Source organism: Hemitrygon akajei, chromosome 3, assembly GCF_048418815.1.
Source record: "Hemitrygon akajei chromosome 3, sHemAka1.3, whole genome shotgun sequence".
Taxonomy (NCBI): domain Eukaryota; kingdom Metazoa; phylum Chordata; class Chondrichthyes; order Myliobatiformes; family Dasyatidae; genus Hemitrygon; species Hemitrygon akajei.
This window is the reverse complement of record NC_133126.1, coordinates 103,522,484-103,666,662: the sequence shown is the minus strand read 5'-3', so window position 1 is coordinate 103,666,662 and position 144,179 is coordinate 103,522,484.

The window sequence follows — 144,179 nt, the reverse complement described above, 5'->3', positions numbered from 1 at the left end:
AGAGAGTACAATTTACTTTTCCTCAAAAGTACTATGTGCTAACTTGATGTAAACGTTTGTAATTGACTTTCTATATGATTTGGTGCAGTCTGCATCAAGTTTTATGTGTGTGCTACTGAAGTAAGTAAAGTTACACTGAGCAATATCACCAGTTGCTCCAAATGGTAATACCGTGTTTCAAAGAAATACAAAGCTGAATGTAGTTCCAATGTAAATACAGTGTAGTATGTTCTTGAATTCAACTTTACTTTATATATTCCATTGCTGTGAGTAGCTTTCCTTCTTTTTCTATTCAGTTACAGTACACTCTGAATAGTCATGCACATGTACGAAACCGAAAACACAGGGAATAATAAGTAATCCATTCAGCTGAAAAGAGTGTACATTTGAATATTCTTCAAAATTACTATGTGCTAACTGCATGTAAATCTTTGTAATTGACTTTGCATATGATTTGGAGAAGTCTGCAACAAGTTTTATGTGTGTGCTACTGAAGTTAGTCAAGTTACACTAAGTTGCTCCTAATAGTACAACCGTGTTTCAAAGCAATACAAAGCTAAATGTAGTTCCAATGTAAATGCAGTGTAGTATGTTCTTGAATTCAACATTACTTTATGTATTCCATTGCTGTGAGTAGCTTTGTGTTTCTATTCATTTACAGTGCACTCTGAATAGTTACGCACATGTACATAACAGAAAATGCACACAATAATAAGTAATGCTTTCAGAAGTAAAAGAGTACATTTTATTTCTGCTCAAAAGTACTATCTGCTAACTTGATGTAAACACTTTCAATTTACTTTCCATATGATTTAGAGTTGTCTGCAACCAGTTTTATGTGTGTGCTACTGCAGTTAGTAAAGTTACACTAAGCAATATCACCAGTTGCTCCTAATTGTACTAACGTGTTTCAAAGCAATACAAAGCTAAATGCAGTTCCAATGTAAATGCAGTGTAGTATGTTCTTGAATTCAACATTACTTTATGTATTCCATTGCTGTGAGTAGCTTTGTGTTTCTATTCAGGTACAGTTCAGTCTGAATAGTTACGCACATGTACATAACAGAAAATGCACACAATAATAAGTAAAGCTTTCAGAAGTAAAAGAGTACATTTTATTTCTGCTCAAAAGTACTATCTGCTAACTTGATGTAAACACTTTCAATTTACTTTCCATATAATTTAGAGTTGTCTGCAACCAGTTTTATGTGTGTGCTACTGCAGTTAGTAAAGTTACACTAAGCAATATCACCAGTTGCTCCTAATGGTACTACCGTGTTTCAAAGCAATACAAAGCTAAATGTAGTTCCAATGTAAATGCAGTGTAGTATGTTCTTGAATTCAATATTACTTTATGTATTCCATTGCTGTGAGTAGCTTTGTGTTTCTATTCATTTACAGTGCACTCTGAATAGTTACGCACATGTACATAACAGAAAATGCACACAATAATAAGTAATGCTTTCAGAAGTAAAAGAGTACATTTTATTTCTGCTCAAAAGTACTATCTGCTAACTTGATGTAAACACTTTCAATTTACTTTCCATATGATTTAGAGTTGTCTGCAACCAGTTTTATGTGTGTGCTACTGCAGTTAGTAAAGTTACACTAAGCAATATCACCAGTTGCTCCAAATGGTAATACTGTGTTTCAAAGCAATACAAAGCTGAATGTAGTTCCAATGTAAAAACAGTGTAGTATGTTCTTGAATTCAACTTTACTTTGTATTCCATTGCTGTGAGTAGCTTTCCTTGTTTTTCTATTCAGTTACAGTACACTCTGAATAGTCATGCACATGAACGAAACCGAAAACACAGGGAATAATAAGTAATCCATTCAGCTGAAAAGAGTGTACATTTGAATTTTCTTCAAAATTACTATGTGCTAACTGCATGTAAATCTTTGTAATTGACTTTGCATAAGATTTGGAGAAGTCTGCAACAAGTTTTATGTGTGTGCTACTGAAGTTAGTAAAGTTACACTAAGTTGCTCCTAATAGTACAACCGTGTTTCAAAGCAATACAAAGCTAAATGTAGTTCCAATGTAAATGCAGTGTAGTATGTTCTTGAATTCAACATTACTTTATGTATTCCATTGCTGTGAGTAGCTTTGTGTTTCTATTCAGGTACAGTTCAGTCTGAATAGTTACACACAAGTACATTACAGAAAATGCACACAATAATAAGTAAAGCATTCAGCTGAAAAGAGAGTACAATTTACTTTTCCTCAAAAGTACTATGTGCTAACTTGATGTAAACGTTTGTAATTGACTTTCTATATGATTTGGTGCAGTCTGCATCAAGTTTTATGTGTGTGCTACTGAAGTTAGTAAAGTTACACTAAGCAATATCACCAGTTGCTCCAAATGGTAATACCGTGTTTCAAAGCAATACAAAGCTGAATGTAGTTCCAATGTAAATACAGTGTAGTATGTTCTTGAATTCAACTTTACTTTATGTATTCCATTGCTGTGAGTAGCTTTCCTTCTTTTTCTATTCAGTTACAGAACACTCTGAATAGTCATGCACATGTACGAAACCGAAAACACAGGGAATAATAAGTAATCCATTCAGCTGAAAAGAGTGTAGATTTGAATTTTCTTCAAAATTACTATGTGCTAACTGCATGTAAATCTTTGTAATTGACTTTGCATATGATTTGGAGAAGTCTGCAACAAGTTTTATGTGTGTGCTACTGAAGTTAGTAAAGTTACACTAAGTTGCTCCTAATAGTACAACCGTGTTTCAAAGCAATACAAAGCTAAATGTAGTTCCAATGTAAATGCAGTGTAGTATGTTCTTGAATTCAACATTACTTTATGTATTCCATTGCTGTGAGTAGCTTTGTGTTTCTATTCAGGTACAGTTCAGTCTGAATAGTTACGCACATGTACATAACAGAAAATGCACAGAATAATAAGTAAAGCATTCAGCTGAAAAGAGAGTACAATTTACTTTTGCTCAAAAGTACTATGTGCTAACTTGATGTAAACGTTTTGAATTTACTTTCCATATGATCTAGATTTGTCTGCAACCAGTTTTATGTGTGTGCTACTGATGTTAGTAAAGTTACACTAAGCAATATCACCAGTTGCTCCTAATTGTACTAACGTGTTTCAAAGCAATACAAAGCTAAATGCAGTTCCAATGTAAATGCAGTGTAGTATGTTCTTGAATTCAACATTACTTTATGTATTCCATTGCTGTGAGTAGTTTTCTTTGTGTTTCTATTCAGTTGCAGTTGAGTCTGAATAGTTACGCACATGTACATAACAGAAAATGCACACAATAATAAGTAATGCTTTCAGAAGTAAAAGAGTACATTTTATTTCTGCTCAAAAGTACTATCTGCTAACTTGATGTAAACACTTTCAATTTACTTTCCATATGATTTAGAGTTGTCTGCAACCAGTTTTATGTGTGTGCTACTGCAGTTAGTAAAGTTACACTAAGTTGCTCCTAATAGTACAACCGTGTTTCAAAGCAATACAAAGCTAAATGTAGTTCCAATGTAAATGCAGTGTAGTATGTTCTTGAATTCAACATTACTTTATGTATTCCATTGCTGTGAGTAGCTTTGTGTTTCTATTCAGGTACAGTTCAGTCTGAATAGTTACGCACATGTACATAACAGAAAATGCACACAAGAATAAGTAAAGCATTCAGCTGAAAAGAGAGTACAATTTACTTTTCCTCAAAAGTACTATGTGCTAACTTGATGTAAAAGTTTGTAATTGACTTTCTATATGATTTGGTGCAGTCTGCATCAAGTTTTATGTGTGTGCTACTGAAGTAAGTAAAGTTACACTGAGCAATATCACCAGTTGCTCCAAATGGTAATACCGTGTTTCAAAGCAATACAAAGCTGAATGTAGTTCCAATGTAAATACAGTGTAGTATGTTCTTGAATTCAACTTTACTTTATGTATTCCATTGCTGTGAGTAGCTTTCCTTCTTTTTCTATTCAGTTACAGTACACTCTGAATAGTCATGCACATGTACGAAACCGAAAACACAGGGAATAATAAGTAATCCATTCAGCTGAAAAGAGTGTACATTTGAATATTCTTCAAAATTACTATGTGCTAACTGCATGTAAATCTTTGTAATTGACTTTGCATATGATTTGGAGAAGTCTGCAACAAGTTTTATGTGTGTGCTACTGAAGTTAGTCAAGTTACACTAAGTTGCTCCTAATAGTACAACCGTGTTTCAAAGCAATACAAAGCTAAATGTAGTTCCAATGTAAATGCAGTGTAGTATGTTCTTGAATTCAACATTACTTTATGTATTCCATTGCTCTGAGTAGCTTTGTGTTTCTATTCATTTACAGTGCACTCTGAATAGTTACGCACATGTACATAACAGAAAATGCACACAATAATAAGTAATGCTTTCAGAAGTAAAAGAGTACATTTTATTTCTGCTCAAAAGTACTATCTGCTAACTTGATGTAAACACTTTCAATTTACTTTCCATATGATTTAGAGTTGTCTGCAACCAGTTTTATGTGTGTGCTACTGCAGTTAGTAAAGTTACACTAAGCAATATCACCAGTTGCTCCTAATTGTACTAACGTGTTTCAAAGCAATACAAAGCTAAATGCAGTTCCAATGTAAATGCAGTGTAGTATGTTCTTGAATTCAACATTACTTTATGTATTCCATTGCTGTGAGTAGCTTTGTGTTTCTATTCAGGTACAGTTCAGTCTGAATAGTTACGCACATGTACATAACAGAAAATGCACACAATAATAAGTAAAGCATTCAGCTGAAAAGAGAGTACAATTTACTTTTGCTCAAAAGTACTATGTGCTAACTTGATGTAAACGTTTTGAATTTACTTTCCATATGATCTAGATTTGTCTGCAACCAGTTTTATGTGTGTGCTACTGATGTTAGTAAAGTTACACTAAGCAATATCACCAGTTGCTCCTAATTGTACTAACGTGTTTCAAAGCAATACAAAGCTAAATGCAGTTCCAATGTAAATGCAGTGTAGTATGTTCTTGAATTCAACATTACTTTATGTATTCCATTGCTGTGAGTAGTTTTCTTTGTGTTTCTATTCAGTTGCAGTTGAGTCTGAATAGTTACGCACATGTACATAACAGAAAATGCACACAATAATAAGTAATGCTTTCAGAAGTAAAAGAGTACATTTTATTTCTGCTCAAAAGTACTATCTGCTAACTTGATGTAAACACTTTCAATTTACTTTCCATATGATTTAGAGTTGTCTGCAACCAGTTTTATGTGTGTGCTACTGCAGTTAGTAAAGTTACACTAAGTTGCTCCTAATAGTACAACCGTGTTTCAAAGCAATACAAAGCTAAATGTAGTTCCAATGTAAATGCAGTGTAGTATGTTCTTGAATTCAACATTACTTTATGTATTCCATTGCTGTGAGTAGCTTTGTGTTTCTATTCAGGTACAGTTCAGTCTGAATAGTTACGCACATGTACATAACAGAAAATGCACACAAGAATAAGTAAAGCATTCAGCTGAAAAGAGAGTACAATTTACTTTTCCTCAAAAGTACTATGTGCTAACTTGATGTAAAAGTTTGTAATTGACTTTCTATATGATTTGGTGCAGTCTGCATCAAGTTTTATGTGTGTGCTACTGAAGTAAGTAAAGTTACACTGAGCAATATCACCAGTTGCTCCAAATGGTAATACCGTGTTTCAAAGCAATACAAAGCTGAATGTAGTTCCAATGTAAATACAGTGTAGTATGTTCTTGAATTCAACTTTACTTTATGTATTCCATTGCTGTGAGTAGCTTTCCTTCTTTTTCTATTCAGTTACAGTACACTCTGAATAGTCATGCACATGTACGAAACCGAAAACACAGGGAATAATAAGTAATCCATTCAGCTGAAAAGAGTGTACATTTGAATATTCTTCAAAATTACTATGTGCTAACTGCATGTAAATCTTTGTAATTGACTTTGCATATGATTTGGAGAAGTCTGCAACAAGTTTTATGTGTGTGCTACTGAAGTTAGTCAAGTTACACTAAGTTGCTCCTAATAGTACAACCGTGTTTCAAAGCAATACAAAGCTAAATGTAGTTCCAATGTAAATGCAGTGTAGTATGTTCTTGAATTCAACATTACTTTATGTATTCCATTGCTCTGAGTAGCTTTGTGTTTCTATTCATTTACAGTGCACTCTGAATAGTTACGCACATGTACATAACAGAAAATGCACACAATAATAAGTAATGCTTTCAGAAGTAAAAGAGTACATTTTATTTCTGCTCAAAAGTACTATCTGCTAACTTGATGTAAACACTTTCAATTTACTTTCCATATGATTTAGAGTTGTCTGCAACCAGTTTTATGTGTGTGCTACTGCAGTTAGTAAAGTTACACTAAGCAATATCACCAGTTGCTCCTAATTGTACTAACGTGTTTCAAAGCAATACAAAGCTAAATGCAGTTCCAATGTAAATGCAGTGTAGTATGTTCTTGAATTCAACATTACTTTATGTATTCCATTGCTGTGAGTAGCTTTGTGTTTCTATTCAGGTACAGTTCAGTCTGAATAGTTACGCACATGTACATAACAGAAAATGCACACAATAATAAGTAAAGCATTCAGCTGAAAAGAGAGTACAATTTACTTTTGCTCAAAAGTACTATGTGCTAACTTGATGTAAACGTTTTGAATTTACTTTCCATATGATCTAGATTTGTCTGCAACCAGTTTTATGTGTGTGCTACTGATGTTAGTAAAGTTACACTAAGCAATATCACCAGTTGCTCCTAATTGTACTAACGTGTTTCAAAGCAATACAAAGCTAAGTGCAGTTCCAATGTAAATGCAGTGTAGTATGTTCTTGAATTCAACATTACTTTATGTATTCCATTGCTGTGAGTAGTTTTCTTTGTGTTTCTATTCAGTTGCAGTTCAGTCTGAATAGTTACGCACATGTACATAACAGAAAATGCACACAATAATAAGTAATGCTTTCAGAAGTAAAAGAGAACATTTTATTTCTGCTCAAAAGTACTATCTGCTAACTTGATGTAAACACTTTCAATTTACTTTCCATATGATTTAGAGTTGTCTGCAACCAGTTTTATGTGTGTGCTACTGCAGTTAGTAAAGTTACACTAAGTTGCTCCTAATAGTACAACCGTGTTTCAAAGCAATACAAAGCTAAATGTAGTTCCAATGTAAATGCAGTGTAGTATGTTCTTGAATTCAACATTACTTTATGTATTCCATTGCTGTGAGTAGCTTTGTGTTTCTATTCAGGTACAGTTCAGTCTGAATAGTTACGCACATGTACATAACAGAAAATGCACACAATAATAAGTAAAGCATTCAGCTGAAAAGAGAGTACAATTTACTTTTCCTCAAAAGTACTATGTGCTAACTTGATGTAAACGTTTGTAATTGACTTTCTATATGATTTGGTGCAGTCTGCATCAAGTTTTATGTGTGTGCTACTGAAGTTAGTAAAGTTACACTAAGCAATATCACCAGTTGCTCCAAATGGTAATACCGTGTTTCAAAGCAATACAAAGCTGAATGTAGTTCCAATGTAAATACAGTGTAGTATGTTCTTGAATTCAACTTTACTTTATGTATTCCATTGCTGTGAGTAGCTTTCCTTCTTTTTCTATTCAGTTACAGTACACTCTGAATAGTCATGCACATGTACGAAACCGAAAACACAGGGAATAATAAGTAATCCATTCAGCTGAAAAGAGTGTACATTTGAATATTCTTCAAAATTACTATGTGCTAACTGCATGTAAATCTTTGTAATTGACTTTGCATATGATTTGGAGAAGTCTGCAACAAGTTTTATGTGTGTGCTACTGAAGTTAGTCAAGTTACACTAAGTTGCTCCTAATAGTACAACCGTGTTTCAAAGCAATACAAAGCTAAATGTAGTTCCAATGTAAATGCAGTGTAGTATGTTCTTGAATTCAACATTACTTTATGTATTCCATTGCTGTGAGTAGTTTTCTTTGTGTTTCTATTCAGTTGCAGTTGAGTCTGAATAGTTACGCACATGTACATAACAGAAAATGCACACAATAATAAGTAATGCTTTCAGAAGTAAAAGAGTACATTTTATTTCTGCTCAAAAGTACTATCTGCTAACTTGATGTAAACACTTTCAATTTACTTTCCATATGATTTAGAGTTGTCTGCAACCAGTTTTATGTGTGTGCTACTGCAGTTAGTAAAGTTACACTAAGCAATATCACCAGTTGCTCCTAATGGTACTACCGTGTTTCAAAGCAATACAAAGCTAAATGTAGTTCCAATGTAAATGCAGTGTAGTATGTTCTTGAATTCAACTTTACATTATGTATTCCATTGCTGTGAGTAACTTTACTTGTTTTTCTATTCAGTTGCAGTTCAGTCTGAATAGTTACACACATGTACATAACAGAAAATGCACACAATAATAAATAAAGCATTCAGCTGAAAAGAGAGTACAATTTACTTTTCCTCAAAAGTACTATGTGCTAACTTGATGTAAACGTTTGTAATTGACTTTCTATATGATTTGGTGCAGTCTGCAACAAGTTTTATGTGTGTGCTACTGAAGTTAGTAAAGTTACACTAAGCAATATCACCAGTTGCTCCAAATGGTAATACCGTGTTTCAAAGCAATACAAAGCTGAATGTAGTTCCAATGTAAATACAGTGTAGTATGTTCTTGAATTCAACTTTACTTTGTATTCCATTGCTGTGAGTAGCTTTCCTTCTTTTTCTATTCAGTTACAGTACACTCTGAATAGTCATGCACATGTACGAAACCGAAAACACAGGGAATAATAAGTAATCCATTCAGCTGAAAAGAGTGTACATTTGAATTTTCTTCAAAATTACTATGTGCTAACTGCATGTAAATCTTTGTAATTGACTTTGCATATGATTTGGAGAAGTCTGCAACAAGTTTTATGTGTGTGCTACTGAAGTTAGTCAAGTTACACTAAGTTGCTCCTAATAGTACAACCGTGTTTCAAAGCAATACAAAGCTAAATGTAGTTCCAATGTAAATGCAGTGTAGTATGTTCTTGAATTCAACATTACTTTATGTATTCCATTGCTGTGAGTAGCTTTGTGTTTCTATTCAGGTACAGTTCAGTCTGAATAGTTACGCACATGTACATAACAGAAAATGCACAGAATAATAAGTAAAGCATTCAGCTGAAAAGAGAGTACAATTTACTTTTGCTCAAAAGTACTATGTGCTAACTTGATGTAAACGTTTTGAATTTACTTTCCATATGATCTAGATTTGTCTGCAACCAGTTTTATGTGTGTGCTACTGATGTTAGTAAAGTTACACTAAGCAATATCACCAGTTGCTCCTAATTGTACTAACGTGTTTCAAAGCAATACAAAGCTAAATGCAGTTCCAATGTAAATGCAGTGTAGTATGTTCTTGAATTCAACATTACTTTATGTATTCCATTGCTGTGAGTAGTTTTCTTTGTGTTTCTATTCATTTACAGTGCACTCTGAATAGTTACGCACATGTACATAACAGAAAATGCACACAATAATAAGTAATGCTTTCAGAAGTAAAAGAGTACATTTTATTTCTGCTCAAAAGTACTATCTGCTAACTTGATGTAAACACTTTCAATTTACTTTCCATATGATTTAGAGTTGTCTGCAACCAGTTTTATGTGTGTGCTACTGCAGTTAGTAAAGTTACACTAAGCAATATCACCAGTTGCTCCTAATGGTACTACCGTGTTTCAAAGCAATACAAAGCTAAATGTAGTTCCAATGTAAATGCAGTGTAGTATGTTCTTGAATTCAACTTTACATTATGTATTCCATTGCTGTGAGTAGCTTTACTTGTTTTTCTATTCAGTTGCAGTTCAGTCTGAATAGTTACACACATGTACATAACAGAAAATGCACACAATAATAAATAAAGCATTCAGCTGAAAAGAGAGTACAATTTACTTTTCCTCAAAAGTACTATGTGCTAACTTGATGTAAACGTTTGTAATTGACTTTCTATATGATTTGGTGCAGTCTGCAACAAGTTTTATGTGTGTGCTACTGAAGTTAGTAAAGTTACACTAAGCAATATCACCAGTTGCTCCAAATGGTAATACCGTGTTTCAAAGCAATACAAAGCTGAATGTAGTTCCAATGTAAATACAGTGTAGTATGTTCTTGAATTCAACTTTACTTTATGTATTCCATTGCTGTGAGTAGCTTTCCTTCTTTTTCTATTCAGTTACAGTACACTCTGAATAGTTATGCTCATGTACGAAACCGAAAACACAGGGAATAATAAGTAATCCATTCAGCTGAAAAGAGTGTACATTTGAATTTTCTTCAAAATTACTATGTGCTAACCTCATGTAAATCTTTGTAATTGACTTTGCATATGATTTGGAGAAGTCTGCAACAAGTTTTATGTGTGTGCTACTGAAGTTAGTCAAGTTACACTAAGTTGCTCCTAATAGTACAACCGTGTTTCAAAGCAATACAAAGCTAAATGTAGTTCCAATGTAAATGCAGTGTAGTATGTTCTTGAATTCAACATTACTTTATGTATTCCATTGCTGTGAGTAGCTTTGTGTTTCTATTCAGGTACAGTTCAGTCTGAATAGTTACGCACATGTACATAACAGAAAATGCACAGAATAATAAGTAAAGCATTCAGCTGAAAAGAGAGTACAATTTACTTTTGCTCAAAAGTACTATGTGCTAACTTGATGTAAACGTTTTGAATTTACTTTCCATATGATCTAGATTTGTCTGCAACCAGTTTTATGTGTGTGCTACTGATGTTAGTAAACTTACACTAAGCAATATCACCAGTTGCTCCTAATTGTACTAACGTGTTTCAAAGCAATACAAAGCTAAATGCAGTTCCAATGTAAATGCAGTGTAGTATGTTCTTGAATTCAACATTACTTTATGTATTCCATTGCTGTGAGTAGTTTTCTTTGTGTTTCTATTCATTTACAGTGCACTCTGAATAGTTACGCACATGTACATAACAGAAAATGCACACAATAATAAGTAATGCTTTCAGAAGTAAAAGAGTACATTTTATTTCTGCTCAAAAGTACTATCTGCTAACTTGATGTATACACTTTCAATTTACTTTCCATATGATTTAGAGTTGTCTGCAACCAGTTTTATGTGTGTGCTACTGCAGTTAGTAAAGTTACACTAAGCAATATCACCAGTTGCTCCTAATGGTACTACCGTGTTTCAAAGCAATACAAAGCTAAATGTAGTTCCAATGTAAATGCAGTGTAGTATGTTCTTGAATTCAACTTTACATTATGTATTCCATTGCTGTGAGTAGCTTTACTTGTTTTTCTATTCAGTTGCAGTTCAGTCTGAATAGTTACACACATGTACATAACAGAAAATGCACACAATAATAAATAAAGCATTCAGCTGAAAAGAGAGTACAATTTACTTTTCCTCAAAAGTACTATGTGCTAACTTGATGTAAACGTTTGTAATTGACTTTCTATATGATTTGGTGCAGTCTGCAACAAGTTTTATGTGTGTGCTACTGAAGTTAGTAAAGTTACACTAAGCAATATCACCAGTTGCTCCAAATGGTAATACCGTGTTTCAAAGCAATACAAAGCTGAATGTAGTTCCAATGTAAATACAGTGTAGTATGTTCTTGAATTCAACTTTACTTTGTATTCCATTGCTGTGAGTAGCTTTCCTTCTTTTTCTATTCAGTTACAGTACACTCTGAATAGTCATGCACATGTACGAAACCGAAAACACAGGGAATAATAAGTAATCCATTCAGCTGAAAAGAGTGTACATTTGAATTTTCTTCAAAATTACTATGTGCTAACTGCATGTAAATCTTTGTAATTGACATTGCATATGATTTGGAGAAGTCTGCAACAAGTTTTATGTGTGTGCTACAGAAGTTAGTCAAGTTACACTAAGTTGCTCCTAATAGTACAACCGTGTTTCAAAGCAATACAAAGCTAAATGTAGTTCCAATGTAAATGCAGTGTAGTATGTTCTTGAATTCAACATTACTTTATGTATTCCATTGCTGTGAGTAGCTTTGTGTTTCTATTCAGGTACAGTTCAGTCTGAATAGTTACGCACATGTACATAACAGAAAATGCACAGAATAATAAGTAAAGCATTCAGCTGAAAAGAGAGTACAATTTACTTTTGCTCAAAAGTACTATGTGCTAACTTGATGTAAACGTTTTGAATTTACTTTCCATATGATCTAGATTTGTCTGCAACCAGTTTTATGTGTGTGCTACTGATGTTAGTAAAGTTACACTAAGCAATATCACCAGTTGCTCCTAATTGTACTAACGTGTTTCAAAGCAATACAAAGCTAAATGCAGTTCCAATGTAAATGCAGTGTAGTATGTTCTTGAATTCAACATTACTTTATGTATTCCATTGCTGTGAGTAGTTTTCTTTGTGTTTCTATTCATTTACAGTGCACTCTGAATAGCTACGCACATGTACATAACAGAAAATGCACACAATAATAAGTAATGCTTTCAGAAGTAAAAGAGTACATTTTATTTCTGCTCAAAAGTACTATCTGCTAACTTGATGTAAACACTTTCAATTTACTTTCCATATGATTTAGAGTTGTCTGCAACCAGTTTTATGTGTGTGCTACTGCAGTTAGTAAAGTTACACTAAGCAATATCACCAGTTGCTCCTAATGGTACTACCGTGTTTCAAAGCAATACAAAGCTAAATGTAGTTCCAATGTAAATGCAGTGTAGTATGTTCTTGAATTCAACTTTACATTATGTATTCCATTGCTGTGAGTAGCTTTACTTGTTTTTCTATTCAGTTGCAGTTCAGTCTGAATAGTTACACACATGTACATAACAGAAAATGCACACAATAATAAATAAAGCATTCAGCTGAAAAGAGAGTACAATTTACTTTTCCTCAAAAGTACTATGTGCTAACTTGATGTAAACGTTTGTAATTGACTTTCTATATGATTTGGTGCAGTCTGCAACAAGTTTTATGTGTGTGCTACTGAAGTTAGTAAAGTTACACTAAGCAATATCACCAGTTGCTCCAAATGGTAATACCGTGTTTCAAAGCAATACAAAGCTGAATGTAGTTCCAATGTAAATACAGTGTAGTATGTTCTTGAATTCAACTTTACTTTGTATTCCATTGCTGTGAGTAGCTTTCCTTCTTTTTCTATTCAGTTACAGTACACTCTGAATAGTCATGCACATGTACGAAACCGAAAACACAGGGAATAATAAGTAATCCATTCAGCTGAAAAGAGTGTACATTTGAATTTTCTTCAAAATTACTATGTGCTAACTGCATGTAAATCTTTGTAATTGACTTTGCATATGATTTGGAGAAGTCTGCAACAAGTTTTATGTGTGTGCTACTGAAGTTAGTCAAGTTACACTAAGTTGCTCCTAATAGTACAACCGTGTTTCAAAGCAATACAAAGCTAAATGTAGTTCCAATGTAAATGCAGTGTAGTATGTTCTTGAATTCAACATTACTTTATGTATTCCATTGCTGTGAGTAGCTTTGTGTTTCTATTCAGGTACAGTTCAGTCTGAATAGTTACGCACATGTACATAACAGAAAATGCACAGAATAATAAGTAAAGCATTCAGCTGAAAAGAGAGTACAATTTACTTTTGCTCAAAAGTACTATGTGCTAACTTGATGTAAACGTTTTGAATTTACTTTCCATATGATCTAGATTTGTCTGCAACCAGTTTTATGTGTGTGCTACTGATGTTAGTAAAGTTACACTAAGCAATATCACCAGTTGCTCCTAATTGTACTAACGTGTTTCAAAGCAATACAAAGCTAAATGCAGTTCCAATGTAAATGCAGTGTAGTATGTTCTTGAATTCAACATTACTTTATGTATTCCATTGCTGTGAGTAGTTTTCTTTGTGTTTCTATTCATTTACACTGCACTCTGAATAGTTACGCACATGTACATAACAGAAAATGCACACAATAATAAGTAATGCTTTCAGAAGTAAAAGAGTACATTTTATTTCTGCTCAAAAGTACTATCTGCTAACTTGATGTAAACACTTTCAATTTACTTTCCATATGATTTAGAGTTGTCTGCAACCAGTTTTATGTGTGTGCTACTGCAGTTAGTAAAGTTACACTAAGCAATATCACCAGTTGCTCCTAATGGTACTACCGTGTTTCAAAGCAATACAAAGCTAAATGTAGTTCCAATGTAAATGCAGTGTAGTATGTTCTTGAATTCAACTTTACATTATGTATTCCATTGCTGTGAGTAGCTTTACTTGTTTTTCTATTCAGTTGCAGTTCAGTCTGAATAGTTACACACATGTACATAACAGAAAATGCACACAATAATAAATAAAGCATTCAGCTGAAAAGAGAGTACAATTTACTTTTCCTCAAAAGTACTATGTGCTAACTTGATGTAAACGTTTGTAATTGACTTTCTATATGATTTGGTGCAGTCTGCAACAAGTTTTATGTGTGTGCTACTGAAGTTAGTAAAGTTACACTAAGCAATATCACCAGTTGCTCCAAATGGTAATACCGTGTTTCAAAGCAATACAAAGCTGAATGTAGTTCCAATGTAAATACAGTGTAGTATGTTCTTGAATTCAACTTTACTTTGTATTCCATTGCTGTGAGTAGCTTTCCTTCTTTTTCTATTCAGTTACAGTACACTCTGAATAGTCATGCACATGTACGAAACCGAAAACACAGGGAATAATAAGTAATCCATTCAGCTGAAAAGAGTGTACATTTGAATTTTCTTCAAAATTACTATGTGCTAACTGCATGTAAATCTTTGTAATTGACTTTGCATATGAATTGGAGAAGTCTGCAACAAGTTTTATGTGTGTGCTACTGAAGTTAGTCAAGTTACACTAAGTTGCTCCTAATAGTACAACCGTGTTTCAAAGCAATACAAAGCTAAATGTAGTTCCAATGTAAATGCAGTGTAGTATGTTCTTGAATTCAACATTACTTTATGTATTCCATTGCTGTGAGTAGCTTTGTGTTTCTATTCAGGTACAGTTCAGTCTGAATAGTTACGCACATGTACATAACAGAAAATGCACAGAATAATAAGTAAAGCATTCAGCTGAAAAGAGAGTACAATTTACTTTTGCTCAAAAGTACTATGTGCTAACTTGATGTAAACGTTTTGAATTTACTTTCCATATGATCTAGATTTGTCTGCAACCAGTTTTATGTGTGTGCTACTGATGTTAGTAAAGTTACACTAAGCAATATCACCAGTTGCTCCTAATTGTACTAACGTGTTTCAAAGCAATACAAAGCTAAATGCAGTTCCAATGTAAATGCAGTGTAGTATGTTCTTGAATTCAACATTACTTTATGTATTCCATTGCTGTGAGTAGTTTTCTTTGTGTTTCTATTCATTTACAGTGCACTCTGAATAGTTACGCACATGTACATAACAGAAAATGCACACAATAATAAGTAATGCTTTCAGAAGTAAAAGAGTACATTTTATTTCTGCTCAAAAGTACTATCTGCTAACTTGATGTAAACACTTTCAATTTACTTTCCATATGATTTAGAGTTGTCTGCAACCAGTTTTATGTGTGTGCTACTGCAGTTAGTAAAGTTACACTAAGCAATATCACCAGTTGCTCCTAATGGTACTACCGTGTTTCAAAGCAATACAAAGCTAAATGTAGTTCCAATGTAAATGCAGTGTAGTATGTTCTTGAATTCAACTTTACATTATGTATTCCATTGCTGTGAGTAGCTTTACTTGTTTTTCTATTCAGTTGCAGTTCAGTCTGAATAGTTACACACATGTACATAACAGAAAATGCACACAATAATAAATAAAGCATTCAGCTGAAAAGAGAGTACAATTTACTTTTCCTCAAAAGTACTATGTGCTAACTTGATGTAAACGTTTGTAATTGACTTTCTATATGATTTGGTGCAGTCTGCAACAAGTTTTATGTGTGTGCTACTGAAGTTAGTAAAGTTACACTAAGCAATATCACCAGTTGCTCCAAATGGTAATACCGTGTTTCAAAGCAATACAAAGCTGAATGTAGTTCCAATGTAAATACAGTGTAGTATGTTCTTGAATTCAACTTTACTTTGTATTCCATTGCTGTGAGTAGCTTTCCTTCTTTTTCTATTCAGTTACAGTACACTCTGAATAGTCATGCACATGTACGAAACCGAAAACACAGGGAATAATAAGTAATCCATTCAGCTGAAAAGAGTGTACATTTGAATTTTCTTCAAAATTACTATGTGCTAACTGCATGTAAATCTTTGTAATTGACTTTGCATATGAATTGGAGAAGTCTGCAACAAGTTTTATGTGTGTGCTACTGAAGTTAGTCAAGTTACACTAAGTTGCTCCTAATAGTACAACCGTGTTTCAAAGCAATACAAAGCTAAATGTAGTTCCAATGTAAATGCAGTGTAGTATGTTCTTGAATTCAACATTACTTTATGTATTCCATTGCTGTGAGTAGCTTTGTGTTTCTATTCAGGTACAGTTCAGTCTGAATAGTTACGCACATGTACATAACAGAAAATGCACAGAATAATAAGTAAAGCATTCAGCTGAAAAGAGAGTACAATTTACTTTTGCTCAAAAGTACTATGTGCTAACTTGATGTAAACGTTTTGAATTTACTTTCCATATGATCTAGATTTGTCTGCAACCAGTTTTATGTGTGTGCTACTGATGTTAGTAAACTTACACTAAGCAATATCACCAGTTGCTCCTAATTGTACTAACGTGTTTCAAAGCAATACAAAGCTAAATGCAGTTCCAATGTAAATGCAGTGTAGTATGTTCTTGAATTCAACATTACTTTATGTATTCCATTGCTGTGAGTAGTTTTCTTTGTGTTTCTATTCATTTACAGTGCACTCTGAATAGTTACGCACATGTACATAACAGAAAATGCACACAATAATAAGTAATGCTTTCAGAAGTAAAAGAGTACATTTTATTTCTGCTCAAAAGTACTATCTGCTAACTTGATGTAAACACTTTCAATTTACTTTCCATATGATTTAGAGTTGTCTGCAACCAGTTTTATGTGTGTGCTACTGCAGTTAGTAAAGTTACACTAAGCAATATCACCAGTTGCTCCTAATGGTACTACCGTGTTTCAAAGCAATACAAAGCTAAATGTAGTTCCAATGTAAATGCAGTGTAGTATGTTCTTGAATTCAACTTTACATTATGTATTCCATTGCTGTGAGTAGCTTTACTTGTTTTTCTATTCAGTTGCAGTTCAGTCTGAATAGTTACACACATGTACATAACAGAAAATGCACACAATAATAAATAAAGCATTCAGCTGAAAAGAGAGTACAATTTACTTTTCCTCAAAAGTACTATGTGCTAACTTGATGTAAACGTTTGTAATTGACTTTCTATATGATTTGGTGCAGTCTGCAACAAGTTTTATGTGTGTGCTACTGAAGTTAGTAAAGTTACACTAAGCAATATCACCAGTTGCTCCAAATGGTAATACCGTGTTTCAAAGCAATACAAAGCTGAATGTAGTTCCAATGTAAATACAGTGTAGTATGTTCTTGAATTCAACTTTACTTTATGTATTCCATTGCTTGGAGTAGCTTTCCTTCTTTTTCTATTCAGTTACAGTACACTCTGAATAGTTATGCTCATGTACGAAACCGAAAACACAGGGAATAATAAGTAATCCATTCAGCTGAAAAGAGTGTACATTTGAATTTTCTTCAAAATTACTATGTGCTAACTGCATGTAAATCTTTGTAATTGACTTTGCATATGATTTGGAGAAGTCTGCAACAAGTTTTATGTGTGTGCTACTGAAGTTAGTCAAGTTACACTAAGTTGCTCCTAATAGTACAACCGTGTTTCAAAGCAATACAAAGCTAAATGTAGTTCCAATGTAAATGCAGTGTAGTATGTTCTTGAATTCAACATTACTTTATGTATTCCATTGCTGTGAGTAGCTTTGTGTTTCTATTCAGGTACAGTTCAGTCTGAATAGTTACGCACATGTACATAACAGAAAATGCACAGAATAATAAGTAAAGCATTCAGCTGAAAAGAGAGTACAATTTACTTTTGCTCAAAAGTACTATGTGCTAACTTGATGTAAACGTTTTGAATTTACTTTCCATATGATCTAGATATGTCTGCAACCAGTTTTATGTGTGTGCTACTGATGTTAGTAAAGTTACACTAAGCAATATCACCAGTTGCTCCTAATTGTACTAACGTGTTTCAAAGCAATACAAAGCTGAATGTAGTTCCAATGTAAATACAGTGTAGTATGTTCTTGAATTCAACTTTACTTTGTATTCCATTGCTGTGAGTAGCTTTCCTTCTTTTTCTGTTCAGTTACAGTACACTCTGAATAGTCATGCACATGTACGAAACCGAAAACACAGGGAATAATAAGTAATCCATTCAGCTGAAAAGAGTGTACATTTGAATTTTCTTCAAAATTACTATGTGCTAACTGCATGTAAATCTTTGTAATTGACTTTGCATATGATTTGGAGAAGTCTGCAACAAGTTTTATGTGTGTGCTACTGAAGTTAGTCAAGTTACACTAAGTTGCTCCTAATAGTACAACCGTGTTTCAAAGCAATACAAAGCTAAATGTAGTTCCAATGTAAATGCAGTGTAGTATGTTCTTGAATTCAACATTACTTTATGTATTCCATTGCTGTGAGTAGCTTTGTGTTTCTATTCAGGTACAGTTCAGTCTGAATAGTTACGCACATGTACATAACAGAAAATGCACAGAATAATAAGTAAAGCATTCAGCTGAAAAGAGAGTACAATTTACTTTTGCTCAAAAGTACTATGTGCTAACTTGATGTAAACGTTTTGAATTTACTTTCCATATGATCTAGATTTGTCTGCAACCAGTTTTATGTGTGTGCTACTGATGTTAGTAAAGTTACACTAAGCAATATCACCAGTTGCTCCTAATTGTACTAACGTGTTTCAAAGCAATATAAAGCTAAATGCAGTTCCAATGTAAATGCAGTGTAGTATGTTCTTGAATTCAACATTACTTTATGTATTCCATTGCTGTGAGTAGTTTTCTTTGTGTTTCTATTCATTTACAGTGCACTCTGAATAGCTACGCACATGTACATAACAGAAAATGCACACAATAATAAGTAATGCTTTCAGAAGTAAAAGAGTACATTTTATTTCTGCTCAAAAGTACTATCTGCTAACTTGATGTAAACACTTTCAATTTACTTTCCATATGATTTAGAGTTGTCTGCAACCAGTTTTATGTGTGTGCTACTGCAGTTAGTAAAGTTACACTAAGCAATATCACCAGTTGCTCCTAATGGTACTACCGTGTTTCAAAGCAATACAAAGCTAAATGTAGTTCCAATGTAAATGCAGTGTAGTATGTTCTTGAATTCAACTTTACATTATGTATTCCATTGCTGTGAGTAGCTTTACTTGTTTTTCTATTCAGTTGCAGTTCAGTCTGAATAGTTACGCACATGTACATAACAGAAAATGCACACAATAATAAGTAAAGCATTCAGCTGAAAAGAGAGTACAATTTACTTTTCCTCAAAAGTACTATGTGCTAACTTGATGTAAACGTTTGTAATTGACTTTCTATATGATTTGGTGCAGTCTGCAACAAGTTTTATGTGTGTGCTACTGAAGTTAGTAAAGTTACACTAAGCAATATCACCAGTTGCTCCAAATGGTAATACCGTGTTTCAAAGCAATACAAAGCTGAATGTAGTTCCAATGTAAATACAGTGTAGTATGTTCTTGAATTCAACTTTACTTTGTATTCCATTGCTGTGAGTAGCTTTCCTTCTTTTTCTATTCAGTTACAGTACACTCTGAATAGTCATGCACATGTACGAAACCGAAAACACAGGGAATAATAAGTAATCCATTCAGCTGAAAAGAGTGTACATTTGAATTTTCTTCAAAATTACTATGTGCTAACTGCATGTAAATCTTTGTAATTGACTTTGCATATGATTTGGAGAAGTCTGCAACAAGTTTTATGTGTGTGCTACTGAAGTTAGTCAAGTTACACTAAGTTGCTCCTAATAGTACAACCGTGTTTCAAAGCAATACAAAGCTAAATGTAGTTCCAATGTAAATGCAGTGTAGTATGTTCTTGAATTCATCATTACTTTATGTATTCCATTGCTGTGAGTAGCTTTGTGTTTCTATTCAGGTACAGTTCAGTCTGAATAGTTACGCACATGTACATAACAGAAAATGCACAGAATAATAAGTAAAGCATTCAGCTGAAAAGAGAGTACAATTTACTTTTGCTCAAAAGTACTATGTGCTAACTTGATGTAAACGTTTTGAATTTACTTTCCATATGATCTAGATTTGTCTGCAACCAGTTTTATGTGTGTGCTACTGATGTTAGTAAACTTACACTAAGCAATATCACCAGTTGCTCCTAATTGTACTAACGTGTTTCAAAGCAATACAAAGCTAAATGCAGTTCCAATGTAAATGCAGTGTAGTATGTTCTTGAATTCAACATTACTTTATGTATTCCATTGCTGTGAGTAGTTTTCTTTGTGTTTCTATTCATTTACAGTGCACTCTGAATAGTTACGCACATGTACATAACAGAAAATGCACACAATAATAAGTAATGCTTTCAGAAGTAAAAGAGTACATTTTATTTCTGCTCAAAAGTACTATCTGCTAACTTGATGTAAACACTTTCAATTTACTTTCCATATGATTTAGAGTTGTCTGCAACCAGTTTTATGTGTGTGCTACTGCAGTTAGTAAAGTTACACTAAGCAATATCACCAGTTGCTCCTAATGGTACTACCGTGTTTCAAAGCAATACAAAGCTAAATGTAGTTCCAATGTAAATGCAGTGTAGTATGTTCTTGAATTCAACTTTACATTATGTATTCCATTGCTGTGAGTAGCTTTACTTGTTTTTCTATTCAGTTGCAGTTCAGTCTGAATAGTTACACACATGTACATAACAGAAAATGCACACAATAATAAATAAAGCATTCAGCTGAAAAGAGAGTACAATTTACTTTTCCTCAAAAGTACTATGTGCTAACTTGATGTAAACGTTTGTAATTGACTTTCTATATGATTTGGTGCAGTCTGCAACAAGTTTTATGTGTGTGCTACTGAAGTTAGTAAAGTTACACTAAGCAATATCACCAGTTGCTCCAAATGGTAATACCGTGTTTCAAAGCAATACAAAGCTGAATGTAGTTCCAATGTAAATACAGTGTAGTATGTTCTTGAATTCAACTTTACTTTATGTATTCCATTGCTGTGAGTAGCTTTCCTTCTTTTTCTATTCAGTTACAGTACACTCTGAATAGTCATGCACATGTACGAAACCGAAAACACAGGGAATAATAAGTAATCCATTCAGCTGAAAAGAGTGTACATTTGAATTTTCTTCAAAATTACTATGTGCTAACTGCATGTAAATCTTTGTAATTGACTTTGCATATGATTTGGAGAAGTCTGCAACAAGTTTTATGTGTGTGCTACTGAAGTTAGTCAAGTTACACTAAGTTGCTCCTAATAGTACAACCGTGTTTCAAAGCAATACAAAGCTAAATGTAGTTCCAATGTAAATGCAGTGTAGTATGTTCTTGAATTCAACATTACTTTATGTATTCCATTGCTGTGAGTAGCTTTGTGTTTCTATTCAGGTACAGTTCAGTCTGAATAGTTACGCACATGTACATAACAGAAAATGCACACAATAATAAGTAATGCTTTCAGAAGTAAAAGAGTACATTTTATTTCTGCTCAAAAGTACTATCTGCTAACTTGATGTAAACACTTTCAATTTACTTTCCATATGATTTAGAGTTGTCTGCAACCAGTTTTATGTGTGTGCTACTGCAGTTAGTAAAGTTACACTAAGCAATATCACCAGTTGCTCCTAATGGTACTACCGTGTTTCAAAGCAATACAAAGCTAAATGTAGTTCCAATGTAAATGCAGTGTAGTATGTTCTTGAATTCAACTTTACATTATGTATTCCATTGCTGTGAGTAGCTTTACTTGTTTTTCTATTCAGTTGCAGTTCAGTCTGAATAGTTACGCACATGTACATAACAGAAAATGCACACAATAATAAGTAAAGCATTCAGCTGAAAAGAGAGTACAATTTACTTTTCCTCAAAAGTACTATGTGCTAACTTGATGTAAACGTTTGTAATTGACTTTCTATATGATTTGGTGCAGTCTGCAACAAGTTTTATGTGTGTGCTACTGAAGTTAGTAAAGTTACACTAAGCAATATCACCAGTTGCTCCAAATGGTAATACCGTGTTTCAAAGCAATACAAAGCTGAATGTAGTTCCAATGTAAATACAGTGTAGTATGTTCTTGAATTCAACTTTACTTTGCATTCCATTGCTGTGAGTAGCTTTCCTTCTTTTTCTATTCAGTTACAGTACACTCTGAATAGTCATGCACATGTACGAAACCGAAAACACAGGGAATAATAAGTAATCCATTCAGCTGAAAAGAGTGTACATTTGAATTTTCTTCAAAATTACTATGTGCTAACTGCATGTAAATCTTTGTAATTGACTTTGCATATGATTTGGAGAAGTCTGCAACAAGTTTTATGTGTGTGCTACTGAAGTTAGTCAAGTTACACTAAGTTGCTCCTAATAGTACAACCGTGTTTCAAAGCAATACAAAGCTAAATGTAGTTCCAATGTAAATGCAGTGTAGTATGTTCTTGAATTCAACATTACTTTATGTATTCCATTGCTGTGAGTAGCTTTGTGTTTCTATTCAGGTACAGTTCAGTCTGAATAGTTACGCACATGTACATAACAGAAAATGCACAGAATAATAAGTAAAGCATTCAGCTGAAAAGAGAGTACAATTTACTTTTGCTCAAAAGTACTATGTGCTAACTTGATGCAAACGTTTTGAATTTACTTTCCATATGATCTAGATTTGTCTGCAACCAGTTTTATGTGTGTGCTACTGATGTTAGTAAACTTACACTAAGCAATATCACCAGTTGCTCCTAATTGTACTAAAGTGTTTCAAAGCAATACAAAGCTAAATGCAGTTCCAATGTAAATGCAGTGTAGTATGTTCTTGAATTCAACATTACTTTATGTATTCCATTGCTGTGAGTAGTTTTCTTTGTGTTTCTATTCATTTACAGTGCACTCTGAATAGTTACGCACATGTACATAACAGAAAATGCACACAATAATAAGTAATGCTTTCAGAAGTAAAAGAGTACATTTTATTTCTGCTCAAAAGTACTATCTGCTAACTTGATGTAAACACTTTCAATTTACTTTCCATATGATTTAGAGTTGTCTGCAACCAGTTTTATGTGTGTGCTACTGCAGTTAGTAAAGTTACACTAAGCAATATCACCAGTTGCTCCTAATGGTACTACCGTGTTTCAAAGCAATACAAAGCTAAATGTAGTTCCAATGTAAATGCAGTGTAGTATGTTCTTGAATTCAACTTTACATTATGTATTCCATTGCTGTGAGTAGCTTTACTTGTTTTTCTATTCAGTTGCAGTTCAGTCTGAATAGTTACACACATGTACATAACAGAAAATGCACACAATAATAAATAAAGCATTCAGCTGAAAAGAGAGTACAATTTACTTTTCCTCAAAAGTACTATGTGCTAACTTGATGTAAACGTTTGTAATTGACTTTCTATATGATTTGGTGCAGTCTGCAACAAGTTTTATGTGTGTGCTACTGAAGTTAGTAAAGTTACACTAAGCAATATCACCAGTTGCTCCAAATGGTAATACCGTGTTTCAAAGCAATACAAAGCTGAATGTAGTTCCAATGTAAATACAGTGTAGTATGTTCTTGAATTCAACTTTACTTTGTATTCCATTGCTGTGAGTAGCTTTCCTTCTTTTTCTATTCAGTTACAGTACACTCTGAATAGTCATGCACATGTACGAAACCGAAAACACAGGGAATAATAAGTAATCCATTCAGCTGAAAAGAGTGTACATTTGAATTTTCTTCAAAATTACTATGTGCTAACTGCATGTAAATCTTTGTAATTGACTTTGCATATGATTTGGAGAAGTCTGCAACAAGTTTTATGTGTGTGCTACTGAAGTTAGTCAAGTTACACTAAGTTGCTCCTAATAGTACAACCGTGTTTCAAAGCAATACAAAGCTAAATGTAGTTCCAATGTAAATGCAGTGTAGTATGTTCTTGAATTCAACATTACTTTATGTATTCCATTGCTGTGAGTAGCTTTGTGTTTCTATTCAGGTACAGTTCAGTCTGAATAGTTACGCACATGTACATAACAGAAAATGCACAGAATAATAAGTAAAGCATTCAGCTGAAAAGAGAGTACAATTTACTTTTCCTCAAAAGTACTATGTGCTAACTTGATGTAAACGTTTTGAATTTACTTTCCATATGATCTAGATTTGTCTGCAACCAGTTTTATGTGTGTGCTACTGATGTTAGTAAAGTTACACTAAGCAATATCACCAGTTGCTCCTAATTGTACTAACGTGTTTCAAAGCAATACAAAGCTGAATGTAGTTCCAATGTAAATACAGTGTAGTATGTTCTTGAATTCAACTTTACTTTGTATTCCATTGCTGTGAGTAGCTTTCCTTCTTTTTCTGTTCAGTTACAGTACACTCTGAATAGTCATGCACATGTACGAAACCGAAAACACAGGGAATAATAAGTAATCCATTCAGCTGAAAAGAGTGTACATTTGAATTTTCTTCAAAATTACTATGTGCTAACTGCATGTAAATCTTTGTAATTGACTTTGCATATGATTTGGAGAAGTCTGCAACAAGTTTTATGTGTGTGCTACTGAAGTTAGTCAAGTTACACTAAGTTGCTCCTAATAGTACAACCGTGTTTCAAAGCAATACAAAGCTAAATGTAGTTCCAATGTAAATGCAGTGTAGTATGTTCTTGAATTCAACATTACTTTATGTATTCCATTGCTGTGAGTAGCTTTGTGTTTCTATTCAGGTACAGTTCAGTCTGAATAGTTACGCACATGTACATAACAGAAAATGCACAGAATAATAAGTAAAGCATTCAGCTGAAAAGAGAGTACAATTTACTTTTGCTCAAAAGTACTATGTGCTAACTTGATGTAAACGTTTTGAATTTACTTTCCATATGATCTAGATTTGTCTGCAACCAGTTTTATGTGTGTGCTACTGATGTTAGTAAAGTTACACTAAGCAATATCACCAGTTGCTCCTAATTGTACTAACGTGTTTCAAAGCAATATAAAGCTAAATGCAGTTCCAATGTAAATGCAGTGTAGTATGTTCTTGAATTCAACATTACTTTATGTATTCCATTGCTGTGAGTAGTTTTCTTTGTGTTTCTATTCATTTACAGTGCACTCTGAATAGCTACGCACATGTACATAACAGAAAATGCACACAATAATAAGTAATGCTTTCAGAAGTAAAAGAGTACATTTTATTTCTGCTCAAAAGTACTATCTGCTAACTTGATGTAAACACTTTCAATTTACTTTCCATATGATTTAGAGTTGTCTGCAACCAGTTTTATGTGTGTGCTACTGCAGTTAGTAAAGTTACACTAAGCAATATCACCAGTTGCTCCTAATGGTACTACCGTGTTTCAAAGCAATACAAAGCTAAATGTAGTTCCAATGTAAATGCAGTGTAGTATGTTCTTGAATTCAACTTTACATTATGTATTCCATTGCTGTGAGTAGCTTTACTTGTTTTTCTATTCAGTTGCAGTTCAGTCTGAATAGTTACGCACATGTACATAACAGAAAATGCACACAATAATAAGTAAAGCATTCAGCTGAAAAGAGAGTACAATTTACTTTTCCTCAAAAGTACTATGTGCTAACTTGATGTAAACGTTTGTAATTGACTTTCTATATGATTTGGTGCAGTCTGCAACAAGTTTTATGTGTGTGCTACTGAAGTTAGTAAAGTTACACTAAGCAATATCACCAGTTGCTCCAAATGGTAATACCGTGTTTCAAAGCAATACAAAGCTGAATGTAGTTCCAATGTAAATACAGTGTAGTATGTTCTTGAATTCAACTTTACTTTGTATTCCATTGCTGTGAGTAGCTTTCCTTCTTTTTCTATTCAGTTACAGTACACTCTGAATAGTCATGCACATGTACGAAACCGAAAACACAGGGAATAATAAGTAATCCATTCAGCTGAAAAGAGTGTACATTTGAATTTTCTTCAAAATTACTATGTGCTAACTGCATGTAAATCTTTGTAATTGACTTTGCATATGATTTGGAGAAGTCTGCAACAAGTTTTATGTGTGTGCTACTGAAGTTAGTCAAGTTACACTAAGTTGCTCCTAATAGTACAACCGTGTTTCAAAGCAATACAAAGCTAAATGTAGTTCCAATGTAAATGCAGTGTAGTATGTTCTTGAATTCAACATTACTTTATGTATTCCATTGCTGTGAGTAGCTTTGTGTTTCTATTCAGGTACAGTTCAGTCTGAATAGTTACGCACATGTACATAACAGAAAATGCACAGAATAATAAGTAAAGCATTCAGCTGAAAAGAGAGTACAATTTACTTTTGCTCAAAAGTACTATGTGCTAACTTGATGTAAACGTTTTGAATTTACTTTCCATATGATCTAGATTTGTCTGCAACCAGTTTTATGTGTGTGCTACTGATGTTAGTAAAGTTACACTAAGCAATATCACCAGTTGCTCCTAATTGTACTAACGTGTTTCAAAGCAATACAAAGCTAAATGCAGTTCCAATGTAAATGCAGTGTAGTATGTTCTTGAATTCAACATTACTTTATGTATTCCATTGCTGTGAGTAGTTTTCTTTGTGTTTCTATTCATTTACAGTGCACTCTGAATAGTTACGCACATGTACATAACAGAAAATGCACACAATAATAAGTAATGCTTTCAGAAGTAAAAGAGTACATTTTATTTCTGCTCAAAAGTACTATCTGCTAACTTGATGTAAACACTTTCAATTTACTTTCCATATGATTTAGAGTTGTCTGCAACCAGTTTTATGTGTGTGCTACTGCAGTTAGTAAAGTTACACTAAGCAATATCACCAGTTGCTCCTAATGGTACTACCGTGTTTCAAAGCAATACAAAGCTAAATGTAGTTCCAATGTAAATGCAGTGTAGTATGTTCTTGAATTCAACTTTACATTATGTATTCCATTGCTGTGAGTAACTTTACTTGTTTTTCTATTCAGTTGCAGTTCAGTCTGAATAGTTACACACATGTACATAACAGAAAATGCACACAATAATAAATAAAGCATTCAGCTGAAAAGAGAGTACAATTTACTTTTCCTCAAAAGTACTATGTGCTAACTTGATGTAAACGTTTGTAATTGACTTTCTATATGATTTGGTGCAGTCTGCAACAAGTTTTATGTGTGTGCTACTGAAGTTAGTAAAGTTACACTAAGCAATATCACCAGTTGCTCCAAATGGTAATACCGTGTTTCAAAGCAATACAAAGCTGAATGTAGTTCCAATGTAAATACAGTGTAGTATGTTCTTGAATTCAACTTTACTTTATGTATTCCATTGCTGTGAGTAGCTTTCCTTCTTTTTCTATTCAGTTACAGTACACTCTGAATAGTTATGCTCATGTACGAAACCGAAAACACAGGGAATAATAAGTAATCCATTCAGCTGAAAAGAGTGTACATTTGAATTTTCTTCAAAATTACTATGTGCTAACTGCATGTAAATCTTTGTAATTGACTTTGCATATGATTTGGAGAAGTCTGCAACAAGTTTTATGTGTGTGCTACTGAAGTTAGTCAAGTTACACTAAGTTGCTCCTAATAGTACAACCGTGTTTCAAAGCAATACAAAGCTAAATTTAGTTCCAATGTAAATGCAGTGTAGTATGTTCTTGAATTCAACATTACTTTATGTATTCCATTGCTGTGAGTAGCTTTGTGTTTCTATTCAGGTACAGTTCAGTCTGAATAGTTACGCACATGTACATAACAGAAAATGCACAGAATAATAAGTAAAGCATTCAGCTGAAAAGAGAGTACAATTTACTTTTGCTCAAAAGTACTATGTGCTAACTTGATGTAAACGTTTTGAATTTACTTTCCATATGATCTAGATTTGTCTGCAACCAGTTTTATGTGTGTGCTACTGATGTTAGTAAAGTTACACTAAGCAATATCACCAGTTGCTCCTAATTGTACTAACGTGTTTCAAAGCAATACAAAGCTAAATGCAGTTCCAATGTAAATGCAGTGTAGTATGTTCTTGAATTCAACATTACTTTATGTATTCCATTGCTGTGAGTAGTTTTCTTTGTGTTTCTATTCATTTACAGTGCACTCTGAATAGTTACGCACATGTACATAACAGAAAATGCACACAATAATAAGTAATGCTTTCAGAAGTAAAAGAGTACATTTTATTTCTGCTCAAACGTACTATCTGCTAACTTGATGTAAACACTTTCAATTTACTTTCCATATGATTTAGAGTTGTCTGCAACCAGTTTTATGTGTGTGCTACTGCAGTTAGTAAAGTTACACTAAGCAATATCACCAGTTGCTCCTAATGGTACTACCGTGTTTCAAAGCAATACAAAGCTAAATGTAGTTCCAATGTAAATGCAGTGTAGTATGTTCTTGAATTCAACTTTACATTATGTATTCCATTGCTGTGAGTAGCTTTACTTGTTTTTCTATTCAGTTGCAGTTCAGTCTGAATAGTTACACACATGTACATAACAGAAAATGCACACAATAATAAATAAAGCATTCAGCTGAAAAGAGAGTACAATTTACTTTTCCTCAAAAGTACTATGTGCTAACTTGATGTAAACGTTTGTAATTGACTTTCTATATGATTTGGTGCAGTCTGCAACAAGTTTTATGTGTGTGCTACTGAAGTTAGTAAAGTTACACTAAGCAATATCACCAGTTGCTCCAAATGGTAATACCGTGTTTCAAAGCAATACAAAGCTGAATGTAGTTCCAATGTAAATACAGTGTAGTATGTTCTTGAATTCAACTTTACTTTGTATTCCATTGCTGTGAGTAGCTTTCCTTCTTTTTCTATTCAGTTACAGTACACTCTGAATAGTCATGCACATGTACGAAACCGAAAACACAGGGAATAATAAGTAATCCATTCAGCTGAAAAGAGTGTACATTTGAATTTTCTTCAAAATTACTATGTGCTAACTGCATGTAAATCTTTGTAATTGACTTTGCATATGATTTGGAGAAGTCTGCAACAAGTTTTATGTGTGTGCTACTGAAGTTAGTCAAGTTACACTAAGTTGCTCCTAATAGTACAACCGTGTTTCAAAGCAATACAAAGCTAAATGTAGTTCCAATATAAATGCAGTGTAGTATGTTCTTGAATTCAACATTACTTTATGTATTCCATTGCTGTGAGTAGCTTTGTGTTTCTATTCAGGTACAGTTCAGTCTGAATAGTTACGCACATGTACATAACAGAAAATGCACAGAATAATAAGTAAAGCATTCAGCTGAAAAGAGAGTACAATTTACTTTTGCTCAAAAGTACTATGTGCTAACTTGATGTAAACGTTTTGAATTTACTTTCCATATGATCTAGATTTGTCTGCAACCAGTTTTATGTGTGTGCTACTGATGTTAGTAAAGTTACACTAAGCAATATCACCAGTTGCTCCTAATGGTACTACTGTGTTTCAAAGCAATACAAAGCTAAATGTAGTTCCAATGTAAATGCAGTGTAGTATGTTCTTGAATTCAACTTTACATTATGTATTCCATTGCTGTGAGTAGCTTTACTTGTTTTTCTATTCAGTTGCAGTTCAGTCTGAATAGTTACACACATGTACATAACAGAAAATGCACACAATATTAAGTAAAGCATTCAGCTGAAAAGAGAGTACAATTTACTTTTCCTCAAAAGTACTATGTGCTAACTTGATGTAAACGTTTGTAATTGACTTTCTATATGATTTGGTGCAGTCTGCATCAAGTTTTATGTGTGTGCTACTGAAGTTAGTAAAGTTACACTAAGCAATATCACCAGTTGCTCCAAATGGTAATACCGTGTTTCAAAGCAATACAAAGCTGAATGTAGTTCCAATGTAAATACAGTGTAGTATGTTCTTGAATTCAACTTTACTTTATGTATTCCATTGCTGTGAGTAGCTTTCCTTCTTTTTCTATTCAGTTACAGTACACTCTGAATAGTCATGCACATGTACGAAACCGAAAACACAGGGAATAATAAGTAATCCATTCAGCTGAAAAGAGTGTACATTTGAATTTTTTTCAAAATTACTATGTGCTAACTGCATGTAAATCTTTGTAATTGACTTTGCATATGATTTGGTGCAGTCTGCATCAAGTTTTATGTGTGTGCTACTGAAGTTAGTAAAGTTACACTAAGCAATATCACCAGTTGCTCCAAATGGTAATACCGTGTTTCAAAGCAATACAAAGCTGAATGTAGTTCCAATGTAAATACAGTGTAGTATGTTCTTGAATTCAACTTTACTTTATGTATTCCATTGCTGTGTGTAGCTTTCCTTCTTTTTCTATTCAGTTACAGTACACTCTGAATAGTCATGCACATGTACGAAACCGAAAACACAGGGAATAATAAGTAATCCATTCAGCTGAAAAGAGTGTACATTTGAATTTTCTTCAAAATTACTATGTGCTAACTGCATGTAAATCTTTGTAATTGACTTTGCATATGATTTGGAGAAGTCTGCAACAAGTTTTATGTGTGTGCTACTGAAGTTAGTCAAGTTACACTAAGTTGCTCCTAATAGTACAACCGTGTTTCAAAGCAATACAAAGCTAAATGTAGTTCCAATGTAAATGCAGTGTAGTATGTTCTTGAATTCAACATTACTTTATGTATTCCATTGCTGTGAGTAGCTTTGTGTTTCTATTCAGGTACAGTTCAGTCTGAATAGTTACGCACATGTACATAACAGAAAATGCACAGAATAATAAGTAAAGCATTCAGCTGAAAAGAGAGTACAATTTACTTTTGCTCAAAAGTACTATGTGCTAACTTGATGTAAACGTTTTGAATTTACTTTCCATATGATCTAGAGTTGTCTGCAACCAGTTTTATGTGTGTGCTACTGATGTTAGTAAAGTTACACTAAGCAATATCACCAGTTGCTCCTAATTGTACTAACGTGTTTCAAAGCAATACAAAGCTAAATGCAGTTCCAATGTAAATGCAGTGTAGTATGTTCTTGAATTCAACATTATTTTATGTATTCCATTGCTGTGAGTAGTTTTCTTTGTGTTTCTATTCATTTACAGTGCACTCTGAATAGTTACGCACATGTACATAACAGAAAATGCACACAATAATAAGTAATGCTTTCAGAAGTAAAAGAGTACATTTTATTTCTGCTCAAAAGTACTATCTGCTAACTTGATGTAAACACTTTCAATTTACTTTCCATATGATTTAGAGTTGTCTGCAACCAGTTTTATGTGTGTGCTACTGCAGTTAGTAAAGTTACACTAAGCAATATCACCAGTTGCTCCAAATGGTAATACCGTGTTTCAAAGCAATACAAAGCTGAATGTAGTTCCAATGTAAAAACAGTGTAGTATGTTCTTGAATTCAACTTTACTTTATGTATTCCATTGCTGTGAGTAGCTTTCCTTCTTTTTCTATTCAGTTACAGTACACTCTGAATAGTCATGCACATGTACATAACAGAAAATGCACACAATAATAAGTAAAGCATTCAGCTGAAAAGAGAGTACAATTTACTTTTCCTCAAAAGTACTATGTGCTAACTTGATGTAAACGTTTGTAATTGACTTTCTATATGATTTGGTGCAGTCTGCATCAAGTTTTATGTGTGTGCTACTGAAGTTAGTAAAGTTACACTAAGCAATATCACCAGTTGCTCCAAATGGTAATACCGTGTTTCAAAGCAATACAAAGCTGAATGTAGTTCCAATGTAAATACAGTGTAGTATGTTCTTGAATTCAACTTTACTTTATGTATTCCATTGCTGTGAGTAGCTTTCCTTCTTTTTCTATTCAGTTACAGTACACTCTGAATAGTCATGCACATGTACGAAACCGAAAACACAGGGAATAATAAGTAATCCATTCAGCTGAAAAGAGTGTACATTTGAATTTTCTTCAAAATTACTATGTGCTAACTGCATGTAAATCTTTGTAATTGACTTTGCATATGATTTGGTGCAGTCTGCATCAAGTTTTATGTGTGTGCTACTGAAGTTAGTAAAGTTACACTAAGCAATATCACCAGTTGCTCCAAATGGTAATACCGTGTTTCAAAGCAATACAAAGCTGAATGTAGTTCCAATGTAAATACAGTGTAGTATGTTCTTGAATTCAACTTTACTTTATGTATTCCATTGCTGTGAGTAGCTTTCCTTCTTTTTCTATTCAGTTACAGTACACTCTGAATAGTCATGCACATGTACGAAACCGAAAACACAGGGAATAATAAGTAATACATTCAGCTGAAAAGAGTGTACATTTGAATTTTCTTCAAAATTACTATGTGCTAACTGCATGTAAATCTTTGTAATTGACTTTGCATATGATTTGGAGAAGTCTGCAACAAGTTTTATGTGTGTGCTACTGAAGTTAGTCAAGTTACACTAAGTTGCTCCTAATAGTACAACCGTGTTTCAAAGCAATACAAAGCTAAATGTAGTTCCAATGTAAATGCAGTGTAGTATGTTCTTGAATTCAACATTACTTTATGTATTCCATTGCTGTGAGTAGCTTTGTGTTTCTATTCAGGTACAGTTCAGTCTGAATAGTTACGCACATGTACATAACAGAAAATGCACAGAATAATAAGTAAAGCATTCAGCTGAAAAGAGAGTACAATTTACTTTTGCTCAAAAGTACTATGTGCTAACTTGATGTAAACGTTTTGAATTTACTTTCCATATGATCTAGAGTTGTCTGCAACCAGTTTTATGTGTGTGCTACTGATGTTAGTAAAGTTACACTAAGCAATATCACCAGTTGCTCCTAATTGTACTAACGTGTTTCAAAGCAATACAAAGCTAAATGCAGTTCCAATGTAAATGCAGTGTAGTATGTTCTTGAATTCAACATTACTTTATGTATTCCATTGCTGTGAGTAGTTTTCTTTGTGTTTCTATTCATTTACAGTGCACTCTGAATAGTTACGCACATGTACATAACAGAAAATGCACACAATAATAAGTAATGCTTTCAGAAGTAAAAGAGTACATTTTATTTCTGCTCAAAAGTACTATCTGCTAACTTGATGTAAACACTTTCAATTTACTTTCCATATGATTTAGAGTTGTCTGCAACCAGTTTTATGTGTGTGCTACCGCAGTTAGTAAAGTTACACTAAGCAATATCACCAGTTGCTCCAAATGGTAATACCGTGTTTCAAAGCAATACAAAGCTGAATGTAGTTCCAATGTAAATACAGTGTAGTATGTTCTTGAATTCAACTTTACTTTGTATTCCATTGCTGTGAGTAGCTTTCCTTCTTTTTCTGTTCAGTTACAGTACACTCTGAATAGTCATGCACATGTACGAAACCGAAAACACAGGGAATAATAAGTAATCCATTCAGCTGAAAAGAGTGTACATTTGAATTTTCTTCAAAATTACTATGTGCTAACTGCATGTAAATCTTTGTAATTGACTTTGCATATGATTTGGAGAAGTCTGCAACAAGTTTTATGTGTGTGCTACTGAAGTTAGTCAAGTTACACTAAGTTGCTCCTAATAGTACAACCGTGTTTCAAAGCAATACAAAGCTAAATGTAGTTCCAATGTAAATGCAGTGTAGTATGTTCTTGAATTCAACATTACTTTATGTATTCCATTGCTGTGAGTAGCTTTGTGTTTCTATTCAGGTACAGTTCAGTCTGAATAGTTACGCACATGTACATAACAGAAAATGCACAGAATAATAAGTAAAGCATTCAGCTGAAAAGAGAGTACAATTTACTTTTGCTCAAAAGTACTATGTGCTAACTTGATGTAAACGTTTTGAATTTACTTTCCATATGATCTAGATTTGTCTGCAACCAGTTTTATGTGTGTGCTACTGATGTTAGTAAAGTTACACTAAGCAATATCACCAGTTGCTCCTAATTGTACTAACGTGTTTCAAAGCAATATAAAGCTAAATGCAGTTCCAATGTAAATGCAGTGTAGTATGTTCTTGAATTCAACATTACTTTATGTATTCCATTGCTGTGAGTAGTTTTCTTTGTGTTTCTATTCATTTACAGTGCACTCTGAATAGCTACGCACATGTACATAACAGAAAATGCACACAATAATAAGTAATGCTTTCAGAAGTAAAAGAGTACATTTTATTTCTGCTCAAAAGTACTATCTGCTAACTTGATGTAAACACTTTCAATTTACTTTCCATATGATTTAGAGTTGTCTGCAACCAGTTTTATGTGTGTGCTACTGCAGTTAGTAAAGTTACACTAAGCAATATCACCAGTTGCTCCTAATGGTACTACCGTGTTTCAAAGCAATACAAAGCTAAATGTAGTTCCAATGTAAATGCAGTGTAGTATGTTCTTGAATTCAACTTTACATTATGTATTCCATTGCTGTGAGTAGCTTTACTTGTTTTTCTATTCAGTTGCAGTTCAGTCTGAATAGTTACGCACATGTACATAACAGAAAATGCACACAATAATAAGTAAAGCATTCAGCTGAAAAGAGAGTACAATTTACTTTTCCTCAAAAGTACTATGTGCTAACTTGATGTAAACGTTTGTAATTGACTTTCTATATGATTTGGTGCAGTCTGCAACAAGTTTTATGTGTGTGCTACTGAAGTTAGTAAAGTTACACTAAGCAATATCACCAGTTGCTCCAAATGGTAATACCGTGTTTCAAAGCAATACAAAGCTGAATGTAGTTCCAATGTAAATACAGTGTAGTATGTTCTTGAATTCAACTTTACTTTGTATTCCATTGCTGTGAGTAGCTTTCCTTCTTTTTCTATTCAGTTACAGTACACTCTGAATAGTCATGCACATGTACGAAACCGAAAACACAGGGAATAATAAGTAATCCATTCAGCTGAAAAGAGTGTACATTTGAATTTTCTTCAAAATTACTATGTGCTAACTGCATGTAAATCTTTGTAATTGACTTTGCATATGATTTGGAGAAGTCTGCAACAAGTTTTATGTGTGTGCTACTGAAGTTAGTCAAGTTACACTAAGTTGCTCCTAATAGTACAACCGTGTTTCAAAGCAATACAAAGCTAAATGTAGTTCCAATGTAAATGCAGTGTAGTATGTTCTTGAATTCAACATTACTTTATGTATTCCATTGCTGTGAGTAGCTTTGTGTTTCTATTCAGGTACAGTTCAGTCTGAATAGTTACGCACATGTACATAACAGAAAATGCACAGAATAATAAGTAAAGCATTCAGCTGAAAAGAGAGTACAATTTACTTTTGCTCAAAAGTACTATGTGCTAACTTGATGTAAACGTTTTGAATTTACTTTCCATATGATCTAGATTTGTCTGCAACCAGTTTTATGTGTGTGCTACTGATGTTAGTAAAGTTACACTAAGCAATATCACCAGTTGCTCCTAATTGTACTAACGTGTTTCAAAGCAATACAAAGCTAAATGCAGTTCCAATGTAAATGCAGTGTAGTATGTTCTTGAATTCAACATTACTTTATGTATTCCATTGCTGTGAGTAGTTTTCTTTGTGTTTCTATTCATTTACAGTGCACTCTGAATAGTTACGCACATGTACATAACAGAAAATGCACACAATAATAAGTAATGCTTTCAGAAGTAAAAGAGTACATTTTATTTCTGCTCAAAAGTACTATCTGCTAACTTGATGTAAACACTTTCAATTTACTTTCCATATGATTTAGAGTTGTCTGCAACCAGTTTTATGTGTGTGCTACTGCAGTTAGTAAAGTTACACTAAGCAATATCACCAGTTGCTCCTAATGGTACTACCGTGTTTCAAAGCAATACAAAGCTAAATGTAGTTCCAATGTAAATGCAGTGTAGTATGTTCTTGAATTCAACTTTACATTATGTATTCCATTGCTGTGAGTAGCTTTACTTGTTTTTCTATTCAGTTGCAGTTCAGTCTGAATAGTTACACACATGTACATAACAGAAAATGCACACAATAATAAATAAAGCATTCAGCTGAAAAGAGAGTACAATTTACTTTTCCTCAAAAGTACTATGTGCTAACTTGATGTAAACGTTTGTAATTGACTTTCTATATGATTTGGTGCAGTCTGCAACAAGTTTTATGTGTGTGCTACTGAAGTTAGTAAAGTTACACTAAGCAATATCACCAGTTGCTCCAAATGGTAATACCGTGTTTCAAAGCAATACAAAGCTGAATGTAGTTCCAATGTAAATACAGTGTAGTATGTTCTTGAATTCAACTTTACTTTATGTATTCCATTGCTGTGAGTAGCTTTCCTTCTTTTTCTATTCAGTTACAGTACACTCTGAATAGTTATGCTCATGTACGAAACCGAAAACACAGGGAATAATAAGTAATCCATTCAGCTGAAAAGAGTGTACATTTGAATTTTCTTCAAAATTACTATGTGCTAACTGCATGTAAATCTTTGTAATTGACTTTGCATATGATTTGGAGAAGTCTGCAACAAGTTTTATGTGTGTGCTACTGAAGTTAGTCAAGTTACACTAAGTTGCTCCTAATAGTACAACCGTGTTTCAAAGCAATACAAAGCTAAATTTAGTTCCAATGTAAATGCAGTGTAGTATGTTCTTGAATTCAACATTACTTTATGTATTCCATTGCTGTGAGTAGCTTTGTGTTTCTATTCAGGTACAGTTCAGTCTGAATAGTTACGCACATGTACATAACAGAAAATGCACAGAATAATAAGTAAAGCATTCAGCTGAAAAGAGAGTACAATTTACTTTTGCTCAAAAGTACTATGTGCTAACTTGATGTAAACGTTTTGAATTTACTTTCCATATGATCTAGATTTGTCTGCAACCAGTTTTATGTGTGTGCTACTGATGTTAGTAAAGTTACACTAAGCAATATCACCAGTTGCTCCTAATTGTACTAACGTGTTTCAAAGCAATACAAAGCTAAATGCAGTTCCAATGTAAATGCAGTGTAGTATGTTCTTGAATTCAACATTACTTTATGTATTCCATTGCTGTGAGTAGTTTTCTTTGTGTTTCTATTCATTTACAGTGCACTCTGAATAGTTACGCACATGTACATAACAGAAAATGCACACAATAATAAGTAATGCTTTCAGAAGTAAAAGAGTACATTTTATTTCTGCTCAAACGTACTATCTGCTAACTTGATGTAAACACTTTCAATTTACTTTCCATATGATTTAGAGTTGTCTGCAACCAGTTTTATGTGTGTGCTACTGCAGTTAGTAAAGTTACACTAAGCAATATCACCAGTTGCTCCTAATGGTACTACCGTGTTTCAAAGCAATACAAAGCTAAATGTAGTTCCAATGTAAATGCAGTGTAGTATGTTCTTGAATTCAACTTTACATTATGTATTCCATTGCTGTGAGTAGCTTTACTTGTTTTTCTATTCAGTTGCAGTTCAGTCTGAATAGTTACACACATGTACATAACAGAAAATGCACACAATAATAAATAAAGCATTCAGCTGAAAAGAGAGTACAATTTACTTTTCCTCAAAAGTACTATGTGCTAACTTGATGTAAACGTTTGTAATTGACTTTCTATATGATTTGGTGCAGTCTGCAACAAGTTTTATGTGTGTGCTACTGAAGTTAGTAAAGTTACACTAAGCAATATCACCAGTTGCTCCAAATGGTAATACCGTGTTTCAAAGCAATACAAAGCTGAATGTAGTTCCAATGTAAATACAGTGTAGTATGTTCTTGAATTCAACTTTACTTTGTATTCCATTGCTGTGAGTAGCTTTCCTTCTTTTTCTATTCAGTTACAGTACACTCTGAATAGTCATGCACATGTACGAAACCGAAAACACAGGGAATAATAAGTAATCCATTCAGCTGAAAAGAGTGTACATTTGAATTTTCTTCAAAATTACTATGTGCTAACTGCATGTAAATCTTTGTAATTGACTTTGCATATGATTTGGAGAAGTCTGCAACAAGTTTTATGTGTGTGCTACTGAAGTTAGTCAAGTTACACTAAGTTGCTCCTAATAGTACAACCGTGTTTCAAAGCAATACAAAGCTAAATGTAGTTCCAATATAAATGCAGTGTAGTATGTTCTTGAATTCAACATTACTTTATGTATTCCATTGCTGTGAGTAGCTTTGTGTTTCTATTCAGGTACAGTTCAGTCTGAATAGTTACGCACATGTACATAACAGAAAATGCACAGAATAATAAGTAAAGCATTCAGCTGAAAAGAGAGTACAATTTACTTTTGCTCAAAAGTACTATGTGCTAACTTGATGTAAACGTTTTGAATTTACTTTCCATATGATCTAGATTTGTCTGCAACCAGTTTTATGTGTGTGCTACTGATGTTAGTAAAGTTACACTAAGCAATATCACCAGTTGCTCCTAATGGTACTACTGTGTTTCAAAGCAATACAAAGCTAAATGTAGTTCCAATGTAAATGCAGTGTAGTATGTTCTTGAATTCAACTTTACATTATGTATTCCATTGCTGTGAGTAGCTTTACTTGTTTTTCTATTCAGTTGCAGTTCAGTCTGAATAGTTACACACATGTACATAACAGAAAATGCACACAATATTAAGTAAAGCATTCAGCTGAAAAGAGAGTACAATTTACTTTTCCTCAAAAGTACTATGTGCTAACTTGATGTAAACGTTTGTAATTGACTTTCTATATGATTTGGTGCAGTCTGCATCAAGTTTTATGTGTGTGCTACTGAAGTTAGTAAAGTTACACTAAGCAATATCACCAGTTGCTCCAAATGGTAATACCGTGTTTCAAAGCAATACAAAGCTGAATGTAGTTCCAATGTAAATACAGTGTAGTATGTTCTTGAATTCAACTTTACTTTATGTATTCCATTGCTGTGAGTAGCTTTCCTTCTTTTTCTATTCAGTTACAGTACACTCTGAATAGTCATGCACATGTACGAAACCGAAAACACAGGGAATAATAAGTAATCCATTCAGCTGAAAAGAGTGTACATTTGAATTTTTTTCAAAATTACTATGTGCTAACTGCATGTAAATCTTTGTAATTGACTTTGCATATGATTTGGTGCAGTCTGCATCAAGTTTTATGTGTGTGCTACTGAAGTTAGTAAAGTTACACTAAGCAATATCACCAGTTGCTCCAAATGGTAATACCGTGTTTCAAAGCAATACAAAGCTGAATGTAGTTCCAATGTAAATACAGTGTAGTATGTTCTTGAATTCAACTTTACTTTATGTATTCCATTGCTGTGAGTAGCTTTCCTTCTTTTTCTATTCAGTTACAGTACACTCTGAATAGTCATGCACATGTACGAAACCGAAAACACAGGGAATAATAAGTAATCCATTCAGCTGAAAAGAGTGTACATTTGAATTTTCTTCAAAATTACTATGTGCTAACTGCATGTACATCTTTGTAATTGACTTTGCATATGATTTGGAGAAGTCTGCAACAAGTTTTATGTGTGTGCTACTGAAGTTAGTCAAGTTACACTAAGTTGCTCCTAATAGTACAACCGTGTTTCAAAGCAATACAAAGCTAAATGTAGTTCCAATGTAAATGCAGTGTAGTATGTTCTTGAATTCAACATTACTTTATGTATTCCATTGCTGTGAGTAGCTTTGTGTTTCTATTCAGGTACAGTTCAGTCTGAATAGTTACGCACATGTACATAACAGAAAATGCACAGAATAATAAGTAAAGCATTCAGCTGAAAAGAGAGTACAATTTACTTTTGCTCAAAAGTACTATGTGCTAACTTGATGTAAACGTTTTGAATTTACTTTCCATATGATCTAGAGTTGTCTGCAACCAGTTTTATGTGTGTGCTACTGATGTTAGTAAAGTTACACTAAGCAATATCACCAGTTGCTCCTAATTGTACTAACGTGTTTCAAAGCAATACAAAGCTAAATGCAGTTCCAATGTAAATGCAGTGTAGTATGTTCTTGAATTCAACATTATTTTATGTATTCCATTGCTGTGAGTAGTTTTCTTTGTGTTTCTATTCATTTACAGTGCACTCTGAATAGTTACGCACATGTACATAACAGAAAATGCACACAATAATAAGTAATGCTTTCAGAAGTAAAAGAGTACATTTTATTTCTGCTCAAAAGTACTATCTGCTAACTTGATGTAAACACTTTCAATTTACTTTCCATATGATTTAGAGTTGTCTGCAACCAGTTTTATGTGTGTGCTACTGCAGTTAGTAAAGTTACACTAAGCAATATCACCAGTTGCTCCAAATGGTAATACCGTGTTTCAAAGCAATACAAAGCTGAATGTAGTTCCAATGTAAAAACAGTGTAGTATGTTCTTGAATTCAACTTTACTTTATGTATTCCATTGCTGTGAGTAGCTTTCCTTCTTTTTCTATTCAGTTACAGTACACTCTGAATAGTCATGCACATGTACATAACAGAAAATGCACACAATAATAAGTAAAGCATTCAGCTGAAAAGAGAGTACAATTTACTTTTCCTCAAAAGTACTATGTGCTAACTTGATGTAAACGTTTGTAATTGACTTTCTATATGATTTGGTGCAGTCTGCATCAAGTTTTATGTGTGTGCTACTGAAGTTAGTAAAGTTACACTAAGCAATATCACCAGTTGCTCCAAATGGTAATACCGTGTTTCAAAGCAATACAAAGCTGAATGTAGTTCCAATGTAAATACAGTGTAGTATGTTCTTGAATTCAACTTTACTTTATGTATTCCATTGCTGTGAGTAGCTTTCCTTCTTTTTCTATTCAGTTACAGTACACTCTGAATAGTCATGCACATGTACGAAACCGAAAACACAGGGAATAATAAGTAATCCATTCAGCTGAAAAGAGTGTACATTTGAATTTTCTTCAAAATTACTATGTGCTAACTGCATGTAAATCTTTGTAATTGACTTTGCATATGATTTGGTGCAGTCTGCATCAAGTTTTATGTGTGTGCTACTGAAGTTAGTAAAGTTACACTAAGCAATATCACCAGTTGCTCCAAATGGTAATACCGTGTTTCAAAGCAATACAAAGCTGAATGTAGTTCCAATGTAAATACAGTGTAGTATGTTCTTGAATTCAACTTTACTTTATGTATTCCATTGCTGTGAGTAGCTTTCCTTCTTTTTCTATTCAGTTACAGTACACTCTGAATAGTCATGCACATGTACGAAACCGAAAACACAGGGAATAATAAGTAATACATTCAGCTGAAAAGAGTGTACATTTGAATTTTCTTCAAAATTACTATGTGCTAACTGCATGTAAATCTTTGTAATTGACTTTGCATATGATTTGGAGAAGTCTGCAACAAGTTTTATGTGTGTGCTACTGAAGTTAGTCAAGTTACACTAAGTTGCTCCTAATAGTACAACCGTGTTTCAAAGCAATACAAAGCTAAATGTAGTTCCAATGTAAATGCAGTGTAGTATGTTCTTGAATTCAACATTACTTTATGTATTCCATTGCTGTGAGTAGCTTTGTGTTTCTATTCAGGTACAGTTCAGTCTGAATAGTTACGCACATGTACATAACAGAAAATGCACAGAATAATAAGTAAAGCATTCAGCTGAAAAGAGAGTACAATTTACTTTTGCTCAAAAGTACTATGTGCTAACTTGATGTAAACGTTTTGAATTTACTTTCCATATGATCTAGAGTTGTCTGCAACCAGTTTTATGTGTGTGCTACTGATGTTAGTAAAGTTACACTAAGCAATATCACCAGTTGCTCCTAATTGTACTAACGTGTTTCAAAGCAATACAAAGCTAAATGCAGTTCCAATGTAAATGCAGTGTAGTATGTTCTTGAATTCAACATTACTTTATGTATTCCATTGCTGTGAGTAGTTTTCTTTGTGTTTCTATTCATTTACAGTGCACTCTGAATAGTTACGCACATGTACATAACAGAAAATGCACACAATAATAAGTAATGCTTTCAGAAGTAAAAGAGTACATTTTATTTCTGCTCAAAAGTACTATCTGCTAACTTGATGTAAACACTTTCAATTTACTTTCCATATGATTTAGAGTTGTCTGCAACCAGTTTTATGTGTGTGCTACCGCAGTTAGTAAAGTTACACTAAGCAATATCACCAGTTGCTCCAAATGGTAATACCGTGTTTCAAAGCAATACAAAGCTGAATGTAGTTCCAATGTAAATACAGTGTAGTATGTTCTTGAATTCAACTTTACTTTATGTATTCCATTGCTGTGAGTAGCTTTCCTTCTTTTTCTATTCAGTTACAGTACACTCTGAATAGTCATGCACATGTACATAACAGAAAATGCACACAATAATAAGTAAAGCATTCAGCTGAAAAGAGAGTACAATTTACTTTTCCTCAAAAGTACTATGTGCTAACTTGATGTAAACGTTTGTAATTGACTTTCTATATGATTTGGTGCAGTCTGCAACAAGTTTTATGTGTGTGCTACTGAAGTTAGTAAAGTTACACTAAGCAATATCACCAGTTGCTCCAAATGGTAATACCGTGTTTCAAAGCAATACAAAGCTGAATGTAGTTCCAATGTAAATACAGTGTAGTATGTTCTTGAATTCAACTTTACTTTGTATTCCATTGCTGTGAGTAGCTTTCCTTCTTTTTCTATTCAGTTACAGTGCACTCTGAATAGTCATGCACATGTACGAAACCGAAAACACAGGGAATAATAAGTAATCCATTCAGCTGAAAAGAGTGTACATTTGAATTTTCTTCAAAATTACTATGTGCTAACTGCATGTAAATCTTTGTAATTGACTTTGCATATGATTTGGAGAAGTCTGCAACAAGTTTTATGTGTGTGCTACTGAAGTTAGTCAAGTTACACTAAGTTGCTCCTAATAGTACAACCGTGTTTCAAAGCAATACAAAGCTAAATGTAGTTCCAATATAAATGCAGTGTAGTATGTTCTTGAATTCAACATTACTTTATGTATTCCATTGCTGTGAGTAGCTTTGTGTTTCTATTCAGGTACAGTTCAGTCTGAATAGTTACGCACATGTACATAACAGAAAATGCACAGAATAATAAGTAAAGCATTCAGCTGAAAAGAGAGTACAATTTACTTTTGCTCAAAAGTACTATGTGCTAACTTGATGTAAACGTTTTGAATTTACTTTCCATATGATCTAGATTTGTCTGCAACCAGTTTTATGTGTGTGCTACTGATGTTAGTAAAGTTACACTAAGCAATATCACCAGTTGCTCCTAATGGTACTACCGTGTTTCAAAGCAATACAAAGCTAAATGTAGTTCCAATGTAAATGCAGTGTAGTATGTTCTTGAATTCAACTTTACATTATGTATTCCATTGCTGTGAGTAGCTTTACTTGTTTTTCTATTCAGTTGCAGTTCAGTCTGAATAGTTACACACATGTACATAACAGAAAATGCACACAATATTAAGTAAAGCATTCAGCTGAAAAGAGAGTACAATTTACTTTTCCTCAAAAGTACTATGTGCTAACTTGATGTAAACGTTTGTAATTGACTTTCTATATGATTTGGTGCAGTCTGCATCAAGTTTTATGTGTGTGCTACTGAAGTTAGTAAAGTTACACTAAGCAATATCACCAGTTGCTCCAAATGGTAATACCGTGTTTCAAAGCAATACAAAGCTGAATGTAGTTCCAATGTAAATACAGTGTAGTATGTTCTTGAATTCAACTTTACTTTATGTATTCCATTGCTGTGAGTAGCTTTCATTCTTTTTCTATTCAGTTACAGTACACTCTGAATAGTCATGCACATGTACGAAACCGAAAACACAGGGAATAATAAGTAATCCATTCAGCTGAAAAGAGTGTACATTTGAATTTTTTTCAAAATTACTATGTGCTAACTGCATGTAAATCTTTGTAATTGACTTTGCATATGATTTGGTGCAGTCTGCATCAAGTTTTATGTGTGTGCTACTGAAGTTAGTAAAGTTACACTAAGCAATATCACCAGTTGCTCCAAATGGTAATACCGTGTTTCAAAGCAATACAAAGCTGAATGTAGTTCCAATGTAAATACAGTGTAGTATGTTCTTGAATTCAACTTTACTTTATGTATTCCATTGCTGTGAGTAGCTTTCCTTCTTTTTCTATTCAGTTACAGTACACTCTGAATAGTCATGCACATGTACGAAACCGAAAACACAGGGAATAATAAGTAATCCATTCAGCTGAAAAGAGTGTACATTTGAATTTTCTTCAAAATTACTATGTGCTAACTGCATGTAAATCTTTGTAATTGACTTTGCATATGATTTGGAGAAGTCTGCAACAAGTTTTATGTGTGTGCTACTGAAGTTAGTCAAGTTACACTAAGTTGCTCCTAATAGTACAACCGTGTTTCAAAGCAATACAAAGCTAAATGTAGTTCCAATGTAAATGCAGTGTAGTATGTTCTTGAATTCAACATTACTTTATGTATTCCATTGCTGTGAGTAGCTTTGTGTTTCTATTCAGGTACAGTTCAGTCTGAATAGTTACGCACATGTACATAACAGAAAATGCACAGAATAATAAGTAAAGCATTCAGCTGAAAAGAGAGTACAATTTACTTTTGCTCAAAAGTACTATGTGCTAACTTGATGTAAACGTTTTGAATTTACTTTCCATATGATCTAGAGTTGTCTGCAACCAGTTTTATGTGTGTGCTACTGATGTTAGTAAAGTTACACTAAGCAATATCACCAGTTGCTCCTAATTGTACTAACGTGTTTCAAAGCAATACAAAGCTAAATGCAGTTCCAATGTAAATGCAGTGTAGTATGTTCTTGAATTCAACATTATTTTATGTATTCCATTGCTGTGAGTAGTTTTCTTTGTGTTTCTATTCATTTACAGTGCACTCTGAATAGTTACGCACATGTACATAACAGAAAATGCACACAATAATAAGTAATGCTTTCAGAAGTAAAAGAGTACATTTTATTTCTGCTCAAAAGTACTATCTGCTAACTTGATGTAAACACTTTCAATTTACTTTCCATATGATTTAGAGTTGTCTGCAACCAGTTTTATGTGTGTGCTACTGCAGTTAGTAAAGTTACACTAAGCAATATCACCAGTTGCTCCAAATGGTAATACCGTGTTTCAAAGCAATACAAAGCTGAATGTAGTTCCAATGTAAATACAGTGTAGTATGTTCTTGAATTCAACTTTACTTTATGTATTCCATTGCTGTGAGTAGCTTTCCTTCTTTTTCTATTCAGTTACAGTACACTCTGAATAGTCATGCACATGTACATAACAGAAAATGCACACAATAATAAGTAAAGCATTCAGCTGAAAAGAGAGTACAATTTACTTTTCCTCAAAAGTACTATGTGCTAACTTGATGTAAACGTTTGTAATTGACTTTCTATATGATTTGGTGCAGTCTGCATCAAGTTTTATGTGTGTGCTACTGAAGTTAGTAAAGTTACACTAAGCAATATCACCAGTTGCTCCAAATGGTAATACCGTGTTTCAAAGCAATACAAAGCTGAATGTAGTTCCAATGTAAATACAGTGTAGTATGTTCTTGAATTCAACTTTACTTTATGTATTCCATTGCTGTGAGTAGCTTTCCTTCTTTTTCTATTCAGTTACAGTACACTCTGAATAGTCATGCACATGTACGAAACCGAAAACACAGGGAATAATAAGTAATCCATTCAGCTGAAAAGAGTGTACATTTGAATTTTCTTCAAAATTACTATGTGCTAACTGCATGTAAATCTTTGTAATTGACTTTGCATATGATTTGGTGCAGTCTGCATCAAGTTTTATGTGTGTGCTACTGAAGTTAGTAAAGTTACACTAAGCAATATCACCAGTTGCTCCAAATGGTAATACCGTGTTTCAAAGCAATACAAAGCTGAATGTAGTTCCAATGTAAATACAGTGTAGTATGTTCTTGAATTCAACTTTACTTTATGTATTCCATTGCTGTGAGTAGCTTTCCTTCTTTTTCTATTCAGTTACAGTACACTCTGAATAGTCATGCACATGTACGAAACCGAAAACACAGGGAATAATAAGTAATACATTCAGCTGAAAAGAGTGTACATTTGAATTTTCTTCAAAATTACTATGTGCTAACTGCATGTAAATCTTTGTAATTGACTTTGCATATGATTTGGAGAAGTCTGCAACAAGTTTTATGTGTGTGCTACTGAAGTTAGTCAAGTTACACTAAGTTGCTCCTAATAGTACAACCGTGTTTCAAAGCAATACAAAGCTAAATGTAGTTCCAATGTAAATGCAGTGTAGTATGTTCTTGAATTCAACATTACTTTATGTATTCCATTGCTGTGAGTAGCTTTGTGTTTCTATTCAGGTACAGTTCAGTCTGAATAGTTACGCACATGTACATAACAGAAAATGCACAGAATAATAAGTAAAGCATTCAGCTGAAAAGAGAGTACAATTTACTTTTGCTCAAAAGTACTATGTGCTAACTTGATGTAAACGTTTTGAATTTACTTTCCATATGATCTAGAGTTGTCTGCAACCAGTTTTATGTGTGTGCTACTGATGTTAGTAAAGTTACACTAAGCAATATCACCAGTTGCTCCTAATTGTACTAACGTGTTTCAAAGCAATACAAAGCTAAATGCAGTTCCAATGTAAATGCAGTGTAGTATGTTCTTGAATTCAACATTACTTTATGTATTCCATTGCTGTGAGTAGTTTTCTTTGTGTTTCTATTCATTTACAGTGCACTCTGAATAGTTACGCACATGTACATAACAGAAAATGCACACAATAATAAGTAATGCTTTCAGAAGTAAAAGAGTACATTTTATTTCTGCTCAAAAGTACTATCTGCTAACTTGATGTAAACACTTTCAATTTACTTTCCATATGATTTAGAGTTGTCTGCAACCAGTTTTATGTGTGTGCTACCGCAGTTAGTAAAGTTACACTAAGCAATATCACCAGTTGCTCCAAATGGTAATACCGTGTTTCAAAGCAATACAAAGCTGAATGTAGTTCCAATGTAAATACAGTGTAGTATGTTCTTGAATTCAACTTTACTTTATGTATTCCATTGCTGTGAGTAGCTTTCCTTCTTTTTCTATTCAGTTACAGTACACTCTGAATAGTCATGCACATGTACATAACAGAAAATGCACACAATAATAAGTAAAGCATTCAGCTGAAAAGAGAGTACAATTTACTTTTCCTCAAAAGTACTATGTGCTAACTTGATGTAAACGTTTGTAATTGACTTTCTATATGATTTGGTGCAGTCTGCATCAAGTTTTATGTGTGTGCTACTGAAGTTAGTAAAGTTACACTAAGCAATATCACCAGTTGCTCCAAATGGTAATACCGTGTTTCAAAGCAATACAAAGCTGAATGTAGTTCCAATGTAAATACAGTGTAGTATGTTCTTGAATTCAACTTTACTTTATGTATTCCATTGCTGTGAGTAGCTTTCCTTCTTTTTCTATTCAGTTACAGTACACTCTGAATAGTCATGCACATGTACGAAACCGAAAACACAGGGAATAATAAGTAATCCATTCAGCTGAAAAGAGTGTACACTTGAATTTTCTTCAAAATTACTATGTGCTAACTGCATGTAAATCTTTGTAATTGACTTTGCATATGATTTGGAGAAGTCTGCAACAAGTTTTATGTGTGTGCTACTGAAGTTAGTAAAGTTACACTAAGTTGCTCCTAATAGTACAACCGTGTTTCAAAGCAATACAAAGCTAAATGTAGTTCCAATGTAAATGCAGTGTAGTATGTTCTTGAATTCAACATTACTTTATGTATTCCATTGCTGTGAGTAGCTTTGTGTTTCTATTCAGGTACAGTTCAGTCTGAATACTTACGCACATGTACATAACAGAAAATGCACAGAATAATAAGTAAAGCATTCAGCTGAAAAGAGAGTACAATTTACTTTTGCTCAAAAGTACTATGTGCTAACTTGATGTAAACATGTTGAATTTACTTTCCATATGATCTAGATTTGTCTGCAACCAGTTTTATGTGTGTGCTACTGATGTTAGTAAAGTTACACTAAGCAATATCACCAGTTGCTCCTAATTGTACTAACGTGTTTCAAAGCAATACAAAGCTAAATGCAGTTCCAATGTAAATGCAGTGTAGTATGTTCTTGAATTCAACATTACTTTATGTATTCCATTGCTGTGAGTAGTTTTCTTTGTGTTTCTATTCATTTACAGTGCACTCTGAATAGTTACGCACATGTACATAACAGAAAATGCACACAATAATAAGTAATGCTTTCAGAAGTAAAAGAGTACATTTTATTTCTGCTCAAAGGTACTATCTGCTAACTTGATGTAAACACTTTCAATTTACTTTCCATATGATTTAGAGTTGTCTGCAACCAGTTTTATGTGTGTGCTACTGCAGTTAGTAAAGTTACACTAAGCAATATCACCAGTTGCTCCTAATGGTACTACCGTGTTTCAAAGCAATACAAAGCTAAATGTAGTTCCAATGTAAATGCAGTGTAGTATGTTCTTGAATTCAACTTTACATTATGTATTCCATTGCTGTGAGTAGCTTTACTTGTTTTTCTATTCAGTTGCAGTTCAGTCTGAATAGATACGCACATGTACATAACAGAAAATGCACAGAATAATAAGTAAAGCATTCAGCTGAAAAGAGAGTACAATTTACTTTTGCTCAAAAGTACTATGTGCTAACTTGATGTAAACGTTTTGAATTTACTTTCCATATGATCTAGATTTGTCTGCAACGAGTTTTATGCGTGTGCTACTGATGTTAGTAAAGTTGCACTAAGCAATATCACCAGTTGCTCCTAATTGTACTAACGTGTTTCAAAGCAATACAAAGCTAAATGCAGTTCCAATGTAAATGCAGTGTAGTATGTTCTTGAATTCAACATTACTTTATGTATTCCATTGCTGTGAGTAGTTTTCTTTGTGTTTCTATTCATTTACAGTGCACTCTGAATAGTTACGCACATGTACATAACAGAAAATGCACACAATAATAAGTAATGCTTTCAGAAGTAAAAGAGTACATTTTATTTCTGCTCAAAGGTACTATCTGCTAACTTGATGTAAACACTTTCAATTTACTTTCCATATGATTTAGAGTTGTCTGCAACCAGTTTTATGTGTGTGCTACTGAAGTTAGTCAAGTTACACTAAGTTGCTCCTAATAGTACAACCGTGTTTCAAAGCAATACAAAGCTAAATGTAGTTCCAATGTAAATGCAGTGTAGTATGTTCTTGAATTCAACATTACTTTATGTATTCCATTGCTGTGAGTAGCTTTGTGTTTCTATTCAGGTACAGTTCAGTCTGAATAGTTACGCACATGTACATAACAGAAAATGCACAGAATAATAAGTAAAGCATTCAGCTGAAAAGAGAGTACAATTTACTTTTGCTCAAAAGTACTATGTGCTAACTTGATGTAAACGTTTTGAATTTACTTTCCATATGATCTAGATTTGTCTGCAACCAGTTTTATGTGTGTGCTACTGATGTTAGTAAAGTTACACTAAGCAATATCACCAGTTGCTCCTAATGGTACTACCGTGTTTCAAAGCAATACAAAGCTAAATGTAGTTCCAATGTAAATGCAGTGTAGTATGTTCTTGAATTTAACTTTACATTATGTATTCCATTGCTGTGAGTAGCTTTACTTGTTTTTCTATTCAGTTGCAGTTCAGTCTGAATAGTTACACACATGTACATAACAGAAAATGCACACAATATTAAGTAAAGCATTCAGCTGAAAAGAGAGTACAATTTACTTTTCCTCAAAAGTACTATGTGCTAACTTGATGTAAACGTTTGTAATTGACTTTCTATATGATTTGGTGCAGTCTGCATCAAGTTTTATGTGTGTGCTACTGAAGTTAGTAAAGTTACACTAAGCAATATCACCAGTTGCTCCAAATGGTAATACCGTGTTTCAAAGCAATACAAAGCTGAATGTAGTTCCAATGTAAATACAGTGTAGTATGTTCTTGAATTCAACTTTACTTTATGTATTCCATTGCTGTGAGTAGCTTTCCTTCTTTTTCTATTCAGTTACAGTACACTCTGAATAGTCATGCACATGTACGAAACCGAAAACACAGGGAATAATAAGTAATCCATTCAGCTGAAAAGAGTGTACATTTGAATTTTTTTCAAAATTACTATGTGCTAACTGCATGTAAATCTTTGTAATTGACTTTGCATATGATTTGGTGCAGTCTGCATCAAGTTTTATGTGTGTGCTACTGAAGTTAGTAAAGTTACACTAAGCAATATCACCAGTTGCTCCAAATGGTAATACCGTGTTTCAAAGCAATACAAAGCTGAATGTAGTTCCAATGTAAATACAGTGTAGTATGTTCTTGAATTCAACTTTACTTTATGTATTCCATTGCTGTGAGTAGCTTTCCTTCTTTTTCTATTCAGTTACAGTACACTCTGAATAGTCATGCACATGTACGAAACCGAAAACACAGGGAATAATAAGTAATCCATTCAGCTGAAAAGAGTGTACATTTGAATTTTCTTCAAAATTACTATGTGCTAACTGCATGTAAATCTTTGTAATTGACTTTGCATATGATTTGGAGAAGTCTGCAACAAGTTTTATGTGTGTGCTACTGAAGTTAGTCAAGTTACACTAAGTTGCTCCTAATAGTACAACCGTGTTTCAAAGCAATACAAAGCTAAATGTAGTTCCAATGTAAATGCAGTGTAGTATGTTCTTGAATTCAACATTACTTTATGTATTCCATTGCTGTGAGTAGCTTTGTGTTTCTATTCAGGTACAGTTCAGTCTGAATAGTTACGCACATGTACATAACAGAAAATGCACAGAATAATAAGTAAAGCATTCAGCTGAAAAGAGAGTACAATTTACTTTTGCTCAAAAGTACTATGTGCTAACTTGATGTAAACGTTTTGAATTTACTTTCCATATGATCTAGAGTTGTCTGCAACCAGTTTTATGTGTGTGCTACTGATGTTAGTAAAGTTACACTAAGCAATATCACCAGTTGCTCCTAATTGTACTAACGTGTTTCAAAGCAATACAAAGCTAAATGCAGTTCCAATGTAAATGCAGTGTAGTATGTTCTTGAATTCAACATTATTTTATGTATTCCATTGCTGTGAGTAGTTTTCTTTGTGTTTCTATTCATTTACAGTGCACTCTGAATAGTTACGCACATGTACATAACAGAAAATGCACACAATAATAAGTAATGCTTTCAGAAGTAAAAGAGTACATTTTATTTCTGCTCAAAAGTACTATCTGCTAACTTGATGTAAACACTTTCAATTTACTTTCCATATGATTTAGAGTTGTCTGCAACCAGTTTTATGTGTGTGCTACTGCAGTTAGTAAAGTTACACTAAGCAATATCACCAGTTGCTCCAAATGGTAATACCGTGTTTCAAAGCAATACAAAGCTGAATGTAGTTCCAATGTAAATACAGTGTAGTATGTTCTTGAATTCAACTTTACTTTATGTATTCCATTGCTGTGAGTAGCTTTCCTTCTTTTTCTATTCAGTTACAGTACACTCTGAATAGTCATGCACATGTACATAACAGAAAATGCACACAATAATAAGTAAAGCATTCAGCTGAAAAGAGAGTACAATTTACTTTTCCTCAAAAGTACTATGTGCTAACTTGATGTAAACGTTTGTAATTGACTTTCTATATGATTTGGTGCAGTCTGCATCAAGTTTTATGTGTGTGCTACTGAAGTTAGTAAAGTTACACTAAGCAATATCACCAGTTGCTCCAAATGGTAATACCGTGTTTCAAAGCAATACAAAGCTGAATGTAGTTCCAATGTAAATACAGTGTAGTATGTTCTTGAATTCAACTTTACTTTATGTATTCCATTGCTGTGAGTAGCTTTCCTTCTTTTTCTATTCAGTTACAGTACACTCTGAATAGTCATGCACATGTACGAAACCGAAAACACAGGGAATAATAAGTAATCCATTCAGCTGAAAAGAGTGTACATTTGAATTTTCTTCAAAATTACTATGTGCTAACTGCATGTAAATCTTTGTAATTGACTTTGCATATGATTTGGTGCAGTCTGCATCAAGTTTTATGTGTGTGCTACTGAAGTTAGTAAAGTTACACTAAGCAATATCACCAGTTGCTCCAAATGGTAATACCGTGTTTCAAAGCAATACAAAGCTGAATGTAGTTCCAATGTAAATACAGTGTAGTATGTTCTTGAATTCAACTTTACTTTATGTATTCCATTGCTGTGAGTAGCTTTCCTTCTTTTTCTATTCAGTTACAGTACACTCTGAATAGTCATGCACATGTACGAAACCGAAAACACAGGGAATAATAAGTAATACATTCAGCTGAAAAGAGTGTACATTTGAATTTTCTTCAAAATTACTATGTGCTAACTGCATGTAAATCTTTGTAATTGACTTTGCATATGATTTGGAGAAGTCTGCAACAAGTTTTATGTGTGTGCTACTGAAGTTAGTCAAGTTACACTAAGTTGCTCCTAATAGTACAACCGTGTTTCAAAGCAATACAAAGCTAAATGTAGTTCCAATGTAAATGCAGTGTAGTATGTTCTTGAATTCAACATTACTTTATGTATTCCATTGCTGTGAGTAGCTTTGTGTTTCTATTCAGGTACAGTTCAGTCTGAATAGTTACGCACATGTACATAACAGAAAATGCACAGAATAATAAGTAAAGCATTCAGCTGAAAAGAGAGTACAATTTACTTTTGCTCAAAAGTACTATGTGCTAACTTGATGTAAACGTTTTGAATTTACTTTCCATATGATCTAGTCTGCAACCAGTTTTATGTGTGTGCTACTGATGTTAGTAAAGTTACACTAAGCAATATCACCAGTTGCTCCTAATTGTACTAACGTGTTTCAAAGCAATACAAAGCTAAATGCAGTTCCAATGTAAATGCAGTGTAGTATGTTCTTGAATTAAACATTACTTTATGTATTCCATTGCTGTGAGTAGTTTTCTTTGTGTTTCTATTCATTTACAGTGCACTCTGAATAGTTACGCACATGTACATAACAGAAAATGCACACAATAATAAGTAATGCTTTCAGAAGTAAAAGAGTACATTTTATTTCTGCTCAAAAGTACTATCTGCTAACTTGATGTAAACACTTTCAATTTACTTTCCATATGATTTAGAGTTGTCTGCAACCAGTTTTATGTGTGTGCTACCGCAGTTAGTAAAGTTACACTAAGCAATATCACCAGTTGCTCCAAATGGTAATACCGTGTTTCAAAGCAATACAAAGCTGAATGTAGTTCCAATGTAAATACAGTGTAGTATGTTCTTGAATTCAACTTTACTTTATGTATTCCATTGCTGTGAGTAGCTTTCCTTCTTTTTCTATTCAGTTACAGTACACTCTGAATAGTCATGCACATGTACGAAACCGAAAACACAGGGAATAATAAGTAATCCATTCAGCTGAAAAGAGTGTACATTTGAATTTTCTTCAAAATTACTATGTGCTAACTGCATGTAAATCTTTGTAATTGACTTTGCATATGATTTGGAGAAGTCTGCAACAAGTTTTATGTGTGTGCTACTGAAGTTAGTCAAGTTACACTAAGTTGCTCCTAATAGTACAACCGTGTTTCAAAGCAATACAAAGCTAAATGTAGTTCCAATGTAAATGCAGTGTAGTATGTTCTTGAATTCAACATTACTTTATGTATTCCATTGCTGTGAGTAGCTTTGTGTTTCTATTCAGGTACAGTTCAGTCTGAATAGTTACGCACATGTACATAACAGAAAATGCACAGAATAATAAGTAAAGCATTCAGCTGAAAAGAGAGTACAATTTACTTTTGCTCAAAAGTACTATGTGCTAACTTGATGTAAACGTTTTGAATTTACTTTCCATATGATCTAGAGTTGTCTGCAACCAGTTTTATGTGTGTGCTACTGATGTTAGTAAAGTTACACTAAGCAATATCACCAGTTGCTCCTAATTGTACTAACGTGTTTCAAAGCAATACAAAGCTAAATGCAGTTCCAATGTAAATGCAGTGTAGTATGTTCTTGAATTCAACATTATTTTATGTATTCCATTGCTGTGAGTAGTTTTCTTTGTGTTTCTATTCATTTACAGTGCACTCTGAATAGTTACGCACATGTACATAACAGAAAATGCACACAATAATAAGTAATGCTTTCAGAAGTAAAAGAGTACATTTTATTTCTGCTCAAAAGTACTATCTGCTAACTTGATGTAAACACTTTCAATTTACTTTCCATATGATTTAGAGTTGTCTGCAACCAGTTTTATGTGTGTGCTACTGCAGTTAGTAAAGTTACACTAAGCAATATCACCAGTTGCTCCAAATGGTAATACCGTGTTTCAAAGCAATACAAAGCTGAATGTAGTTCCAATGTAAATACAGTGTAGTATGTTCTTGAATTCAACTTTACTTTATGTATTCCATTGCTGTGAGTAGCTTTCCTTCTTTTTCTATTCAGTTACAGTACACTCTGAATAGTCATGCACATGTACATAACAGAAAATGCACACAATAATAAGTAAAGCATTCAGCTGAAAAGAGAGTACAATTTACTTTTCCTCAAAAGTACTATGTGCTAACTTGATGTAAACGTTTGTAATTGACTTTCTATATGATTTGGTGCAGTCTGCATCAAGTTTTATGTGTGTGCTACTGAAGTTAGTAAAGTTACACTAAGCAATATCACCAGTTGCTCCAAATGGTAATACCGTGTTTCAAAGCAATACAAAGCTGAATGTAGTTCCAATGTAAATACAGTGTAGTATGTTCTTGAATTCAACTTTACTTTATGTATTCCATTGCTGTGAGTAGCTTTCCTTCTTTTTCTATTCAGTTACAGTACACTCTGAATAGTCATGCACATGTACGAAACCGAAAACACAGGGAATAATAAGTAATCCATTCAGCTGAAAAGAGTGTACATTTGAATTTTCTTCAAAATTACTATGTGCTAACTGCATGTAAATCTTTGTAATTGACTTTGCATATGATTTGGTGCAGTCTGCATCAAGTTTTATGTGTGTGCTACTGAAGTTAGTAAAGTTACACTAAGCAATATCACCAGTTGCTCCAAATGGTAATACCGTGTTTCAAAGCAATACAAAGCTGAATGTAGTTCCAATGTAAATACAGTGTAGTATGTTCTTGAATTCAACTTTACTTTATGTATTCCATTGCTGTGAGTAGCTTTCCTTCTTTTTCTATTCAGTTACAGTACACTCTGAATAGTCATGCACATGTACGAAACCGAAAACACAGGGAATAATAAGTAATACATTCAGCTGAAAAGAGTGTACATTTGAATTTTCTTCAAAATTACTATGTGCTAACTGCATGTAAATCTTTGTAATTGACTTTGCATATGATTTGGAGAAGTCTGCAACAAGTTTTATGTGTGTGCTACTGAAGTTAGTCAAGTTACACTAAGTTGCTCCTAATAGTACAACCGTGTTTCAAAGCAATACAAAGCTAAATGTAGTTCCAATGTAAATGCAGTGTAGTATGTTCTTGAATTCAACATTACTTTATGTATTCCATTGCTGTGAGTAGCTTTGTGTTTCTATTCAGGTACAGTTCAGTCTGAATAGTTACGCACATGTACATAACAGAAAATGCACAGAATAATAAGTAAAGCATTCAGCTGAAAAGAGAGTACAATTTACTTTTGCTCAAAAGTACTATGTGCTAACTTGATGTAAACGTTTTGAATTTACTTTCCATATGATCTAGTCTGCAACCAGTTTTATGTGTGTGCTACTGATGTTAGTAAAGTTACACTAAGCAATATCACCAGTTGCTCCTAATTGTACTAACGTGTTTCAAAGCAATACAAAGCTAAATGCAGTTCCAATGTAAATGCAGTGTAGTATGTTCTTGAATTAAACATTACTTTATGTATTCCATTGCTGTGAGTAGTTTTCTTTGTGTTTCTATTCATTTACAGTGCACTCTGAATAGTTACGCACATGTACATAACAGAAAATGCACACAATAATAAGTAATGCTTTCAGAAGTAAAAGAGTACATTTTATTTCTGCTCAAAAGTACTATCTGCTAACTTGATGTAAACACTTTCAATTTACTTTCCATATGATTTAGAGTTGTCTGCAACCAGTTTTATGTGTGTGCTACCGCAGTTAGTAAAGTTACACTAAGCAATATCACCAGTTGCTCCAAATGGTAATACCGTGTTTCAAAGCAATACAAAGCTGAATGTAGTTCCAATGTAAATACAGTGTAGTATGTTCTTGAATTCAACTTTACTTTATGTATTCCATTGCTGTGAGTAGCTTTCCTTCTTTTTCTATTCAGTTACAGTACACTCTGAATAGTCATGCACATGTACGAAACCGAAAACACAGGGAATAATAAGTAATCCATTCAGCTGAAAAGAGTGTACACTTGAATTTTCTTCAAAATTACTATGTGCTAACTGCATGTAAATCTTTGTAATTGACTTTGCATATGATTTGGAGAAGTCTGCAACAAGTTTTATGTGTGTGCTACTGAAGTTAGTAAAGTTACACTAAGTTGCTCCTAATAGTACAACCGTGTTTCAAAGCAATACAAAGCTAAATGTAGTTCCAATGTAAATGCAGTGTAGTATGTTCTTGAATTCAACATTACTTTATGTATTCCATTGCTGTGAGTAGCTTTGTGTTTCTATTCAGGTACAGTTCAGTCTGAATACTTACGCACATGTACATAACAGAAAATGCACAGAATAATAAGTAAAGCATTCAGCTGAAAAGAGAGTACAATTTACTTTTGCTCAAAAGTACTATGTGCTAACTTGATGTAAACGTGTTGAATTTACTTTCCATATGATCTAGAGTTGTCTGCAACCAGTTTTATGTGTGTGCTACTGATGTTAGTAAAGTTACACTAAGCAATATCACCAGTTGCTCCTAATTGTACTAACGTGTTTCAAAGCAATACAAAGCTAAATGCAGTTCCAATGTAAATGCAGTGTAGTATGTTCTTGAATTCAACATTACTTTATGTATTCCATTGCTGTGAGTAGTTTTCTTTGTGTTTCTATTCATTTACAGTGCACTCTGAATAGTTACGCACATGTACATAACAGAAAATGCACACAATAATAAGTAATGCTTTCAGAAGTAAAAGAGTACATTTTATTTCTGCTCAAAGGTACTATCTGCTAACTTGATGTAAACACTTTCAATTTACTTTCCATATGATTTAGAGTTGTCTGCAACCAGTTTTATGTGTGTGCTACTGCAGTTAGTAAAGTTACACTAAGCAATATCACCAGTTGCTCCTAATGGTACTACCGTGTTTCAAAGCAATACAAAGCTAAATGTAGTTCCAATGTAAATGCAGTGTAGTATGTTCTTGAATTCAACTTTACATTATGTATTCCATTGCTGTGAGTAGCTTTACTTGTTTTTCTATTCAGTTGCAGTTCAGTCTGAATAGATACGCACATGTACATAACAGAAAATGCACAGAATAATAAGTAAAGCATTCAGCTGAAAAGAGAGTACAATTTACTTTTCCTCAAAAGTACTATGTGCTAACTTGATGTAAACGTTTTGAATTTACTTTCCATATGATCTAGATTTGTCTGCAACGAGTTTTATGCGTGTGCTACTGATGTTAGTAAAGTTGCACTAAGCAATATCACCAGTTGCTCCTAATTGTACTAACGTGTTTCAAAGCAATACAAAGCTAAATGCAGTTCCAATGTAAATGCAGTGTAGTATGTTCTTGAATTCAACATTACTTTATGTATTCCATTGCTGTGAGTAGTTTTCTTTGTGTTTCTATTCATTTACAGTGCACTCTGAATAGTTACGCACATGTACATAACAGAAAATGCACACAATAATAAGTAATGCTTTCAGAAGTAAAAGAGTACATTTTATTTCTGCTCAAAGGTACTATCTGCTAACTTGATGTAAACACTTTCAATTTACTTTCCATATGATTTAGAGTTGTCTGCAACCAGTTTTATGTGTGTGCTACTGAAGTTAGTCAAGTTACACTAAGTTGCTCCTAATAGTACAACCGTGTTTCAAAGCAATACAAAGCTAAATGTAGTTCCAATGTAAATGCAGTGTAGTATGTTCTTGAATTCAACATTACTTTATGTATTCCATTGCTGTGAGTAGCTTTGTGTTTCTATTCAGGTACAGTTCAGTCTGAATAGTTACGCACATGTACATAACAGAAAATGCACAGAATAATAAGTAAAGCATTCAGCTGAAAAGAGAGTACAATTTAATTTTGCTCAAAAGTACTATGTGCTAACTTGATGTAAACGTTTTGAATTTACTTTCCATATGATCTAGATTTGTCTGCAACCAGTTTTATGTGTGTGCTACTGATGTTAGTAAAGTTACACTAAGCAATATCACCAGTTGCTCCTAATGGTACTACCGTGTTTCAAAGCAATACAAAGCTAAATGTAGTTCCAATGTAAATGCAGTGTAGTATGTTCTTGAATTTAACTTTACATTATGTATTCCATTGCTGTGAGTAGCTTTACTTGTTTTTCTATTCAGTTGCAGTTCAGTCTGAATAGTTACACACATGTACATAACAGAAAATGCACACAATATTAAGTAAAGCATTCAGCTGAAAAGAGAGTACAATTTACTTTTCCTCAAAAGTACTATGTGCTAACTTGATGTAAACGTTTGTAATTGACTTTCTATATGATTTGGTGCAGTCTGCATCAAGTTTTATGTGTGTGCTACTGAAGTTAGTAAAGTTACACTAAGCAATATCACCAGTTGCTCCAAATGGTAATACCGTGTTTCAAAGCAATACAAAGCTGAATGTAGTTCCAATGTAAATACAGTGTAGTATGTTCTTGAATTCAACTTTACTTTATGTATTCCATTGCTGTGAGTAGCTTTCCTTCTTTTTCTATTCAGTTACAGTACACTCTGAATAGTCATGCACATGTACGAAACCGAAAACACAGGGAATAATAAGTAATCCATTCAGCTGAAAAGAGTGTACATTTGAATTTTTTTCAAAATTACTATGTGCTAACTGCATGTAAATCTTTGTAATTGACTTTGCATATGATTTGGTGCAGTCTGCATCAAGTTTTATGTGTGTGCTACTGAAGTTAGTAAAGTTACACTAAGCAATATCACCAGTTGCTCCAAATGGTAATACCGTGTTTCAAAGCAATACAAAGCTGAATGTAGTTCCAATGTAAATACAGTGTAGTATGTTCTTGAATTCAACTTTACTTTATGTATTCCATTGCTGTGAGTAGCTTTCCTTCTTTTTCTATTCAGTTACAGTACACTCTGAATAGTCATGCACATGTACGAAACCGAAAACACAGGGAATAATAAGTAATCCATTCAGCTGAAAAGAGTGTACATTTGAATTTTCTTCAAAATTACTATGTGCTAACTGCATGTAAATCTTTGTAATTGACTTTGCATATGATTTGGAGAAGTCTGCAACAAGTTTTATGTGTGTGCTACTGAAGTTAGTCAAGTTACACTAAGTTGCTCCTAATAGTACAACCGTGTTTCAAAGCAATACAAAGCTAAATGTAGTTCCAATGTAAATGCAGTGTAGTATGTTCTTGAATTCAACATTACTTTATGTATTCCATTGCTGTGAGTAGCTTTGTGTTTCTATTCAGGTACAGTTCAGTCTGAATAGTTACGCACATGTACATAACAGAAAATGCACAGAATAATAAGTAAAGCATTCAGCTGAAAAGAGAGTACAATTTACTTTTGCTCAAAAGTACTATGTGCTAACTTGATGTAAACGTTTTGAATTTACTTTCCATATGATCTAGAGTTGTCTGCAACCAGTTTTATGTGTGTGCTACTGATGTTAGTAAAGTTACACTAAGCAATATCACCAGTTGCTCCTAATTGTACTAACGTGTTTCAAAGCAATACAAAGCTAAATGCAGTTCCAATGTAAATGCAGTGTAGTATGTTCTTGAATTCAACATTACTTTATGTATTCCATTGCTGTGAGTAGTTTTCTTTGTGTTTCTATTCATTTACAGTGCACTCTGAATAGTTACGCACATGTACATAACAGAAAATGCACACAATAATAAGTAATGCTTTCAGAAGTAAAAGAGTACATTTTATTTCTGCTCAAAAGTACTATCTGCTAACTTGATGTAAACACTTTCAATTTACTTTCCATATGATTTAGAGTTGTCTGCAACCAGTTTTATGTGTGTGCTACCGCAGTTAGTAAAGTTACACTAAGCAATATCACCAGTTGCTCCAAATGGTAATACCGTGTTTCAAAGCAATACAAAGCTGAATGTAGTTCCAATGTAAATACAGTGTAGTATGTTCTTGAATTCAACTTTACTTTATGTATTCCATTGCTGTGAGTAGCTTTCCTTCTTTTTCTATTCAGTTACAGTACACTCTGAATAGTCATGCACATGTACATAACAGAAAATGCACACAATAATAAGTAAAGCATTCAGCTGAAAAGAGAGTACAATTTACTTTTCCTCAAAAGTACTATGTGCTAACTTGATGTAAACGTTTGTAATTGACTTTCTATATGATTTGGTGCAGTCTGCATCAAGTTTTATGTGTGTGCTACTGAAGTTAGTAAAGTTACACTAAGCAATATCACCAGTTGCTCCAAATGGTAATACCGTGTTTCAAAGCAATACAAAGCTGAATGTAGTTCCAATGTAAATACAGTGTAGTATGTTCTTGAATTCAACTTTACTTTATGTATTCCATTGCTGTGAGTAGCTTTCCTTCTTTTTCTATTCAGTTACAGTACACTCTGAATAGTCATGCACATGTACGAAACCGAAAACACAGGGAATAATAAGTAATCCATTCAGCTGAAAAGAGTGTACATTTGAATTTTCTTCAAAATTACTATGTGCTAACTGCATGTAAATCTTTGTAATTGACTTTGCATATGATTTGGTGCAGTCTGCATCAAGTTTTATGTGTGTGCTACTGAAGTTAGTAAAGTTACACTAAGCAATATCACCAGTTGCTCCAAATGGTAATACCGTGTTTCAAAGCAATACAAAGCTGAATGTAGTTCCAATGTAAATACAGTGTAGTATGTTCTTGAATTCAACTTTACTTTATGTATTCCATTGCTGTGAGTAGCTTTCCTTCTTTTTCTATTCAGTTACAGTACACTCTGAATAGTCATGCACATGTACGAAACCGAAAACACAGGGAATAATAAGTAATACATTCAGCTGAAAAGAGTGTACATTTGAATTTTCTTCAAAATTACTATGTGCTAACTGCATGTAAATCTTTGTAATTGACTTTGCATATGATTTGGAGAAGTCTGCAACAAGTTTTATGTGTGTGCTACTGAAGTTAGTCAAGTTACACTAAGTTGCTCCTAATAGTACAACCGTGTTTCAAAGCAATACAAAGCTAAATGTAGTTCCAATGTAAATGCAGTGTAGTATGTTCTTGAATTCAACATTACTTTATGTATTCCATTGCTGTGAGTAGCTTTGTGTTTCTATTCAGGTACAGTTCAGTCTGAATAGTTACGCACATGTACATAACAGAAAATGCACAGAATAATAAGTAAAGCATTCAGCTGAAAAGAGAGTACAATTTACTTTTGCTCAAAAGTACTATGTGCTAACTTGATGTAAACGTTTTGAATTTACTTTCCATATGATCTAGAGTTGTCTGCAACCAGTTTTATGTGTGTGCTACTGATGTTAGTAAAGTTACACTAAGCAATATCACCAGTTGCTCCTAATTGTACTAACGTGTTTCAAAGCAATACAAAGCTAAATGCAGTTCCAATGTAAATGCAGTGTAGTATGTTCTTGAATTCAACATTACTTTATGTATTCCATTGCTGTGAGTAGTTTTCTTTGTGTTTCTATTCATTTACAGTGCACTCTGAATAGTTACGCACATGTACATAACAGAAAATGCACACAATAATAAGTAATGCTTTCAGAAGTAAAAGAGTACATTTTATTTCTGCTCAAAAGTACTATCTGCTAACTTGATGTAAACACTTTCAATTTACTTTCCATATGATTTAGAGTTGTCTGCAACCAGTTTTATGTGTGTGCTACCGCAGTTAGTAAAGTTACACTAAGCAATATCACCAGTTGCTCCAAATGGTAATACCGTGTTTCAAAGCAATACAAAGCTGAATGTAGTTCCAATGTAAATACAGTGTAGTATGTTCTTGAATTCAACTTTACTTTATGTATTCCATTGCTGTGAGTAGCTTTCCTTCTTTTTCTATTCAGTTACAGTACACTCTGAATAGTCATGCACATGTACATAACAGAAAATGCACACAATAATAAGTAAAGCATTCAGCTGAAAAGAGAGTACAATTTACTTTTCCTCAAAAGTACTATGTGCTAACTTGATGTAAACGTTTGTAATTGACTTTCTATATGATTTGGTGCAGTCTGCATCAAGTTTTATGTGTGTGCTACTGAAGTTAGTAAAGTTACACTAAGCAATATCACCAGTTGCTCCAAATGGTAATACCGTGTTTCAAAGCAATACAAAGCTGAATGTAGTTCCAAAGTAAATACAGTGTAGTATGTTCTTGAATTCAACTTTACTTTATGTATTCCATTGCTGTGAGTAGCTTTCCTTCTTTTTCTATTCAGTTACAGTACACTCTGAATAGTCATGCACATGTACGAAACCGAAAACACAGGGAATAATAAGTAATCCATTCAGCTGAAAAGAGTGTACACTTGAATTTTCTTCAAAATTACTATGTGCTAACTGCATGTAAATCTTTGTAATTGACTTTGCATATGATTTGGAGAAGTCTGCAACAAGTTTTATGTGTGTGCTACTGAAGTTAGTAAAGTTACACTAAGTTGCTCCTAATAGTACAACCGTGTTTCAAAGCAATACAAAGCTAAATGTAGTTCCAATGTAAATGCAGTGTAGTATGTTCTTGAATTCAACATTACTTTATGTATTCCATTGCTGTGAGTAGCTTTGTGTTTCTATTCAGGTACAGTTCAGTCTGAATAGTTACGCACATGTACATAACAGAAAATGCACAGAATAATAAGTAAAGCATTCAGCTGAAAAGAGAGTACAATTTACTTTTGCTCAAAAGTACTATGTGCTAACTTGATGTAAACGTTTTGAATTTACTTTCCATATGATCTAGATTTGTCTGCAACGAGTTTTATGCGTGTGCTACTGATGTTAGTAAAGTTGCACTAAGCAATATCACCAGTTGCTCCTAATTGTACTAACGTGTTTCAAAGCAATACAAAGCTAAATGCAGTTCCAATGTAAATGCAGTGTAGTATGTTCTTGAATTCAACATTACTTTATGTATTCCATTGCTGTGAGTAGTTTTCTTTGTGTTTCTATTCATTTACAGTGCACTCTGAATAGTTACGCACATGTACATAACAGAAAATGCACACAATAATAAGTAATGCTTTCAGAAGTAAAAGAGTACATTTTATTTCTGCTCAAAGGTACTATCTGCTAACTTGATGTAAACACTTTCAATTTACTTTCCATATGATTTAGAGTTGTCTGCAACCAGTTTTATGTGTGTGCTACTGCAGTTAGTAAAGTTACACTAAGCAATATCACCAGTTGCTCCTAATGGTACTACCGTGTTTCAAAGCAATACAAAGCTAAATGTAGTTCCAATGTAAATGCAGTGTAGTATGTTCTTCAATTCAACTTTACATTATGTATTCCATTGCTGTGAGTAGCTTTACTTGTTTTTCTATTCAGTTGCAGTTCAGTCTGAATAGTTACGCACATGTACATAACAGAAAATGCACACAATAATAAGTAAAGCATTCAGCTGAAAAGAGAGTACAATTTACTTTTCCTCAAAAGTACTATGTGCTAACTTGATGTAAACGTTTGTAATTGACTTTCTATATGATTTGGTGCAGTCTGCATCAAGTTTTATGTGTGTGCTACTGAAGTTAGTAAAGTTACACTAAGTTGCTCCTAATAGTACAACCGTGTTTCAAAGCAATACAAAGCTAAATGCAGTTCCAATGTAAATGCAGTGTAGTATGTTCTTGAATTCAACATTATTTTATGTATTCCATTGCTGTGAGTAGTTTTCTTTGTGTTTCTATTCATTTACAGTGCACTCTGAATAGTTACGCACATGTACATAACAGAAAATGCACACAATAATAAGTAATGCTTTCAGAAGTAAAAGAGTACATTTTATTTCTGCTCAAAAGTACTATCTGCTAACTTGATGTAAACACTTTCAATTTACTTTCCATATGATTTAGAGTTGTCTGCAACCAGTTTTATGTGTGTGCTACTGCAGTTAGTAAAGTTACACTAAGCAATATCACCAGTTGCTCCAAATGGTAATACCGTGTTTCAAAGCAATACAAAGCTGAATGTAGTTCCAATGTAAATACAGTGTAGTATGTTCTTGAATTCAACTTTACTTTATGTATTCCATTGCTGTGAGTAGCTTTCCTTCTTTTTCTATTCAGTTACAGTACACTCTGAATAGTCATGCACATGTACGAAACCGAAAACACAGGGAATAATAAGTAATCCATTCAGCTGAAAAGAGTGTACATTTGAATTTTCTTCAAAATTACTATGTGCTAACTGCATGTAAATCTTTGTAATTGACTTTGCATATGATTTGGTGCAGTCTGCATCAAGTTTTATGTGTGTGCTACTGAAGTTAGTAAAGTTACACTAAGCAATATCACCAGTTGCTCCAAATGGTAATACCGTGTTTCAAAGCAATACAAAGCTGAATGTAGTTCCAATGTAAATACAGTGTAGTATGTTCTTGAATTCAACTTTACTTTATGTATTCCATTGCTGTGAGTAGCTTTCCTTCTTTTTCTATTCAGTTACAGTACACTCTGAATAGTCATGCACATGTACGAAACCGAAAACACAGGGAATAATAAGTAATACATTCAGCTGAAAAGAGTGTACATTTGAATTTTCTTCAAAATTACTATGTGCTAACTGCATGTAAATCTTTGTAATTGACTTTGCATATGATTTGGAGAAGTCTGCAACAAGTTTTATGTGTGTGCTACTGAAGTTAGTCAAGTTACACTAAGTTGCTCCTAATAGTACAACCGTGTTTCAAAGCAATACAAAGCTAAATGTAGTTCCAATGTAAATGCAGTGTAGTATGTTCTTCAATTCAACATTACTTTATGTATTCCATTGCTGTGAGTAGCTTTGTGTTTCTATTCAGGTACAGTTCAGTCTGAATAGTTACGCACATGTACATAACAGAAAATGCACAGAATAATAAGTAAAGCATTCAGCTGAAAAGAGAGTACAATTTACTTTTGCTCAAAAGTACTATGTGCTAACTTGATGTAAACGTTTTGAATTTACTTTCCATATGATCTAGAGTTGTCTGCAACCAGTTTTATGTGTGTGCTACTGATGTTAGTAAAGTTACACTAAGCAATATCACCAGTTGCTCCTAATTGTACTAACGTGTTTCAAAGCAATACAAAGCTAAATGCAGTTCCAATGTAAATGCAGTGTAGTATGTTCTTGAATTCAACATTACTTTATGTATTCCATTGCTGTGAGTAGTTTTCTTTGTGTTTCTATTCATTTACAGTGCACTCTGAATAGTTACGCACATGTACATAACAGAAAATGCACACAATAATAAGTAATGCTTTCAGAAGTAAAAGAGTACATTTTATTTCTGCTCAAAAGTACTATCTGCTAACTTGATGTAAACACTTTCAATTTACTTTCCATATGATTTAGAGTTGTCTGCAACCAGTTTTATGTGTGTGCTACCGCAGTTAGTAAAGTTACACTAAGCAATATCACCAGTTGCTCCAAATGGTAATACCGTGTTTCAAAGCAATACAAAGCTGAATGTAGTTCCAATGTAAATACAGTGTAGTATGTTCTTGAATTCAACTTTACTTTATGTATTCCATTGCTGTGAGTAGCTTTCCTTCTTTTTCTATTCAGTTACAGTACACTCTGAATAGTCATGCACATGTACATAACAGAAAATGCACACAATAATAAGTAAAGCATTCAGCTGAAAAGAGAGTACAATTTACTTTTCCTCAAAAGTACTATGTGCTAACTTGATGTAAACGTTTGTAATTGACTTTCTATATGATTTGGTGCAGTCTGCATCAAGTTTTATGTGTGTGCTACTGAAGTTAGTAAAGTTACACTAAGCAATATCACCAGTTGCTCCAAATGGTAATACCGTGTTTCAAAGCAATACAAAGCTGAATGTAGTTCCAAAGTAAATACAGTGTAGTATGTTCTTGAATTCAACTTTACTTTATGTATTCCATTGCTGTGAGTAGCTTTCCTTCTTTTTCTATTCAGTTACAGTACACTCTGAATAGTCATGCACATGTACGAAACCGAAAACACAGGGAATAATAAGTAATCCATTCAGCTGAAAAGAGTGTACATTTGAATTTTCTTCAAAATTACTATGTGCTAACTGCATGTAAATCTTTGTAATTGACTTTGCATATGATTTGGAGAAGTCTGCAACAAGTTTTATGTGTGTGCTACTGAAGTTAGTAAAGTTACACTAAGTTGCTCCTAATAGTACAACCGTGTTTCAAAGCAATACAAAGCTAAATGTAGTTCCAATGTAAATGCAGTGTAGTATGTTCTTGAATTCAACATTACTTTATGTATTCCATTGCTCTGAGTAGCTTTGTGTTTCTATTCAGGTACAGTTCAGTCTGAATACTTACGCACATGTACATAACAGAAAATGCACAGAATAATAAGTAAAGCATTCAGCTGAAAAGAGAGTACAATTTACTTTTGCTCAAAAGTACTATGTGCTAACTTGATGTAAACGTTTTGAATTTACTTTCCATATGATCTAGATTTGTCTGCAACGAGTTTTATGCGTGTGCTACTGATGTTAGTAAAGTTGCACTAAGCAATATCACCAGTTGCTCCTAATTGTACTAACGTGTTTCAAAGCAATACAAAGCTAAATGCAGTTCCAATGTAAATGCAGTGTAGTATGTTCTTGAATTCAACATTACTTTATGTATTCCATTGCTGTGAGTAGTTTTCTTTGTGTTTCTATTCATTTACAGTGCACTCTGAATAGTTACGCACATGTACATAACAGAAAATGTACACAATAATAAGTAATGCTTTCAGAAGTAAAAGAGTACATTTTATTTCTGCTCAAAGGTACTATCTGCTAACTTGATGTAAACACTTTCAATTTACTTTCCATATGATTTAGATTTGTCTGCAACCAGTTTTATGTGTGTGCTACTGCAGTTAGTAAAGTTACACTAAGCAATATCACCAGTTGCTCCTAATGGTACTACCGTGTTTCAAAGCAATACAAAGCTAAATGTAGTTCCAATGTAAATGCAGTGTAGTATGTTCTTGAATTCAACTTTACATTATGTATTCCATTGCTGTGAGTAGCTTTACTTGTTTTTCTATTCAGTTGCAGTTCAGTCTGAATAGTTACGCACATGTACATAACAGAAAATGCACACAATAATAAGTAAAGCATTCAGCTGAAAAGAGAGTACAATTTACTTTTCCTCAAAAGTACTATGTGCTAACTTGATGTAAACGTTTGTAATTGACTTTCTATATGATTTGGTGCAGTCTGCATCAAGTTTTATGTGTGTGCTACTGAAGTTAGTAAAGTTACACTAAGTTGCTCCTAATAGTACAACCGTGTTTCAAAGCAATACAAAGCTAAATGTAGTTCCAATGTAAATGCAGTGTAGTATGTTCTTGAATTCAACATTACTTTATGTATTCCATTGCTGTGAGTAGCTTTGTGTTTCTATTCAGGTACAGTTCAGTCTGAATAGTTACGCACATGTACATAACAGAAAATGCACACAATAATAAGTAATGCTTTTAGAAGTAAAAGAGTACATTTTATTTCTGCTCAAAAGTACTATCTGCTAACTTGATGTAAACACTTTCAATTTACTTTCCATATGATTTAGAGTTGTCTGCAACCAGTTTTATGTGTGTGCTACTGCAGTTAGTAAAGTTACACTAAGCAATATCACCAGTTGCTCCTAATGGTACTACCGTGTTTCAAAGCAATACAAAGCTAAATGTAGTTCCAATGTAAATGCAGTGTAGTATGTTCTTGAATTCAACTTTACATTATGTATTCCATTGCTGTGAGTAGCTTTACTTGTTTTTCTATTCAGTTGCAGTTCAGTCTGAATAGTTACACACATGTACATAACAGAAAATGCACATAATAATAAGTAAAGCATTCAGCTGAAAAGAGAGTACAATTTACTTTTCCTCAAAAGTACTATGTGCTAACTTGATGTAAACTTTTGTAATTGACTTTCTATATGATTTGGTGCAGTCTGCATCAAGCTTTATGTGTGTGCTACTGAAGTTAGTAAAGTTACACTAAGCAATATCACCAGTTGCTCCAAATGGTAATACCGTGTTTCAAAGCAATACAAAGCTGAATGTAGTTCCAATGTAAATACAGTGTAGTATGTTCTTGAATTCAACTTTACTTTTTGTATTCCATTGCTGTGAGTAGCTTTCCTTCTTTTTCTATTCAGTTACAGTACACTCTGAATAGTCATGCACATGTACGAAACCGAAAACACAGGGAATAATAAGTAATCCATTCAGCTGAAAAGAGTGTACATTTGAATTTTCTTCAAAATTACTAGGTGTTAACTGCATGTAAATCTTTGTAATTGACTTTGCATATGATTTGGAGAAGTCTGCAACAAGTTTTATGTGTGTGCTACTGAAGTTAGTAAAGTTACACTAAGTTGCTCCTAATAGTACAACCGTGTTTCAAAGCAATACAAAGCTAAATGTAGTTCCAATGTAAATGCAGTGTAGTATGTTCTTGAATTCAACATTACTTTATGTATTCCATTGCTGTGAGTAGCTTTGTGTTTCTATTCAGGTACAGTTCAGTCTGAATAGTTACGCACATGTACATAACAGAAAATGCACAGAATAATAAGTAAAGCATTCAGCTGAAAAGAGAGTACAATTTACTTTTGCTCAAAAGTACTATGTGCTAACTTGATGTAAACGTTTTGAATTTACTTTCCATATGATCTAGATTTGTCTGCAACCAGTTTTATGTGTGTGCTACTGATGTTAGTAAAGTTACACTAAGCAATATCACCAGTTGCTCCTAATTGTACTAACGTGTTTCAAAGCAATACAAAGCTAAATGCAGTTCCAATGTAAATGCAGTGTAGTATGTTCTTGAATTCAACATTACTTTTTGTATTCCATTGCTGTGAGTAGTTTTCTTTGTGTTTCTATTCATTTACAGTGCACTCTGAATAGTTACGCACATGTACATAACAGAAAATGCACACAATAATAAGTAATGCTTTCAGAAGTAAAAGAGTACATTTTATTTCTGCTCAAAAGTACTATCTGCTAACTTGATGTAAACACTTTCAATTTACTTTCCATATGATTTAGAGTTGTCTGCAACCAGTTTTATGTGTGTGCTACTGCAGTTAGTAAAGTTACACTAAGCAATATCACCAGTTGCTCCTAATGGTACTACCGTGTTTCAAAGCAATACAAAGCTAAATGTAGTTCCAATGTAAATGCAGTGTAGTATGCTCTTGAATTCAACTTTACATTATGTATTCCATTGCTGTGAGTAGCTTTACTTGTTTTTCTATTCAGTTGCAGTTCAGTCTGAATAGTTACACACATGTACATAACAGAAAATGCACACAATAATAAGTAAAGCATTCAGCTGAAAAGAGAGTACAATTTACTTTTCCTCAAAAGTACTATGTGCTAACTTGATGTAAACGTTTGTAATTGACTTTCTATATGATTTGGTGCAGTCTGCATCAAGTTTTATGTGTGTGCTACTGAAGTTAGTAAAGTTACACTAAGCAATATCACCAGTTGCTCCAAATGGTAATACCGTGTTTCAAAGCAATACAAAGCTGAATGTAGTTCCAATGTAAATGCAGTGTAGTATGTTCTTGAATTCAACATTACTTTATGTATTCCATTGCTGTGAGTAGCTTTGTGTTTCTATTCAGGTACAGTTCAGTCTGAATAGTTACACACATGTACATAACAGAAAATGCACACAATAATAAGTAAAGCATTCAGCTGAAAAGAGAGTACAATTTACTTTTCCTCAAAAGTACTATGTGCTAACTTGATGTAAACGTTTGTAATTGACTTTCTATATGATTTGGTGCAGTCTGCATCAAGTTTTATGTGTGTGCTACTGAAGTTAGTAAAGTTACACTAAGCAATATCACCAGTTGCTCCAAATGGTAATACCGTGTTTCAAAGCAATACAAAGCTGAATGTAGTTCCAATGTAAATACAGTGTAGTATGTTCTTGAATTCAACTTTACTTTGTATTCCATTGCTGTGAGTAGCTTTCCTTCTTTTTCTATTCAGTTACAGTACACTCTGAATAGTCATGCACATGTACGAAACCGAAAACACAGGGAATAATAAGTAATCCATTCAGCTGAAAAGAGTGTACATTTGAATTTTCTTCAAAATTACTATGTGCTAACTGCATGTAAATCTTTGTAATTGACTTTGCATATGATTTGGAGAAGTCTGCAACAAGTTTTATGTGTGTGCTACTGAAGTTAGTAAAGTTACACTAAGTTGCTCCTAATAGTACAACCGTGTTTCAAAGCAATACAAAGCTAAATGTAGTTCCAATGTAAATGCAGTGTAGTATGTTCTTGAATTCAACATTACTTTATGTATTCCATTGCTGTGAGTAGCTTTGTGTTTCTATTCAGGTACAGTTCAGTCTGAATAGTTACGCACATGTACATAACAGAAAATGCACAGAATAATAAGTAAAGCATTCAGCTGAAAAGAGAGTACAATTTACTTTTGCTCAAAAGTACTATGTGCTAACTTGATGTAAACGTTTTGAATTTACTTTCCATATGATCTAGATTTGTCTGCAACCAGTTTTATGTGTGTGCTACTGATGTTAGTAAAGTTACACTAAGCAATATCACCAGTTGCTCCTAATTGTACTAACGTGTTTCAAAGCAATACAAAGCTAAATGCAGTTCCAATGTAAATGCAGTGTAGTATGTTCTTGAATTCAACATTACTTTATGTATTCCATTGCTGTGAGTAGTTTCCTTTGTGTTTCTATTCATTTACAGTGCACTCTGAATAGTTACGCACATGTACATAACAGAAAATGCACGCAATAATAAGTAATGCTTTCAGAAGTAAAAGAGTACATTTTATTTCTGCTCAAAAGTACTATCTGCTAACTTGATGTAAACACTTTCAATTTACTTTCCATATGATTTAGAGTTGTCTGCAACCAGTTTTATGTGTGTGCTACTGCAGTTAGTAAAGTTACACTAAGCAATATCACCAGTTGCTCCTAATGGTACTACCGTGTTTCAAAGCAATACAAAGCTAAATGTAGTTCCAATGTAAATGCAGTGTAGTATGTTCTTGAATTCAACTTTACATTATGTATTCCATTGCTGTGAGTAGCTTTACTTGTTTTTCTATTCAGTTGCAGTTCAGTCTGAATAGTTACGCACATGTACATAACAGAAAATGCACAGAATAATAAGTAAAGCATTCAGCTGAAAAGAGAGTACAATTTACTTTTGCTCAAAAGTACTATGTGCTAACTTGATGTAAACGTTTTGAATTTACTTTCCATATGATCTAGATTTGTCTGCAACGAGTTTTATGCGTGTGCTACTGATGTTAGTAAAGTTACACTAAGCAATATCACCAGTTGCTCCTAATTGTACTAACGTGTTTCAAAGCAATACAAAGCTAAATGCAGTTCCAATGTAAATGCAGTGTAGTATATTCTTGAATTCAACATTACTTTATGTATTCCATTGCTGTGAGTAGTTTTCTTTGTGTTTCTATTCATTTACAGTGCACTCTGAATAGTTACGCACATGTACATAACAGAAAATGCACACAATAATAAGTAATGCTTTCAGAAGTAAAAGAGTACATTTTATTTCTGCTCAAAAGTACTATCTGCTAACTTGATGTAAACACTTTCAATTTACTTTCCATATGATTTAGAGTTGTCTGCAACCAGTTTTATGTGTGTGCTACTGCAGTTAGTAAAGTTACACTAAGCAATATCTCCAGTTGCTCCTAATGGTACTACCGTGTTTCAAAGCAATACAAAGCTAAATGTAGTTCCAATGTAAATGCAGTGTAGTATGTTCTTGAATTCAACTTTACATTATGTATTCCATTGCTGTGAGTAGCTTTACTTGTTTTTCTATTCAGTTGCAGTTCAGTCTGAATAGTTACACACATGTACATAACAGAAAATGCACACAATAATAAGTAAAGCATTCAGCTGAAAAGAGAGTACAATTTACTTTTCCTCAAAAGTACTATGTGCTAACTTGATGTAAACGTTTGTAATTGACTTTCTATATGATTTGCTGCAGTCTGCATCAAGTTTTATGTGTGTGCTACTGAAGTTAGTAAAGTTACACTAAGCAATATCACCAGTTGCTCCAAATGGTAATACCGTGTTTCAAAGCAATACAAAGCTGAATGTAGTTCCAATGTAAATACAGTGTAGTATGTTCTTGAATTCAACTTTACTTTGTATTCCATTGCTGTGAGTAGCTTTCCTTCTTTTTCTATTCAGTTACAGTACACTCTGAATAGTCATGCACATGTACGAAACCGAAAACACAGGGAATAATAAGTAATCCATTCAGCTGAAAAGAGTGTACATTTGAATTTTCTTCAAAATTACTATGTGCTAACTGCATGTAAATCTTTTTAATTGACTTTGCATATGATTTGGAGAAGTCTGCAACAAGTTTTATGTGTGTGCTACTGAAGTTAGTAAAGTTACACTAAGTTGCTCCTAATAGTACAACCGTGTTTCAAAGCAATACAAAGCTAAATGTAGTTCCAATGTAAATGCAGTGTAGTATGTTCTTGAATTCAACATTACTTTATGTATTCCATTGCTGTGAGTAGCTTTGTGTTTCTATTCAGGTACAGTTCAGTCTGAATAGTTACGCACATGTACATAACAGAAAATGCACAGAATAATAAGTAAAGCATTCAGCTGAAAAGAGAGTACAATTTACTTTTGCTCAAAAGTACTATGTGCTAACTTGATGTAAACGTTTTGAATTTACTTTCCATATGATCTAGATTTGTCTGCAACCAGTTTTATGTGTGTGCTACTGATGTTAGTAAAGTTACACTAAGCAATATCACCAGTTGCTCCTAATTGTACTAACGTGTTTCAAAGCAATACAAAGCTAAATGCAGTTCCAATGTAAATGCAGTGTAGTATGTTCTTGAATTCAACATTACTTTTTGTATTCCATTGCTGTGAGTAGTTTTCTTTGTGTTTCTATTCATTTACAGTGCACTCTGAATAGTTACGCACATGTACATAACAGAAAATGCACAAAATAATAAGTAATGCTTTCAGAAGTAAAAGAGTACATTTTATTTCTGCTCAAAAGTACTATCTGCTAACTTGATGTAAACACTTTCAATTTACTTTCCATATGATTTAGAGTTTTCTGCAACCAGTTTTATGTGTGTGCTACTGCAGTTAGTAAAGTTACACTAAGCAATATCACCAGTTGCTCCTAATGGTACTACCGTGTTTCAAAGCAATACAAAGCTAAATGTAGTTCCAATGTAAATGCAGTGTAGTATGTTCTTGAATTCAACTTTACATTATGTATTCCATTGCTGTGAGTAGCTTTACTTGTTTTTCTATTCAGTTGCAGTTCAGTCTGAATAGTTACGCACATGTACATAACTGAAAATGCACAGAATAATAAGTAAAGCATTCAGCTGAAAAGAGAGTACAATTTACTTTTGCTCAAAAGTACTATGTGCTAACTTGATGTAAACGTTTTGAATTTACTTTCCATATGATCTAGATTTGTCTGCAACCAGTTTTATGTGTGTGCTACTCATGTTAGTAAAGTTACACTAAGCAATATCACCAGTTGCTCCTAATTGTACTAACGTGTTTCAAAGCAATACAAAGCTAAATGCAGTTCCAATGTAAATGCAGTGTAGTATGTTCTTGAATTCAACATTACTTTTTGTATTCCATTGCTGTGAGTAGTTTTCTTTGTGTTTCTATTCATTTACAGTGCACTCTGAATAGTTACGCACATGTACATAACAGAAAATGCACAAAATAATAAGTAATGCTTTCAGAAGTAAAAGAGTACATTTTATTTCTGCTCAAAAGTACTATCTGCTAACTTGATGTAAACACTTTCAATTTACTTTCCATATGATTTAGAGTTTTCTGCAACCAGTTTTATGTGTGTGCTACTGCAGTTAGTAAAGTTACACTAAGCAATATCACCAGTTGCTCCTAATGGTACTACCGTGTTTCAAAGCAATACAAAGCTAAATGTAGTTCCAATGTAAATGCAGTGTAGTATGTTCTTGAATTCAACTTTACATTATGTATTCCATTGCTGTGAGTAGCTTTACTTGTTTTTCTATTCAGTTGCAGTTCAGTCTGAATAGTTACGCACATGTACATAACTGAAAATGCACAGAATAATAAGTAAAGCATTCAGCTGAAAAGAGAGTACAATTTACTTTTGCTCAAAAGTACTATGTGCTAACTTGATGTAAACGTTTTGAATTTACTTTCCATATGATCTAGATTTGTCTGCAACCAGTTTTATGTGTGTGCTACTGATGTTAGTAAAGTTACACTAAGCAATATCACCAGTTGCTCCTAATTGTACTAACGTGTTTCAAAGCAATACAAAGCTAAATGCAGTTCCAATGTAAATGCAGTGTAGTATGTTCTTGAATTCAACATTACTTTATGTATTCCATTGCTGTGAGTAGTTTTCTTTGTGTTTCTATTCATTTACAGTGCACTCTGAATAGTTACGCACATGTACATAACAGAAAATGCACACAATAATAAGTAATGCTTTCAGAAGTAAAAGAGTACATTTTATTTCTGCTCAAAAGTACTATCTGCTAACTTGATGTAAACACTTTCAATTTACTTTCCATATGATTTAGAGTTGTCTGCAACCAGTTTTATGTGTGTGCTACTGCAGTTAGTAAAGTTACACTAAGCAATATCACCAGTTGCTCCTAATGGTACTACCGTGTTTCAAAGCAATACAAAGCTAAATGTAGTTCCAATGTAAATGCAGTGTAGTATGTTCTTGAATTCAACTTTACATTATGTATTCCATTGCTGTGAGTAGCTTTACTTGTTTTTCTATTCAGTTGCAGTTCAGTCTGAATAGTTACACACATGTACATAACAGAAAATGCACACAATAATAAGTAAAGCATTCAGCTGAAAAGAGAGTACAATTTACTTTTCCTCAAAAGTACTATGTGCTAACTTGATGTAAACGTTTGTAATTGACTTTCTATATGATTTGGTGCAGTCTGCATCAAGTTTTATGTGTGTGCTACTGAAGTTAGTAAAGTTACACTAAGCAATATCACCAGTTGCTCCAAATGGTAATACCGTGTTTCAAAGCAATACAAAGCTGAATGTAGTTCCAATGTAAATACAGTGTAGTATGTTCTTGAATTCAACTTTACTTTATGTATTCCATTGCTGTGAGTAGCTTTCCTTCTTTTTCTATTCAGTTACAGTACACTCTGAATAGTCATGCACATGTACGAAACCGAAAACACAGGGAATAATAAGTAATCCATTCAGCTGAAAAGAGTGTACATTTGAATTTTCTTCAAAATTACTATGTGCTAACTGCATGTAAATCTTTGTAATTGACTTTGCATATGATTTGGAGAAGTCTGCAACAAGTTTTATGTGTGTGCTACTGAAGTTAGTAAAGTTACACTAAGTTGCTCCTAATAGTACAACCGTGTTTCAAAGCAATACAAAGCTAAATGTAGTTCCAATGTAAATGCAGTGTAGTATGTTCTTGAATTCAACATTACTTTATGTATTCCATTGCTGTGAGTAGCTTTGTGTTTCTATTCAGGTACAGTTCAGTCTGAATAGTTACGCACATGTACATAACAGAAAATGCACAGAATAATAAGTAAAGCATTCAGCTGAAAAGAGAGTACAATTTACTTTTGCTCAAAAGTACTATGTGCTAACTTGATGTAAACGTTTTGAATTTACTTTCCATATGATTTAGAGTTGTCTGCAACCAGTTTTATGTGTGTGCTACTGCAGTTAGTAAAGTTACACTAAGCAATATCACCAGTTGCTCCTAATGGTACTAACGTGTTTCAAAGCAATACAAAGCTAAATGTAGTTCCAATGTAAATGCAGTGTAGTATGTTCTTGAATTCAACTTTACATTATGTATTCCATTGCTGTGAGTAGCTTTACTTGTTTTTCTATTCAGTTGCAGTTCAGTCTGAATAGTTACGCACATGTACATAACGGAAAATGCACAGAATAATAAGTAAAGCATTCAGCTGAAAAGAGAGTACAATTTACTTTTGCTCAAAAGTACTATGTGCTAACTTGATGTAAACGTTTTGAATTTACTTTCCATATGATCTAGATTTGTCTGCAACCAGTTTTATGTGTGTGCTACTGATGTTAGTAAAGTTACACTAAGCAATATCACCAGTTGCTCCTAATTGTACTAACGTGTTTCAAAGCAATACAAAGCTAAATGCAGTTCCAATGTAAATGCAGTGTAGTATGTTCTTGAATTCAACATTACTTTATGTATTCCATTGCTGTGAGTAGTTTTCTTTGTGTTTCTATTCATTTACAGTGCACTCTGAATAGTTACGCACATGTACATAACAGAAAATGCACACAATAATAAGTAATGCTTTCAGAAGTAAAAGAGTACATTTTATTTCTGCTCAAAAGTACTATCTGCTAACTTGATGTAAACACTTTCAATTTACTTTCCATATGATTTAGAGTTGTCTGCAACCAGTTTTATGTGTGTGCTACTGCAGTTAGTAAAGTTACACTAAGCAATATCACCAGTTGCTCCTAATGGTTCTACCGTGTTTCAAAGCAATACAAAGCTAAATGTAGTTCCAATGTAAATGCAGTGTAGTATGTTCTTGAATTCAACTTTACATTATGTATTCCATTGCTGTGAGTAGCTTTACTTGTTTTTCTATTCAGTTGCAGTTCAGTCTGAATAGTTACACACATGTACATAACAGAAAATGCACACAATAATAAGTAAAGCATTCAGCTGAAAAGAGAGTACAATTTACTTTTCCTCAAAAGTACTATGTGCTAACTTGATGTAAACGTTTGTAATTGACTTTCTATATGATTTGGTGCAGTCTGCATCAAGTTTTATGTGTGTGCTACTGAAGTTAGTAAAGTTACACTAAGCAATATCACCAGTTGCTCCTAATGGTACTACCGTGTTTCAAAGCAATACAAAGCTGAATGTAGTTCCAATGTAAATACAGTGTAGTATGTTCTTGAATTCAACTTTACTTTATGTATTCCATTGCTGTGAGTAGCTTTCCTTCTTTTTCTATTCAGTTACAGTACACTCTGAATAGTCATGCACATGTACGAAACCGAAAACACAGGGAATAATAAGTAATCCATTCAGCTGAAAAGAGTGTACATTTGAATTTTCTTCAAAATTACAATGTGCTAACTGCATGTAAATCTTTGTAATTGACTTTGCATATGATTTGGAGAAGTCTGCAACAAGTTTTATGTGTGTGCTACTGAAGTTAGTAAAGTTACACTAAGTTGCTCCTAATAGTACAACCGTGTTTCAAAGCAATACAAAGCTAAATGTAGTTCCAATGTAAATGCAGTGTAGTATGTTCTTGAATTCAACATTACTTTATGTATTCCATTGCTGTGAGTAGCTTTGTGTTTCTATTCAGGTACAGTTCAGTCTGAATAGTTACGCACATGTACATAACAGAAAATGCACAGAATAATAAGTAAAGCATTCAGCTGAAAAGAGAGTACAATTTACTTTTGCTCAAAAGTACTATGTGCTAACTTGATGTAAACGTTTTGAATTTACTTTCCATATGATCTAGATTTGTCTGCAACCAGTTTTATGTGTGTGCTACTGATGTTAGTAAAGTTACACTAAGCAATATCACCAGTTGCTCCTAATTGTACTAACGTGTTTCAAAGCAATACAAAGCTAAATGCAGTTCCAATGTAAATGCAGTGTAGTATGTTCTTGAATTCAACATTACTTTTTGTATTCCATTGCTGTGAGTAGTTTTCTTTGTGTTTCTATTCATTTACAGTGCACTCTGAATAGTTACGCACATGTACATAACAGAAAATGCACAAAATAATAAGTAATGCTTTCAGAAGTAAAAGAGTACATTTTATTTCTGCTCAAAAGTACTATCTGCTAACTTGATGTAAACACTTTCAATTTACTTTCCATATGATTTAGAGTTTTCTGCAACCAGTTTTATGTGTGTGCTACTGCAGTTAGTAAAGTTACACTAAGCAATATCACCAGTTGCTCCTAATGGTACTACCGTGTTTCAAAGCAATACAAAGCTAAATGTAGTTCCAATGTAAATGCAGTGTAGTATGTTCTTGAATTCAACTTTACATTATGTATTCCATTGCTGTGAGTAGCTTTACTTGTTTTTCTATTCAGTTGCAGTTCAGTCTGAATAGTTACGCACATGTACATAACTGAAAATGCACAGAATAATAAGTAAAGCATTCAGCTGAAAAGAGAGTACAATTTACTTTTGCTCAAAAGTACTATGTGCTAACTTGATGTAAACGTTTTGAATTTACTTTCCATATGATCTAGATTTGTCTGCAACCAGTTTTATGTGTGTGCTACTGATGTTAGTAAAGTTACACTAAGCAATATCACCAGTTGCTCCTAATTGTACTAACGTGTTTCAAAGCAATACAAAGCTAAATGCAGTTCCAATGTAAATGCAGTGTAGTATGTTCTTGAATTCAACATTACTTTATGTATTCCATTGCTGTGAGTAGTTTTCTTTGTGTTTCTATTCATTTACAGTGCACTCTGAATAGTTACGCACATGTACATAACAGAAAATGCACACAATAATAAGTAATGCTTTCAGAAGTAAAAGAGTACATTTTATTTCTGCTCAAAAGTACTATCTGCTAACTTGATGTAAACACTTTCAATTTACTTTCCATATGATTTAGAGTTGTCTGCAACCAGTTTTATGTGTGTGCTACTGCAGTTAGTAAAGTTACACTAAGCAATATCACCAGTTGCTCCTAATGGTACTACCGTGTTTCAAAGCAATACAAAGCTAAATGTAGTTCCAATGTAAATGCAGTGTAGTATGTTCTTGAATTCAACTTTACATTATGTATTCCATTGCTGTGAGTAGCTTTACTTGTTTTTCTATTCAGTTGCAGTTCAGTCTGAATAGTTACACACATGTACATAACAGAAAATGCACACAATAATAAGTAAAGCATTCAGCTGAAAAGAGAGTACAATTTACTTTTCCTCAAAAGTACTATGTGCTAACTTGATGTAAACGTTTGTAATTGACTTTCTATATGATTTGGTGCAGTCTGCATCAAGTTTTATGTGTGTGCTACTGAAGTTAGTAAAGTTACACTAAGCAATATCACCAGTTGCTCCAAATGGTAATACCGTGTTTCAAAGCAATACAAAGCTGAATGTAGTTCCAATGTAAATACAGTGTAGTATGTTCTTGAATTCAACTTTACTTTATGTATTCCATTGCTGTGAGTAGCTTTCCTTCTTTTTCTATTCAGTTACAGTACACTCTGAATAGTCATGCACATGTACGAAACCGAAAACACAGGGAATAATAAGTAATCCATTCAGCTGAAAAGAGTGTACATTTGAATTTTCTTCAAAATTACTATGTGCTAACTGCATGTAAATCTTTGTAATTGACTTTGCATATGATTTGGAGAAGTCTGCAACAAGTTTTATGTGTGTGCTACTGAAGTTAGTAAAGTTACACTAAGTTGCTCCTAATAGTACAACCGTGTTTCAAAGCAATACAAAGCTAAATGCAGTTCCAATGTAAATGCAGTGTAGTATGTTCTTGAATTCAACATTACTTTTTGTATTCCATTGCTGTGAGTAGTTTTCTTTGTGTTTCTATTCATTTACAGTGCACTCTGAATAGTTACGCACATGTACATAACAGAAAATGCACAAAATAATAAGTAATGCTTTCAGAAGTAAAAGAGTACATTTTATTTCTGCTCAAAAGTACTATCTGCTAACTTGATGTAAACACTTTCAATTTACTTTCCATATGATTTAGAGTTTTCTGCAACCAGTTTTATGTGTGTGCTACTGCAGTTAGTAAAGTTACACTAAGCAATATCACCAGTTGCTCCTAATGGTACTACCGTGTTTCAAAGCAATACAAAGCTAAATGTAGTTCCAATGTAAATGCAGTGTAGTATGTTCTTGAATTCAACTTTACATTATGTATTCCATTGCTGTGAGTAGCTTTACTTGTTTTTCTATTCAGTTGCAGTTCAGTCTGAATAGTTACGCACATGTACATAACTGAAAATGCACAGAATAATAAGTAAAGCATTCAGCTGAAAAGAGAGTACAATTTACTTTTGCTCAAAAGTACTATGTGCTAACTTGATGTAAACGTTTTGAATTTACTTTCCATATGATCTAGATTTGTCTGCAACCAGTTTTATGTGTGTGCTACTGATGTTAGTAAAGTTACACTAAGCAATATCACCAGTTGCTCCTAATTGTACTAACGTGTTTCAAAGCAATACAAAGCTAAATGCAGTTCCAATGTAAATGCAGTGTAGTATGTTCTTGAATTCAACATTACTTTATGTATTCCATTGCTGTGAGTAGTTTTCTTTGTGTTTCTATTCATTTACAGTGCACTCTGAATAGTTACGCACATGTACATAACAGAAAATGCACACAATAATAAGTAATGCTTTCAGAAGTAAAAGAGTACATTTTATTTCTGCTCAAAAGTACTATCTGCTAACTTGATGTAAACACTTTCAATTTACTTTCCATATGATTTAGAGTTGTCTGCAACCAGTTTTATGTGTGTGCTACTGCAGTTAGTAAAGTTACACTAAGCAATATCACCAGTTGCTCCTAATGGTACTACCGCGTTTCAAAGCAATACAAAGCTAAATGTAGTTCCAATGTAAATGCAGTGTAGTATGTTCTTGAATTCAACTTTACATTATGTATTCCATTGCTGTGAGTAGCTTTACTTGTTTTTCTATTCAGTTGCAGTTCAGTCTGAATAGTTACACACATGTACATAACAGAAAATGCACACAATAATAAGTAAAGCATTCAGCTGAAAAGAGAGTACAATTTACTTTTCCTCAAAAGTACTATGTGCTAACTTGATGTAAACGTTTGTAAGTGACTTTCTATATGATTTGGTGCAGTCTGCATCAAGTTTTATGTGTGTGCTACTGAAGTTAGTAAAGTTACACTAAGCAATATCACCAGTTGCTCCAAATGGTAATACCGTGTTTCAAAGCAATACAAAGCTGAATGTAGTTCCAATGTAAATACAGTGTAGTATGTTCTTGAATTCAACTTTACTTTATGTATTCCATTGCTGTGAGTAGCTTTCCTTCTTTTTCTATTCAGTTACAGTACACTCTGAATAGTCATGCACATGTACGAAACCGAAAACACAGGGAATAATAAGTAATCCATTCAGCTGAAAAGAGTGTACATTTGAATTTTCTTCAAAATTACTATGTGCTAACTGCATGTAAATCTTTGTAATTGACTTTGCATATGATTTGGAGAAGTCTGCAACAAGTTTTATGTGTGTGCTACTGAAGTTAGTAAAGTTACACTAAGTTGCTCCTAATAGTACAACCGTGTTTCAAAGCAATACAAAGCTAAATGTAGTTCCAATGTAAATGCAGTGTAGTATGTTCTTGAATTCAACATTACTTTATGTATTCCATTGCTGTGAGTAGCTTTGTGTTTCTATTCAGGTACAGTTCAGTCTGAATAGTTACGCACATGTACATAACAGAAAATGCACAGAATAATAAGTAAAGCATTCAGCTGAAAAGAGAGTACAATTTACTTTTGCTCAAAAGTACTATGTGCTAACTTGATGTAAACGTTTTGAATTTACTTTCCATATGATTTAGAGTTGTCTGCAACCAGTTTTATGTGTGTGCTACTGCAGTTAGTAAAGTTACACTAAGCAATATCACCAGTTGCTCCTAATGGTACTAACGTGTTTCAAAGCAATACAAAGCTAAATGTAGTTCCAATGTAAATGCAGTGTAGTATGTTCTTGAATTCAACTTTACATTATGTATTCCATTGCTGTGAGTAGCTTTACTTGTTTTTCTATTCAGTTGCAGTTCAGTCTGAATAGTTACGCACATGTACATAACGGAAAATGCACAGAATAATAAGTAAAGCATTCAGCTGAAAAGAGAGTACAATTTACTTTTGCTCAAAAGTACTATGTGCTAACTTGATGTAAACGTTTTGAATTTACTTTCCATATGATCTAGATTTGTCTGCAACCAGTTTTATGTGTGTGCTACTGATGTTAGTAAAGTTACACTAAGCAATATCACCAGTTGCTCCTAATTGTACTAACGTGTTTCAAAGCAATACAAAGCTAAATGCAGTTCCAATGTAAATGCAGTGTAGTATGTTCTTGAATTCAACATTACTTTATGTATTCCATTGCTGTGAGTAGTTTTCTTTGTGTTTCTATTCATTTACAGTGCACTCTGAATAGTTACGCACATGTACATAACAGAAAATGCACACAATAATAAGTAATGCTTTCAGAAGTAAAAGAGTACATTTTATTTCTGCTCAAAAGTACTATCTGCTAACTTGATGTAAACACTTTCAATTTACTTTCCATATGATTTAGAGTTGTCTGCAACCAGTTTTATGTGTGTGCTACTGCAGTTAGTAAAGTTACACTAAGCAATATCACCAGTTGCTCCTAATGGTTCTACCGTGTTTCAAAGCAATACAAAGCTAAATGTAGTTCCAATGTAAATGCAGTGTAGTATGTTCTTGAATTCAACTTTACATTATGTATTCCATTGCTGTGAGTAGCTTTACTTGTTTTTCTATTCAGTTGCAGTTCAGTCTGAATAGTTACACACATGTACATAACAGAAAATGCACACAATAATAAGTAAAGCATTCAGCTGAAAAGAGAGTACAATTTACTTTTCCTCAAAAGTACTATGTGCTAACTTGATGTAAACGTTTGTAATTGACTTTCTATATGATTTGGTGCAGTCTGCATCAAGTTTTATGTGTGTGCTACTGAAGTTAGTAAAGTTACACTAAGCAATATCACCAGTTGCTCCTAATGGTACTACCGTGTTTCAAAGCAATACAAAGCTGAATGTAGTTCCAATGTAAATACAGTGTAGTATGTTCTTGAATTCAACTTTACTTTATGTATTCCATTGCTGTGAGTAGCTTTCCTTCTTTTTCTTTTCAGTTACAGTACACTCTGAATAGTCATGCACATGTACGAAACCGAAAACACAGGGAATAATAAGTAATCCATTCAGCTGAAAAGAGTGTACATTTGAATTTTCTTCAAAATTACAATGTGCTAACTGCATGTAAATCTTTGTAATTGACTTTGCATATGATTTGGAGAAGTCTGCAACAAGTTTTATGTGTGTGCTACTGAAGTTAGTAAAGTTACACTAAGTTGCTCCTAATAGTACAACCGTGTTTCAAAGCAATACAAAGCTAAATGTAGTTCCAATGTAAATGCAGTGTAGTATGTTCTTGAATTCAACATTACTTTATGTATTCCATTGCTGTGAGTAGCTTTGTGTTTCTATTCAGGTACAGTTCAGTCTGAATAGTTACGCACATGTACATAACAGAAAATGCACAGAATAATAAGTAAAGCATTCAGCTGAAAAGAGAGTACAATTTACTTTTGCTCAAAAGTACTATGTGCTAACTTGATGTAAACGTTTTGAATTTACTTTCCATATGATCTAGATTTGTCTGCAACCAGTTTTATGTGTGTGCTACTGATGTTAGTAAAGTTACACTAAGCAATATCACCAGTTGCTCCTAATTGTACTAACGTGTTTCAAAGCAATACAAAGCTAAATGCAGTTCCAATGTAAATGCAGTGTAGTATGTTCTTGAATTCAACATTACTTTTTGTATTCCATTGCTGTGAGTAGTTTTCTTTGTGTTTCTATTCATTTACAGTGCACTCTGAATAGTTACGCACATGTACATAACAGAAAATGCACAAAATAATAAGTAATGCTTTCAGAAGTAAAAGAGTACATTTTATTTCTGCTCAAAAGTACTATCTGCTAACTTGATGTAAACACTTTCAATTTACTTTCCATATGATTTAGAGTTTTCTGCAACCAGTTTTATGTGTGTGCTACTGCAGTTAGTAAAGTTACACTAAGCAATATCACCAGTTGCTCCTAATGTTTCTACCGTGTTTCAAAGCAATACAAAGCTAAATGTAGTTCCAATGTAAATGCAGTGTAGTATGTTCTTGAATTCAACTTTACATTATGTATTCCATTGCTGTGAGTAGCTTTACTTGTTTTTCTATTCAGTTGCAGTTCAGTCTGAATAGTTACACACATGTACATAACAGAAAATGCACACAATAATAAGTAAAGCATTCAGCTGAAAAGAGAGTACAATTTACTTTTCCTCAAAAGTACTATGTGCTAACTTGATGTAAACGTTTGTAATTGACTTTCTATATGATTTGGTGCAGTCTGCATCAAGTTTTATGTGTGTGCTACTGAAGTTAGTAAAGTTACACTAAGCAATATCACCAGTTGCTCCTAATGGTACTACCGTGTTTCAAAGCAATACAAAGCTGAATGTAGTTCCAATGTAAATACAGTGTAGTATGTTCTTGAATTCAACTTTACTTTATGTATTCCATTGCTGTGAGTAGCTTTCCTTCTTTTTCTATTCAGTTACAGTACACTCTGAATAGTCATGCACATGTACGAAACCGAAAACACAGGGAATAATAAGTAATCCATTCAGCTGAAAAGAGTGTACATTTGAATTTTCTTCAAAATTACAATGTGCTAACTGCATGTAAATCTTTGTAATTGACTTTGCATATGATTTGGAGAAGTCTGCAACAAGTTTTATGTGTGTGCTACTGAAGTTAGTAAAGTTACACTAAGTTGCTCCTAATAGTACAACCGTGTTTCAAAGCAATACAAAGCTAAATGTAGTTCCAATGTAAATGCAGTGTAGTATGTTCTTGAATTCAACATTACTTTAAGTATTCCATTGCTGTGAGTAGCTTTGTGTTTCTATTCAGGTACAGTTCAGTCTGAATAGTTACGCACATGTACATAACAGAAAATGCACAGAATAATAAGTAAAGCATTCAGCTGAAAAGAGAGTACAATTTACTTTTGCTCAAAAGTACTATGTGCTAACTTGATGTAAACGTTTTGAATTTACTTTCCATATGATCTAGATTTGTCTGCAACCAGTTTTATGTGTGTGCTACTGATGTTAGTAAACTTACACTAAGCAATATCACCAGTTGCTCCTAATTGTACTAACGTGTTTCAAAGCAATACAAAGCTAAATGCAGTTCCAATGTAAATGCAGTGTAGTATGTTCTTGAATTCAACATTACTTTATGTATTCCATTGCTGTGAGTAGTTTTCTTTGTGTTTCTATTCATTTACAGTGCACTCTGAATAGTTACGCACATGTACATAACAGAAAATGCACACAATAATAAGTAATGCTTTCAGAAGTAAAAGAGTACATTTTATTTCTGCTCAAAAGTACTATCTGCTAACTTGATGTAAACACTTTCAATTTACTTTCCATATGATTTAGAGTTGTCTGCAACCAGTTTTATGTGTGTGCTACTGCAGTTAGTAAAGTTACACTAAGCAATATCACCAGTTGCTCCTAATGGTACTACCGTGTTTCAAAGCAATACAAAGCTAAATGTAGTTACAATGTAAATGCAGTGTAGTATGTTCTTGAATTCAACTTTACATTATGTATTCCATTGCTGTGAGTAGCTTTACTTGTTTTTCTATTCAGTTGCAGTTCAGTCTGAATAGTTACACACATGTACATAACGGAAAATGCACACAATAATAAGTAAAGCATTCAGCTGAAAAGAGAGTACAATTTACTTTTCCTCAAAAGTACTATGTGCTAACTTGATGTAAACGTTTGTAATTGACTTTCTATATGATTTGGTGCAGTCTGCATCAAGTTTTATGTGTGTGCTACTGAAGTTAGTAAAGTTACACTAAGCAATATCACCAGTTGCTCCAAATGGTAATACCGTGTTTCAAAGCAATACAAAGCTGAATGTAGTTCCAATGTAAATACAGTGTAGTATGTTCTTGAATTCAACTTTACTTTATGTATTCCATTGCTGTGAGTAGCTTTCCTTCTTTTTCTATTCAGTTACAGTACACTCTGAATAGTCATGCACATGTACGAAACCGAAAACACAGGGAATAATAAGTAATCCATTCAGCTGAAAAGAGTGTACATTTGAATTTTCTTCAAAATTACTATGTGCTAACTGCATGTAAATCTTTGTAATTGACTTTGCATATGATTTGGAGAAGTCTGCAACAAGTTTTATGTGTGTGCTACTGAAGTTAGTAAAGTTACACTAAGTTGCTCCTAATAGTACAACCGTGTTTCAAAGCAATACAAAGCTAAATGTAGTTCCAATGTAAATGCAGTCTAGTATGTTCTTGAATTCAACATTACTTTATGTATTCCATTGCTGTGAGTAGCTTTGTGTTTCTATTCAGGTACAGTTCAGTCTGAATAGTTACGCACATGTACATAACAGAAAATGCACAGAATAATAAGTAAAGCATTCAGCTGAAAAGAGAGTACAATTTACTTTTCCTCAAAAGTACTATGTGCTAACTTGATGTAAACGTTTTGAATTTACTTTCCATATGATCTAGATTTGTCTGCAACCAGTTTTATGTGTGTGCTACTGATGTTAGTAAACTTACACTAAGCAATATCACCAGTTGCTCCTAATTGTACTAACGTGTTTCAAAGCAATACAAAGCTAAATGCAGTTCCAATGTAAATGCAGTGTAGTATGTTCTTGAATTCAACATTACTTTATGTATTCCATTGCTGTGAGTAGTTTTCTTTTTGTTTCTATTCATTTACAGTGCACTCTGAATAGTTACGCACATGTACATAACAGAAAATGCACACAATAATAAGTAATGCTTTCAGAAGTAAAAGAGTACATTTTATTTCTGCTCAAAAGTACTATCTGCTAACTTGATGTAAACACTTTCAATTTACTTTCCATATGATTTAGAGTTGTCTGCAACCAGTTTTATGTGTGTGCTACTGCAGTTAGTAAAGTTACACTAAGCAATATCACCAGTTGCTCCTAATGGTACTACCGTGTTTCAAAGCAATACAAAGCTAAATGTAGTTCCAATGTAAATGCAGTGTAGTATGTTCTTGAATTCAACTTTACATTATGTATTCCATTGCTGTGAGTAGCTTTACTTGTTTTTCTATTCAGTTGCAGTTCAGTCTGAATAGTTACACACATGTACATAACAGAAAATGCACACAATAATAAGTAAAGCATTCAGCTGAAAAGAGAGTACAATTTACTTTTCCTCAAAAGTACTATGTGCTAACTTGATGTAAACGTTTGTAATTGACTTTCTATATGATTTGGTGCAGTCTGCATCAAGTTTTATGTGTGTGCTACTGAAGTTAGTAAAGTTACACTAAGCAATGTCACCAGTTGCTCCAAATGGTAATACCGTGTTTCAAAGCAATACAAAGCTGAATGTAGTTCCAATGTAAATACAGTGTAGTATGTTCTTGAATTCAACTTTACTTTATGTATTCCATTGCTGTGAGTAGCTTTCCTTCTTTTTCTATTCAGTTACAGTACACTCTGAATAGTCATGCACATGTACGAAACCGAAAACACAGGGAATAATAAGTAATCCATTCAGCTGAAAAGAGTGTACATTTGAATTTTCTTCAAAATTACTATGTGCTAACTGCATGTAAATCTTTGTAATTGACTTTGCATATGATTTGGAGAAGTCTGCAACACGTTTTATGTGTGTGCTACTGAAGTTAGTAAAGTTACACTAAGTTGCTCCTAATAGTACAACCGTGTTTCAAAGCAATACAAAGCTAAATGTAGTTCCAATGTAAATGCAGTGTAGTATGTTCTTGAATTCAACATTACTTTATGTATTCCATTGCTGTGAGTAGCTTTGTGTTTCTATTCAGGTACAGTTCAGTCTGAATAGTTACGCACATGTACATAACAGAAAATGCACAGAATAATAAGTAAAGCATTCAGCTGAAAAGAGAGTACAATTTACTTTTGCTCAAAAGTACTATGTGCTAACTTGATGTAAACGTTTTGAATTTACTTTCCATATGATCTAGATTTGTCTGCAACCAGTTTTATGTGTGTGCTACTGATGTTAGTAAAGTTACACTAAGCAATATCACCAGTTGCTCCTAATTGTACTAACGTGTTTCAAAGCAATACAAAGCTAAATGCAGTTCCAATGTAAATGCAGTGTAGTATGTTCTTGAATTCAACATTACTTTTTGTATTCCATTGCTGTGAGTAGGTTTCTTTGTGTTTCTATTCATTTACAGTGCACTCTGAATAGTTACGCACATGTACATAACAGAAAATGCACACAATAATAAGTAATGCTTTCAGAAGTAAAAGAGTACATTTTATTTCTGCTCAAAAGTACTATCTGCTAACTTGATGTAAACACTTTCAATTTACTTTCCATATGATTTAGAGTTGTCTGCAACCAGTTTTATGTGTGTGCTACTGCAGTTAGTAAAGTTACACTAAGCAATATCACCAGTTGCTCCTAATGGTACTACCGTGTTTCAAAGCAATACAAAGCTAAATGTAGTTCCAATGTAAATGCAGTGTAGTATGTTCTTGAATTCAACTTTACATTATGTATTCCATTGCTGTGAGTAGCTTTACTTGTTTTTCGATTCAGTTGCAGTTCAGTCTGAATAGTTACGCACATGTACATAACTGAAAATGCACACAATAATAAGTAATGCTTTCAGAAGTAAAAGAGTACAATTTACTTTTCCTCAAAACTACTATGTGCTAACTTGATGTAAACGTTTGTAATTGACTTTCTATATGATTTGGTGCAGTCTGCATCAAGTTTTATGTGTGTGCTACTGAAGTTAGTAAAGTTACACTAAGCAATATCACCAGTTGCTCCAAATGGTAATACCGTGTTTCAAAGCAATACAAAGCTGAATGTAGTTCCAATGTAAATACAGTGTAGTATGTTCTTGAATTCAACTTTACTTTATGTATTCCATTGCTGTGAGTAGCTTTCCTTCTTTTTCTATTCAGTTACAGTACACTCTGAATAGTCATGCACATGTACGAAACCGAAAACACAGGGAATAATAAGTAATCCATTCAGCTGAAAAGAGTGTACATTTGAATTTTCTTCAAAATTACTATGTGCTAACTGCATGTAAATCTTTGTAATTGACTTTGCATATGATTTGGAGAAGTCTGCAACAAGTTTTATGTGTGTGCTACTGAAGTTAGTAAAGTTACACTAATTTGCTCCTAATAGTACAACCGTGTTTCAAAGCAATACAAAGCTAAATGTAGTTCCAATGTAAATGCAGTGTAGTATGTTCTTGAATTCAACATTACTTTATGTATTCCATTGCTGTGAGTAGCTTTGTGTTTCTATTCAGGTACAGTTCAGTCTGAATAGTTACGCACATGTACATAACAGAAAATGCACAGAATAATAAGTAAAGCATTCAGCTGAAAAGAGAGTACAATTTACTTTTGCTCAAAAGTACTATGTGCTAACTTGATGTAAACGTTTTGAATTTACTTTCCATATGATCTAGATTTGTCTGCAACCAGTTTTATGTGTGTGCTACTGATGTTAGTAAAGTTACACTAAGCAATATCACCAGTTGCTCCTAATTGTACTAACGTGTTTCAAAGCAATACAAAGCTAAATGCAGTTCCAATGTAAATGCAGTGTAGTATGTTCTTGAATTCAACATTACTTTATGTATTCCATTGCTGTGAGTAGTTTTCTTTGTGTTTCTATTCATTTACAGTTCACTCTGAATAGTTACGCACATGTACATAACAGAAAATGCACACAATAATAAGTAATGCTTTCAGAAGTAAAAGAGTACATTTTATTTCTGCTCAAAAGTACTATCTGCTAACTTGATGTAAACACTTTCAATTTACTTTCCATATGATTTAGAGTTGTCTGCAACCAGTTTTATGTGTGTGCTACTGCAGTTAGTAAAGTTACACTAAGCAATATCACCAGTTGCTCCTAATGGTACTACCGTGTTTCAAAGCAATACAAAGCTAAATGTAGTTCCAATGTAAATGCAGTGTAGTATGTTCTTGAATTCAACTTTACATTATGTATTCCATTGCTGTGAGTAGCTTTACTTGTTTTTCTATTCAGTTGCAGTTCAGTCTGAATAGTTACACACATGTACATAACAGAAAATGCACACAATAATAAGTAAAGCATTCAGCTGAAAAGAGAGTACAATTTACTTTTCCTCAAAAGTACTATGTGCTAACTTGATGTAAACGTTTGTAATTGACTTTCTATATGATTTGGTGCAGTCTGCATCAAGTTTTATGTGTGTGCTACTGAAGTTAGTAAAGTTACACTAAGCACTATCACCAGTTGCTCCAAATGGTAATACCGTGTTTCAAAGCAATACAAAGCTGAATGTAGTTCCAATGTAAATACAGTGTAGTATGTTCTTGAATTCAACTTTACTTTATGTATTCCATTGCTGTGAGTAGCTTTCCTTCTTTTTCTATTCAGTTACAGTACACTCTGAATAGTCATGCACATGTACGAAACCGAAAACACAGGGAATAATAAGTAATCCATTCAGCTGAAAAGAGTGTACATTTGAATTTTCTTCAAAATTACTATGTGCTAACTGCATGTAAATCTTTGTAATTGACTTTGCATATGATTTGGAGAAGTCTGCAACACGTTTTATGTGTGTGCTACTGAAGTTAGTAAAGTTACACTAAGTTGCTCCTAATAGTACAACCGTGTTTCAAAGCAATACAAAGCTAAATGTAGTTCCAATGTAAATGCAGTGTAGTATGTTCTTGAATTCAACATTACTTTATGTATTCCATTGCTGTGAGTAGCTTTGTGTTTCTATTCAGGTACAGTTCAGTCTGAATAGTTACGCACATGTACATAACAGAAAATGCACAGAATAATAAGTAAAGCATTCAGCTGAAAAGAGAGTACAATTTACTTTTGCTCAAAAGTACTATGTGCTAACTTGATGTAAACGTTTTGAATTTACTTTCCATATGATCTAGATTTGTCTGCAACCAGTTTTATGTGTGTGCTACTGATGTTAGTAAAGTTACACTAAGCAATATCACCAGTTGCTCCTAATTGTACTAACGTGTTTCAAAGCAATACAAAGCTAAATGCAGTTCCAATGTAAATGCAGTGTAGTATGTTCTTGAATTCAACATTACTTTTTGTATTCCATTGCTGTGAGTAGTTTTCTTTGTGTTTCTATTCATTTACAGTGCACTCTGAATAGTTACGCACATGTACATAACAGAAAATGCACACAATAATAAGTAATGCTTTCAGAAGTAAAAGAGTACATTTTATTTCTGCTCAAAAGTACTATCTGCTAACTTGATGTAAACACTTTCAATTTACTTTCCATATGATTTAGAGTTGTCTGCAACCAGTTTTATGTGTGTGCTACTGCAGTTAGTAAAGTTACACTAAGCAATATCACCAGTTGCTCCTAATGGTACTACCGTGTTTCAAAGCAATACAAAGCTAAATGTAGTTCCAATGTAAATGCAGTGTAGTATGTTCTTGAATTCAACTTTACATTATGTATTCCATTGCTGTGAGTAGCTTTACTTGTTTTTCTATTCAGTTGCAGTTCAGTCTGAATAGTTACACACATGTACATAACAGAAAATGCACACAATAATAAGTAAAGCATTCAGCTGAAAAGAGAGTACAATTTACTTTTCCTCAAAAGTACTATGTGCTAACTTGATGTAAACGTTTGTAATTGACTTTCTATATGATTTGGTGCAGTCTGCATCAAGTTTTATGTGTGTGCTACTGAAGTTAGTAAAGTTACACTAAGCAATATCACCAGTTGCTCCAAATGGTAATACCGTGTTTCAAAGCAATACAAAGCTGAATGTAGTTCCAATGTAAATACAGTGTAGTATGTTCTTGAATTCAACTTTACTTTGTATTCCATTGCTGTGAGTAGCTTTCCTTCTTTTTCTATTCAGTTACAGTACACTCTGAATAGTCATGCACATGTACGAAACCGAAAACACAGGGAATAATAAGTAATCCATTCAGCTGAAAAGAGTGTACATTTGAATTTTCTTCAAAATTACTATGTGCTAACTGCATGTAAATCTTTGTAATTGACTTTGCATATGATTTGGAGAAGTCTGCAACAAGTTTTATGTGTGTGCTACTGAAGTTAGTAAAGTTACACTAAGTTGCTCCTAATAGTACAACCGTGTTTCAAAGCAATACAAAGCTAAATGTAGTTCCAATGTAAATGCAGTGTAGTATGTTCTTGAATTCAACATTACTTTATGTATTCCATTGCTGTGAGTAGCTTTGTGTTTCTATTCAGGTACAGTTCAGTCTGAATAGTTACGCACATGTACATAACAGAAAATGCACAGAATAATAAGTAAAGCATTCAGCTGAAAAGAGAGTACAATTTACTTTTGCTCAAAAGTACTATGTGCCAACTTGATGTAAACGTTTTGAATTTACTTTCCATATGATCTAGATTTGTCTGCAACCAGTTTTATGTGTGTGCTACTCATGTTAGTAAAGTTACACTAAGCAATATCACCAGTTGCTCCTAATTGTACTAACGTGTTTCAAAGCAATACAAAGCTAAATGCAGTTCCAATGTAAATGCAGTGTAGTATGTTCTTGAATTCAACATTACTTTATGTATTCCATTGCTGTGAGTAGTTTTCTTTTTGTTTCTATTCATTTACAGTGCACTCTGAATAGTTACGCACATGTACATAACAGAAAATGCACACAATAATAAGTAATGCTTTCAGAAGTAAAAGAGTACATTTTATTTCTGCTCAAAAGTACTATCTGCTAACTTGATGTAAACACTTTCAATTTACTTTCCATATGATTTAGAGTTGTCTGCAACCAGTTTTATGTGTGTGCTACTGCAGTTAGTAAAGTTACACTAAGCAATATCACCAGTTGCTCCTAATGGTACTACCGTGTTTCAAAGCAATACAAAGCTAAATGTAGTTCCAATGTAAATGCAGTGTAGTATGTTCTTGAATTCAACTTTACATTATGTATTCCATTGCTGTGAGTAGCTTTACTTGTTTTTCTATTCAGTTGCAGTTCAGTCTGAATAGTTACACACATGTACATAACAGAAAATGCACACAATAATAAGTAAAGCATTCAGCTGAAAAGAGAGTACAATTTACTTTTCCTCAAAAGTACTATGTGCTAACTTGATGTAAACGTTTGTAATTGACTTTCTATATGATTTGGTGCAGTCTGCATCAAGTTTTATGTGTGTGCTACTGAAGTTAGTAAAGTTACACTAAGCAATGTAACCAGTTGCTCCAAATGGTAATACCGTGTTTCAAAGCAATACAAAGCTGAATGTAGTTCCAATGTAAATACAGTGTAGTATGTTCTTGAATTCAACTTTACTTTATGTATTCCATTGCTGTGAGTAGCTTTCCTTCTTTTTCTATTCAGTTACAGTACACTCTGAATAGTCATGCACATGTACGAAACCGAAAACACAGGGAATAATAAGTAATCCATTCAGCTGAAAAGAGTGTACATTTGAATTTTCTTCAAAATTACTATGTGCTAACTGCATGTAAATCTTTGTAATTGACTTTGCATATGATTTGGAGAAGTCTGCAACACGTTTTATCTGTGTGCTACTGAAGTTAGTAAAGTTACACTAGGTTGCTCCTAATAGTACAACCGTGTTTCAAAGCAATACAAAGCTAAATGTAGTTCCAATGTAAATGCAGTGTAGTATGTTCTTGAATTCAACATTACTTTATGTATTCCATTGCTGTGAGTAGCTTTGTGTTTCTATTCAGGTACAGTTCAGTCTGAATAGTTACGCACATGTACATAACAGAAAATGCACAGAATAATAAGTAAAGCATTCAGCTGAAAAGAGAGTACAATTTACTTTTGCTCAAAAGTACTATGTGCTAACTTGATGTAAACGTTTTGAATTTACTTTCCATATGATCTAGATTTGTCTGCAACCAGTTTTATGTGTGTGCTACTGATGTTAGTAAAGTTACACTAAGCAATATCACCAGTTGCTCCTAATTGTACTAACGTGTTTCAAAGCAATACAAAGCTAAATGCAGTTCCAATGTAAATGCAGTGTAGTATGTTCTTGAATTCAACATTACTTTTTGTATTCCATTGCTGTGAGTAGTTTTCTTTGTGTTTCTATTCATTTACAGTGCACTCTGAATAGTTACGCACATGTACATAACAGAAAATGCACACAATAATAAGTAATGCTTTCAGAAGTAAAAGAGTACATTTTATTTCTGCTCAAAAGTACTATCTGCTAACTTGATGTAAACACTTTCAATTTACTTTCCATATGATTTAGAGTTGTCTGCAACCAGTTTTATGTGTGTGCTACTGCAGTTAGTAAAGTTACACTAAGCAATATCACCAGTTGCTCCTAATGGTACTACCGTGTTTCAAAGCAATACAAAGCTAAATGTAGTTCCAATGTAAATGCAGTGTATTATGTTCTTGAATTCAACTTTACATTATGTATTCCATTGCTGTGAGTAGCTTTACTTGTTTTTCGATTCAGTTGCAGTTCAGTCTGAATAGTTACGCACATGTACATAACTGAAAATGCACACAATAATAAGTAATGCTTTCAGAAGTAAAAGAGTACAATTTACTTTTCCTCAAAACTACTATGTGCTAACTTGATGTAAACGTTTGTAATTGACTTTCTATATGATTTGGTGCAGTCTGCATCAAGTTTTATGTGTGTGCTACTGAAGTTAGTAAAGTTACACTAAGCAATATCACCAGTTGCTCCAAATGGTAATACCGTGTTTCAAAGCAATACAAAGCTGAATGTAGTTCCAATGTAAATACAGTGTAGTATGTTCTTGAATTCAACTTTACTTTATGTATTCCATTGCTGTGAGTAGCTTTCCTTCTTTTTCTATTCAGTTACAGTACACTCTGAATAGTCATGCACATGTACGAAACCGAAAACACAGGGAATAATAAGTAATCCATTCAGCTGAAAAGAGTGTACATTTGAATTTTCTTCAAAATTACTATGTGCTAACTGCATGTAAATCTTTGTAATTGACTTTGCATATGATTTGGAGAAGTCTGCAACAAGTTTTATGTGTGTGCTACTGAAGTTAGTAAAGTTACACTAATTTGCTCCTAATAGTACAACCGTGTTTCAAAGCAATACAAAGCTAAATGTAGTTCCAATGTAAATGCAGTGTAGTATGTTCTTGAATTCAACATTACTTTATGTATTCCATTGCTGTGAGTAGCTTTGTGTTTCTATTCAGGTACAGTTCAGTCTGAATAGTTACGCACATGTACATAACAGAAAATGCACAGAATAATAAGTAAAGCATTCAGCTGAAAAGAGAGTACAATTTACTTTTGCTCAAAAGTACTATGTGCTAACTTGATGTAAACGTTTTGAATTTACTTTCCATATGATCTAGATTTGTCTGCAACCAGTTTTATGTGTGTGCTACTGATGTTAGTAAAGTTACACTAAGCAATATCACCAGTTGCTCCTAATTGTACTAACGTGTTTCAAAGCAATACAAAGCTAAATGCAGTTCCAATGTAAATGCAGTGTAGTATGTTCTTGAATTCAACATTACTTTATGTATTCCATTGCTGTGAGTAGTTTTCTTTGTGTTTCTATTCATTTACAGTTCACTCTGAATAGTTACGCACATGTACATAACAGAAAATGCACACAATAATAAGTAATGCTTTCAGAAGTAAAAGAGTACATTTTATTTCTGCTCAAAAGTACTATCTGCTAACTTGATGTAAACACTTTCAATTTACTTTCCATATGATTTAGAGTTGTCTGCAACCAGTTTTATGTGTGTGCTACTGCAGTTAGTAAAGTTACACTAAGCAATATCACCAGTTGCTCCTAATGGTACTACCGTGTTTCAAAGCAATACAAAGCTAAATGTAGTTCCAATGTAAATGCAGTGTAGTATGTTCTTGAATTCAACTTTACATTATGTATTCCATTGCTGTGAGTAGCTTTACTTGTTTTTCTATTCAGTTGCAGTTCAGTCTGAATAGTTACACACATGTACATAACAGAAAATGCACACAATAATAAGTAAAGCATTCAGCTGAAAAGAGAGTACAATTTACTTTTCCTCAAAAGTACTATGTGCTAACTTGATGTAAACGTTTGTAATTGACTTTCTATATGATTTGGTGCAGTCTGCATCAAGTTTTATGTGTGTGCTACTGAAGTTAGTAAAGTTACACTAAGCACTATCACCAGTTGCTCCAAATGGTAATACCGTGTTTCAAAGCAATACAAAGCTGAATGTAGTTCCAATGTAAATACAGTGTAGTATGTTCTTGAATTCAACTTTACTTTATGTATTCCATTGCTGTGAGTAGCTTTCCTTCTTTTTCTATTCAGTTACAGTACACTCTGAATAGTCATGCACATGTACGAAACCGAAAACACAGGGAATAATAAGTAATCCATTCAGCTGAAAAGAGTGTACATTTGAATTTTCTTCAAAATTACTATGTGCTAACTGCATGTAAATCTTTGTAATTGACTTTGCATATGATTTGGAGAAGTCTGCAACACGTTTTATGTGTGTGCTACTGAAGTTAGTAAAGTTACACTAAGTTGCTCCTAATAGTACAACCGTGTTTCAAAGCAATACAAAGCTAAATGTAGTTCCAATGTAAATGCAGTGTAGTATGTTCTTGAATTCAACATTACTTTATGTATTCCATTGCTGTGAGTAGCTTTGTGTTTCTATTCAGGTACAGTTCAGTCTGAATAGTTACGCACATGTACATAACAGAAAATGCACAGAATAATAAGTAAAGCATTCAGCTGAAAAGAGAGTACAATTTACTTTTGCTCAAAAGTACTATGTGCTAACTTGATGTAAACGTTTTGAATTTACTTTCCATATGATCTAGATTTGTCTGCAACCAGTTTTATGTGTGTGCTACTGATGTTAGTAAAGTTACACTAAGCAATATCACCAGTTGCTCCTAATTGTACTAACGTGTTTCAAAGCAATACAAAGCTAAATGCAGTTCCAATGTAAATGCAGTGTAGTATGTTCTTGAATTCAACATTACTTTTTGTATTCCATTGCTGTGAGTAGTTTTCTTTGTGTTTCTATTCATTTACAGTGCACTCTGAATAGTTACGCACATGTACATAACAGAAAATGCACACAATAATAAGTAATGCTTTCAGAAGTAAAAGAGTACATTTTATTTCTGCTCAAAAGTACTATCTGCTAACTTGATGTAAACACTTTCAATTTACTTTCCATATGATTTAGAGTTGTCTGCAACCAGTTTTATGTGTGTGCTACTGCAGTTAGTAAAGTTACACTAAGCAATATCACCAGTTGCTCCTAATGGTACTACCGTGTTTCAAAGCAATACAAAGCTAAATGTAGTTCCAATGTAAATGCAGTGTAGTATGTTCTTGAATTCAACTTTACATTATGTATTCCATTGCTGTGAGTAGCTTTACTTGTTTTTCTATTCAGTTGCAGTTCAGTCTGAATAGTTACACACATGTACATAACAGAAAATGCACACAATAATAAGTAAAGCATTCAGCTGAAAAGAGAGTACAATTTACTTTTCCTCAAAAGTACTATGTGCTAACTTGATGTAAACGTTTGTAATTGACTTTCTATATGATTTGGTGCAGTCTGCATCAAGTTTTATGTGTGTGCTACTGAAGTTAGTAAAGTTACACTAAGCAATATCACCAGTTGCTCCAAATGGTAATACCGTGTTTCAAAGCAATACAAAGCTGAATGTAGTTCCAATGTAAATACAGTGTAGTATGTTCTTGAATTCAACTTTACTTTGTATTCCATTGCTGTGAGTAGCTTTCCTTCTTTTTCTATTCAGTTACAGTACACTCTGAATAGTCATGCACATGTACGAAACCGAAAACACAGGGAATAATAAGTAATCCATTCAGCTGAAAAGAGTGTACATTTGAATTTTCTTCAAAATTACTATGTGCTAACTGCATGTAAATCTTTGTAATTGACTTTGCATATGATTTGGAGAAGTCTGCAACAAGTTTTATGTGTGTGCTACTGAAGTTAGTAAAGTTACACTAAGTTGCTCCTAATAGTACAACCGTGTTTCAAAGCAATACAAAGCTAAATGTAGTTCCAATGTAAATGCAGTGTAGTATGTTCTTGAATTCAACATTACTTTATGTATTCCATTGCTGTGAGTAGCTTTGTGTTTCTATTCAGGTACAGTTCAGTCTGAATAGTTACGCACATGTACATAACAGAAAATGCACAGAATAATAAGTAAAGCATTCAGCTGAAAAGAGAGTACAATTTACTTTTGCTCAAAAGTACTATGTGCCAACTTGATGTAAACGTTTTGAATTTACTTTCCATATGATCTAGATTTGTCTGCAACCAGTTTTATGTGTGTGCTACTCATGTTAGTAAAGTTACACTAAGCAATATCACCAGTTGCTCCTAATTGTACTAACGTGTTTCAAAGCAATACAAAGCTAAATGCAGTTCCAATGTAAATGCAGTGTAGTATGTTCTTGAATTCAACATTACTTTATGTATTCCATTGCTGTGAGTAGTTTTCTTTTTGTTTCTATTCATTTACAGTGCACTCTGAATAGTTACGCACATGTACATAACAGAAAATGCACACAATAATAAGTAATGCTTTCAGAAGTAAAAGAGTACATTTTATTTCTGCTCAAAAGTACTATCTGCTAACTTGATGTAAACACTTTCAATTTACTTTCCATATGATTTAGAGTTGTCTGCAACCAGTTTTATGTGTGTGCTACTGCAGTTAGTAAAGTTACACTAAGCAATATCACCAGTTGCTCCTAATGGTACTACCGTGTTTCAAAGCAATACAAAGCTAAATGTAGTTCCAATGTAAATGCAGTGTAGTATGTTCTTGAATTCAACTTTACATTATGTATTCCATTGCTGTGAGTAGCTTTACTTGTTTTTCTATTCAGTTGCAGTTCAGTCTGAATAGTTACACACATGTACATAACAGAAAATGCACACAATAATAAGTAAAGCATTCAGCTGAAAAGAGAGTACAATTTACTTTTCCTCAAAAGTACTATGTGCTAACTTGATGTAAACGTTTGTAATTGACTTTCTATATGATTTGGTGCAGTCTGCATCAAGTTTTATGTGTGTGCTACTGAAGTTAGTAAAGTTACACTAAGCAATGTAACCAGTTGCTCCAAATGGTAATACCGTGTTTCAAAGCAATACAAAGCTGAATGTAGTTCCAATGTAAATACAGTGTAGTATGTTCTTGAATTCAACTTTACTTTATGTATTCCATTGCTGTGAGTAGCTTTCCTTCTTTTTCTATTCAGTTACAGTACACTCTGAATAGTCATGCACATGTACGAAACCGAAAACACAGGGAATAATAAGTAATCCATTCAGCTGAAAAGAGTGTACATTTGAATTTTCTTCAAAATTACTATGTGCTAACTGCATGTAAATCTTTGTAATTGACTTTGCATATGATTTGGAGAAGTCTGCAACACGTTTTATCTGTGTGCTACTGAAGTTAGTAAAGTTACACTAAGTTGCTCCTAATAGTACAACCGTGTTTCAAAGCAATACAAAGCTAAATGTAGTTCCAATGTAAATGCAGTGTAGTATGTTCTTGAATTCAACATTACTTTATGTATTCCATTGCTGTGAGTAGCTTTGTGTTTCTATTCAGGTACAGTTCAGTCTGAATAGTTACGCACATGTACATAACAGAAAATGCACAGAATAATAAGTAAAGCATTCAGCTGAAAAGAGAGTACAATTTACTTTTGCTCAAAAGTACTATGTGCTAACTTGATGTAAACGTTTTGAATTTACTTTCCATATGATCTAGATTTGTCTGCAACCAGTTTTATGTGTGTGCTACTGATGTTAGTAAAGTTACACTAAGCAATATCACCAGTTGCTCCTAATTGTACTAACGTGTTTCAAAGCAATACAAAGCTAAATGCAGTTCCAATGTAAATGCAGTGTAGTATGTTCTTGAATTCAACATTACTTTTTGTATTCCATTGCTGTGAGTAGTTTTCTTTGTGTTTCTATTCATTTACAGTGCACTCTGAATAGTTACGCACATGTACATAACAGAAAATGCACACAATAATAAGTAATGCTTTCAGAAGTAAAAGAGTACATTTTATTTCTGCTCAAAAGTACTATCTGCTAACTTGATGTAAACACTTTCAATTTACTTTCCATATGATTTAGAGTTGTCTGCAACCAGTTTTATGTGTGTGCTACTGCAGTTAGTAAAGTTACACTAAGCAATATCACCAGTTGCTCCTAATGGTACTACCGTGTTTCAAAGCAATACAAAGCTAAATGTAGTTCCAATGTAAATGCAGTGTATTATGTTCTTGAATTCAACTTTACATTATGTATTCCATTGCTGTGAGTAGCTTTACTTGTTTTTCGATTCAGTTGCAGTTCAGTCTGAATAGTTACGCACATGTACATAACTGAAAATGCACACAATAATAAGTAATGCTTTCAGAAGTAAAAGAGTACAATTTACTTTTCCTCAAAACTACTATGTGCTAACTTGATGTAAACGTTTGTAATTGACTTTCTATATGATTTGGTGCAGTCTGCATCAAGTTTTATGTGTGTGCTACTGAAGTTAGTAAAGTTACACTAAGCAATATCACCAGTTGCTCCAAATGGTAATACCGTGTTTCAAAGCAATACAAAGCTGAATGTAGTTCCAATGTAAATACAGTGTAGTATGTTCTTGAATTCAACTTTACTTTATGTATTCCATTGCTGTGAGTAGCTTTCCTTCTTTTTCTATTCAGTTACAGTACACTCTGAATAGTCATGCACATGTACGAAACCGAAAACACAGGGAATAATAAGTAATCCATTCAGCTGAAAAGAGTGTACATTTGAATTTTCTTCAAAATTACTATGTGCTAACTGCATGTAAATCTTTGTAATTGACTTTGCATATGATTTGGAGAAGTCTGCAACAAGTTTTATGTGTGTGCTACTGAAGTTAGTAAAGTTACACTAATTTGCTCCTAATAGTACAACCGTGTTTCAAAGCAATACAAAGCTAAATGTAGTTCCAATGTAAATGCAGTGTAGTATGTTCTTGAATTCAACATTACTTTATGTATTCCATTGCTGTGAGTAGCTTTGTGTTTCTATTCAGGTACAGTTCAGTCTGAATAGTTACGCACATGTACATAACAGAAAATGCACAGAATAATAAGTAAAGCATTCAGCTGAAAAGAGAGTACAATTTACTTTTGCTCAAAAGTACTATGTGCTAACTTGATGTAAACGTTTTGAATTTACTTTCCATATGATCTAGATTTGTCTGCAACCAGTTTTATGTGTGTGCTACTGATGTTAGTAAAGTTACACTAAGCAATATCACCAGTTGCTCCTAATTGTACTAACGTGTTTCAAAGCAATACAAAGCTAAATGCAGTTCCAATGTAAATGCAGTGTAGTATGTTCTTGAATTCAACATTACTTTATGTATTCCATTGCTGTGAGTAGTTTTCTTTGTGTTTCTATTCATTTACAGTTCACTCTGAATAGTTACGCACATGTACATAACAGAAAATGCACACAATAATAAGTAATGCTTTCAGAAGTAAAAGAGTACATTTTATTTCTGCTCAAAAGTACTATCTGCTAACTTGATGTAAACACTTTCAATTTACTTTCCATATGATTTAGAGTTGTCTGCAACCAGTTTTATGTGTGTGCTACTGCAGTTAGTAAAGTTACACTAAGCAATATCACCAGTTGCTCCTAATGGTACTACCGTGTTTCAAAGCAATACAAAGCTAAATGTAGTTCCAATGTAAATGCAGTGTAGTATGTTCTTGAATTCAACTTTACATTATGTATTCCATTGCTGTGAGTAGCTTTACTTGTTTTTCTATTCAGTTGCAGTTCAGTCTGAATAGTTACACACATGTACATAACAGAAAATGCACACAATAATAAGTAAAGCATTCAGCTGAAAAGAGAGTACAATTTACTTTTCCTCAAAAGTACTATGTGCTAACTTGATGTAAACGTTTGTAATTGACTTTCTATATGATTTGGTGCAGTCTGCATCAAGTTTTATGTGTGTGCTACTGAAGTTAGTAAAGTTACACTAAGCACTATCACCAGTTGCTCCAAATGGTAATACCGTGTTTCAAAGCAATACAAAGCTGAATGTAGTTCCAATGTAAATACAGTGTAGTATGTTCTTGAATTCAACTTTACTTTATGTATTCCATTGCTGTGAGTAGCTTTCCTTCTTTTTCTATTCAGTTACAGTACACTCTGAATAGTCATGCACATGTACGAAACCGAAAACACAGGGAATAATAAGTAATCCATTCAGCTGAAAAGAGTGTACATTTGAATTTTCTTCAAAATTACTATGTGCTAACTGCATGTAAATCTTTGTAATTGACTTTGCATATGATTTGGAGAAGTCTGCAACACGTTTTATGTGTGTGCTACTGAAGTTAGTAAAGTTACACTAAGTTGCTCCTAATAGTACAACCGTGTTTCAAAGCAATACAAAGCTAAATGTAGTTCCAATGTAAATGCAGTGTAGTATGTTCTTGAATTCAACATTACTTTATGTATTCCATTGCTGTGAGTAGCTTTGTGTTTCTATTCAGGTACAGTTCAGTCTGAATAGTTACGCACATGTACATAACAGAAAATGCACAGAATAATAAGTAAAGCATTCAGCTGAAAAGAGAGTACAATTTACTTTTGCTCAAAAGTACTATGTGCTAACTTGATGTAAACGTTTTGAATTTACTTTCCATATGATCTAGATTTGTCTGCAACCAGTTTTATGTGTGTGCTACTGATGTTAGTAAAGTTACACTAAGCAATATCACCAGTTGCTCCTAATTGTACTAACGTGTTTCAAAGCAATACAAAGCTAAATGCAGTTCCAATGTAAATGCAGTGTAGTATGTTCTTGAATTCAACATTACTTTTTGTATTCCATTGCTGTGAGTAGTTTTCTTTGTGTTTCTATTCATTTACAGTGCACTCTGAATAGTTACGCACATGTACATAACAGAAAATGCACACAATAATAAGTAATGCTTTCAGAAGTAAAAGAGTACATTTTATTTCTGCTCAAAAGTACTATCTGCTAACTTGATGTAAACACTTTCAATTTACTTTCCATATGATTTAGAGTTGTCTGCAACCAGTTTTATGTGTGTGCTACTGCAGTTAGTAAAGTTACACTAAGCAATATCACCAGTTGCTCCTAATGGTACTACCGTGTTTCAAAGCAATACAAAGCTAAATGTAGTTCCAATGTAAATGCAGTGTAGTATGTTCTTGAATTCAACTTTACATTATGTATTCCATTGCTGTGAGTAGCTTTACTTGTTTTTCTATTCAGTTGCAGTTCAGTCTGAATAGTTACACACATGTACATAACAGAAAATGCACACAATAATAAGTAAAGCATTCAGCTGAAAAGAGAGTACAATTTACTTTTCCTCAAAAGTACTATGTGCTAACTTGATGTAAACGTTTGTAATTGACTTTCTATATGATTTGGTGCAGTCTGCATCAAGTTTTATGTGTGTGCTACTGAAGTTAGTAAAGTTACACTAAGCAATATCACCAGTTGCTCCAAATGGTAATACCGTGTTTCAAAGCAATACAAAGCTGAATGTAGTTCCAATGTAAATACAGTGTAGTATGTTCTTGAATTCAACTTTACTTTGTATTCCATTGCTGTGAGTAGCTTTCCTTCTTTTTCTATTCAGTTACAGTACACTCTGAATAGTCATGCACATGTACGAAACCGAAAACACAGGGAATAATAAGTAATCCATTCAGCTGAAAAGAGTGTACATTTGAATTTTCTTCAAAGTTACTATGTGCTAACTGCATGTAAATCTTTGTAATTGACTTTGCATATGATTTGGAGAAGTCTGCAACAAGTTTTATGTGTGTGCTACTGAAGTTAGTAAAGTTACACTAAGTTGCTCCTAATAGTACAACCGTGTTTCAAAGCAATACAAAGCTAAATGTAGTTCCAATGTAAATGCAGTGTAGTATGTTCTTGAATTCAACATTACTTTATGTATTCCATTGCTGTGAGTAGCTTTGTGTTTCTATTCAGGTACAGTTCAGTCTGAATAGTTACGCACATGTACATAACAGAAAATGCACAGAATAATAAGTAAAGCATTCAGCTGAAAAGAGAGTACAATTTACTTTTGCTCAAAAGTACTATGTGCCAACTTGATGTAAACGTTTTGAATTTACTTTCCATATGATCTAGATTTGTCTGCAACCAGTTTTATGTGTGTGCTACTGATGTTAGTAAAGTTACACTAAGCAATATCACCAGTTGCTCCTAATTGTACTAACGTGTTTCAAAGCAATACAAAGCTAAATGCAGTTCCAATGTAAATGCAGTGTAGTATGTTCTTGAATTCAACATTACTTTATGTATTCCATTGCTGTGAGTAGTTTTCTTTTTGTTTCTATTCATTTACAGTGCACTCTGAATAGTTACGCACATGTACATAACAGAAAATGCACACAATAATAAGTAATGCTTTCAGAAGTAAAAGAGTACATTTTATTTCTGCTCAAAAGTACTATCTGCTAACTTGATGTAAACACTTTCAATTTACTTTCCATATGATTTAGAGTTGTCTGCAACCAGTTTTATGTGTGTGCTACTGCAGTTAGTAAAGTTACACTAAGCAATATCACCAGTTGCTCCTAATGGTACTACCGTGTTTCAAAGCAATACAAAGCTAAATGTAGTTCCAATGTAAATGCAGTGTATTATGTTCTTGAATTCAACTTTACATTATGTATTCCATTGCTGTGAGTAGCTTTACTTGTTTTTCTATTCAGTTGCAGTTCAGTCTGAATAGTTACACACATGTACATAACAGAAAATGCACACAATAATAAGTAAAGCATTCAGCTGAAAAGAGAGTACAATTTACTTTTCCTCAAAAGTACTATGTGCTAACTTGATGTAAACGTTTGTAATTGACTTTCTATATGATTTGGTGCAGTCTGCATCAAGTTTTATGTGTGTGCTACTGAAGTTAGTAAAGTTACACTAAGCAATATCACCAGTTGCTCCAAATGGTAATACCGTGTTTCAAAGCAATACAAAGCTGAATGTAGTTCCAATGTAAATACAGTGTAGTATGTTCTTGAATTCAACTTTACTTTGTATTCCATTGCTGTGAGTAGCTTTCCTTCTTTTTCTATTCAGTTACAGTACACTCTGAATAGTCATGCACATGTACGAAACCGAAAACACAGGGAATAATAAGTAATCCATTCAGCTGAAAAGAGTGTACATTTGAATTTTCTTCAAAATTACTATGTGCTAACTGCATGTAAATCTTTGTAATTGACTTTGCATATGATTTGGAGAAGTCTGCAACAAGTTTTATGTGTGTGCTACTGAAGTTAGTAAAGTTACACTAAGTTGCTCCTAATAGTACAACCGTATTTCAAAGCAATACAAAGCTAAATGTAGTTCCAATGTAAATGCAGTGTAGTATGTTCTTGAATTCAACATTACTTTATGTATTCCATTGCTGTGAGTAGCTTTGTGTTTCTATTCAGGTACAGTTCAGTCTGAATAGTTACGCACATGTACATAACAGAAAATGCACAGAATAATAAGTAAAGCATTCAGCTGAAAAGAGAGTACAATTTACTTTTGCTCAAAAGTACTATGTGCTAACTTGATGTAAACGTTTTGAATTTACTTTCCATATGATCTAGATTTGTCTGCAACCAGTTTTATGTGTGTGCTACTGATGTTAGTAAAGTTACACTAAGCAATATCACCAGTTGCTCCTAATTGTACTAACGTGTTTCAAAGCAATACAAAGCTAAATGCAGTTCCAATGTAAATGCAGTGTAGTATGTTCTTGAATTCAACATTACTTTTTGTATTCCATTGCTGTGAGTAGTTTTCTTTGTGTTTCTATTCATTTACAGTGCACTCTGAATAGTTACGCACATGTACATAACAGAAAATGCACACAATAATAAGTAATGCTTTCAGAAGTAAAAGAGTACATTTTATTTCTGCTCAAAAGTACTATCTGCTAACTTGATGTAAACACTTTCAATTTACTTTCCATATGATTTAGAGTTGTCTGCAACCAGTTTTATGTGTGTGCTACTGCAGTTAGTAAAGTTACACTAAGCAATATCACCAGTTGCTCCTAATGGTACTACCGTGTTTCAAAGCAATACAAAGCTAAATGTAGTTCCAATGTAAATGCAGTGTATTATGTTCTTGAATTCAACTTTACATTATGTATTCCATTGCTGTGAGTAGCTTTACTTGTTTTTCTATTCAGTTGCAGTTCAGTCTGAATAGTTACACACATGTACATAACAGAAAATGCACACAATAATAAGTAAAGCATTCAGCTGAAAAGAGAGTACAATTTACTTTTCCTCAAAAGTACTATGTGCTAACTTGATGTAAACGTTTGTAATTGACTTTCTATATGATTTGGTGCAGTCTGCATCAAGTTTTATGTGTGTGCTACTGAAGTTAGTAAAGTTACACTAAGCACTATCACCAGTTGCTCCAAATGGTAATACCGTGTTTCAAAGCAATACAAAGCTGAATGTAGTTCCAATGTAAATACAGTGTAGTATGTTCTTGAATTCAACTTTACTTTATGTATTCCATTGCTGTGAGTAGCTTTCCTTCTTTTGCTATTCAGTTACAGTACACTCTGAATAGTCATGCACATGTACGAAACCGAAAACACAGGGAATAATAAGTAATCCATTCAGCTGAAAAGAGTGTACATTTGAATTTTCTTCAAAATTACTATGTGCTAACTGCATGTAAATCTTTGTAATTGACTTTGCATATGATTTGGAGAAGTCTGCAACACGTTTTATGTGTGTGCTACTGAAGTTAGTAAAGTTACACTAAGTTGCTCCTAATAGTACAACCGTGTTTCAAAGCAATACAAAGCTAAATGTAGTTCCAATGTAAATGCAGTGTAGTATGTTCTTGAATTCAACATTACTTTATGTATTCCATTGCTGTGAGTAGCTTTGTGTTTCTATTCAGGTACAGTTCAGTCTGAATAGTTACGCACATGTACATAACAGAAAATGCACAGAATAATAAGTAAAGCATTCAGCTGAAAAGAGAGTACAATTTACTTTTGCTCAAAAGTACTATGTGCTAACTTGATGTAAACGTTTTGAATTTACTTTCCATATGATCTAGATTTGTCTGCAACCAGTTTTATGTGTGTGCTACTGATGTTAGTAAAGTTACACTAAGCAATATCACCAGTTGCTCCTAATTGTACTAACGTGTTTCAAAGCAATACAAAGCTAAATGCAGTTCCAATGTAAATGCAGTGTAGTATGTTCTTGAATTCAACATTACTTTTTGTATTCCATTGCTGTGAGTAGTTTTCTTTGTGTTTCTATTCATTTACAGTGCACTCTGAATAGTTACGCACATGTACATAACAGAAAATGCACACAATAATAAGTAATGCTTTCAGAAGTAAAAGAGTACATTTTATTTCTGCTCAAAAGTACTATCTGCTAACTTGATGTAAACTCTTTCAATTTACTTTCCATATGATTTAGAGTTGTCTGCAACCAGTTTTATGTGTGTGCTACTGCAGTTAGTAAAGTTACACTAAGCAATATCACCAGTTGCTCCTAATGGTACTACCGTGTTTCAAAGCAATACAAAGCTAAATGTAGTTCCAATGTAAATGCAGTGTAGTATGTTCTTGAATTCAACTTTACATTATGTATTCCATTGCTGTGAGTAGCTTTACTTGTTTTTCTATTCAGTTGCAGTTCAGTCTGAATAGTTACGCACATGTACATAACTGAAAATGCACAGAATAATAAGTAAAGCATTCAGCTGAAAAGAGAGTACAATTTACTTTTGCTCAAAAGTACTATGTGCTAACTTGATGTAAACGTTTTGAATTTACTTTCCATATGATCTAGATTTGTCTGCAACCAGTTTTATGTGTGTGCTACTGATGTTAGTAAAGTTACACTAAGCAATATCACCAGTTGCTCCTAATTGTACTAACGTGTTTCAAAGCAATACAAAGCTAAATGCAGTTCCAATGTAAATGCAGTGTAGTATGTTCTTGAATTCAACATTACTTTATGTATTCCATTGCTGTGAGTAGTTTTCTTTGTGTTTCTATTCATTTACAGTGCACTCTGAATAGTTACGCACATGTACATAACAGAAAATGCACACAATAATAAGTAATGCTTTCAGAAGTAAAAGAGTACATTTTATTTCTGCTCAAAAGTACTATCTGCTAACTTGATGTAAACACTTTCAATTTACTTTCCATATGATTTACAGTTGTCTGCACCCAGTTTTATGTGTGTGCTACTGCAGTTAGTAAAGTTACACTAAGCAATATCACCAGTTGCTCCTAATGGTACTACCGTGTTTCAAAGCAATACAAAGCTAAATGTAGTTCCAATGTAAATGCAGTGTAGTATGTTCTTGAATTCAACTTTACATTATGTATTCCATTGCTGTGAGTAGCTTTACTTGTTTTTCTATTCAGTTGCAGTTCAGTCTGAATAGTTACACACATGTACATAACAGAAAATGCACACAATAATAAGTAAAGCATTCAGCTGAAAAGAGAGTACAATTTACTTTTCCTCAAAAGTACTATGTGCTAACTTGATGTAAACGTTTGTAATTGACTTTCTATATGATTTGGTGCAGTCTGCATCAAGTTTTATGTGTGTGCTACTGAAGTTAGTAAAGTTACACTAAGCAATATCACCAGTTGCTCCAAATGGTAATACCGTGTTTCAAAGCAATACAAAGCTGAATGTAGTTCCAATGTAAATACAGTGTAGTATGTTCTTGAATTCAACTTTACTTTATGTATTCCATTGCTGTGAGTAGCTTTCCTTCTTTTTCTATTCAGTTACAGTACACTCTGAATAGTCATGCACATGTACGAAACCGAAAACACAGGGAATAATAAGTAATCCATTCAGCTGAAAAGAGTGTACATTTGAATTTTCTTCAAAATTACTATGTGCTAACTGCATGTAAATCTTTGTAATTGACTTTGCATATGATTTGGAGAAGTCTGCAACAAGTTTTATGTGTGTGCTACTGAAGTTAGTAAAGTTACACTAAGTTGCTCCTAATAGTACAACCGTGTTTCAAAGCAATACAAAGCTAAATGTAGTTCCAATGTAAATGCAGTGTAGTATGTTCTTGAATTCAACATTACTTTATGTATTCCATTGCTGTGAGTAGCTTTGTGTTTCTATTCAGGTACAGTTCAGTCTGAATAGTTACGCACATGTACATAACAGAAAATGCACAGAATAATAAGTAAAGCATTCAGCTGAAAAGAGAGTACAATTTACTTTTGCTCAAAAGTACTATGTGCTAACTTGATGTAAACGTTTTGAATTTACTTTCCATATGATTTAGAGTTGTCTGCAACCAGTTTTATGTGTGTGCTACTGCAGTTAGTAAAGTTACACTAAGCAATATCACCAGTTGCTCCTAATGGTACTACCGTGTTTCAAAGCAATACAAAGCTAAATGTAGTTCCAATGTAAATGCAGTGTAGTATGTTCTTGAATTCAACTTTACATTATGTATTCCATTGCTGTGAGTAGCTTTACTTGTTTTTCTATTCAGTTGCAGTTCAGTCTGAATAGTTACGCACATGTACATAACTGAAAATGCACAGAATAATAAGTAAAGCATTCAGCTGAAAAGAGAGTACAATTTACTTTTGCTCAAAAGTACTATGTGCTAACTTGATGTAAACGTTTTGAATTTACTTTCCATATGATCTAGATTTGTCTGCAACCAGTTTTATGTGTGTGCTACTGATGTTAGTAAAGTTACACTAAGCAATATCACCAGTTGCTCCTAATTGTACTAACGTGTTTCAAAGCAATACAAAGCTAAATGCAGTTCCAATGTAAATGCAGTGTAGTATGTTCTTGAATTCAACATTACTTTATGTATTCCATTGCTGTGAGTAGTTTTCTTTGTGTTTCTATTCATTTACAGTGCACTCTGAATAGTTACGCACATGTACATAACAGAAAATGCACACAATAATAAGTAATGCTTTCAGAAGTAAAAGAGTACATTTTATTTCTGCTCAAAAGTACTATCTGCTAACTTGATGTAAACACTTTCAATTTACTTTCCATATGATTTAGAGTTGTCTGCAACCAGTTTTATGTGTGTGCTACTGCAGTTAGTAAAGTTACACTAAGCAATATCACCAGTTGCTCCTAATGGTACTACCGTGTTTCAAAGCAATACAAAGCTAAATGTAGTTCCAATGTAAATGCAGTGTAGTATGTTCTTGAATTCAACTTTACATTATGTATTCCATTGCTGTGAGTAGCTTTACTTGTTTTTCTATTCAGTTGCAGTTCAGTCTGAATAGTTACACACATGTACATAACAGAAAATGCACACAATAATAAGTAAAGCATTCAGCTGAAAAGAGAGTACAATTTACTTTTCCTCAAAAGTACTATGTGCTAACTTGATGTAAACGTTTGTAATTGACTTTCTATATGATTTGGTGCAGTCTGCATCGTTTTATGTGTGTGCTACTGAAGTTAGTAAAGTTACACTAAGCAATATTACCAGTTGCTCCAAATGGTAATACCGTGTTTCAAAGCAATACAAAGCTGAATGAGGTTCCAATGTAAATACAGTGTAGTATGTTCTTGAATTCAACTTTACTTTATGTATTCCATTGCTGTGAGTAGCTTTCCTTCTTTTTCTATTCAGTTACAGTACACTCTGAATAGTCATGCACATGTACGAAACCGAAAACACAGGGAATAATAAGTAATCCATTCAGCTGAAAAGAGTGTACATTTGAATTTTCTTCAAAATTACTATGTGCTAACTGCATGTAAATCTTTGTAATTGACTTTGCATATGATTTGGAGAAGTCTGCAACAAGTTTTATGTGTGTGCTACTGAAGTTAGTAAAGTTACACTAAGTTGCTCCTAATAGTACAACCGTGTTTCAAAGCAATACAAAGCTAAATGTAGTTCCAATGTAAATGCAGTGTAGTATGTTCTTGAATTCAACATTACTTTATGTATTCCATTGCTGTGAGTAGCTTTGTGTTTCTATTCAGGTACAGTTCAGTCTGAATAGTTACGCACATGTACATAACAGAAAATGCACAGAATAATAAGTAAAGCATTCAGCTGAAAAGAGAGTACAATTTACTTTTGCTCAAAAGTACTATGTGCTAACTTGATGTAAACGTTTTGAATTTACTTTCCATATGATTTAGAGTTGTCTGCAACCAGTTTTATGTGTGTGCTACTGCAGTTAGTAAAGTTACACTAAGCAATATCACCAGTTGCTCCTAATGGTACTACCGTGTTTCAAAGCAATACAAAGCTAAATGTAGTTCCAATGTAAATGCAGTGTAGTATGTTCTTGAATTCAACTTTACATTATGTATTCCATTGCTGTGAGTAGCTTTACTTGTTTTTCTATTCAGTTGCAGTTCAGTCTGAATAGTTACGCACATGTACATAACTGAAAATGCACAGAATAATAAGTAAAGCATTCAGCTGAAAAGAGAGTACAATTTACTTTTGCTCAAAAGTACTATGTGCTAACTTGATGTAAACGTTTTGAATTTACTTTCCATATGATCTAGATTTGTCTGCAACCAGTTTTATGTGTGTGCTACTGATGTTAGTAAAGTTACACTAAGCAATATCACCAGTTGCTCCTAATTGTACTAACGTGTTTCAAAGCAATACAAAGCTAAATGCAGTTCCAATGTAAATGCAGTGTAGTATGTTCTTGAATTCAACATTACTTTATGTATTCCATTGCTGTGAGTAGTTTTCTTTGTGTTTCTATTCATTTACAGTGCACTCTGAATAGTTACGCACATGTACATAACAGAAAATGCACACAATAATAAGTAATGCTTTCAGAAGTAAAAGAGTACATTTTATTTCTGCTCAAAAGTACTATCTGCTAACTTGATGTAAACACTTTCAATTTACTTTCCATATGATTTAGAGTTGTCTGCAACCAGTTTTATGTGTGTGCTACTGCAGTTAGTAAAGTTACACTAAGCAATATCACCAGTTGCTCCTAATGGTACTACCGTGTTTCAAAGCAATACAAAGCTAAATGTAGTTCCAATGTAAATGCAGTGTAGTATGTTCTTGAATTCAACTTTACATTATGTATTCCATTGCTGTGAGTAGCTTTACTTGTTTTTCTATTCAGTTGCAGTTCAGTCTGAATAGTTACACACATGTACATAACAGAAAATGCACACAATAATAAGTAAAGCATTCAGCTGAAAAGAGAGTACAATTTACTTTTCCTCAAAAGTACTATGTGCTAACTTGATGTAAACGTTTGTAATTGACTTTCTATATGATTTGGTGCAGTCTGCATCGTTTTATGTGTGTGCTACTGAAGTTAGTAAAGTTACACTAAGCAATATCACCAGTTGCTCCAAATGGTAATACCGTGTTTCAAAGCAATACAAAGCTGAATGTAGTTCCAATGTAAATACAGTGTAGTATGTTCTTGAATTCAACTTTACTTTATGTATTCCATTGCTGTGAGTAGCTTTCCTTCTTTTTCTATTCAGTTACAGTACACTCTGAATAGTCATGCACATGTACGAAACCGAAAACACAGGGAATAATAAGTAATCCATTCAGCTGAAAAGAGTGTACATTTGAATTTTCTTCAAAATTACTATGTGCTAACTGCATGTAAATCTTTGTAATTGACTTTGCATATGATTTGGAGAAGTCTGCAACAAGTTTTATGTGTGTGCTACTGAAGTTAGTAAAGTTACACTAAGTTGCTCCTAATAGTACAACCGTGTTTCAAAGCAATACAAAGCTAAATGTAGTTCCAATGTAAATGCAGTATAGTATGTTCTTGAATTCAACATTACTTTATGTATTCCATTGCTGTGAGTAGCTTTGTGTTTCTATTCAGGTACAGTTCAGTCTGAATAGTTACGCACATGTACATAACAGAAAATGCACAGAATAATAAGTAAAGCATTCAGCTGAAAAGAGAGTACAATTTACTTTTGCTCAAAAGTACTATGTGCTAACTTGATGTAAACGTTTTGAATTTACTTTCCATATGATTTAGAGTTGTCTGCAACCAGTTTTATGTGTGTGCTACTGCAGTTAGTAAAGTTACACTAAGCAATATCACCAGTTGCTCCTAATGGTACTACCGTGTTTCAAAGCAATACAAAGCTAAATGTAGTTCCAATGTAAATGCAGTGTAGTATGTTCTTGAATTCAACTTTACATTATGTATTCCATTGCTGTGAGTAGCTTTACTTGTTTTTCTATTCAGTTGCAGTTCAGTCTGAATAGTTACGCACATGTACATAACTGAAAATGCACAGAATAATAAGTAAAGCATTCAGCTGAAAAGAGAGTACAATTTACTTTTGCTCAAAAGTACTATGTGCTAACTTGATGTAAACGTTTTGAATTTACTTTCCATATGATCTAGATTTGTCTGCAACCAGTTTTATGTGTGTGCTACTGATGTTAGTAAAGTTACACTAAGCAATATCACCAGTTGCTCCTAATTGTACTAACGTGTTTCAAAGCAATACAAAGCTAAATGCAGTTCCAATGTAAATGCAGTGTAGTATGTTCTTGAATTCAACATTACTTTATGTATTCCATTGCTGTGAGTAGTTTTCTTTGTGTTTCTATTCATTTACAGTGCACTCTGAATAGTTACGCACATGTACATAACAGAAAATGCACACAATAATAAGTAATGCTTTCAGAAGTAAAAGAGTACATTTTATTTCTGCTCAAAAGTACTATCTGCTAACTTGATGTAAACACTTTCAATTTACTTTCCATATGATTTAGAGTTGTCTGCAACCAGTTTTATGTGTGTGCTACTGCAGTTAGTAAAGTTACACTAAGCAATATCACCAGTTGCTCCTAATGGTACTACCGTGTTTCAAAGCAATACAAAGCTAAATGTAGTTCCAATGTAAATGCAGTGTAGTATGTTCTTGAATTCAACTTTACATTATGTATTCCATTGCTGTGAGTAGCTTTACTTGTTTTTCTATTCAGTTGCAGTTCAGTCTGAATAGTTACACACATGTACATAACAGAAAATGCACACAATAATAAGTAAAGCATTCAGCTGAAAAGAGAGTACAATTTACTTTTCCTCAAAAGTACTATGTGCTAACTTGATGTAAACGTTTGTAATTGACTTTCTATATGATTTGGTGCAGTCTGCATCAAGTTTTATGTGTGTGCTACTGAAGTTAGTAAAGTTACACTAAGCAATATCACCAGTTGCTCCAAATGGTAATACCGTGTTTCAAAGCAATACAAAGCTGAATGTAGTTCCAATGTAAATACAGTGTAGTATGTTCTTGAATTCAACTTTACTTTATGTATTCCATTGCTGTGAGTAGCTTTCCTTCTTTTTCTATTCAGTTACAGTACACTCTGAATAGTCATGCACATGTACGAAACCGAAAACACAGGGAATAATAAGTAATCCATTCAGCTGAAAAGAGTGTACATTTGAATTTTCTTCAAAATTACTATGTGCTAACTGCATGTAAATCTTTGTAATTGACTTTGCATATGATTTGGAGAAGTCTGCAACAAGTTTTATGTGTGTGCTACTGAAGTTAGTAAAGTTACACTAAGTTGCTCCTAATAGTACAACCGTGTTTCAAAGCAATACAAAGCTAAATGTAGTTCCAATGTAAATGCAGTGTAGTATGTTCTTGAATTCAACATTACTTTATGTATTCCATTGCTGTGAGTAGCTTTGTGTTTCTATTCAGGTACAGTTCAGTCTGAATAGTTACGCACATGTACATAACAGAAAATGCACAGAATAATAAGTAAAGCATTCAGCTGAAAAGAGAGTACAATTTACTTTTGCTCAAAAGTACTATGTGCTAACTTGATGTAAACGTTTTGAATTTACTTTCCATATGATTTAGAGTTGTCTGCAACCAGTTTTATGTGTGTGCTACTGCAGTTAGTAAAGTTACACTAAGCAATATCACCAGTTGCTCCTAATTGTACTACCGTGTTTCAAAGCAATACAAAGCTAAATGTAGTTCCAATGTAAATGCAGTGTAGTATGTTCTTGAATTCAACTTTACATTATGTATTCCATTGCTGTGAGTAGCTTTACTTGTTTTTCTATTCAGTTGCAGTTCAGTCTGAATAGTTACGCACATGTACATAACAGAAAATGCACAGAATAATAAGTAAAGCATTCAGCTGAAAAGAGAGTACAATTTACTTTTGCTCAAAAGTACTATGTGCTAACTTGATGTAAACGTTTTGAATTTACTTTCCATATGATCTAGATTTGTCTGCAACCAGTTTTATGTGTGTGCTACTGATGTTAGTAAAGTTACACTAAGCAATATCACCAGTTGCTCCTAATTGTACTAACGTGTTTCAAAGCAATACAAAGCTAAATGCAGTTCCAATGTAAATGCAGTGTAGTATGTTCTTGAATTCAACATTACTTTATGTATTCCATTGCTGTGAGTAGTTTTCTTTGTGTTTCTATTCATTTACAGTGCACTCTGAATAGTTACGCACATGTACATAACAGAAAATGCACACAATAATAAGTAATGCTTTCAGAAGTAAAAGAGTACATTTTATTTCTGCTCAAAAGTACTATCTGCTAACTTGATGTAAACACTTTCAATTTACTTTCCATATGATTTAGAGTTGTCTGCAACCAGTTTTATGTGTGTGCTACTGCAGTTAGTAAAGTTACACTAAGCAATATCACCAGTTGCTCCTAATGGTACTACCGTGTTTCAAAGCAATACAAAGCTAAATGTAGTTCCAATGTAAATGCAGTGTAGTATGTTCTTGAATTCAACTTTACATTATGTATTCCATTGCTGTGAGTAGCTTTACTTGTTTTTCTATTCAGTTGCAGTTCAGTCTGAATAGTTACACACATGTACATAACAGAAAATGCACACAATAATAAGTAAAGCATTCAGCTGAAAAGAGAGTACAATTTACTTTTCCTCAAAAGTACTATGTGCTAACTTGATGTAAACGTTTGTAATTGACTTTCTATATGATTTGGTGCAGTCTGCATCAAGTTTTATGTGTGTGCTACTGAAGTTAGTAAAGTTACACTAAGCAATATCACCAGTTGCTCCAAATGGTAATACCGTGTTTCAAAGCAATACAAAGCTGAATGTAGTTCCAATGTAAATACAGTGTAGTATGTTCTTGAATTCAACTTTACTTTATGTATTCCATTGCTGTGAGTAGCTTTCCTTCTTTTTCTATTCAGTTACAGTACACTCTGAATAGTCATGCACATGTACGAAACCGAAAACATAGGGAATAATAAGTAATCCATTCAGCTGAAAAGAGTGTACATTTGAATTTTCTTCAAAATTACTATGTGCTAACTGCATGTAAATCTTTGTAATTGACTTTGCATATGATTTGGAGAAGTCTGCAACAAGTTTTATGTGTGTGCTACTGAAGTTAGTAAAGTTACACTAAGTTGCTCCTAATAGTACAACCGTGTTTCAAAGCAATACAAAGCTAAATGTAGTTCCAATGTAAATGCAGTGTAGTATGTTCTTGAATTCAACATTACTTTATGTATTCCATTGCTGTGAGTAGCTTTGTGTTTCTATTCAGGTACAGTTCAGTCTGAATAGTTACGCACATGTACATAACAGAAAATGCACAGAATAATAAGTAAAGCATTCAGCTGAAAAGAGAGTACAATTTACTTTTGCTCAAAAGTACTATGTGCTAACTTGATGTAAACGTTTTGAATTTACTTTCCATATGATTTAGAGTTGTCTGCAACCAGTTTTATGTGTGTGCTACTGCAGTTGGTAAAGTTACACTAAGCAATATCACCAGTTGCTCCTAATTGTACTACCGTGTTTCAAAGCAATACAAAGCTAAATGTAGTTCCAATGTAAATGCAGTGTAGTATGTTCTTGAATTCAACTTTACATTATGTATTCCATTGCTGTGAGTAGCTTTACTTGTTTTTCTATTCAGTTGCAGTTCAGTCTGAATAGCTACGCACATGTACATAACTGAAAATGCACAGAATAATAAGTAAAGCATTCAGCTGAAAAGAGAGTACAATTTACTTTTGCTCAAAAGTACTATGTGCTAACTTGATGTAAACGTTTTGAATTTACTTTCCATATGATCTAGATTTGTCTGCAACCAGTTTTATGTGTGTGCTACTGATGTTAGTAAAGTTACACTAAGCAATATCACCAGTTGCTCCTAATTGTACTAACGTGTTTCAAAGCAATACAAAGCTAAATGCAGTTCCAATGTAAATGCAGTGTAGTATGTTCTTGAATTCAACATTACTTTATGTATTCCATTGCTGTGAGTAGTTTTCTTTGTGTTTCTATTCATTTACAGTGCACTCTGAATAGTTACGCACATGTACATAACAGAAAATGCACACAATAATAAGTAATGCTTTCAGAAGTAAAAGAGTACATTTTATTTCTGCTCAAAAGTACTATCTGCTAACTTGATGTAAACACTTTCAATTTACTTTCCATATGATTTAGAGTTGTCTGCAACCAGTTTTATGTGTGTGCTACTGCAGTTAGTAAAGTTACACTAAGCAATATCACCAGTTGCTCCTAATGGTACTACCGTGTTTCAAAGCAATACAAAGCTAAATGTAGTTCCAATGTAAATGCAGTGTAGTATGTTCTTGAATTCAACTTTACATTATGTATTCCATTGCTGTGAGTAGCTTTACTTGTTTTTCTATTCAGTTGCAGTTCAGTCTGAATAGTTACACACATGTACATAACAGAAAATGCACACAATAATAAGTAAAGCATTCAGCTGAAAAGAGAGTACAATTTACTTTTCCTCCAAAGTACTATGTGCTAACTTGATGTAAACGTTTGTAATTGACTTTCTATATGATTTGGTGCAGTCTGCATCAAGTTTTATGTGTGTGCTACTGAAGTTAGTAAAGTTACACTAAGCAATATCACCAGTTGCTCCAAATGGTAATACCGTGTTTCAAAGCAATACAAAGCTGAATGTAGTTCCAATGTAAATACAGTGTAGTATGTTCTTGAATTCAACTTTACTTTATGTATTCCATTGCTGTGAGTAGCTTTCCTTCTTTTTCTATTCAGTTACAGTACACTCTGAATAGTCATGCACATGTACGAAACCGAAAACACAGGGAATAATAAGTAATCCATTCAGCTGAAAAGAGTGTACATTTGAATTTTCTTCAAAATTACTATGTGCTAACTGCATGTAAATCTTTGTAATTGACTTTGCATATGATTTGGAGAAGTCTGCAACAAGTTTTATGTGTGTGCTACTGAAGTTAGTAAAGTTACACTAATTTGCTCCTAATAGTACAACCGTGTTTCAAAGCAATACAAAGCTAAATGTAGTTCCAATGTAAATGCAGTGTAGTATGTTCTTGAATTCAACATTACTTTATGTATTCCATTGCTGTGAGTAGCTTTGTGTTTCTATTCAGGTACAGTTCAGTCTGAATAGTTACGCACATGTACATAACAGAAAATGCACAGAATAATAAGTAAAGCATTCAGCTGAAAAGAGAGTACAATTTACTTTTGCTCAAAAGTACTATGTGCTAACTTGATGTAAACGTTTTGAATTTACTTTCCATATGATCTAGATTTGTCTGCAACCAGTTTTATGTGTGTGCTACTGATGTTAGTAAAGTTACACTAAGCAATATCACCAGTTGCTCCTAATTGTACTAACGTGTTTCAAAGCAATACAAAGCTAAATGCAGTTCCAATGTAAATGCAGTGTAGTATGTTCTTGAATTCAACATTACTTTATGTATTCCATTGCTGTGAGTAGTTTTCTTTGTGTTTCTATTCATTTACAGTTCACTCTGAATAGTTACGCACATGTACATAACAGAAAATGCACACAATAATAAGTAATGCTTTCAGAAGTAAAAGAGTACATTTTATTTCTGCTCAAAAGTACTATCTGCTAACTTGATGTAAACACTTTCAATTTACTTTCCATATGATTTAGAGTTGTCTGCAACCAGTTTTATGTGTGTGCTACTGCAGTTAGTAAAGTTACACTAAGCAATATCACCAGTTGCTCCTAATGGTACTACCGTGTTTCAAAGCAATACAAAGCTAAATGTAGTTCCAATGTAAATGCAGTGTAGTATGTTCTTGAATTCAACTTTACATTATGTATTCCATTGCTGTGAGTAGCTTTACTTGTTTTTCTATTCAGTTGCAGTTCAGTCTGAATAGTTACGCACATGTACATAACAGAAAATGCACACAATAATAAGTAATGCTTTCAGAAGTAAAAGAGTACAATTTACTTTTCCTCAAAACTACTATGTGCTAACTTGATGTAAACGTTTGTAATTGACTTTCTATATGATTTGGTGCAGTCTGCATCAAGTTTTATGTGTGTGCTACTGAAGTTTGTAAAGTTACACTAAGCAATATCACCAGTTGCTCCAAATGGTAATACCGTGTTTCAAAGCAATACAAAGCTGAATGTAGTTCCAATGTAAATACAGTGTAGTATGTTCTTGAATTCAACTTTACTTTATGTATTCCATTGCTGTGAGTAGCTTTCCTTCTTTTTCTATTCAGTTACAGTACACTCTGAATAGTCATGCACATGTACGAAACCGAAAACACAGGGAATAATAAGTAATCCATTCAGCTGAAAAGAGTGTACATTTGAATTTTCTTCAAAATTACTATGTGCTAACTGCATGTAAATCTTTGTAATTGACTTTGCATATGATTTGGAGAAGTCTGCAACAAGTTTTATGTGTGTGCTACTGAAGTTAGTAAAGTTACACTAAGTTGCTCCTAATAGTACAACCGTGTTTCAAAGCAATACAAAGCTAAATGTAGTTCCAATGTAAATGCAGTGTAGTATGTTCTTGAATTCAACATTACTTTATGTATTCCATTGCTGTGAGTAGCTTTGTGTTTCTATTCAGGTACAGTTCAGTCTGAATAGTTACGCACATGTACATAACAGAAAATGCACAGAATAATAAGTAAAGCATTCAGCTGAAAAGAGAGTACAATTTACTTTTGCTCAAAAGTACTATGTGCTAACTTGATGTAAACGTTTTGAATTTACTTTCCATATGATCTAGATTTGTCTGCAACCAGTTTTATGTGTGTGCTACTGATGTTAGTAAAGTTACACTAAGCAATATCACCAGTTGCTCCTAATTGTACTAACGTGTTTCAAAGCAATACAAAGCTAAATGCAGTTCCAATGTAAATGCAGTGTAGTATGTTCTTGAATTCAACATTACTTTTTGTATTCCATTGCTGTGAGTAGTTTTCTTTGTGTTTCTATTCATTTACAGTGCACTCTGAATAGTTACGCACATGTACATAACAGAAAATGCACACAATAATAAGTAATGCTTTCAGAAGTAAAAGAGTACATTTTATTTCTGCTCAAAAGTACTATCTGCTAACTTGATGTAAACACTTTCAATTTACTTTCCATATGATTTAGAGTTGTCTGCAACCAGTTTTATGTGTGTGCTACTGCAGTTAGTAAAGTTACACTAAGCAATATCACCAGTTGCTCCTAATGGTACTACCGTGTTTCAAAGCAATACAAAGCTAAATGTAGTTCCAATGTAAATGCAGTGTAGTATGTTCTTGAATTCAACTTTACATTATGTATTCCATTGCTGTGAGTAGCTTTACTTGTTTTTCTATTCAGTTGCAGTTCAGTCTGAATAGTTACGCACATGTACATAACAGAAAATGCACACAATAATAAGTAATGCTTTCAGAAGTAAAAGAGTACAATTTACTTTTCCTCAAAACTACTATGTGCTAACTTGATGTAAACGTTTGTAATTGACTTTCTATATGATTTGGTGCAGTCTGCATCAAGTTTTATGTGTGTGCTACTGAAGTTAGTAAAGTTACACTAAGCAATATCACCAGTTGCTCCAAATGGTAATACCGTGTTTCAAAGCAATACAAAGCTGAATGTAGTTCCAATGTAAATACAGTGTAGTATGTTCTTGAATTCAACTTTACTTTATGTATTCCATTGCTGTGAGTAGCTTTCCTTCTTTTTCTATTCAGTTACAGTACACTCTGAATAGTCATGCACATGTACGAAACCGAAAACACAGGGAATAATAAGTAATCCATTCAGCTGAAAAGAGTGTACATTTGAATTTTCTTCAAAATTACTAAGTGCTAACTGCATGTAAATCTTTGTAATTGACTTTGCATATGATTTGGAGAAGTCTGCAACAAGTTTTATGTGTGTGCTACTGAAGTTAGTAAAGTTACACTAAGTTGCTCCTAATAGTACAACCGTGTTTCAAAGCAATACAAAGCTAAATGTAGTTCCAATGTAAATGCAGTGTAGTATGTTCTTGAATTCAACATTACTTTATGTATTCCATTGCTGTGAGTAGCTTTGTGTTTCTATTCAGGTACAGTTCAGTCTGAATAGTTACGCACATGTACATAACAGAAAATGCACAGAATAATAAGTAAAGCATTCAGCTGAAAAGAGAGTACAATTTACTTTTCCTCAAAAGTACTATGTGCTAACATGATGTAAACGTTTTGAATTTACTTTCCATATGATCTAGATTTGTCTGCAACCAGTTTTATGTGTGTGCTACTGATGTTAGTAAAGTTACACTAAGCAATATCACCAGTTGCTCCTAATGGTACTACCGTGTTTCAAAGCAATACAAAGCTAAATGTAGTTCCAATGTAAATGCAGTGTAGTATGTTCTTGAATTCAACTTTACATTATGTATTCCATTGCTGTGAGTAGTTTTCTTTGTGTTTCTATTCATTTACAGTGCACTCTGAATAGTTACGCACATGTACATAACAGAAAATGCACACAATAATAAGTAATGCTTTCAGAAGTAAAAGAGTACATTTTATTTCTGCTCAAAAGTACTATCTGCTAACTTGATGTAAACACTTTCAATTTACTTTCCATATGATTTAGAGTTGTCTGCAACCAGTTTTATGTGTGTGCTACTGCAGTTAGTAAAGTTACACTAAGCAATATCACCAGTTGCTCCTAATGGTACTACCGTGTTTCAAAGCAATACAAAGCTAAATGTAGTTCCAATGTAAATGCAGTGTAGTATGTTCTTGAATTCAACTTTACATTATGTATTCCATTGCTGTGAGTAGCTTTACTTGTTTTTCTATTCAGTTGCAGTTCAGTCTGAATAGTTACGCACATGTACATAACTGAAAATGCACAGAATAATAAGTAAAGCATTCAGCTGAAAAGAGAGTACAATTTACTTTTGCTCAAAAGTACTATGTGCTAACTTGATGTAAACGTTTTGAATTTACTTTCCATATGATCTAGATTTGTCTGCAACCAGTTTTATGTGTGTGCTACTGATGTTAGTAAAGTTACACTAAGCAATATCACCAGTTGCTCCTAATTGTACTAACGTGTTTCAAAGCAATACAAAGCTAAATGCAGTTCCAATGTAAATGCAGTGTAGTATGTTCTTGAATTCAACATTACTTTTTGTATTCCATTGCTGTGAGTAGTTTTCTTTGTGTTTCTATTCATTTACAGTGCACTCTGAATAGTTACGCACATGTACATAACAGAAAATGCACACAATAATAAGTAATGCTTTCAGAAGTAAAAGAGTACATTTTATTTCTGCTCAAAAGTACTATCTGCTAACTTGATGTAAACACTTTCAATTTACTTTCCATATGATTTAGAGTTGTCTGCAACCAGTTTTATGTGTGTGCTACTGCAGTTAGTAAAGTTACACTAAGCAATATCACCAGTTGCTCCTAATGGTACTACCGTGTTTCAAAGCAATACAAAGCTAAATGTAGTTCCAATGTAAATGCAGTGTAGTATGTTCTTGAATTCAACTTTACATTATGTATTCCATTGCTGTGAGTAGCTTTACTTGTTTTTCTATTCAGTTGCAGTTCAGTCTGAATAGTTACGCACATGTACATAACAGAAAATGCACACAATAATAAGTAATGCTTTCAGAAGTAAAAGAGTACAATTTACTTTTCCTCAAAACTACTATGTGCTAACTTGATGTAAACGTTTGTAATTGACTTTCTATATGATTTGGTGCAGTCTGCATCAAGTTTTATGTGTGTGCTACTGAAGTTTGTAAAGTTACACTAAGCAATATCACCAGTTGCTCCAAATGGTAATACCGTGTTTCAAAGCAATACAAAGCTGAATGTAGTTCCAATGTAAATACAGTGTAGTATGTTCTTGAATTCAACTTTACTTTATGTATTCCATTGCTGTGAGTAGCTTTCCTTCTTTTTCTATTCAGTTACAGTACACTCTGAATAGTCATGCACATGTACGAAACCGAAAACACAGGGAATAATAAGTAATCCATTCAGCTGAAAAGAGTGTACATTTGAATTTTCTTCAAAATTACTATGTGCTAACTGCATGTAAATCTTTGTAATTGACTTTGCATATGATTTGGAGAAGTCTGCAACAAGTTTTATGTGTGTGCTACTGAAGTTAGTAAAGTTACACTAAGTTGCTCCTAATAGTACAACCGTGTTTCAAAGCAATACAAAGCTAAATGTAGTTCCAATGTAAATGCAGTGTAGTATGTTCTTGAATTCAACATTACTTTATGTATTCCATTGCTGTGAGTAGCTTTGTGTTTCTATTCAGGTACAGTTCAGTCTGAATAGTTACGCACATGTACATAACAGAAAATGCACAGAATAATAAGTAAAGCATTCAGCTGAAAAGAGAGTACAATTTACTTTTGCTCAAAAGTACTATGTGCTAACTTGATGTAAACGTTTTGAATTTACTTTCCATATGATCTAGATTTGTCTGCAACCAGTTTTATGTGTGTGCTACTGATGTTAGTAAAGTTACACTAAGCAATATCACCAGTTGCTCCTAATTGTACTAACGTGTTTCAAAGCAATACAAAGCTAAATGCAGTTCCAATGTAAATGCAGTGTAGTATGTTCTTGAATTCAACATTACTTTTTGTATTCCATTGCTGTGAGTAGTTTTCTTTGTGTTTCTATTCATTTACAGTGCACTCTGAATAGTTACGCACATGTACATAACAGAAAATGCACACAATAATAAGTAATGCTTTCAGAAGTAAAAGAGTACATTTTATTTCTGCTCAAAAGTACTATCTGCTAACTTGATGTAAACACTTTCAATTTACTTTCCATATGATTTAGAGTTGTCTGCAACCAGTTTTATGTGTGTGCTACTGCAGTTAGTAAAGTTACACTAAGCAATATCACCAGTTGCTCCTAATGGTACTACCGTGTTTCAAAGCAATACAAAGCTAAATGTAGTTCCAATGTAAATGCAGTGTAGTATGTTCTTGAATTCAACTTTACATTATGTATTCCATTGCTGTGAGTAGCTTTACTTGTTTTTCTATTCAGTTGCAGTTCAGTCTGAATAGTTACGCACATGTACATAACAGAAAATGCACACAATAATAAGTAATGCTTTCAGAAGTAAAAGAGTACAATTTACTTTTCCTCAAAACTACTATGTGCTAACTTGATGTAAACGTTTGTAATTGACTTTCTATATGATTTGGTGCAGTCTGCATCAAGTTTTATGTGTGTGCTACTGAAGTTAGTAAAGTTACACTAAGCAATATCACCAGTTGCTCCAAATGGTAATACCGTGTTTCAAAGCAATACAAAGCTGAATGTAGTTCCAATGTAAATACAGTGTAGTATGTTCTTGAATTCAACTTTACTTTATGTATTCCATTGCTGTGAGTAGCTTTCCTTCTTTTTCTATTCAGTTACAGTACACTCTGAATAGTCATGCACATGTACGAAACCGAAAACACAGGGAATAATAAGTAATCCATTCAGCTGAAAAGAGTGTACATTTGAATTTTCTTCAAAATTACTATGTGCTAACTGCATGTAAATCTTTGTAATTGACTTTGCATATGATTTGGAGAAGTCTGCAACAAGTTTTATGTGTGTGCAACTGAAGTTAGTAAAGTTACACTAAGTTGCTCCTAATAGTACAACCGTGTTTCAAAGCAATACAAAGCTAAATGTAGTTCCAATGTAAATGCAGTGTAGTATGTTCTTGAATTCAACATTACTTTATGTATTCCATTGCTGTGAGTAGCTTTGTGTTTCTATTCAGGTACAGTTCAGTCTGAATAGTTACGCACATGTACATAACAGAAAATGCACAGAATAATAAGTAAAGCATTCAGCTGAAAAGAGAGTACAATTTACTTTTCCTCAAAAGTACTATGTGCTAACTTGATGTAAACGTTTTGAATTTACTTTCCATATGATCTAGATTTGTCTGCAACCAGTTTTATGTGTGTGCTACTGATGTTAGTAAAGTTACACTAAGCAATATCACCAGTTGCTCCTAATGGTACTACGGTGTTTCAAAGCAATACAAAGCTAAATGTAGTTCCAATGTAAATGCAGTGTAGTATGTTCTTGAATTCAACTTTACATTATGTATTCCATTGCTGTGAGTAGTTTTCTTTGTGTTTCTATTCATTTACAGTGCACTCTGAATAGTTACGCACATGTACATAACAGAAAATGCACACAATAATAAGTAATGCTTTCAGAAGTAAAAGAGTACATTTTATTTCTGCTCAAAAGTACTATCTGCTAACTTGATGCAAACACTTTCAATTTACTTTCCATATGATTTAGAGTTGTCTGCAACCAGTTTTATGTGTGTGCTACTGCAGTTAGTAAAGTTACACTAAGCAATATCACCAGTTGCTCCTAATGGTACTACCGTGTTTCAAAGCAATACAAAGCTAAATGTAGTTCCAATGTAAATGCAGTGTAGTATGTTCTTGAATTCAACTTTACATTATGTATTCCATTGCTGTGAGTAGCTTTACTTGTTTTTCTATTCAGTTGCAGTTCAGTCTGAATAGTTACGCACATGTACATAACTGAAAATGCACAGAATAATAAGTAAAGCATTCAGCTGAAAAGAGAGTACAATTTACTTTTGCTCAAAAGTACTATGTGCTAACTTGATGTAAACGTTTTGAATTTACTTTCCATATGATCTAGATTTGTCTGCAACCAGTTTTATGTGTGTGCTACTGATGTTAGTAAAGTTACACTAAGCAATATCACCAGTTGCTCCTAATTGTACTAACGTGTTTCAAAGCAATACAAAGCTAAATGCAGTTCCAATGTAAATGCAGTGTAGTATGTTCTTGAATTCAACATTACTTTATGTATTCCATTGCTGTGAGTAGTTTTCTTTGTGTTTCTATTCATTTACAGTGCACTCTGAATAGTTACGCACATGTACATAACAGAAAATGCACACAATAATAAGTAATGCTTTCAGAAGTAAAAGAGTACATTTTATTTCTGCTCAAAAGTACTATCTGCTAACTTGATGTAAACACTTTCAATTTACTTTCCATATGATTTAGAGTTGTCTGCAACCAGTTTTATGTGTGTGCTACTGCAGTTAGTAAAGTTACACTAAGCAATATCACCAGTTGCTCCTAATGGTACTACCGTGTTTCAAAGCAATACAAAGCTAAATGTAGTTCCAATGTAAATGCAGTGTAGTATGTTCTTGAATTCAACTTTACATTATGTATTCCATTGCTGTGAGTAGCTTTACTTGTTTTTCTATTCAGTTGCAGTTCAGTCTGAATAGTTACGCACATGTACATAACAGAAAATGCACACAATAATAAGTAATGCTTTCAGAAGTAAAAGAGTACAATTTACTTTTCCTCAAAACTACTATGTGCTAACTTGATGTAAACGTTTGTAATTGACTTTCTATATGATTTGGTGCAGTCTGCATCAAGTTTTATGTGTGTGCTACTGAAGTTTGTAAAGTTACACTAAGCAATATCACCAGTTGCTCCAAATGGTAATACCGTGTTTCAAAGCAATACAAAGCTGAATGTAGTTCCAATGTAAATACAGTGTAGTATGTTCTTGAATTCAACTTTACTTTATGTATTCTATTGCTGTGAGTAGCTTTCCTTCTTTTTCTATTCAGTTACAGTACACTCTGAATAGTCATGCACATGTACGAAACCGAAAACACAGGGAATAATAAGTAATCCATTCAGCTGAAAAGAGTGTACATTTGAATTTTCTTCAAAATTACTATGTGCTAACTGCATGTAAATCTTTGTAATTGACTTTGCATATGATTTGGAGAAGTCTGCAACAAGTTTTATGTGTGTGCTACTGAAGTTAGTAAAGTTACACTAAGTTGCTCCTAATAGTACAACCGTGTTTCAAAGCAATACAAAGCTAAATGTAGTTCCAATGTAAATGCAGTGTAGTATGTTCTTGAATTCAACATTACTTTATGTATTCCATTGCTGTGAGTAGCTTTGTGTTTCTATTCAGGTACAGTTCAGTCTGAATAGTTACGCACATGTACATAACAGAAAATGCACAGAATAATAAGTAAAGCATTCAGCTGAAAAGAGAGTACAATTTACTTTTGCTCAAAAGTACTATGTGCTAACTTGATGTAAACGTTTTGAATTTACTTTCCATATGATCTAGATTTGTCTGCAACCAGTTTTATGTGTGTGCTACTGATGTTAGTAAAGTTACACTAAGCAATATCACCAGTTGCTCCTAATTGTACTAACGTGTTTCAAAGCAATACAAAGCTAAATGCAGTTCCAATGTAAATGCAGTGTAGTATGTTCTTGAATTCAACATTACTTTTTGTATTCCATTGCTGTGAGTAGTTTTCTTTGTGTTTCTATTCATTTACAGTGCACTCTGAATAGTTACGCACATGTACATAACAGAAAATGCACACAATAATAAGTAATGCTTTCAGAAGTAACAGAGTACATTTTATTTCTGCTCAAAAGTACTATCTGCTAACTTGATGTAAACACTTTCAATTTACTTTCCATATGATTTAGAGTTGTCTGCAACCAGTTTTATGTGTGTGCTACTGCAGTTAGTAAAGTTACACTAAGCAATATCACCAGTTGCTCCTAATGGTACTACCGTGTTTCAAAGCAATACAAAGCTAAATGTAGTTCCAATGTAAATGCAGTGTAGTATGTTCTTGAATTCAACTTTACATTTTGTATTCCATTGCTGTGAGTAGCTTTACTTGTTTTTCTATTCAGTTGCAGTTCAGTCTGAATAGTTACGCACATGTACATAACAGAAAATGCACACAATAATAAGTAAAGCATTCAGCTGAAAAGAGAGTACAATTTACTTTTCCTCAAAAGTACTATGTGCTAACTTGATGTAAACGTTTGTAATTGACTTTCTATATGATTTGGTGCAGTCTGCATCAAGTTTTATGTGTGTGCTACTGAAGTTAGTAAAGTTACACTAAGCAATATCACCAGTTGCTCCAAATGGTAATACCGTGTTTCAAAGCAATACAAAGCTGAATGTAGTTCCAATGTAAATACAGTGTAGTATGTTCTTGAATTCAACTTTACTTTATGTATTCCATTGCTGTGAGTAGCTTTCCTTCTTTTTCTATTCAGTTACAGTACACTCTGAATAGTCATGCACATGTACGAAACCGAAAACACAGGAAATAATAAGTAATCCATTCAGCTGAAAAGAGTGTACATTTGAATTTTCTTCAAAATTACTATGTGCTAACTGCATGTAAATCTTTGTAATTGACTTTGCATATGATTTGGAGAAGTCTGCAACACGTTTTATGTGTGTGCTACTGAAGTTAGTAAAGTTACACTAAGTTGCTCCTAATAGTACAACCGTGTTTCAAAGCAATACAAAGCTAAATGTAGTTCCAATGTAAATGCAGTGTAGTATGTTCTTGAATTCAACATTACTTTATGTATTCCATTGCTGTGAGTAGCTTTGTGTTTCTATTCAGGTACAGTTCAGTCTGAATAGTTACGCACATGTACATAACAGAAAATGCACAGAATAATAAGTAAAGCATTCAGCTGAAAAGAGAGTACAATTTACTTTTGCTCAAAAGTACTATGTGCTAACTTGATGTAAACGTTTTGAATTTACTTTCCATATGATCTAGATTTGTCTGCAACCAGTTTTATGTGTGTGCTACTGATGTTAGTAAAGTTACACTAAGCAATATCACCAGTTGCTCCTAATTGTACTAACGTGTTTCAAAGCAATACAAAGCTAAATGCAGTTCCAATATAAATGCAGTGTAGTATGTTCTTGAATTCAACATTACTTTATGTATTCCATTGCTGTGAGTAGTTTTCTTTGTGTTTCTATTCATTTACAGTGCACTCTGAATAGTTACGCACATGTACATAACAGAAAATGCACACAATAATAAGTAATGCTTTCAGAAGTAAAAGAGTACATTTTATTTCTGCTCAAAAGTACTATCTGCTAACTTGATGTAAACACTTTCAATTTACTTTCCATATGATTTAGAGTTGTCTGCAACCAGTTTTATGTCTGTGCTACTGCAGTTAGTAAAGTTACACTAAGCAATAACACCAGTTGCTCCTAATGGTACTACCGTGTTTCAAAGCAATACAAAGCTAAATGTAGTTCCAATGTAAATGCAGTGTAGTATGTTCTTGAATTCAACTTTACATTATGTATTCCATTGCTGTGAGTAGCTTTACTTGTTTTTCTATTCAGTTGCAGTTCAGTCTGAATAGTTACACACATGTACATAACAGAAAATGCACACAATAATAAGTAAAGCATTCAGCTGAAAAGAGAGTACAATTTACTTTTCCTCAAAAGTACTATGTGCTAACTTGATGTAAACGTTTGTAATTGACTTTCTATATGATTTGGTGCAGTCTGCATCAAGTTTTATGTGTGTGCTACTGAAGTTAGTAAAGTTACACTAAGCACTATCACCAGTTGCTCCAAATGGTAATACCGTGTTTCAAAGCAATACAAAGCTGAATGTAGTTCCAATGTAAATACAGTGTAGTATGTTCTTGAATTCAACTTTTCTTTATGTATTCCATTGCTGTGAGTAGCTTTCCTTCTTTTTCTATTCAGTTACAGTACACTCTGAATAGTCATGCACATGTACGAAACCGAAAACACAGGGAATAATAAGTAATCCATTCAGCTGAAAAGAGTGTACATTTGAATTTTCTTCAAAATTACTATGTGCTAACTGCATGTAAATCTTTGTAATTGACTTTGCATATGATTTGGAGAAGTCTGCAACAGGTTTTATGTGTGTGCTACTGAAGTTAGTAAAGTTACACTAAGTTGCTCCTAATAGTACAACCGTGTTTCAAAGCAATACAAAGCTAAATGTAGTTCCAATGTAAATGCAGTGTAGTATGTTCTTGAATTCAACATTACTTTATGTATTCCATTGCTGTGAGTAGCTTTGTGTTTCTATTCAGGTACAGTTCAGTCTGAATAGTTACGCACATGTACATAACAGAAAATGCACAGAATAATAAGTAAAGCATTCAGCTGAAAAGAGAGTACAATTTACTTTTGCTCAAAAGTACTATGTGCTAACTTGATGTAAACGTTTTGAATTTACTTTCCATATGATCTAGATTTGTCTGCAACCAGTTTTATGTGTGTGCTACTGATGTTAGTAAAGTTACACTAAGCAATATCACCAGTTGCTCCTAATTGTACTCACGTGTTTCAAAGCAATACAAAGCTAAATGCAGTTCCAATATAAATGCAGTGTAGTATGTTCTTGAATTCAACATTACTTTATGTATTCCATTGCTGTGAGTAGTTTTCTTTGTGTTTCTATTCATTTACAGTGCACTCTGAATAGTTACGCACATGTACATAACAGAAAATGCACACAATAATAAGTAATGCTTTCAGAAGTAAAAGAGTACATTTTATTTCTGCTCAAAAGTACTATCTGCTAACTTGATGTAAACACTTTCAATTTACTTTCCATATGATTTAGAGTTGTCTGCAACCAGTTTTATGTGTGTGCTACTGCAGTTAGTAAAGTTACACTAAGCAATATCACCAGTTGCTCCTAATGGTACTACCGTGTTTCAAAGCAATACAAAGCTAAATGTAGTTCCAATGTAAATGCAGTGTAGTATGTTCTTGAATTCAACTTTACATTTTGTATTCCATTGCTGTGAGTAGCTTTACTTGTTTTTCTATTCAGTTGCAGTTCAGTCTGAATAGTTACGCACATGTACATAACAGAAAATGCACACAATAATAAGTAAAGCATTCAGCTGAAAAGAGAGTTCAATTTACTTTTCCTCAAAAGTACTATGTGCTAACTTGATGTAAACGTTTGTAATTGACTTTCTATATGATTTGGTGCAGTCTGCATCAAGTTTTATGTGTGTGCTACTGAAGTTAGTAAAGTTACACTAAGCAATATCACCAGTTGCTCCAAATGGTAATACTGTGTTTCAAAGCAATACAAAGCTGAATGTAGTTCCAATGTAAATACAGTGTAGTATGTTCTTGAATTCAACTTTACTTTATGTATTCCATTGCTGTGAGTAGCTTTCCTTCTTTTTCTATTCAGTTACAGTACACTCTGAATAGTCATGCACATGTACGAAACCGAAAACACAGGGAATAATAAGTAATCCATTCAGCTGAAAAGAGTGTACATTTGAATTTTCTTCAAAATTACTATGTGCTAACTGCATGTAAATCTTTGTAATTGACTTTGCATATGATTTGGAGAAGTCTGCAACAAGTTTTATGTGTGTGCTACTGAAGTTAGTAAAGTTACACTAAGTTGCTCCTAATAGTACAACCGTGTTTCAAAGCAATACAAAGCTAAATGTAGTTCCAATGTAAATGCAGTGTAGTATGTTCTTGAATTCAACATTACTTTATGTATTCCATTGCTGTGAGTAGCTTTGTGTTTCTATTCAGGTACAGTTCAGTCTGAATAGTTACGCACATGTACATAACAGAAAATGCACAGAATAATAAGTAAAGCATTCAGCTGAAAAGAGAGTACAATTTACTTTTGCTCAAAAGTACTATGTGCTAACTTGATGTAAACGTTTTGAATTTACTTTCCATATGATCTAGATTTGTCTGCAACCAGTTTTATGTGTGTGCTACTGATGTTAGTAAAGTTACACTAAGCAATATCACCAGTTGCTCCTAATTGTACTAACGTGTTTCAAAGCAATACAAAGCTAAATGCAGTTCCAATGTAAATGCAGTGTAGTATGTTCTTGAATTCAACATTACTTTATGTATTCCATTGCTGTGAGTAGTTTTCTTTTTGTTTCTATTCATTTACAGTGCACTCTGAATAGTTACGCACATGTACATAACAGAAAATGCACACAATAATAAGTAATGCTTTCAGAAGTAAAAGAGTACATTTTATTTCTGCTCAAAAGTACTATCTGCTAACTTGATGTAAACACTTTCAATTTACTTTCCATATGATTTAGAGTTGTCTGCAACCAGTTTTATGTGTGTGCTACTGCAGTTAGTAAAGTTACACTAAGCAATATCACCAGTTGCTCCTAATGGTACTACCGTGTTTCAAAGCAATACAAAGCTAAATGTAGTTCCAATGTAAATGCAGTGTAGTATGTTCTTGAATTCAACTTTACATTATGTATTCCATTGCTGTGAGTAGCTTTACTTGTTTTTCTATTCAGTTGCAGTTCAGTCTGAATAGTTACACACATGTACATAACAGAAAATGCACACAATAATAAGTAAAGCATTCAGCTGAAAAGAGAGTACAATTTACTTTTCCTCAAAAGTACTATGTGCTAACTTGATGTAAACGTTTGTAATTGACTTTCTATATGATTTGGTGCAGTCTGCATCAAGTTTTATGTGTGTGCTACTGAAGTTAGTAAAGTTACACTAAGCACTATCACCAGTTGCTCCAAATGGTAATACCGTGTTTCAAAGCAATACAAAGCTGAATGTAGTTCCAATGTAAATACAGTGTAGTATGTTCTTGAATTCAACTTTACTTTATGTATTCCATTGCTGTGAGTAGCTTTCCTTCTTTTTCTATTCAGTTACAGTACACTCTGAATAGTCATGCACATGTACGAAACCGAAAACACAGGGAATAATAAGTAATCCATTCAGCTGAAAAGAGTGTACATTTGAATTTTCTTCAAAATTACTATGTGCTAACTGCATGTAAATCTTTGTAATTGACTTTGCATATGATTTGGAGAAGTCTGCAACAGGTTTTATGTGTGTGCTACTGAAGTTAGTAAAGTTACACTAAGTTGCTCCTAATAGTACAACCGTGTTTCAAAGCAATACAAAGCTAAATGTAGTTCCAATGTAAATGCAGTGTAGTATGTTCTTGAATTCAACATTACTTTATGTATTCCATTGCTGTGAGTAGCTTTGTGTTTCTATTCAGGTACAGTTCAGTCTGAATAGTTACGCACATGTACATAACAGAAAATGCACAGAATAATAAGTAAAGCATTCAGCTGAAAAGAGAGTACAATTTACTTTTGCTCAAAAGTACTATGTGCTAACTTGATGTAAATGTTTTGAATTTACTTTCCATATGATCTAGATTTGTCTGCAACCAGTTTTATGTGTGTGCTACTGATGTTAGTAAAGTTACACTAAGCAATATCACCAGTTGCTCCTAATTGTACTAACGTGTTTCAAAGCAATACAAAGCTAAATGCAGTTCCAATATAAATGCAGTGTAGTATGTTCTTGAATTCAACATTACTTTATGTATTCCATTGCTGTGAGTAGTTTTCTTTGTGTTTCTATTCATTTACAGTGCACTCTGAATAGTTACGCACATGTACATAACAGAAAATGCACACAATAATAAGTAATGCTTTCAGAAGTAAAAGAGTACATTTTATTTCTGCTCAAAAGTACTATCTGCTAACTTGATGTAAACACTTTCAATTTACTTTCCATATGATTTAGAGTTGTCTGCAACCAGTTTTATGTGTGTGCTACTGCAGTTAGTAAAGTTACACTAAGCAATATCACCAGTTGCTCCTAATGGTACTACCGTGTTTCAAAGCAATACAAAGCTAAATGTAGTTCCAATGTAAATGCAGTGTAGTATGTTCTTGAATTCAACTTTACATTTTGTATTCCATTGCTGTGAGTAGCTTTACTTGTTTTTCTATTCAGTTGCAGTTCAGTCTGAATAGTTACGCACATGTACATAACAGAAAATGCACACAATAATAAGTAAAGCATTCAGCTGAAAAGAGAGTTCAATTTACTTTTCCTCAAAAGTACTATGTGCTAACTTGATGTAAACGTTTGTAATTGACTTTCTATATGATTTGGTGCAGTCTGCATCAAGTTTTATGTGTGTGCTACTGAAGTTAGTAAAGTTACACTAAGCAATATCACCAGTTGCTCCAAATGGTAATACTGTGTTTCAAAGCAATACAAAGCTGAATGTAGTTCCAATGTAAATACAGTGTAGTATGTTCTTGAATTCAACTTTACTTTATGTATTCCATTGCTGTGAGTAGCTTTCCTTCTTTTTCTATTCAGTTACAGTACACTCTGAATAGTCATGCACATGTACGAAACCGAAAACACAGGGAATAATAAGTAATCCATTCAGCTGAAAAGAGTGTACATTTGAATTTTCTTCAAAATTACTATGTGCTAACTGCATGTAAATCTTTGTAATTGACTTTGCATATGATTTGGAGAAGTCTGCAACAAGTTTTATGTGTGTGCTACTGAAGTTAGTAAAGTTACACTAAGTTGCTCCTAATAGTACAACCGTGTTTCAAAGCAATACAAAGCTAAATGTAGTTCCAATGTAAATGCAGTGTAGTATGTTCTTGAATTCAACATTACTTTATGTATTCCATTGCTGTGAGTAGCTTTGTGTTTCTATTCAGGTACAGTTCAGTCTGAATAGTTACGCACATGTACATAACAGAAAATGCACAGAATAATAAGTAAAGCATTCAGCTGAAAAGAGAGTACAATTTACTTTTGCTCAAAAGTACTATGTGCTAACTTGATGTAAACGTTTTGAATTTACTTTCCATATGATCTAGATTTGTCTGCAACCAGTTTTATGTGTGTGCTACTGATGTTAGTAAAGTTACACTAAGCAATATCACCAGTTGCTCCTAATTGTACTAACGTGTTTCAAAGCAATACAAAGCTAAATGCAGTTCCAATGTAAATGCAGTGTAGTATGTTCTTGAATTCAACATTACTTTATGTATTCCATTGCTGTGAGTAGTTTTCTTTGTGTTTCTATTCATTTACAGTGCACTCTGAATAGTTACGCACATGTACATAACAGAAAATGCACACAATAATAAGTAATGATTTCAGAAGTAAAAGAGTACATTTTATTTCTGCTCAAAAGTACTATCTGCTAACTTGATGTAAACACTTTCAATTTACTTTCCATATGATTTAGAGTTGTCTCCAACCAGTTTTATGTCTGTGCTACTGCAGTTAGTAAAGTTACACTAAGCAATATCACCAGTTGCTCCTAATGGTACTACCGTGTTTCAAAGCAATACAAAGCTAAATGTAGTTCCAATGTAAATGCAGTGTAGTATGTTCTTGAATTCAACTTTACATTATGTATTCCATTGCTGTGAGTAGCTTTACTTGTTTTTCTATTCAGTTGCAGTTCAGTCTGAATAGTTACGCACATGTACATAACAGAAAATGCACACAATAATAAGTAAAGCATTCAGCTGAAAAGAGAGTACAATTTACTTTTCCTCAAAAGTACTATGTGCTAACTTGATGTAAACGTTTGTAATTGACTTTCTATATGATTTGGTGCAGTCTGCATCAAGTTTTATGTGTGTGCTACTGAAGTTAGTAAAGTTACACTAAGCAATATCACCAGTTGCTCCAAATGGTAATACCGTGTTTCAAAGCAATACAAAGCTGAATGTAGTTCCAATGTAAATACAGTGTAGTATGTTCTTGAATTCAACTTTACTTTATGTATTCCATTGCTGTGAGTAGCTTTCCTTCTTTTTCTATTCAGTTACAGTACACTCTGAATAGTCATGCACATGTACGAAACCGAAAACACAGGGAATAATAAGTAATCCATTCAGCTGAAAAGAGTGTACATTTGAATTTTCTTCAAAATTACTATGTGCTAACTGCATGTAAATCTTTGTAATTGACTTTGCATATGATTTGGAGAAGTCTGCAACAAGTTTTATGTGTGTGCTACTGAAGTTAGTAAAGTTACACTAAGTTGCTCCTAATAGTACAACCGTGTTTCAAAGCAATACAAAGCTAAATGTAGTTCCAATGTAAATGCAGTGTAGTATGTTCTTGAATTCAACATTACTTTATGTATTCCATTGCTGTGAGTAGCTTTGTGTTTCTATTCAGGTACAGTTCAGTCTGAATAGTTACGCACATGTACATAACAGAAAATGCACAGAATAATAAGTAAAGCATTCAGCTGAAAAGAGAGTACAATTTACTTTTGCTCAAAAGTACTATGTGCTAACTTGATGTAAACGTTTTGAATTTACTTTCCATATGATCTAGATTTGTCTGCAACCAGTTTTATGTGTGTGCTACTGATGTTAGTAAAGTTACACTAAGCAATATCACCAGTTGCTCCTAATTGTACTAACGTGTTTCAAAGCAATACAAAGCTAAATGCAGTTCCAATGTAAATGCAGTGTAGTATGTTCTTGAATTCAACATTACTTTATGTATTCCATTGCTGTGAGTAGTTTTCTTTTTGTTTCTATTCATTTACAGTGCACTCTGAATAGTTACGCACATGTACATAACAGAAAATGCACACAATAATAAGTAATGCTTTCAGAAGTAAAAGAGTACATTTTATTTCTGCTCAAAAGTACTATCTGCTAACTTGATGTAAACACTTTCAATTTACTTTCCATATGATTTAGAGTTGTCTGCAACCAGTTTTATGTGTGTGCTACTGCAGTTAGTAAAGTTACACTAAGCAATATCACCAGTTGCTCCTAATGGTACTACCGTGTTTCAAAGCAATACAAAGCTAAATGTAGTTCCAATGTAAATGCAGTGTAGTATGTTCTTGAATTCAACTTTACATTATGTATTCCATTGCTGTGAGTAGCTTTACTTGTTTTTCTATTCAGTTGCAGTTCAGTCTGAATAGTTACACACATGTACATAACAGAAAATGCACACAATAATAAGTAAAGCATTCAGCTGAAAAGAGAGTACAATTTACTTTTCCTCAAAAGTACTATGTGCTAACTTGATGTAAACGTTTGTAATTGACTTTCTATATGATTTGGTGCAGTCTGCATCAAGTTTTATGTGTGTGCTACTGAAGTTAGTAAAGTTACACTAAGCACTATCACCAGTTGCTCCAAATGGTAATACCGTGTTTCAAAGCAATACAAAGCTGAATGTAGTTCCAATGTAAATACAGTGTAGTATGTTCTTGAATTCAACTTTACTTTATGTATTCCATTGCTGTGAGTAGCTTTCCTTCTTTTTCTATTCAGTTACAGTACACTCTGAATAGTCATGCACATGTACGAAACCGAAAACACAGGAAATAATAAGTAATCCATTCAGCTGAAAAGAGTGTACATTTGAATTTTCTTCAAAATTACTATGTGCTAACTGCATGTAAATCTTTGTAATTGACTTTGCATATGATTTGGAGAAGTCTGCAACACGTTTTATGTGTGTGCTACTGAAGTTAGTAAAGTTACACTAAGTTGCTCCTAATAGTACAACCGTGTTTCAAAGCAATACAAAGCTAAATGTAGTTCCAATGTAAATGCAGTGTAGTATGTTCTTGAATTCAACATTACTTTATGTATTCCATTGCTGTGAGTAGCTTTGTGTTTCTATTCAGGTACAGTTCAGTCTGAATAGTTACGCACATGTACATAACAGAAAATGCACAGAATAATAAGTAAAGCATTCAGCTGAAAAGAGAGTACAATTTACTTTTGCTCAAAAGTACTATGTGCTAACTTGATGTAAACGTTTTGAATTTACTTTCCATATGATCTAGATTTGTCTGCAACCAGTTTTATGTGTGTGCTACTGATGTTAGTAAAGTTACACTAAGCAATATCACCAGTTGCTCCTAATTGTACTAACGTGTTTCAAAGCAATACAAAGCTAAATGCAGTTCCAATATAAATGCAGTGTAGTATGTTCTTGAATTCAACATTACTTTATGTATTCCATTGCTGTGAGTAGTTTTCTTTGTGTTTCTATTCATTTACAGTGCACTCTGAATAGTTACGCACATGTACATAACAGAAAATGCACACAATAATAAGTAATGCTTTCAGAAGTAAAAGAGTACATTTTATTTCTGCTCAAAAGTACTATCTGCTAACTTGATGTAAACACTTTCAATTTACTTTCCATATGATTTAGAGTTGTCTGCAACCAGTTTTATGTGTGTGCTACTGCAGTTAGTAAAGTTACACTAAGCAATATCACCAGTTGCTCCTAATGGTACTACCGTGTTTCAAAGCAATACAAAGCTAAATGTAGTTCCAATGTAAATGCAGTGTAGTATGTTCTTGAATTCAACTTTACATTTTGTATTCCATTGCTGTGAGTAGCTTTACTTGTTTTTCTATTCAGTTGCAGTTCAGTCTGAATAGTTACGCACATGTACATAACAGAAAATGCACACAATAATAAGTAAAGCATTCAGCTGAAAAGAGAGTTCAATTTACTTTTCCTCAAAAGTACTATGTGCTAACTTGATGTAAACGTTTGTAATTGACTTTCTATATGATTTGGTGCAGTCTGCATCAAGTTTTATGTGTGTGCTACTGAAGTTAGTAAAGTTACACTAAGCAATATCACCAGTTGCTCCAAATGGTAATACTGTGTTTCAAAGCAATACAAAGCTGAATGTAGTTCCAATGTAAATACAGTGTAGTATGTTCTTGAATTCAACTTTACTTTATGTATTCCATTGCTGTGAGTAGCTTTCCTTCTTTTTCTATTCAGTTACAGTACACTCTGAATAGTCATGCACATGTACGAAACCGAAAACACAGGGAATAATAAGTAATCCATTCAGCTGAAAAGAGTGTACATTTGAATTTTCTTCAAAATTACTATGTGCTAACTGCATGTAAATCTTTGTAATTGACTTTGCATATGATTTGGAGAAGTCTGCAACAAGTTTTATGTGTGTGCTACTGAAGTTAGTAAAGTTACACTAAGTTGCTCCTAATAGTACAACCGTGTTTCAAAGCAATACAAAGCTAAATGTAGTTCCAATGTAAATGCAGTGTAGTATGTTCTTGAATTCAACATTACTTTATGTATTCCATTGCTGTGAGTAGCTTTGTGTTTCTATTCAGGTACAGTTCAGTCTGAATAGTTACGCACATGTACATAACAGAAAATGCACAGAATAATAAGTAAAGCATTCAGCTGAAAAGAGAGTACAATTTACTTTTGCTCAAAAGTACTATGTGCTAACTTGATGTAAACGTTTTGAATTTACTTTCCATATGATCTAGATTTGTCTGCAACCAGTTTTATGTGTGTGCTACTGATGTTAGTAAAGTTACACTAAGCAATATCACCAGTTGCTCCTAATTGTACTAACGTGTTTCAAAGCAATACAAAGCTAAATGCAGTTCCAATGTAAATGCAGTGTAGTATGTTCTTGAATTCAACATTACTTTATGTATTCCATTGCTGTGAGTAGTTTTCTTTGTGTTTCTATTCATTTACAGTGCACTCTGAATAGTTACGCACATGTACATAACAGAAAATGCACACAATAATAAGTAATGATTTCAGAAGTAAAAGAGTACATTTTATTTCTGCTCAAAAGTACTATCTGCTAACTTGATGTAAACACTTTCAATTTACTTTCCATATGATTTAGAGTTGTCTCCAACCAGTTTTATGTCTGTGCTACTGCAGTTAGTAAAGTTACACTAAGCAATATCACCAGTTGCTCCTAATGGTACTACCGTGTTTCAAAGCAATACAAAGCTAAATGTAGTTCCAATGTAAATGCAGTGTAGTATGTTCTTGAATTCAACTTTACATTATGTATTCCATTGCTGTGAGTAGCTTTACTTGTTTTTCTATTCAGTTGCAGTTCAGTCTGAATAGTTACGCACATGTACATAACAGAAAATGCACACAATAATAAGTAAAGCATTCAGCTGAAAAGAGAGTACAATTTACTTTTCCTCAAAAGTACTATGTGCTAACTTGATGTAAACGTTTGTAATTGACTTTCTATATGATTTGGTGCAGTCTGCATCAAGTTTTATGTGTGTGCTACTGAAGTTAGTAAAGTTACACTAAGCAATATCACCAGTTGCTCCAAATGGTAATACCGTGTTTCAAAGCAATACAAAGCTGAATGTAGTTCCAATGTAAATACAGTGTAGTATGTTCTTGAATTCAACTTTACTTTATGTATTCCATTGCTGTGAGTAGCTTTCCTTCTTTTTCTATTCAGTTACAGTACACTCTGAATAGTCATGCACATGTACGAAACCGAAAACACAGGGAATAATAAGTAATCCATTCAGCTGAAAAGAGTGTACATTTGAATTTTCTTCAAAATTACTATGTGCTAACTGCATGTAAATCTTTGTAATTGACTTTGCATATGATTTGGAGAAGTCTGCAACAAGTTTTATGTGTGTGCTACTGAAGTTAGTAAAGTTACACTAAGTTGCTCCTAATAGTACAACCGTGTTTCAAAGCAATACAAAGCTAAATGTAGTTCCAATGTAAATGCAGTGTAGTATGTTCTTGAATTCAACATTACTTTATGTATTCCATTGCTGTGAGTAGCTTTGTGTTTCTATTCAGGTACAGTTCAGTCTGAATAGTTACGCACATGTACATAACAGAAAATGCACAGAATAATAAGTAAAGCATTCAGCTGAAAAGAGAGTACAATTTACTTTTGCTCAAAAGTACTATGTGCTAACTTGATGTAAACGTTTTGAATTTACTTTCCATATGATCTAGATTTGTCTGCAACCAGTTTTATGTGTGTGCTACTGATGTTAGTAAAGTTACACTAAGCAATATCACCAGTTGCTCCTAATTGTACTAACGTGTTTCAAAGCAATACAAAGCTAAATGCAGTTCCAATGTAAATGCAGTGTAGTATGTTCTTGAATTCAACATTACTTTATGTATTCCATTGCTGTGAGTAGTTTTCTTTTTGTTTCTATTCATTTACAGTGCACTCTGAATAGTTACGCACATGTACATAACAGAAAATGCACACAATAATAAGTAATGCTTTCAGAAGTAAAAGAGTACATTTTATTTCTGCTCAAAAGTACTATCTGCTAACTTGATGTAAACACTTTCAATTTACTTTCCATATGATTTAGAGTTGTCTGCAACCAGTTTTATGTGTGTGCTACTGCAGTTAGTAAAGTTACACTAAGCAATATCACCAGTTGCTCCTAATGGTACTACCGTGTTTCAAAGCAATACAAAGCTAAATGTAGTTCCAATGTAAATGCAGTGTAGTATGTTCTTGAATTCAACTTTACATTATGTATTCCATTGCTGTGAGTAGCTTTACTTGTTTTTCTATTCAGTTGCAGTTCAGTCTGAATAGTTACACACATGTACATAACAGAAAATGCACACAATAATAAGTAAAGCATTCAGCTGAAAAGAGAGTACAATTTACTTTTCCTCAAAAGTACTATGTGCTAACTTGATGTAAACGTTTGTAATTGACTTTCTATATGATTTGGTGCAGTCTGCATCAAGTTTTATGTGTGTGCTACTGAAGTTAGTAAAGTTACACTAAGCACTATCACCAGTTGCTCCAAATGGTAATACCGTGTTTCAAAGCAATACAAAGCTGAATGTAGTTCCAATGTAAATACAGTGTAGTATGTTCTTGAATTCAACTTTACTTTATGTATTCCATTGCTGTGAGTAGCTTTCCTTCTTTTTCTATTCAGTTACAGTACACTCTGAATAGTCATGCACATGTACGAAACCGAAAACACAGGAAATAATAAGTAATCCATTCAGCTGAAAAGAGTGTACATTTGAATTTTCTTCAAAATTACTATGTGCTAACTGCATGTAAATCTTTGTAATTGACTTTGCATATGATTTGGAGAAGTCTGCAACACGTTTTATGTGTGTGCTACTGAAGTTAGTAAAGTTACACTAAGTTGCTCCTAATAGTACAACCGTGTTTCAAAGCAATACAAAGCTAAATGTAGTTCCAATGTAAATGCAGTGTAGTATGTTCTTGAATTCAACATTACTTTATGTATTCCATTGCTGTGAGTAGCTTTGTGTTTCTATTCAGGTACAGTTCAGTCTGAATAGTTACGCACATGTACATAACAGAAAATGCACAGAATAATAAGTAAAGCATTCAGCTGAAAAGAGAGTACAATTTACTTTTGCTCAAAAGTACTATGTGCTAACTTGATGTAAACGTTTTGAATTTACTTTCCATATGATCTAGATTTGTCTGCAACCAGTTTTATGTGTGTGCTACTGATGTTAGTAAAGTTACACTAAGCAATATCACCAGTTGCTCCTAATTGTACTAACGTGTTTCAAAGCAATACAAAGCTAAATGCAGTTCCAATGTAAATGCAGTGTAGTATGTTCTTGAATTCAACATTACTTTATGTATTCCATTGCTGTGAGTAGTTTTCTTTGTGTTTCTATTCATTTACAGTGCACTCTGAATAGTTACGCACATGTACATAACAGAAAATGCACACAATAATAAGTAATGATTTCAGAAGTAAAAGAGTACATTTTATTTCTGCTCAAAAGTACTATCTGCTAACTTGATGTAAACACTTTCAATTTACTTTCCATATGATTTAGAGTTGTCTCCAACCAGTTTTATGTCTGTGCTACTGCAGTTAGTAAAGTTACACTAAGCAATATCACCAGTTGCTCCTAATGGTACTACCGTGTTTCAAAGCAATACAAAGCTAAATGTAGTTCCAATGTAAATGCAGTGTAGTATGTTCTTGAATTCAACTTTACATTATGTATTCCATTGCTGTGAGTAGCTTTACTTGTTTTTCTATTCAGTTGCAGTTCAGTCTGAATAGTTACGCACATGTACATAACAGAAAATGCACACAATAATAAGTAAAGCATTCAGCTGAAAAGAGAGTACAATTTACTTTTCCTCAAAAGTACTATGTGCTAACTTGATGTAAACGTTTGTAATTGACTTTCTATATGATTTGGTGCAGTCTGCATCAAGTTTTATGTGTGTGCTACTGAAGTTAGTAAAGTTACACTAAGCAATATCACCAGTTGCTCCAAATGGTAATACCGTGTTTCAAAGCAATACAAAGCTGAATGTAGTTCCAATGTAAATACAGTGTAGTATGTTCTTGAATTCAACTTTACTTTATGTATTCCATTGCTGTGAGTAGCTTTCCTTCTTTTTCTATTCAGTTACAGTACACTCTGAATAGTCATGCACATGTACGAAACCGAAAACACAGGGAATAATAAGTAATCCATTCAGCTGAAAAGAGTGTACATTTGA